The sequence below is a fragment of the Rhyacophila brunnea genome, unplaced genomic scaffold (genome assembly GCF_057557595.1).
Source record: "Rhyacophila brunnea isolate RB1 unplaced genomic scaffold, BYU_Rbru_1.0 scaffold_20, whole genome shotgun sequence".
Lineage (NCBI taxonomy): Eukaryota > Metazoa > Arthropoda > Insecta > Trichoptera > Rhyacophilidae > Rhyacophila > Rhyacophila brunnea.
The window spans coordinates 34261864-34383759 of NW_028232860.1; the positions used below are offsets into that span (position 1 = coordinate 34261864).

The 121896-nt window shown below is 33.5% G+C and overlaps 2 protein-coding genes across 2 annotated transcripts; one reads left to right on the top strand and one right to left on the bottom strand.

Annotated features, from left to right (window-relative positions):
- Window positions 1-12374: 12374 nt before the first annotated feature.
- On the bottom strand, window positions 12375-15538 carry LOC147071571 (uncharacterized). Its single transcript, XM_085948501.1, has 2 exons — window positions 15296-15538; window positions 12375-13591 (listed from the first exon to the last, which is right to left on the bottom strand). The coding sequence occupies exons 1-2, from the start codon at window positions 15429-15431 to the stop codon at window positions 12933-12935; spliced, it is 795 nt and encodes a 264-aa protein (XP_085804627.1). The 5' UTR covers window positions 15432-15538; the 3' UTR covers window positions 12375-12932.
- Window positions 15539-22461: 6923 nt separating this feature from the next.
- On the top strand, window positions 22462-121229 carry Zip89B (Zinc/iron regulated transporter-related protein 89B). Its single transcript, XM_085948502.1, has 3 exons — window positions 22462-23693; window positions 118024-118875; window positions 120595-121229. Exons 1-3 carry the CDS (start codon window positions 23372-23374, stop codon window positions 120663-120665), a joined length of 1245 nt encoding a protein of 414 aa, XP_085804628.1. The 5' UTR covers window positions 22462-23371; the 3' UTR covers window positions 120666-121229.
- Window positions 121230-121896: the final 667 nt, after the last annotated feature.

Genomic DNA, 121896 nt, shown 5'->3' on the forward strand with positions numbered 1-121896 from the left:
CGTGAGTATATGCTGTGGTAACGAGGTGACGGGGGAAAAAGCGTGAAAAAATTCTAAGTCCAAAATGGGCTTGATGTAGGTATATAATAAATAGAAAAAGAGAGAGGTTTGGTGAATCTGAGAGAGAGAATTTAAAGGTCGGAAATTGAAATATGAAATATTGGTGCGGGTAAGGCGAGGTGACCGCCCGCTTTGGACGGCCGCCAAAAAGCGACTGACGTCAAAAATTTAAAAAGTGGGCGTGGATTTGAAGTATGGGTTTAGGATGGAGGGGGCTTAATGGAGTTGTTTACTCGTAGGGAGTTGGCTGGTGGGTCATTTGCAGAAGAATGATGGTGATTAAACTTTGGTCCTGCGCGTTGATTGGAGATGCTCCTGTTAATCGATATTTGATGTTGCTGCGATGGCAGCAGGCGGCGGGTTCAAAGTTCAATGTTAGTGATTTGTGACGGCGATTCACTTAGAACAACCGCGAAAAATCACTGAGGTTTCACACTATTCACATATGAGTAACGTTATTATGTTAGGCAGACGGTTGCTCATTCACTGTACGAGTTTGAAGTGATTTGAGCGTCTGGTTCAAACTATAATAATATTGTCTTTCGATCGATGCACTGGTCGTCCCTGCATATAATATATAGCAGTTCCTACACTAAAACAATGTCAAAAATAGTTCCAGCGAAAACAATTTATCACGCAATAAATATTATATTATTACAATAATTAATTATTATTACAATACTATTATTAAATGAAGGAATGGAAATACTTATTTTAAAACACCAAATCTAACAACAACAACGCTAATTACATCTGTTTATAACTTGTAATGATAATTAAACTAATTAATTTAATGGTTATCAATTACACGGGAGCAATAAATTTATGCAGAAATATGATTGTTCGCGAGTTCATTGCTGGTTGGCAAGGAAAAAGGCACATTTACCGGGAAAGTCCTAGGGGAAAACACACAAAAGTTTCACAAATCGTATTCCATGGGCAGGCGAAGGTATTAGTTAAAAAACGGGATCAAAAACTTGTGAATAGCAGGGTCAAAATTGAAAATAACGAAAGCGAAATGATAACGATGCAAAAACACGTCAGAACGGCTCGACCGTAAACTTGATAAAGATAAAGAATGACAATATACAGGTAAAAAAGAACTAAGTGTAGTTTTCAAATATTACGCCTGCCCGCTCCGTCTGCATCTGCGCAAATGTGCAATCCACGAAGATGGCGGCCAAAAAATGACGTTTGTGTTTCCTTTTTATGTTATATGGGTATTAACAGGGCTCGAAATGGACCGGAGCGCCGTTCCGGTTCGTGGAATCTGTAAAGTTATCGCTCCGTCTCGTGGTTAAAATATTTTGACCGTCTGAGCTAGATTTGCCATATAACAAAAAATCTAGCACATTTATGTTTATAAAATACCCATAAAATTTGATAACCATGTTAATATCCTCAGAAAATTTTCGAGTGCTCCGGTTCGTAAACTTTTCCATTTCGAGGCTGGGAGCTGCTTAAATTACTATTTTATTATTCAATACCGAATACAAACACTTAATACACAATTAATGAATATTAAATTCTTTATTAAATATAGAAAATACCTAAGTACATAGTTTTGAATTCATTTTCATTATTCACAAATACAAGACAGTAAATAATAAATATTTGGCTAGCACCGGACTCGGTTACGATTAAATTAATATTTATTATATTATGTCACTATAAAGCCAATCTTTTCCCGCTTTTCAATTGGTGGAATTTTAAAAAGGTACCTCAGATAAAACGTAGTCATTAAAAATAATTCTAAAGGCTACGGCACTCACCTGCAAAGTAAGCGATGTGTGTTTAAGTCACTCCGTCGCCTTTCACAAAATAGTATACCGACTTGATTTACATTTTAAAAAAAAACCCACAACAGGAGGCTGACAGGGTTCTAGCCTGGGAGGGGCATAGAAGGGGCCCGGCATGGCGGGACGACCATCTAAGTAAGATAAACACATGTCATCCAATAATTAAAAAACTCACTTTCATACTGTTTAGTTTAGATTATACAATATGTGGTTATACAATGCAATAATAATAATTATTATTTGCATTAATTATTAATTATTGCATATCAATTATTGATATTATACTTAAATGATCACTTGTATAATTTGGGAAACGCCACTGTAGATCATCATACTGCCCTTAACCTTGGCGATAGATAGGGTGGACTGCCAATGATCCTGGTCTGGGGGCCAGCTTCAGGATGTGAGGACCATCTCCTTACCCGGTTTCGTCTATTGTTAACTGACGGACATTACGTAATTATTAACAATATATTATGTGGTAGAATGCAAGAACTCGCAGAAGTCAGTCAAACGGACGGACTAAAGATAAATGTCTCAAAGTCAAAAGTGATGAGGAACTGCTTTTCGGACCCTACGATTATCTGTATTAATAGCACCCAACTCGAGCAAGTCAGCAGCTACGTCTATCTCGGACAGCAGGTGCCCATAGACGGAAGCATGCACGATGAAATTGCTCGCAGAACAAAGCTGGGATGGAGTGCTTTCGGACGTCTAAATAGTATCTTCAAGAATGACCTACCATTATGTCTTAAGCGTAGGGTGTTCAACCAATGTGTGCTGCCCGTGCTCACGTATGGCTGCGAGACGTGGACCCTCAACACGAGAGATGTCCAAAGGCTAAGAGTCGCACAGCGAGGCATGGAGAGATGTATGTTGGGCATCACGCGAAAGGACCGTAAGAGAAACGACTGGGTTAGGAAACAGAGTACGCGATGTAATAGACGTTGCCAAACAGCTGAAATGGAGATGGGCGGGGCACATTGCTCACCGAAAGGACGGCCGCTGGACAAATGCCGTCATCCAATGGTACCCAAGGGGCACGAAACGGCCACAGGGTCGCCCTAAAAAACGCTGGATTGACGAACTGATAAAGTTCGGCAGAAATACGTGGCAGCGAACGACACAGGACCGAAAGAGTTGGAAGAAGCTTGGGGAAGCCTTCATTCAGCCGTGGATTGACCCCGGCTGATGATGATGACTACGTATTTCATTTTATGCTTTTTTATGATTAGTTTGCTCTAATAAGAACTCATATACAGACGATTATCTAAGCACTAGTATCCATTGTCCTCACAAAGCCTTAATTATTATCTACTTCGTTGATTCGATGCAATACAAACTAATCAATGATCCAGTCAAGCACACAGAGTTTGTCAGGAAAAGCCGAGTAATAAAATAACATGAAAATCAAGGTTTTATAAAAACATTGCTCCAATGCTAATTGATGCGGTTAGATTTGAAAAAAATAGGAAACATGATTTAAATGGGTATTCGGAAAAATGGGTGTCCTACATTAATTAGGTTTTTTATCGGATTCAAAGTCATAGTGGGGGGGGGGGTATAACACAGCCAAAATCGATTCATCAATAATTAAACCATGCATATATTAATAATATGTAAGTCCAGACCATAACCCCTCTCGTATACCAGTGGCAAAAGGTGGAAGTAGGCTGTTAAGATTCGCGATAAATAGTGCACACTAAACTTTGTCAGTCATACCTATTTGTTTTCATTGAAATAAGACAACAATTTACAGATGGTGTTGGTTAGTTTTTAAAATTCAACGAAACCCTACCTAAACCAAACCATAATAGTTTTGGTATATTTTGGGCGATCCGACAAAATTGTGCATACTATTTGTTTCCGTTGAATTAGAAATACATATTACACGTCATGCTATGTTAGTTAGATATGTAATAGTCAAAAAATACTCGTTTATCTATAAAATATCTATAATTATGCAATTAAATCATACATAACTCTGGATATTTCACAGATAAAATAATATTTTTATATGTTATAGTTTGGTTTACGCAGGGCTTATTGAATTAAAAAAATGAACCAACAATTTTCAATTTTTTTTTTTTTTTTACATATTGTGGACATTACAAATTATAAGTTTAAGACGTTCACAACATGACATAAAAAAAGAGATAAATAGTATGTTATTAAACAATAGAATAAATGTACATACAAAAATATTATTATATAGGTACATGGAAATACACCGGATGAGTTAAGCAGACCCTATTTTAAAAATTTATAAAATAACGTCCACCTATACTCATCCTCACGTAGGTGGAATATATCAACACCCGAAGCAATTTCGTTGAACATAGTTATCGCCCTCCCAATTGGCATTACCAGTGGCAGGTTGGTTCTGCACCTTGGGAGAATAAACAACTGATGTTCTCTATTTCTAAGATAGTTATCAGGGACACACAGGTCAACACTGCCCAGAATGGCAGAGTTCTCATTTATACCTCGTATAAGTCGAAAAAAATACATAGCCAAATAAAGATTTCTTCTAGATTGCAAACTGCAGTATGTAAGCATGCCTAAGAGAAAGTTAGTTGGATAAAGCCACGGATAGTATCCGTACAACCTCAAATAAAGGAGTCTCAAGAATTTCTTCTGAACCCTCTCCACCATAAGGCCATACTTCAACTGATGCGGTGCCCAAACAATAGACCCACTCTCAAGTCTGCTTCGAACTAAAGAATTAAATAAAAGTTTTAATACCGTAACATCCAAAAAGACCCGGGAAGTACGCATGACGAAGCCCAACATTTTAAGCGCCTTGTTACAAATGGTAACTATATGGCTAATAAATGTCAGTTTACTCTCAAACGTAATGCCAAGATCCCTTACAGATGATATTCGTGACAGAACTCTGCTATGCATCGAGTATTGGAAAAACAACACTTTTGAGGCTCTGGTAAACGACAAAAGATTGCATTTATCAATATTGAATTCTAGTTTGTTACGCCTGCCCCAATCTAATATAATTATCTATATCAAGTTGGAGCTGACGACAATCGTCCAAGGTGACAACTTCCAAAAAGAGTTTCAAGTCATCAGCGAACAACAAAAACATAGCATTTTTTATTACCAATGCTATGTCATTTATAAAAATCGTGAACAGCAACGGCCCTAAGTTTGAGCCCTGTGGGACACCAGAAAACGTGTAAAAGGTCTGTGACTGATAAAGGCCGTACGATACGTATTGTTGACGGTTCCTAAAATAACTCCCGAATAGCTTCAAAAATCGATCAGACAATCTAATAAGTTGATTGTAATGGAGTGTAATATGTATTCTTAAACCAACGAAAACCAATAAGTATAATTAAAAAGTGTGCACAATTTTGTCGTATCGCCTAAAGTATACCAAAACTATTATGGTTTGGTTTAGTCAGCGTTTAATCGATTTTTAAAAACTAACCAACACCATCTGTAAAAAATTGTAGTCTTAGTTCAATAAAAACAAAATATACTTAGGTAAATCATTCTACAGTGGCACCATGGGCACGGAAAAAGCGACTTACAGTTGTAGTGGTACTGTTGGCATTGCAGCAAACAATTTCAATACATACGCGAAATGCCTATGGTGCCACTGTAGAATGATTTACTTGTATACGTAAGACTAACAAAGTTTTATGTACACTTTTTATGTCGGATCTTAACAGCTTACCTCCACCCTTCGCTACTGTTGTATACGTACCCAAAGCGAAGGAATCATTATAGGGCATGGGTGGCCAAACCGCGGCCCACTGGGTGTCAACTTGTGGCCCGAGGAGCAGTGAGAAAAGAAAAATAATATCAAATGCTGCCGTTAGATATGCTAATTTCGCAAATTGAGATTCGATATTAGCTCAAGATTTTAAAAAGCACCGTGTGCTTTTTGCTGCATTTGCAACGCCATTCTCCGTAGATCTGAATTTATTACCGGGAAATTTACAAATGGAACATTGTGAAATATGTTGCGATGAACAGTTAAAGGAGAAATTCCATCAGGTTGGTTTGGAAGAGTTTTACAAAACATTTCTTTGGATAAGGAGAAATTTCCTACATTTTACAAACATGTTCTAATGATGACTTCGCTATTTGGAAACACTTACACGTGTGAACTGCTTTTTAGTCGGATGAAGCATATCAAATCCCCAGTGAGAACACGAATCACTGATGTGCATTTGGAAAACTGTTTGCGTGTAGGAACAACCTCACTCGACATCGATATTGATGCACTTAGTTCTGCCACACAAAATCAAACTTCTCACTAAAATTTATTATTTTGTTTGTTTTTTATTATTTAAAAAAAGTCTAATCTAATAAATATGTTTGATTCTCATTTTTGTTTTATTTTATTAATATATATATATATTATATAAATATTTCTTTTTTGTTTTGTATAATAAAAAAATCGGTTGGGCGGCCCGGTAGGAAATCTCATTTTTAGAATCTGGCCCGGCAGCTGAAAGGGTTGGCCAACCATGTTATAGGGTAAATCCGGCATTGAAAAAATCCTCAGCCACACCGAAAACAACGAAGATAAGTAGTCATCTCCGCACATAGACAATTTAGATTAGCATTCTGTTAATAGGCCTTCATAGATAATTAAATTACCTGCAGTCTGGTGATTCTAAAGTTGCCATAAGTAGGAATCGGAATCTGTCACACAAATCACAAGGTCATCCGAACGTTACATTGCATGTTTTTACAGATTCGGGAAATTGAAGGCGACAGCTGTATTTTTTAGCGTTTTTTATTGTTGTGACAAAAAACCTGGCGACAGGATATTGGCTTTTATGGCGTGGAAAATCGTTCGATTCGACGGATTTATTTCGTTATTTACTTTGGTATTCAAGGTTATGCAACATCGTCCGGAAGGTCGGGGGCACAGAACAGATTAATGAAGATTAAATTTGTACCTACGTACTGTACCTAAGCACTGATGGTCACTGAATGAAATCTTCAATTCGATCAAGGTTCAAAACCACGAAAATAATGTACTCTATTTATTTTTCAGACAGTGTAAGGTCAATTCAACTCAACTTAAAAGATACCGAAAGGCGAAACCCAGGTCAAAAAAACGACACAAATGGAATAGTACAAAATTTAAATCCATTAGAACTAAGGAATCCAATCCCGAGCCACAATTCTGTATAAAACTAACATTGATAAAATCGGTCAAAAATAAATCTAGTATAATTTATACTATTTAAGACATTTATTGTTAATATTGTATACGTTCAATCTTGGAAATACATAAGTTTAATGGAGTAAATAATATTGTAATATAAATAATAATGTGAATTTAATATGAGATTGCTGTTTCTGATAGTAAAGACTTAATGAATGGGTTAACGAGATTTAAAATAGTAAAGGAAATCATGGTGTACTTATGGCCTTTCCGCTTCATAAATCTAATTAGTCAGCCAAATATGAAACTGCCGTAAAACGTATGAGATCATGGTGGAATTACTTTGTGAATAGTGCGAAGCACTGTTTTTTCCAATCTTTCTCATTTTTATTAATTTATGTGAAAAAATAAAATGAATCCGCAACTTACACATGGGTATAAATCAAACTTCTAATGTAGTTATTTGTTATTAAAAGTATTTTTTCTGTTATATTTTCGTTTTTATTTTATTTTCCATAAAAATTGATAAAAAAAATCAATCACGAAAGTTTCGTGATTATGTTACTCAATCCCGGGATTCATAGGTATCGAAAATAGCACGGGATCCCGGGATTGGAATCCCTAATTAGAACACAATTATAGTATAATATATGAACGTTTATCCGTATAGAATTAATATTTTACTGTGTATACCTATAATAGTACCTACCTACTACCCGTTTATTTGGGTCTCCATGTGTCGTAATGCGCAGTAGATGTCATAAAAACATGGTACCTATATTTTAACACCATTGTTCACTATTATTCCTAGCCTTTGACCTATTAAAATAATGCGGAGGATTTCATTTTATATATCACAAAACAGTAAAAAAAAAAAACAATACAACTACCTACGTTATAATAAATAATTACTATGCAGTTGGCTCAATTGTTCCATCCCAGCATCCTGTGTTTTATTACAATGCATAATACATTATTACCAACTGCATAAAATGCAGTTTTTTATTACAAAGTGCGAGGGACCGCGCTAAATACAAGTTACACAAGGATTATTATGTATGTGTTACGCCGAATGTGCGAAATTGACTATTACATGAAATGGGCAAAATTTTGCCTAAATCATGAAAAATGCAAGCCCGTTGCCTTATTCATGAATTAGACAAAATATCTGGCGAGTGCGTGAATTCGGCAGTAATTTTTCTGCCTAGTTCATGCATTGGACAAATTAGATAGTAGCGCTACGGTGGTATTTTTTGCAACTAAACTAAATGTGTCAAATGCTCATGCATTGGTCAAAATGTACGTATATTATCTATGGTCAAAATAGATGATCGCGCTCCGGTGGTGTTTTTTGCAACTAATCAAACCAACCAAATGTGTCAAATGTCATTGATTATAATATAAAAATATACCAATCAATAACTACAACGACGTTCATATCCATTTACTACGCGCAAAAAAAATCTAGAACTATAATATGATAACGGAAGAATTTTATTGAAAGGTATTTTCGCAATTTGATTCGTGCTTGGGTATCAATCGTGCAATGGTCGATTGTATGTTTGTGATAGTTTGTTGACACTTGTTAGCTAACCTTAAAATGGACATTCAGTTGAATAATTTAATTCAGAATTACAAAACCTAACCTAACCTAACCTAATAATAATAATATTATATTATGTCCAATTATAACTAATAAAACCATCCGTATTAATTTTACTTTTTCTTCTGTCATGTTGACAGTTTAAGAATTCCATACCCTGGCGAATTCATGTACTCGCAGAAAATTTACCTAATTCATGAATAAGGCAATAGGCTTGACTATTACATGAATTAGCCAAAATTTTGCCCATTTCATGTAATAGTCATTTTCGCACATTCGGCGAATATATGCAATTCAGTAATGCAACTTCCATACGTACTACAAAATACGGAATTTTCGATGATATATTTTAAATGAATATGCAAGAAAGATTTGGGTTAGTAGGTACAATCAATCGATGAATCAAGAAAGAAGGATATTTTGATGTTTAAAAAATAATGTTACTAATTCATTGCGACTTTTTAATTAAAAATGATTTAAGCCATTAAGTGTACCTATCCTTTTGTCACACTATGCGTCGACCACTGCTCAATTTCAATACGAATCGATACGTCGCACAGTGGGTGTCTGACGAATTTACGGAAAAATAGATTGAAATCGACAGTGAATTTTAAAATTTACGGTTATGGTGATTAGATGCAAGGTCTCATCCATTCATCAATTTATTGAAGTAGGTATAAATATTGTTAGTAAAAAAATCTCATGGAATTACACAGTAGTGTGAAAAATCATACAAATTTAAATCACTATGACGTATGTTAATAATATTGAATGGTATTATTATAGTTAACCTTATTGCGCATTTCACGGGCTCTCAATCCTTGGATCCCAGCACGCATGAGGACCGCAAAGTTTTTTTCAAAGGGCCATCTAGATTCTAGAAAATAGTAAACTGAAAAAATATTTATTATAAAAAATGAGTACTTATTTATATTTTAATAGTCACAAGGTAATTATTTTTATTTTCATATTGTACTATCCCAACAGTTCTACACATCCCGTATATTTTAAGTTCTAGTAACGTCTTTGACAGTTCATTCATTCACTCGCATGGCGGCCGGGTGTAGGCCGTGTAGGTACTGTTACACTCCCAAATGGTCCCCATTTGGGGATGTCTTTGTTAATCTGGAGAAGCCCATATCGGTATCAAGTCTACAAATAGTAAGGGTTGATTACGAAAATAAATAATAATAATAAAGCCGGCAATGCTGTAAATCACGGCCGTTTAAAAATATCTGCAACGTCGCCATTGTCGCCGTTTTCGACAGCGCTTTCCGTTGAAAGTGAAATATAAAATGGCGGACAGAACGCGGCAGACAGCCAAATCGTAAACACATACATTTCGTCCTCCGTAAAAAAATTATATAAAATGTAGTAACCTAGTAGATATTAACGCAAATAAACCTCGTCGTTTCCACCACAATTCCGGTGTGTAATTTGTCCACCTCCAAGTCCCGAATCCAGACGAAAAACCATACAAAGAAACAAAGTGACAGCACCTTTTCACTTTCGAAAATAGAGGGACATGACAGTACCCACTAATTTTACCAAAACGGAGAATAATTATGACTATCTTCGGTGCCATAGTTGGCGGCATTCCTTTTAAGGGCTCAAACATACAGCACTGCAGTTGCAGCACGTCAACGCAGGTCTTGTATCCTATTTAAATTTAAAATTGATTTTTTTATTCAACTAGAGATTCTAATTGGATGCATTTGGAATCAAGTTAGAAGACTTGCGTTGACGCGCTGCAACTGGAGTGCTGTGTCTGGGCCGTAAAACACCACAGTAAAAAAATATTTTGCTAACCAATAAACGCGACGAATGGGATGAATTCACATAGGTATACAATATGTTTTAAATGGGTAAAATTTTATTTTTATTGTATTTGTTTTATTTATTCACCTATTATAATGGATACTTGGCTATAATAAAAGTGGTACCGACTCAAAAAGTTCGGGAAACCGTGTGCGTATGTGTTTGTATACGTTTAAAAAACCTTGACTGATACTTACTTAAAATCTAAATAAACATTGACTCATGTTATGTTAGATAGAGGTAAAAATAACTTTTAAAAAGAAAGGCATATCTCTGTGTGACTATTTTTTTTATTGTCTTCTAAATTAAGAAAACAAATGATATATGTATACAACAAAGAAATTGACTGTAACATTTTGATATACATAATAATGGATGAGCCAATTTTTTAATTGGATGACTATGAGCATGTGGACACCACCAGGCATCTTCAAGAATTCCCATCGTTCTAAGTAAGTAGAGAAAATATACTGTTCTAGATCACGTCTTGGATTACAGTGGAAAATCAATGCATTCAGTAAATAAAACACAATTATTGTAGTATTTCGTCTCTGTTCTGGCAGAACACACTAACTGAAGAATACTAGTTTTGAGTAATTTGACTTTGAAGTTGTTAAAATGTTTGAAATGTTCTATCATGTGAGTTTATTAAGTAATCGTAAAAAGAGTGACTTTAAAATAAAGACTGTTTATGTATTAAGGAGGTTTCCAGACGGTAAAGTTTGAAATAAAGAACATTTTGGTATAACTAACTCAATATGTAATTTTTTCGAATTAGTGTCTTCTGCCAGAACAGTGACGATTTATTCAATACATATAATTTAATATCGATCAGGATTTCGGGATTCTCAACTAATACAACATAATGTTGCTGCCAAAAGTCAGTATGTCGATAATTTAGGTATTTGGAGTTAACAACGGATTAGGTGTCTATATATTGTGAATGTGCTAGAAAAAAAATCAAGGTCATCCAATATATAGAACATGCACATATGGAACAAAGAAATTAGCATTATGCCTGATTTTATAGGGCATGTCAAACTTTCAAATTGCAATTACCTACTCATAGGAATTGCAATACCGAATGAAAATACCAATATCGGTACTCCGGTATTTCCTATTGAATACCGGTATCTGAAATATGTGAAAAACAGAAGAATCTACTAATAATTATAAAAACATATTTAAAATATTATTATTTTAAAGAAGAAAAAATCTAAATATGTATGTACATATATGAAAACCTTTCAAAATAGATAAAGGTAAGATATGATGTTTACAAATACCTACATTATGTAGTATGTAGTTGAACTATTGGCACTTTGTTCTTCGAATGATCTTTCAATAAATTTATATTATGAAGTACATTCATGTATGACGTACCCCATTGATAATTCCACCTAATGTTGTATTAGTGAATATCTGCACGTCTCATTACTGGTCACCAAAGATGTTAAAAGACAACGGAAGTAAACCAGGCATTGCGTAACACGACAAAAAATTACGGTCTTGCTAAATCTTTGATGTTAATTAATATATCGTTTTGTTTCTACATCAACCGTGGACAACGTGGTGCAAGTTGAGAAATGGGTATATTGCAAAAAGTCCAAAGATGACTTATTGCTGTAGAGGTGTACATACCTCTTTTAAAACTGTTTTACATAACATCAAAAGATACTTCAAGTTCATATAAGTAAATCTTTCCCGCCAAAAACAATGCACTTTCTCTTTCTGTCTTGAACTGGAAGTTAAGTCACAAACGTTCATCAGCTGCCAAAACTTTTTTGTTTTTAAAACTAAAATATAACAGTTTATTATAATATGTAGTTATTCATATTGCATTTGTTCCTATATCATCCAGTAATTTTAGTTAGAGTATTACACCCGATCCTCTTTGCACGGTTTTGAAATAACACGGTTTAAAAAAGTACCTAACGATTATTTTTTATTTACACTGATTTTATTGCTTTAACACGGTTTAAAAAAAACTAAAAAGAATAAAAATACGTATGTATGTACATTCGTATCAAAAAATTGCGTCACCGGATGCCGCCCAGACATACATAGCGCCACTAGTCAGTCACTTCGGGTTCAATACGAGAGACGCGCTGCGTGCTTCGGCGTTAGCGTCATTAAATATATCCAGCGATGAGTGATTTTTCACCAGCGAAAAACAGCAGTAAACGGGCACGTTTATTGTCAAGTAGCGACATAGAATGAATATATATCTCTATGCTAAATTTAATTTAAATCGAAAACCATGTATTTTTTGTATACATATTTTTATGTGGGTGATTTTAAGAATTTCGTATTTTGAGTTGATTTTAAGTAATGGAACCTTAGACTATATATATCTACTTATGAACCTGACATGGACTTAGGTATCTACCATTTTTGCATTGGCACCTTATCTTTTTTTACACGGTATTCTTTGGTGCGTATCTCCCCGTGCAAAAAGAGGATCGGGTATACTTTGTCATTTTTGTATGAATTAATAACATCAAACATTTTAAAATTCACCCATAGGATCTTCTTCATTATCGTACTTATGCGGGATGAGAGAAGATTCTCCGTTGTGATTGACCAACGGCAGCAGTACCTCGGCAGTTTGTTCTTGTAGCATTTCTAATTCAGCATCTTGCACCACCTCAAAAATCTTGCCTTTAGCCAAAAACTGCTGGTATGGAGGAAGGCGCTTCAGAGTTGGAGCTATACTACTGAGAAACGCGTCAATTGGATGGACATTCTTAGACTCCAATTCATCTTTCTCTAGTACGTATTTTAATAGTTTTGCAGCAGGAGAATCAGTTTTTTCGAGTCTTTGTTTGAGTTTCTGAGGTGAGACAAATCGTCGCCTTGAAACTATTGATTTGAGTGGTTTAAAACTCTGTTGTAGATGTCCTGGTACGGTGTGATTTTCTTGTTCTTGGTTGTCGACGGCATCTGCTGATTGTGTTGGATTTGTATCATCTTCGTTTTCATCGAAATTTTCATTAAAAATGGCACTCATCTTGGTATCGTTTAGGAAGAAGTTCTTTATGAAACCCAACAAGCGTTCATTTTTGTGACGCATTCTCAAAGCTCTCTCTTTGGGTTCTTTTGATCGCTTTATTAGGAATCGCCTATATGTATCCCTAATACGTGTCCATCTTAGTTTACATGTTGGCCCTGAAAGAATATTAAAACGAATAAGGACGTGGATAAAATTTTCAAAACATATGTTTTTGGAATTCGTTACCTTACTTTGAAAAGGTTCTTACTGACATTTTGGCCTAAAATGACTTTTTGGTGTGAAAAGGTTTCATTAGCCATATTTTTCAGAGTCATCTATTGTCAAATATGGGAATTAACAGTATGCCGGAGTTCTATCTACGTGTCTTTTTATATTGAAAATTATGACCATTCCAAATTTCAAACACTCATAGCTCAAAACATGGTCAAGTGCAATTAGAACCTTTTCAAAGTAATGTAACGAATTGTTGAATTGGCAACACAATTATTAATATTATTCACAAATCTCTTGGGTTGTATGCATTTGCATTCCAATTATTCATTAATTCTTCGTTGGTGTTTACGTAAATACTCCGTACTCAATCTCAATCTTGATTGTCCAAAACTATAGAATATTTTACTTGATTTTTGTTTACAAAAGGTAATTATCCTACAGTAGCTGCGAGTTTTGTTCAAATTTCACCACGTGGGCGCCACCAGATGTTTATCATTATGTCCACAGAACAGATAATCAATAGAATACCGATAGGCTATGTCCAATACGCCACATGTTGATGCAGGGTTTTGAATGTGTGAGTCTCCTACGAAAATGAAACACGCATTATGCACGTGCAATAGTGTGTGTAATACGCCAATATTAAATGAGCGTAAATGCATAAACCGATAGCAGTTTTCAGTATTCGACGTATAACGTATTCTTGACACGTGTTTAAATTTATTCCGTATTCCCTTACTCGAGATCGGTTGCCTGCTTCTGCTTTCCCGTTAGGTATTTCAGTTCCCATTATTTCTGAGTTCCCTGGTTATGTCTTATTTTTATCCGCAAATCGACTGAACACATAACCTCACTCATTTAAATAAGTATTACTATGCAATGGATGACTTTAATGCAAGAGTAGTGCTACGTTTACACGCAATTTAAATTGCTATGTGTAACGAAATCCTGATCAGTTTTACTGTGTGCCGCTAACTCAGAAAGTTTGAAAAACACTCGTATACAGTTATAAATAATTATGGGGTACATACGCAATGTTCAAAATATGAAAATACGGCTAAGCTACTCAAAAAATCACTACGAACGAAAATACATCATACAGTTGCGTCAATAAGAGCCAAAAAAATAATGAAACATTATTTTGAGCAACGAACATAATACGAGTATCATGAATTATTATTTAGTTAATTGTATAATATATTAATATAGGGTTGTCTTCTTTCTTCGATTAAAATGGGTCTATACCTAAGGTTTATAGTCTCAAATATTTCCTTGCGTCAGTTGTTAGTAGACACTAAAACCGATAATTAAGTAAATTCAAAATTATTATTATCGATATAAAATAATATGTATTTATAAGAGTAAGGGAATTGATATTTTTAACAGTGGCAACCCCAAATACGCGCGCAATCTCGTGGCTGTATTACAAAGCTACGGCTTCGGTGGAATCCGAACGGAATAAAACTGAACGACAAACCGAAACGTCAAAATATATCTTTATGTTTTCTCGGTATTGTAATAACAAATTAACAGATACAATATTATCATAATATGACAACTGCGATGGTTTCTTTACAATAATATTATGAAAGTTTTTATATCGTCTCGAGATAAAATAGTAACATAATAATGCATTATTTATTTACCTGACGTATTAACGTATTTTCCAATGTCTCTCCATATTTTTTCTTTGTGGCGAAAATCCGTATATTTCGCGTGCGAACTGTCATACAGGCACGTTTGTTTACGAACAGCATTGATTAAATATTCATCGGAATACATTGGCGAATCTAAACAAATAATAATGAAAACTGTAAAGCTATGTCACAATGTTTATTTTGACGTGACTGTCGGACGCGGGACGACTAATAACGTAACGTTTGTCGTATGTCACTGATCTGACTGATCTGAACGTCGTACGGATTTTCTTCGACCAAGGCGCGAAAATTATATTACTAACGTCACAATACTATTATTATCTAAACAATAATAAAATTATAAGTTCTTCGATACGAATTTATTGATTATTTAATTATAATAAAATTAATTTCCAGTACCTACCTATTTGAACATTGTTATGAAGGTATTAGTTTCTGTTGGTACAGACCTACAAACTTATTTAAAGAATGGCCAAAAATGGAACTACGAACTGTCATAGGACGCCATTTTGAAAATGTCATTTGATTGTCAGATTTTGTCCAGTTACAAGTCTTGATTGGGTAGTTTTGGACAGTGGCTCCCCCATCCCATTCTTCAGATAAGTTTGTAGGTCTGTAATATACATTATATTCCGACAACACTGACAAAGATTAGTGTGCAGCGCTCGAAATGGATTTTTTACGAACCGGAGCGCCCGATAATTTTACGAAAATATTAACATAGTTATCTAATTAAATGTGTATTTTATCTAGATAAGTGTCTTAGAATGTTTATTATTTATGGCATATCAAGCTTACAGGGTCAAATTAATATTTCAATGAGACGGAGCGATAACTTTGAGGATTTTATGAACCGGAACGGCGCTCCGGTGCGCTCCGATCATTTCGAGCCTTGTTAGTGTGCATTATTTACGTCGAATCTTAACAGCCTACCTCCACCCTTCGCCACTGTTGTCTTCGTCAATGCAGATTTAACTTAAAAACCCTCAATTTATGACAGATCTGTTAATGAGAAAGAAACGTAGATCAAAGAGCACAAAATTGCGATGTTAATTAACAATAGAACCGAGGATCAACATGTTGAGTAAGTATACCTATCTGCATAATAATAGTATCGTCACTGTACAGGCCAACTGGTCATAGTTATGCAGAAAGTAGCCAGTCCACAAAAAATAAAAAACTGAGATATGATAATATAGATCAGATGCGAGAAGGTCTTCTCTACATTCTGCTGAAAATAGCCAAGCCGCAAAAAAATTATTCTTAAAATAAAATACTATTTACAATTTTACATTGTACATACATTTTTAACAATCATGTTGTTACTAAAGTGCCATTATCTCAGCTCGACATTATTGTGGACTGGCTACATTCTGCATAACTACGTTCCTGTCGTAACCAACAAATTGTTCAAGAAGTGAAAAAAAACTGTGGGCATTGGATTTACTTATTATTTTATATACCTAGTATTTATTTATTATTATTTTATAATATCTTACCTATATTATTTTATTACAAATTGAGTGGCTTACTCTGTACTTACCCTGTGGCTTACGTTTAGAGTTACAAATTGCTTAAAAAATAGTTTTGAATTTTTTTGAAATGAAATATTTTTTTGGGATATACCTATGATACTAGGATATTTTTCCATTACCATCAAAATGTCACTTAATATAAAGTGAGGGTTACTGCAATTGGCCTGAACAGTGATGATATCATACGAACCATATTATTTTTAATTCATTGTATATTTTAAGGTAGGTACTCAATTAAAGAAGTGTGTTTAAATTAATTAGAATTCATTAAAAGTACCTACTTAGTTAATAAGTCGATTTTCCTCACGTAGTCAAGACTATAATTAGATAATGGTTTTCCCGTAATCTTCTTCACAAAGATCGACATAGGTGCGGAAGTATTACCATATTAAAGTGGCGCCGAACATATGGCATGCGTTTCATAAGTGGCACGCGAGATGATTTTTCATGGCACGCGCTTGAAGAGAAAAATGCCTACTCTCTCAGTAATCCGCTACCTACCCCAAAAACCAGACAAGTGATTATAATTAATAGTGCATACGTACAAATGGTAAAAATTAAAACAGTTATTTTTTTAAATATTTTTTGAGAAATTTGTACTAGCAAATTACGGTTTTATTTATAATTAAAATCAAGTATTTACTAAATTATACATATTTATAAACTAAGTTTATTAACTAAATATTAAACAGTAAATCACTTGACACAACCAGTTGTTCAGTGAGGCAGATATTCTTAATGGCTCATGATTCCTAGCTTTCCCTATGACCAAAAGCTTAATTTTGTGTGTCCTGGTTGCATTAGAGCACGGCATAATTATTGTGATGCGGTCCTTGGGCACTTTCCTCTCTGGTGCATTACTTTCTTTGCGATGAACGTACGTTTTACGAAGGAGAAGTTTCCAAAATAAACTCGTCTTATCCGGGTTGTATACTTGTACGCGGCGGACTACTGAATTTGACTATCGAATACTGGCGAATTATAGAGCTTGATTTTGTGCTTTTAACTAGTAAAAATAACGGCGGATTATACTAGTTCTCGGATAATCAAGCGGCGGATTACTGAAAGTGTACTGTAATAATAATAAATGACAGAATGTGTTCTTAATGCAAAATAGCAGTCAAAAATACTCTTCAGGAATAAGCATTACGTTTAATGTAAATATATAATTGCATAGGTCGGTCTTTCGGCTTTATGCGTGACATATATTAATATTATCGCACAAATGTCATCAGGCGGCGGGCGAAGCCGAACCTCTGATTTTGACCGATTAACCGATAAACCACTGTAGCGAGAGAACGCCTAATCTGATTTCACTTCTACCCACAAAAATGGCTGCAGCAAATAAGAAACAAAACATTTAAGAGTTAGTTCCTAATAGTAATTCTGGCAGACCGTTTCAAAATTGGTGAACCGAAGTGTATGACGTGATAAGTGATAAAAAGTGATAAAGCTATTATATGCGTGCTATGTTCTGTGAGTGGTATCTAGCTAGAGCACCACCGTTTTTAATCTTCTTCTTCAACCATGTCCAATCCTAATAGGGTCATATGGGCCTCCACAGAGTGGATGTTTGTGCGTGACATATATTAATATTATCGCACAAATGTCATCAGGCGGCGGGCGAAGCCGAACCTCTGATTTTGACCGATTAACCGATAAACCACTGTAGCGAGAGAACGCCTAATCTGATTTCACTTCTACCCACAAAAATGGCTGCAGCAAATAAGAAACAAAACATTTAAGAGTTAGTTCCTAATAGTAATTCTGGCAGACCGTTTCAAAATTGGTGAACCGAAGTGTATGACGTGATAAGTGATAAAAAGTGATAAAGCTATTATATGCGTGCTATGTTCTGTGAGTGGTATCTAGCTAGAGCACCACCGTTTTTAATCTTCTTCTTCAACCATGTCCAATCCTAATAGGGTCATATGGGCCTCCACAGAGTGGATGTTTGTATTAACAGATTTTGTTTTTACGAGAAATGGATGTCAGCCACTTACTCAACCTATTAGGTCCATACTCTGACGCATACACAAATCGAAAAACAATATGTGTACTTGCTAGACCCAGGATTCGAACCTGGGACCCACGACGCTATAGGCCAACGCTTAAGCCGCGCGGTCAACGTGGGGGTTTTTAATAGAATTTTTAAAAACCACTTTCCCTATGAATGCTCGGCACGTCAGACATTAACTTGAAAAATAATATTTGGGAAATTTTGGCACGGGTACGTAAAAAGGTTTGCAACCCCTGCCATGTAACATACATCACTGTTTGTAGAAGTATTTATAAATTAAAGATGCATCAACGAGATGAGAGATGTAACAAGGCGGGTGTTTCCCTTTTTGTTTATTCGTGATTGAACGAATAAATTGAGTGTGTTATTTTTTATTTATACAAACTGTGTATGATGTAATACTAAGTTATTGTATTATTATAAGATGTAATAGCCAGCTCTTGACTTAGCAGTCTGAGCTAATGATATTAATTTGACGCTGTACTCTGGGTCATTTATACCTACCAGTGTTCTCAACATTTTTACTGCTGCGGACCAGTGAAAATGTGAGGAATATTTAACGATCTATTAGTTTTTAGATGTTATATTATAACATACATATCCATCCTGCTTACGGATACAATAAAAATATAACATTTTCAACAAATTCTATTGTTAATTAAAATAATTAGTCGAACATGGTTATTACGATCATGGAAATAGAGAGATCTCGGATGTAATGAGGAAGCATTCGTTGACATTTTAGTTAAGATTTTCTCCATACATTTATTCACTTTTATAGCGAGCTACTTTCTCGGGTATACCGAGCAAACTATTCTGTTAATAATTGTCGATCGTTTAAAAACAACATTTTCGACCCTAAACAATAAAATCCGACCGGGCAGTTAACTAGATCGGATTACGATTATGACACTAGTTAAGTGTCTAAGTACCTAATTGGTGTTTACGCCGACAACCTTGAAAAAGTATCCACGCATATGGTTGAAATTTCTTGTAAAAAAATCCAAGCTTTGTGAAGTCAGTAGGTACCTACCAGCGCCGGCGGCCCAGCCCTTCATTACAATAATTAATATTACAACTTATTTCGTAGTTTATGAATGCCATGTTTGTTTCGGGGATTTTTGCGATGGTTTTCAGACTTATTATGTTATAATTATGCTTAAATAAAACGTGGCGCGAAAAATGTTATATAACGAGTAATGCTTATTACGAGCAAATTTTGTCGGTCCTATCTTCCTCATAATAACTCAGTTAGACTTTACCGCATTTTGAGAGAGCAAATATTTTTTTTTTTTTAAATGAGTGCTAAGTCGGTTAATGCATCTTCTTTAAAATACTAAACTAGATAACCGTGATTTCAGTATTGTTCTGGAGTGACAACGCCCCGAATTGGAATCCAATCGTCCCTTTTTCGTTTTTATTACTGACATGGGCAGAGCAAGTCTTCTTCCATAATTTTTTTTTTCTTTCTTTTGACCATGTCCGATCATAATAGAATTATATAGGCCTCCACGGAGTGGAGGTTTGTATTAATATTTTTTTGTTTTTACGATGAATGGATGTTAATCACTCCCTCAACCTATTAGGTCCATACTCTGATTCCAAACACAAATTGAAAAGCAATATTCGAATTTGCCAGATCCATGATCTTCCCTCTGTTAATACAAAACCTTCACTCTGTGGAGGCCCATATATGATCATATTAGGATAGGGCATGGTCAAAATAAATAAAAGAATATATTATTTTAAGTTTTTTTTTAATTGTCTGTCTTAGTCTGAGACATCTTCCTTTGTGATTTAAGTATTTACTATAGGTACAATTCGATCGGACGATACTTTAAATTCCGGTCTAGATTTTAGTTACGAGTTGATTGCTAATTATTTTTTAACTGTAATGGGGAATGTGCTAATTTTTTTCTGCGCCCTATCAGGAAAACGTAAATAAATAAGTAAGTAGGATGAAATTTTGGCATGGATACCATATTGCATTCGAACTATTAGCAATAACTACCTAATACTACCATCGAGTTTTGTATCACGGCCTGACTATAGTGGGGCTTGGGCTCTCCCCACCCTGTATAGTGTATGATGTATGGAGGTGTCAGCGGTCAAAGTTTAAAAGTGACTTACAACATTAAATGACACATTGGTAGACCTATTCTATCGATTTTTTTACACGCAGGGGCGCGATGAGCCTCATCTCGCACATCATAATACGTTTCGTATACAAAAGGACATGAAATTATATTCTTTACCATGCTTTTGTTGTAAACCTTGTACCTAAGTAGTGGGTCGATTGTTTAGGACTTTTAGACCCTCAAAAATTCTTTAATAGACGCGAAGGGTAAAGAATAATTGAGAGATCTAGATTGCGGTGGTTGGACTGTATTATTTCTGGAGGATGACAGTGATGGAAGCTTGAGGCAGACATAGAGGGTGTGTACATTTCTGGAGACGGCCAAGCCATATTTACATATAGTGATGATCACGATCAGAGAGATGTGGCAAGTCGTGTAGAAGAAACAAGACTATGGCAGCAAATTATGTATACGAGAAAAGTGGAAAGAGCTAGTTATGGCCTTGATCTACTAGTTGAAGATGGTTACATATAAATTGTACGTAAAATATTCCACCGTGGCACAGTTTGCCGTGAGTTTTCTTATCGGAAAGAGATGACCGTATACTATACGTATTAGATTCAATATGAACATTAATTCAATTTTCATAGCCGATTTTGGCAAAATTCGTGAATTCAAGAATGAAAACCTAACCTAATCTAACAAATAATCCAGTATATGGGGTATTTTCAAAATTTGTTTGCTGTTGGTTTCCTGTAAAGTGTAAACCACAGAACAGATAATAAATAGAATACTGATAGGCTATATTCAATACGCCGCACGTTGAATCAGGGTTTTTGAATGTGTGAGTGTCCTACGAAAATGAAGCACGCATTATGCACGTGCAATAGTGTATGTAATACACCAACATAAAATGAGCGTAAATGCATAAACCGAGGCAGTTTTCAGTATTCGACGTACAACGTATTCTTGACACGTGTGTAAGTTTAACCCGGATTCTTCCTTACTCGAGACGGTTACCTGCTATCGCCTTACCCGTTGGGTATTTCAGTTCCCATTATTTCTGAGTTCCCTGGTGTAAACCGACAAGAACCGTGTTTTATTTAGATATGAATTTGATGGCAGTACTATACGACCTAAAGTAGTTGGACGGTCTTTAATATACGGCTATATACTTCCGATAAACATTTCACGGTGAAGTATGATACGGTGAACTGCATACGTATAAGTTTTCGGGCACGGTTGAAGATAAACTCAAACGTACGGTAATAATTAACTCAAAAATTAAAAACAGGTTATGTTCAAATAAATTTATTGTTACAGAATTTTGCTTTCTTCGGATATCGTCTTTATACTCTTTATTGTGGTAGCAGTTTTCTTGATTATTATTTTATTCTTGTAAGGACGGAAGGCATCCCGTCCGTCCTCCGCACCCCGTCGCCCCTTGCAAAACAGCTGACTCGTTCGCAATACAGCCTGCCTGCACAGCCTTAAAAAAACCACCACGCCGCCGACTTGTTCAGTTATAAAGCGACTTCGGGAGGGACAGCACGCCGCTCGTTTCTCCGACATTGAATACCAGTTAGTTACGAGACTCGCGAAAACAAATCAATTAACAAAAACAAATAAACATCCATAGGCAATAATTCAATTTGAAATTCGAATGTCTGTTTGTTACCAACCGAGATATATTTACAAGATCAGTATCAATGATTAAAAGATACTATCATATCGCAAAAATAATATACTAATATTATCTCAGATAGTGAAATAGTAAATAATTGTGAGTGTTCTTTTAATAATTAATTAATACTGTGTGTGAATATTTTTTTCATATCGCTCTCGTGATAATAATTAGTAATCTTTTAAGAAATTTATATCTCGAGTATAAATTAACTTGATCGATCAATTTGCGATCACTCTTGTCGCAGGTTTTTTAAACAATTATTCTATATTAAGGCTCGATAAAATTAATTATTAGGGTATCGAATTTAATCAGTGTTGTTTATTTAATTTTTTTATTCGTACGTATTTATTTACTGTGAAGCGGGTCGAATTTCGTGCTAAATTGTGTGGAGTTGTTTTGAAATGAATTTAACTTAAAAACAGGCTTGATTTATAAAATAAAGCTTAAGTTGTTTGCTAATAAATTTTGCAAGATCTCTGGTGCATAATTTTTGCTTTTTATTGCAAGTTTTTTTTAAGTTTTTCAATAACTTAAAGAAGTCATTAATCTTCAGCCGTAGACAAATCGCAATTATTCAGTGTGTTTTCTGCCATTTTCGTGCAAACAAACAAACGTGGATAACTGTATTATAAGGAATTGATTTTTTATACATGGCAATACTGTATGGTAAATTAAAAATAAACACCGATAAATAAAGAGAAGAATAATAAATTTTTGAAAAAAGAATATTAAATCGATTTAAAAATGGAGGCTCCGTTAGAACAGCTGTTGACGGCAGCACGCCACGAAGGTCACACAGACGGTGACGATGAAAGCGATTCAGACGTGATTGTCGCCAAATCGGTGGCCATGGTCGTATTATTCTTCGCTTCCTTGATATTCGGATGCCTTCCAATGCTGCTGTCAAAGAAATTCAACTGGATGGGAGATGGACAATCGGCTTCAGACATCAAATCCTCGAATAAAGTTGTTGTGGCGTTGCTGTCTTTCGGTGGTGGTGTACTTCTCTGCACCACGTTTCAGCATCTGCTACCAGAAGTGGGAGAGAACGTCCAAGAGCTGCAACGTAAGAATTAATTTTATTACTCTTAACACATTAAAAAAAACTACTTAAGTACTTATATGATTTACTTACACAAATATTGGGTAACATTTCCTTGAAAACTTCCCTTCATGCACCTACTGATTTTACCTACTGACACACTGTTTTCTCTGTCCATAGAAGTTGTCAATATTTTTTTCTTCTTGTGAAGACACCTATAATACTTCTGATATATACTTACTCATGTTAATTCTCTGATATCAGTAAAACATGGTTGATTCCTTAGCGTTATATGACCTAATCCACGAATTCCTCACGCAATGCAGTAGAAGCCAGAAATCAAACTCATTGAAAACATAAAACTAACGAAATATACATGCACCTCCTATTTCGATTATAAATACATTTATGATAGGATGGCGCGTGATCTGTCTATACCCTATGTCTATCAGACAGTGGCGAAGGGTGGAGGAAGGCTGTTAAGATCCGCCATAAATAGTGCACATTAAACTTTATCAGTCATACGTATTTGTTATCATTGAAATAAGACTACAATTTACAGATGGTGTTAGTTAGTTTTTAAAATTCTATGAAACCCTTCGAAAAACAAACCAATCTATTGATAATAGTAAAAAAAATCGTTTATCTATAAAATAACTAAAATTCAGCAATTAAATCATACAAAACTTTGGATATTTTATAGAGAGAATAATATTTTTTATCTATTCTAGTTTGGTTTAGGCAGGGCTTAACGAATTTAAAAAAATGAGCCAACAATATGTGTAATATGTAGATTATGTAGAATACGAAAACAAATAAGTATGTATGAATGAAAAAATGTGCATAATTTTGTCGTATCGCGCAAAATATACCAAAACTATTATGGTTTGGTTTAGGCAGGGTTTAATTGATTTTTAAAAACTAGCCAACATCATCTGTAAATTGTAGTCTTATGTCAATGAAAACAAATACGCATGACTGAGAAAGTTTATTGTGCACTATTTATGTCGGATCTTAACAGCCCACCTCCACCCCTCGCCACTGAGTCTATCTATGGCTTATATGGACACGGAAGACAGTATTCAATTATGTAGTTCCTCTATTATTTTAAGACATATAGTGAAGATAAAGACTAAAGCGATCTTCCACTTACTTCATCTTTACAGCTCACGGTTCCATACTAATTGACAAAGAGCTCATGGCCCTTGTGAGTCTCAAGTCGAAAAATAAGTACATATTAGAATTAAACATGTAAACCATCTGTGACCGCATCTTGAAGTTGTCAAAAAATACAGCTCGATGACAGAAAACTTCCTTAAAAAATCGTACTAATTACGATCCGGCCGATCCTTGAGATCACGAGCATTGTTTCACCCAATTAGTCTATTTTTTCCTCATATAGTAGGAGATAAGCGATACATCTCAGTTCCTTTCTATCTGCAGACTTATTAATAATACTACACTTCGCAGTACTGAGTGCATTAAGTCGAATGAGCATTTAACCCCATTTTCATTTCTTCTAGACTCACAGCCGAGGGCCATGAGCTCTACGTCAATAGGTATACAATCGCGTGTCTTAAAGATGTCGAGGATAAAAAGCCATTTAGCCGTAGTGCCTCGAGCTGTACCTCCGTTTACAATAGGATAGAATGTACAGAAAGATAAATAAGATTATATAACTGCAATACCGTTGTAGTTGTAGATGTAGATAACAACAAAAAATAAAACCTGTTGACATGAAGAACCAATGCTGTTGATTCTGTAAGATACACAAGCAATAATATATCTAATATTTTTATATAATATAATCTAGGATTCTCTATGGTACATAGTTCAAATTTAATAATGTTTCTACAATGACTATGATTTAGTAATTAGCCTGTGAGATAAGACAACAGCCCATTACTCATAATTTACAAGATTCTTGACAGATTTACTATTATATAATATTATGTGTGAGGTGATAGATTGAATAATAAGTGTCTGCAATCTTATAGTTTTAAGATAAATATGGTAAATGAAAAAAATTCAATATATTATTATTATAAACTACGCACTGAACTTTGTTATTTTAGGCATGGGCGAATAAAGAAAAAAACACAATCTTTACAAGATATCCCTTGGTAATCTAATTATTGTGAGATTATGATTTCGATGTATTACTCTTCTATCTCGAATTAACATTTTCATATTATCAAGACACTACTTGTGTATGTGTATATATTAAATAAATGTATGTTATCAATGTTATCATACAGACATGTCACACCTGTACCAATTATTAGAATTAGACATAATCAGATAAACTGTATTATTCATCACTATTTCCGCTCAGAGGTATCATTTTCATATTCTTTTTCGCTCACTCTATTATTAAGTTAACTGTCAATCAATCTGCATAGTAAGATAGTAGATACCGATACCCATTAAGGTGATTCATCAGTGAAACGGCAAATAATTTTCAACAATAGGCCCGACGAAATTTTGCACTCGCTCCCATGCGGAGAGAGAATCTAGAGCTGGAAACACGTCATTTTGCTTCGTGATGGCGACGGCCGTAATAATTCTTAAATCGTGTAAAGATGACTTAAAACGTTACCCATTAACTTTTAAAAGAAAACATGTCAATGAATATATTATTATTGTTACTGATAAAATAATAAACAGAACATTAAATGGACACATGTTGGATTTATAAGACAAATTATATTTGGTTTGACATGCCTCATTTGCACCCGCGACCCGCAATCCGCGCATCGCCTAGCGACGATCTTTTTAGACCGTGTCTCAACTAAGGTATGGCTTTAAGGCTATACTTCAGCTTAGGCATGGTCTAAAAAGATCATGACTAGGCGATGTACGCATTGCGCAAATGACGAGAGCCGAACGAAATTAAATTTGTCATAAAAAATCAACATGCGTCCTTTTAATGTTATGTTTAATATTATATTCGTAATAATAATACTATATTCATTGACCCTTTTTTTTTTCAAGTACATGGGGAACGTTTCTTAGTCATCTTTACACTAAGAATGTACCTATTCCTTCGACAATATCACAAAACAAATTGACGTGCTCACACCTCGAATATCAGTCTCCGATTGGCGACGACTGCGAAATTTCGTTCCACCTACTGTTGAAAATTATTTGCCGTTTCACTTATGTATGCTCTTAAAATCCTGTACCTACCGCACAGCATGTATGAAAATTAGTGAAGTACATACCCACATTACAGATTAGGTAATAAGATAGAAATGCAAAACCAGTCGCCTTAGCCGGCTCGAACATCTAAACTTGTCTCGTCTGCAACGTGTCGAATACTCCAATGTGACGTAATCGTTATTCACAAAACACACCTTGCCAAATATTGACAAAAAAAAATGTGAGCTGCTAGCACGCATATGCACACGCTACAAATTGGTCATTCCTATACCGGCTCCCCAGTCGCCGCATCCCATAATATATCCAGGTTTCAAGAGGTTACGCACGACTGTCGCTAGGCGCCTGTATGCGGTCTTCATATGCAGTATCGGTGCGACGTTCCTAGAAGGGTTGATTTATGGCTGTGTGACAGACGAGGCGAGTTGAGATATGCGAGCCGGCTTAGACTTTGTTTATGATGTCTTGGTTAGGTCATAAAATACAAAGAAAGAAAGATGTTCTCAAATATTAGTAAAATTAAATGCGCGTTTCGTTTACGCGACAAACTTTAATGCATAACATAATACTCTATTTTTTTACTCAGCGGGTAATTCACAAGATTTAAGAATGTAGCATTCTTTACTAAACATACATAATTGGAAAACACATGTGATAAATGGGTAGGTACCTATATACCAAACCTTTTTGAAATATAATAGCCGATTTTCTAAAATAATTTAGAAAGCGCCTCAGCAAGGATTGTAAGAACCGCTTTTTTAATTTCGTCATAATTAGAAAAGACACATAGCTTAACAGTCAGAGCACATAGGCGCGCGTTCGAATCCCACTGGGTGTCGATTTAAAATAATCTAGTTATATATTATTTCTCACATGTGTTTTCAAATTATTTAATGCATAATATTATAACACCGACGTTACTATGTATTGAAATTAACATAAGTTTATCGCATATTTATCCAAACTCGACAATAATTATACCTTCTTACTACCACGTCATCCAGAATGTAACTCACATTTCACATTATTTTTGTGTTCCTGAAAGTACCATAATATCTTTCAAAGCCAATTCATCCTTTGAGTCTATTCGCAACGGTTCAAAAGGCCGAAAGCCCATAGACATCAAACGGCTGAAATATCTTTAATTGAATTTTCCCAAAAGTTGGACGCAATACTACTACTTTGTATTTTTAATAAATACACTTTATTTGGTTTATTTTGAGCCTTCATTGATCCGAATTTTATTACGTTTATTTTTACGTACTAACTTATTGATATTAAATTGTATTATTTATGTTTTATAGTGTATTTAAATTTGAATTAATAGATAGTTTTGTTATCTCTAATCCATTTTTTAGGATACGTGATATACGTCAGGTTAAAATATTAAACATATTTACGTCCCTATGAAAATAACAACAACATTCATACAAATAGATTAAGAATTAATTGAATTTTGAACCTTAAGGTTATATTGTATTTATTTAATTTATCTGTGTTGTCCTCCAGTTGAGTTGCCAATAATAATTATAATATAAAGCAGATTAAGTCTTAAAATATAGTAGAAATAATAATAACAGTGTCTTTAGGGTTATATTATAGTTATAGTATATGCCTGTCAAAACCAAATAAGCCGGCGATAAAATGCCTACATACAAAATAATATTTACATTTTTTTACACTGGTAAAAAAATACGAATGGTGTAATTCCAATTTAATGAACGATAATCAAAATCACATGTCACTTCCTATCTGAGCGCACAAAACAAATAAAATTTACATATTTTGCAATATCTTCAGAGGAATTTTATTAGGAATTGCGTGGGTTGTCTTTAATACGATCAAAGGTATTTTACTAAGGAAATTGCAGGATTCTAAACTCTAAAAATCAGCTATGACTAACGCGCGTGCGTCCCCCGGGATGAGCAACAGCGTTGCCAACTTAGCGTTTTTCTTGCCAGATCTATCATTTTTCGATAGGCATCTAGCTTGCAAAAAAATGCATCTAGCTTATGGCGTTTTTATTATCGTTTTTTCTTGCCTTCCACAGCTTTAAATGTGCTGAAAATAAGCTAGATATTTAGATTATTTATTTAGACATTTAATGAAGGTAGATCTGTACTTGAGAAATAAAACAACACAATGAAAAAGTGGGAGCATTTTTTTAGCGTTATAGTAATACAATTGTATCAGATTTTATAATTTAATGTGTGCTTAGGCATGTGGCATCGGAATGATGATTATCGGGGATTCCACTCTCTGGTATAATCTAATTATTACTTAAGTAATTAACTTAGGTTGTTAGATTAATCAATTATTTTTGTATCAATTTTGAAATAAATTTAGGGGAAAATGTGGTGTGTTTTTTAAGTATTTTTAATTCGGACTTTCACAAAGTCTGTCGTTTTTTCCTACCAAATAGCTTGTTTTCGTACCCTATTTTATATATATTTTTAAATTGGAAGCCTCTCCAAATCGTCATTGGTGTCAACGCCTGTGTTGAAATACAAGAGTATAAAACAATACTATAAAAAATCGCTCTTGGTTAAAAATATTAATTTAAATTAATATTAACTGATTTTCAATGTTAACCCAAATTTATTAGCGATTAAGTTTGATGAGATATTAATGTATTCAAGTAACATCTGGTAGAAAAGTATATTATTAACAAAAATGTATTTCAATTTGTAAAAAAAATGTCGCAACTGACATTGCAACTTAAACACAACTGTCATTGACTGAATTGCACCATGACGTAGAATATGACAATGACCACAAAAATACGTTGACCTGTCAGAATAATGACATTACATAAATTATGCTAATTGTAAAGTCTTTTAAATCAATTATAGTCAGTTAAGAGTTCAAAGAACAATTTTATTAATTAAAATCTAACTGGCATACAGAAAATGGTGGGCATCGAACTCATGGAATTCACGAATCCCACTATAGCATTTTTATAAACTTATTATAAATTTTAAATAAAAAATAATTATTACATTTTAAAAAATCTGTCTGTATTTCGTTATAACTTAAAACTAGATCGATATTAATGACTTAACAATATTACTGTTAACATTTAAATATATTTTTCATCTCTATAGTCTACAGGATATATCTTAAAGAGTTAAAAGATAAAAAGTTTATTGGTATTGGTAAGAATAGCAGCGGTGGAGTGGTGAGGTAATGTGCAGGTAGAAAGGCGCGTGTCTACATCCAACCGTTGTCAATTGTTTGGTCTCAGTCTCGTGTCATAATGACGTACGCGTCTGAACGACTGAAGAGACGCGCGCCGAGATCCATCTAGTGGTAATCTAATTTATTTTGGAAAAATCAATATATTTCTTCATCGTGTATATCTTTAAATAAATGAAATCATAAAATAATTTATATTAGTATCTACTTACGTTGCTTTTTAATATTTTTTGGACCACTTGAGATTAATATACCCATAGTGGAGTAGTAGAGAAAACATCCACACTCAAAGCCGACAATTACCTTTTCGAATTTTGTAACTGGGTCAAATTTTTTACAGTGTATTTCTGATCCAGAACAAGAATCTGATAGGTTGAACGACAGTCCTCGTAAAAGGGTTGTTCTTATGATCGCCACTATTTTGGAGCCAATAAACGATGCTTTGCCTTTGAACGAAAATTTTGATATATTATGTAACATTTAAATTGTTATCTCGATAATTGTACAAATTTAGTAGCTATTACTAACAAACCATCCTCAAGGCTCCGCACAGATATGGCGTGGAATCGTTGGAGACAAGGGGTAGAGTGTTTTAAGTATTACGGTAAGAACGCGTCTTGATGGTTTGATAGAGAGGTTGATACTGATTTTGAACTATTTGTTATTATATTGGGGAATAAACTCTGTGCATCCAGGATGCATCGTAAACCAAACATGTGTGGCGACTTTACGAGCGAGAGCGGTCTGGAAATGCGACCATTTGTGTTTGACCATAAAAAGGCTATCTTTGTGCTAAAAATAATTATAATTAATCAATTATTCTAAGATCATAATGATAAGATAACCAGGCTCGCCAACAGACCAAACAAGTCAGAGATGGGCAGACAGAAAAAAAATCACCTGGCAGACGGTATACGATAATAAAATAAGTGATTTCATATTACTTGGAAATGTATGAAATATACACATCGCTTTAAAAACCGGTTTCGCTCGAGAACTAAACGCAGCGGCCATAAAATTTAACGTTTCAAGGACGGAAAACGCAATTTGTTCCTAGCGTCAATCCAAGCGTGCCAACTTAATATTTTCCTTTCGCGCGTTAATTGACTATTGCACTGCAATAAGTAATAAATCATTTTATTAAATTGGTGTTACTTAATCATCTTAATTTTTTCACGGGGTTATGAACTTAGTGCCAATGAATTATTTTATAATGTGTTCTAAATTTAAAAATAAATTAAATTGCCTCGTATTTTTACGCTACCGTAGTTTGATACAAACGTTGGTAGCACCATTTTTTGAGGCAATTTTGTTCGCAAAACTAAATGATTCATACCTATCATTGGTAGGTGTATTAAAGTGCGGCCACACCGGCAACAAGTCGCGCGACAACTCGTTAAATTTTACGATAATTATCATAATTGCTTAAGAAATTTTACGATAATTATCATGCTTATCGTAAAATTTAACGAGTTGTCGCGCGACTTGTTTTCGGTGTGGACACGGCATTACGTTGACAGGCACGCCTGTATAATTGATTATTAATAATGATATGACAATAAACTAATAATGTTTATGATTTTATCGATAACACTAGATAATTATTATTTGAACTGAGAATAATATGCTGAAATAATCTATGTTCACAATGCCTTTCGTTACTATGGCAACGGTATTATAATTATTTATGTATGTGATAATACTGATAAAATTAGTATGTACCCACAATATTACCGTTTTAAAATATATTTTAAATCAAAACACTAAATCAATATAATTTATCTTTTTTATAACGTCATCATAAGGTGAAATTTCATTATCATCTCGATGATAATAGCATGTATGTTCAGTAGTATTCAGTAAAATGTACACATTTACTTCCTCTACGGTCTTCAAGATACCTCGTCGCAGGACAGATGTTATGTTTCATGATGCTGTGTATCGTGCGATTAACTTATTTGATGGCACCATAGAGGTTAATTTATTTTTTATTAACTATATAATGTTTTTGGACGTGTTAAATAGGTTAAATTTATAATTGTATATATTATCATGTTTTTTTTTAATATTATATAAACACATGCTGTCTTTTCTACTTTCTTGTTAAGTGTATGAGTTGTTATTTGTAATTCAGATATTTTTATAATTTTGTATTTATTATGTATTATGGCGCATTGGCCAATCGCTGTAATGCCGTAATACTCTTTTTCTAAATAAATAAATTAATAATTGGAAGTGACGATCAAAGTAGGTAAACTTCTTCTGTGTATAATAATATCATAATACACCAGGACGTTTGTCAATGTGACAATCGATTCTAAACGACAATAACTAATAACTTGTTTATACTCTTCAGTCATTATAGAATACCAAACTCTGCTTGCAAGTACGTTATCAATAAATAGCATGGCAGTGGACCACTCGTTGCTTGTGCAAAAAAGTTATGCTCAGGCTAAAGATTGCTGTGGTATGTCCCATCTTCCCTGTAATAACCAAGTTTGACATCGTATATACATTTTTGCTTACACATTTCTCTAGCAGTCTCGCAGAAGTGCATATAGATATATGTAGAGCGTAGGCATAGGTACACTATCATAAAATAATTAGGTATTTACTAAAAATAAACTGCATTCATTGCAAACTTTCTACAACAAAATATTGCAGTGAGTTGCCAAACGGAATACGAAATCCAGAGCGCCGATTCGCAAAAATGTAACGCAGCTTTACTTTCCAACAGCAACACTTAGTTTAATGGTATTGGCAATATCAAATTGCACGTCAGTCTAATTTTCGCCTTCGACGCAATCTTTCGACACCGGTTGACGACTTCAGTGAAATATTGCACATACCTAGTTATTTTAAAATGACGTAGCACAGTTACGATAAATTAGGCGGCATTGTGAATTTTTAAATCAAGCTACGTTTTAACGAGATAATTATCTTTAATTAATCGAATATTCTCTTGAATGTAATATGCACCACTGAGCAGATTTCATAGACTCGATGTTGACCATCCCTACCCAAACACGGAGCATTTGTATCGAGAGAATGTTAATTATAGCATTTATGCCAGTTTGTGCGTTTCTGTAATACTCCTTGTCAATTACCTTTCTTCTGTCATCCGGTAACGTGCCACTAAGGCCCGTTTCGGACAGGACACCGGTGTCTTCGTTCGAGGCTTCTGTATTCGAATAAAGGGGCCTTTGTATTATGTTTATGAACGCCTCAGAGCTAAAGAGTCAACGCATAATTTCGCTTTATAAATTAGAACATAAAACTGGCTGGGGTAATAAAAACAAGTGTATCGGCGGCTTGTGAATGTAGCGGACGGCGGAAAAGTGTACCGGACACGCGTTGACTCATTAGCTCTGGGGCGTTCATAAACATAATACGAAGGCCCCTTTATTCGAATACAAATGGTTCTTATATTATATCGAACGAGACACCGGTGTCCCGTCTGAAACGGGCCTAAGTCAATACAAACTCAGAGAAACCTTTATGGGTTTAGTTACCACCTGAAAGTACCATGCAAACAATATTGAATTCTGTATAAAAATAAATTATTCCCTTTGAATGATCTGTCATTTTTCTCGTGTGACTCAGTCAACTTATAAGCGAAGCAGTGATTGGCCGATATTATCATTGAAATTGCGGTAATTTAGAGCATGCCAGTGCCACGGTCGTAAAACGGTTGGTACCTTTAGAAGAAAATTAAAAGAATACGTAGCACCATAGATTTAATATAACTCGCAGCACAATGACTTCAGCGCTGTAGATACTTGGAATTTATTCAAACTTCCTGGCGAACTATTTTTAATAGTATTTCTGTATAAGATCACTACACCTGTGTATTTAGTACATCTATGAGTCAGGTGTTCATTGCTAGAATATCAAAACGTGTAGGTACTACGTTAAAGTTCCCACCACCACCCGTCATAATATATGCACAGTCGTGGATATGCACGGCCGCTTTCTATGACGCTTTAAACGTGTCTGAAAGAAGTGATTTTAAGTGCTCATTCCGTCCCGAGACGGAGCCGTACGGGACTGATGCTGCAACCATGCACCGTAGTGCTTAAAGAAGAAAGTTAAGAAAGATTTTTTTTGTTTTTTGGATTGGCTCTGCTGTCTGCTGACGTTAAGCGCTTTGTGTACCCGCATACTGAGTGTCACGAATTGAAATGGATACAGAAGAGTCGGGACTATCCCGCTCCTCATGAATACTCGTGGGAAGATATAAAAATTTTCCGGGGAAGCAGTAGATAATAATATGCAGTTTATCTGCTGGTAGTAGCAGCAAACTGTGGGTGTTTTGAACGCCGCGGTTAGTTGCGTCCAAGCAATCCATGCTACGCGGGAAACGGAAACACTGTTACTGTAATACTGTCGTTCCTAGACTTTCCTAAAATAACACGAATCGATATTTAAACTTGATATTATTTTATTTATGAATATATACTCACCGTTAATATTTCATTGTTTTTATACGTTACATACTTAATACGTTAATAAATACATATTATTATCTACATAATTATTATAGACGCGATAAAATATATACCTACTCAATAACAATTTTATAAGTCTGGTGAAATACAGACGATTATTAACTTTAAAAACTTTATGTAGAGAATGGTGGAATAATTATTCTTTTTTTTTGCATTATCCAACTTGTTTCATAATACATTAACAGCATTTGAAGTGTACCTATATGAAATACGAAATTTAAAAATGATAGAGGCCTATAAAAATCTATTATCACTAATCAATAAAATAAAAAATGTTTATAATTAAATACTATTAAATTATATATTCCTACGAATTCCGCGCGGCTTAAGCGTCGGCTCATAGCGTCGTGGGTCCCAGGTTCGAAACGTGCGTCTGGCAAGTACACATATTGTTTTTTTTTAATTTGTGTTTGGGTCAGGGTATGGATCTAATAGGTTGAGCAAGTGGCTGACATCTATTTCTCGTAAAAACAAAATCAGCTGTTAATACAAACCTCTACTTTTTGGAGGATCATATTAGGATCGAACATGGTCGAAAAAAAATTAAACAATTTATTTGTTTCACCACAAATAATAACATTCAATTATACAGATCGAAGCATATCCCTTAGAATATTCAATTTCCAGGTTACAGCCAATTGAATGAGACTGAATACCCGTGGATTTTTCTCACAACAACCATAAATTAAAAGGCACAGTAAAGGTTCAAAATTGGAGATATAATGTAGGGAGTACCGAGTGGAGTGGAGTCTTGAGGCACTGATTGATCTCGATGAACTTCACGATAAATAACGTAGGTACATACTAAAAATATAAATATATTTCTATCCTAAAATCACATTCTGTAACTAAAAACAAATTATTAAACAAATGACAATGATAACACACAATAACATTAATAGTTTTTTTGTGTACAAGTATGTATATATTTGAATGTTCTTTTTAAGATTTCGCTATAAAATTTAATAATTGTATGACTAATTTGGACTGTTTCGACCCCAGTATATAATGTTTTGACGAATCAAACGCGTCATTTGCGTCAAAGAAAACACCGCTGTTTGTAGGTAATTTATTTATTTATTTAAAAAAAGACATTGAGCACATAACAAATTATTAATTCAAGACGCTCTCAACATGACATTTAGAATAAAAAGTGCAGGTAAATCAAATTAGTAGAGAAAAAAACAATCTGAAAAATATTTTTATAGCAAAAGAAATAAAATAAAAAAGGTATAATATACCTATATACCTGCATACCCTGCATAGCATAATGTAGTAATAATTACAAGAACTTTTTATATACAACGTTTTTAAATTTTCTGTTGAATCCATTTTTGAAATTGAACCATTAATGGTGTCGAAATAACTTTTCATACAAAACAGAATTAACTGAAAATGAATTCAATTCCACTTAAAGGTGGCTAAAAGTATTAAAAATGCATTGGCATCGTGTTCTGATATATTCTAAAAGTTTCAAATGTCTAGCTAGTCGGGAAGTTAGTTAAAAATCGATTGCAAGATTTGTACCGGACAAAGAACCACCGGACAAATAAGAATACGAGCTAAGAAAAACGTTGTAAAATTACAAGTTATAATTGAGTATAGAGGGTGGGATTTTTAATGGGAAACTAGTCGGGTGCAATCATGGTTTAAAATATTGTTAATAATTAACATACCATTGCTAAAAACATTTTTATTTATTCCTAGGAATTCCAAGATAATAATTTTTAACCACACTTTATTCATGTTGTGATGTTGTGAAGGGTTTTGGAAATTACCATATCTAACAAACAACTCATTTTTGATTGGATGTTTTTAGAATTCTCACAAATTTGTTACTTTTGATTAGATTAATATGTTTTTTGACCCTTTCATTGAAAGCCCTCTTGGGTTTTTTCGATGTCAAACCGGTAAAAAAGTGATCAACATAATATCATGAATCTCTTGAAGCGATTATATTGAGCATATTTTTATATTCAAATACATACCATCAGCAATAATATGACATACGACTCTCGAACACTTTCCAGTAACGTTTTTAACAATAGATCTTTTTAACTGCCAGTATAAACTATGTAGGTAATGCTTGTATTTTCCACGTATTTATATTTTTATATGAATCACAAAGGAACAACGGATCATCAAATAACAATTATAATATACCACGTATTTATTATTGAGAATAATATAGATTTTACTATTAATTGTAACTATGAAAATAAAATATTGAATAATAATAATATGATGTAGTTACCTACCTACCTAAACATGTTGTTGGGTTTTTTCTACCATAAAGTAAATTTGTACTGTATTTTGTTTATGATCTATAATTCTATAATAAATTATTGCAATAATATAAAACGTTCACATATTATACTCGTGTAAATTGTAAAGAAGTATATTTTTAAGAGATAAAAGTATGCTTGATAGAATTTAAAATCCCGAATTAAACATTTGTTTGTAATTATGCAATTAAAATGTAACTTTTCAATAAATTGTCCCACCTCCAGACCTACACTGACGTAAGTCTGAATTTTGCTGTTTTGAGTTATGAATGCAGTTCAATTATATTTATTTTTCTCTATCTCAGGAGAATACTGGCGTATCTCTAAAAAATATATTTAATGAGATATACCCCTAACTCCGGTGTTATTTTAAATAAATTGAGTCAAATACTGAGAAGAACACTCCAGTAACTATGATACTCTTAAATCAATGCCACTAAAAAAATATTGTTTTTCCAATTTAAAAAAAAAATTGACATTGTAAAGCCATTAGGCATTAAATCAAGTACCATAAACATGATTCAAAAAGTTTGTTTCGGCTCTCCTGGAATCTCCGCAATGCATTTAGCAATGCAAAAAGAAATTTTCAAGTTTAACAAATAGTAAACCTGGATATTGCCGTATGTAACTGAATTATTGATTAATCCCAGAAAGGATTATTCGATTTTATGACTCATTGAATAAAATTAAGTTAGTAGGTACTTTAAATTTTGAATTTTTGAGTTGTTTCTTTATAGCACTTTGTGTTGTTCTATTTGGCGCTATCGTCAGGAAGTGTTGTTTTGAAATTAATTCGGGAGGGATTTTATTAGTAAAATATAATTATAAATTACAAAGATAAACAGCTATAAACTATTGATATATTGTGCTATTATTAAATGGATTTCAAAAGAGTTAATAAAATGAATTTATCCATAGTTTCAAATACTTATAGTGGGCGACAATTTCGGGTTTGAGTCATGTCAGATACCTAAGTGTATTCTCGGATTAACACGTGTGAATTGGTGAAAGGGTATGCAGTATCAGTGTGCGCCAACGGTAAGGATTTATTTGAATCCCTGCCGTAGATAGCATACATTAAACGTGTCAGTCGATTCTATCGGTTACCGCGGGTGACCGTGCTAGAATGCGGTTCCCCATCTGCATAATATCGCCCCCGGGCCGCTGCTCTACTTCGCTCGCGTCCGCTCCGAAAACGGCTTCACAAAGATTGAAATAGTAATTCACTCACTTTGATGTCCACCTGTTCGGTAATGGCACGTATCGTGTTGACATCGCGGTGGCAGCGGCGCATTTACGAACGGGATTAATACCGGTGGCCATTTTGAGCTGTCAGCTGTTTGTTGACGTATTGCCTAATAGTAAATACATTATTATTGGACACAAAATACAATCGTACAATCTGATATACGGCTTGTACTAGAGCAATGTTTCTTAAAGCGTAGATCGTTAAAGGAATTGATTTTTATTGACATTGTTAATAATAAAAGTATGTGGATACTTAATGATAATTCGCACCGTGAGTGTAAAACCAAGGCATCTGCAAATTTTTCAATTTCGAGATTAAATGCAAAACAACTGCAAAAGTCGTGTACTTGATAATGTAAAAGTGAAGTAACTGAAAGAACATGCAATATGATGTAGATATAAACCAAATATTATGGTTTTTTTAGAAACTCTATTTCTTCGAACAAAACGAAGACTTCAAACCCTAATATATCCAAAATATGTCTTTTGCAGATGCCTTGACACTCACGGTGCGAATTATATTTCAAATAAATTTTCTCCCTTTTTAGTTTAGGAACATATTTTGAACACGCCAAGCGACGAACTGGAATTTATGAACCAGAGCGCTCGACAATTTTCTGAAGATATTAACATAGTTATCAAATTTTATGTGCATTTTATATAAATATTTACCTAAGTGTGTTATATTTTTTTGTCGTATGTTTTATTTGTCTCAGACGGTCAAATTATTTTTTTCCGCCATAATTTTATCGATTTCACGAACTGTAACTGCGCTCCGGTCCATTTCGAGCTCTGGACACCACGATATGGTAGTTTTTGGAATATTATATGACAGACGTCATAATATCAAATAAACTGCGTTAATGAGGTAAGGTAAGACAAATGAAGAAACATTATAAACACCCACTTCCTGGGTTTTCATATGGTTTTCATATTTCAGCGGACAGGACTCAAATACAGTCCAACTCTACTTTGTGTAGAGTGGCAGAAAACTCTTTAAAATTCACATCGCGCTATGAAAAGAATTCAACACGAGATTCCTTGATAATGCTGTAGGTAGTTTAAAAACACATCACAAGGATAGCTACTTAAAGGCAAGTTTTTCTCACACAAAACGAATCTCATTACAATACATTAAGTACCTAGTTAGTTACTTATTATATCCATTAATTGAATCTTCTTTGATGGCATATTCAACTGTTTTATAAAGTTATTTTGTTCACGTGTTGTGTCTCTTTCCTGTTGCCTTTTAAATACAATACAAGCACTTACTCATTCGATCGTTTCTGTTTATCAGTTAGTACGAATCTCTATTCTGTATGCTGTGTTGGCGAAGTCTATAGAAAATATTGCATGCAAATATTCATGGAGCGCTGTTTACATTTTAATAAAAAATATATACTTACCACATATAGTTAGCCGCCGTATCTAATTTGTTAGCGCTCTGAAAAATCATTTTTTCCTGCTTCTTGCTATTCGAAGGTGGCGACCAAATGGTTATAAATAAATAAATAATATATAGGTATCTATATAAATATCCTAAGTTATAAAAAGTGTGGCGACCATATTATGCATTACTAACTGCACTATGTCAGTGGCAAAGAGTGACTTGGAAGTCGGTTATGGGGATCATAGTGCAATAGTACTTGTCAGTCATACCAAAATTAGATTTGATATCTTTCACTTTAGAATGTAAATTATTTTAAAAAATGCCTCAAATTGAAGCAACGTATTTTTCCGATACTGGTAGGCGGCGCATTCACCTTAAATTTATCTTTTACCCTATATGTCTCCTCATTCCAGACCAGACCAGAAGATAACCCACTGCCCTTATTTTGATATTCCCTGGTTTTAATCATTTATTAGCGACATGAATTTGAATGTCAGTACTATACGACCCCAAAGAGGTTGGACGGTCTTTAATATACGACCATATATTTCGTATACAACATTTCACGGTTAAGTGTGATACGGCGAACTGCATACGTACAAGTTTCCGGACATGATAAAATAATATACATAGGTACGACATTTTATTAAGCCTATAACTTCAGTTAAGGCATGCTCTAAAAAGATCGTGGCTAGGCGATACGCGGATTGTGCAAATGACGCGTGCCAAACGAAATATAATTTGTCATAAAAATCCACCATGCGTCCATTTAATGTTATGTTTATTGTTATATTACTAATAATAATAGTATATTCATTGACTTGTTTTCTTTGTTAAGTACATACGTCAAGTTTTCTGTCATCTTTACACGATTTAAGAATATTTTCATCAGACGCCATGACGAAACAAATCGACGTGCGGACACCTTCACTGTCTGTCTCCAATTGGCGGCTAGTGCGAAATTTCGTCGCTCCTATTGTTGAAAATTATTTGCCGTTTCACTGAAGTACGCTCTTAATAAAACCAATACATAAATCACAATATAATATGTATCATAATTAGATATATCAAGGTAACTGCTGACTGCATCTTGAAAATATGAAGGAAACATTTTTTCTTCTTTAAATGAACATATTATTTTCTTGTTTTATTTTTATTTTATTGTCATAAATCTCCATCTAAAACTAGTCTTTGCTTCTTTTATTTATAAATCTGTAGCTAAGCAAGTTGATGATTTTTTAATTTAAAACACGTGTCTCACATATCGAAATGATTGCATTAGTTTTAATTTATTTTTGAAATCGTTTAAACTAATGACAGTAGAGCGCTATCATGAGTAACGCACCACGTTGGCATGGCAACCATAGACAATAATAATAATTTCTGTAAATATGGTACAACATAATAATGACGATAAAAAATTGTAATATTTTCACTTTATTTGTAAGTAGTATTTTGTTTCAGCATCCTTCCATAATTGAGCGTAGATGTCGCACAGATTTTGACAGGGATTGTACGTTATTCAATCAGTAATAATATTATATCAAGTAATTACAGGATAAAAATAACTTTTTATATAAAACGTTTTTAAATTTTCTGTTGAATTATTATGCTCAATATGCTCAAACTTGTACTTGATAATATGAAGTAAATAAAAAACAAACAAACAAATATAGAATACTGAAATGTCATTTTGACATTTCATTTTGATTTCCATAGTAACGCACGTATATATTAATAATTTAGTTGCTAGGATCCCAGACCCCCTAGCAACCAATAATAGTGTTTTACTTTTTATGGATTTCTTCCGAAATAACTTTTCATACAAAACAGAATTAACTGAAAATGAATTCAATTGCTAAGATGGCTAAAAGTATTAAAAGAATGCATTGGCATCGTGTTCTGATATGTTCTAAAAGTTTCAAATGTCTAGCTAGTTGGGAAGTTAGTTAAAAATCGATTGTAAGATTTGCACTGGACAAACAACCACCGGACAAACAAGAATACGAGCTAATAAAAACGTTGTAAAAAAGACAGGGTGTTAACTAGTTAGTTATAACACATAAAATTAAAAAAATGAGTTCCATCTACCAATGCTGACCAGCTGATTACCATCGATTAAGACGCTTGTTTTATTTTGGGAACACAACAATCGTGGGAACTAGCTTAACATCTTACCGGATGTACTATAACAGGCTACGGATCTCGAGTGTGGAAAAATATGTGATAAACTTTACTTAAACACGTCGTGTTAAATAATATGCTATTTTCAATAATTACATGTCACGTGAATGAAACGCGCATTCAATATTTGCAGCCGTGGGCAGTCGGGGCGCTTTATTTTACTTTGGTTTTATGGCCCGACCGTCATAAAGAACCCAGCTTCAAAATCTTCGTTCGGTGGCATTTACATTTCTATCTGTTAAACATCTGTTTTGTGGTTTAGTTACTCGGACTTATGTTTAGATTTCGTCCAGGCCTCGGATGCTGGTCAAGTTTTAGTTGTATCATTCTTAAATTAGACCACTAAATTTATAATTGACTTTTCACCGAAATAATTAAAAGTAAATTAATTATTATCACCGAATAGCTTAGTAACAATATGTATTATAATTGTAACACAGAAATAACTCTGATTATCTCATTTTCAACGCTGTTTAAAAATCTGACACGTGAATACACGTGGACAAGAATAATAGTGATCGTACCATTTAAAAGGAAATTAACTTAATGTACTTCATTTAATCTAAAACACGTTTCAAACAATGTATAATGATAATTAATTACTATTGTTGATGATTTACCACAAAATGAACAATAAATACGTATGGAATTTCAAAGTCACAGATACAGCATTATCGTAAACGTTGGATAATACACAATGTGTATGCTTTTCAAGTATTTATTGGAATATAAATGTATTTATTTTTTACTGTAGTATTTATGTGGTTATTGCCCTTAGGGGATAAAATAAAATTGCTTAAGGTGATACATCAGTGAAACGGCAAATAATTTTCAACTATAGGCGCGACAAAATTTTGGACTCGCTGCCATTCGGAGAGAGAACGTCGAGCTGGGAACACACCAATTTGTTTCGTGATGGCGACGGGGGTATTAATTCTTAAATCGTGTAAAGATGACTAAAAACGTTACCCATTTACTTTAAAAAGAAAACATGTGAATGAATATATTATTATTGTTACTAATAGAACAATAAACAGAACATTAAATGGACGCATTTTGGATTTATATGACAATTATATTTCGTTTGGCGTGCGTCATTTGCATCCGCAATCCGCGCATCGCCTAGCCACGATCTTTTTAGACCGTGCCTCAACTGAGGTATAGCCTTAATGCATCAATCTAAAACAGCGTCTTTACTCTATTTATAGACATCAAGCTTCACTCCGTCCCACTCCCCATATACTTCCAACGTAGAAAGTGTGCGGGTCATACATAATGGAAATACGCAACGTCTTGTGGTTATGTCAGCGCGCAGCTTAGTTAATTATTTTTTTTCTTTTACTAGTAAAACTACTTAAGTACGAGTATATTAACATTTATAATCATCGAAAAAAACAAGGTCAAAGTACCTAGGTACGTTAATTTTGTAAAAATTTTCAAATACTGTTGGTAACTTTGAAGTTCATTTATTTCTTTTATCAATTAAAATTCAAGCATAACTTTTATGGTAGGCGCCTTCGTAATTCGGCATGATTCGTGGGGTTACTGCCAAAAGTTGGTAAGTCTCGAAATCATGTTATGGAGTTTTTGAAGTTTGATATGCCCTCTAAAATCAGGCATAATGCTAATTTATTTGAACATGTGCATGTTCTTTATATTTAGAATTTAGATCACCCTATATAAGGGCATCACTTGATTTTTTTCTAACATACATATTTATATGTATGTTAACACACATAATCCGTTGTTAACTCTAATTTTTAATACCTAAATTATCGACTTACCAAGTTTTGGCAGCTCACGATATACACTAATTTATTACAACAGTAAGTATACTTCGTATATAAATCACAAAAAACGTCGCTATACTAAATTAATTTATATGAATAATCTGAGTTACATACTAATACATATTTTCTTTAATTGTTTTTTTTTTGCTTCTGGTATAAAATGTCAATTTTATTATTTTTACGACTGTCTACCAAGTTGAGAGCAAACCGGCTTCTGAATAAAATAAACAGACCTTATCTGCTTATTCAAATCTGACTATGTCATGTGAATTTGTGAATACGGTGTCATGTATATATGAATTAGTGCAGTGCTCCGCAACCGGTGTGCCACGAGACGATGCTGTGTGTGCCGCGGCGCATTGTGTCAAAAAATGCAAATAATTTCGTATATTTTACAATACTTACTTAATGGCCAAATTTTCATACATGGCTGGTAATATATTTGAGCACCTGAATGAAATTAATAAAAAAGTGCAAGGTCAGAATGAAAATATATTGATATGCTTCACTACCATAGAAATTTTAAATAAATTCACTACCATTGAAAACAAGCAATGAATTTTGAGTCCGGCCCAAAAACTTATAACTTTGCTGCAAAAGAAATTTCATCATTACTTTCATACAATCAATACGACTGGATTTGAAACCCTTTTGCAACCAATGCCAGAAATTCTACAGAAGCACTTTCCCTATAATTATATTCGTGAGAAATTTTGTTGAATTGAGGAACGATGTGACGCTTAAAATGAATTTCGCCGATGTTCCATTGGCTATTTTCTGGATTTCGGTTAATAAAGAATATCCTCGGATTTCCGACAAGGCTATCGCAGTTCAGCTCCCATTTTAAACGACATATACCTATGTGAGCAACGTTTTTCAACTCAAGCTATAATTAAAAATGATAAGCAGTCAGTGGCAGATCAACCAGATAAGTGAGATAAACACAAATTACAAAATTTCTCTAATGGTTAAAAAAAAGTTTACGCTGATACTAATATTTTTAAATATGCGATTTGGGAGTGTTTGTAGTAATAAATACAAAAAATAGGTAAACATACAATGAATACCATTAATTTTACCTCGAATACCATTTGAAAAACACTACCTACTTTAGAGTATCGCACTGTATTTAACCTTAGCGTTAGATAGGGGGCCCGCTTCAGCATGTGTGAACCATGTTTTGATGTAGGTATAAATTGTTTTACCTGTGGTTTGCCGTGCAATTCTGGGAATACCTTTGGTGTGCCATGGGTGAGAAAAGGTTGCGGAGCACTGAATTAGTGGATAACTTTCTTCATGACTTCCGTTCATGTCAGAGGATAATATAGATCCTTTACCGTTCTATGACTATAAGACATTTTCGATAATCGGAAAAAATAGTAATACATAGGTTGTCAAAGTACCTTACCCACAACATACTCCGGGTTGTCTACCTACCACCTACTCTAGATCTTTACCATTAAAGCATCCACTTATAATCTATGTATACCTACTTATCATTGGCGAAGGGTGGAGGCAGGCTGTTAAGATCCGACATAATTAGTACATACTAAACTTTGTCAGTCAAACGTATCGGTTTACATTGAACTAAGACTACAGTGTGTAAAATTGTAGATAGTGTTTGTTAGTTTTTTAAATTCAACTAAACCCTATCTAATCCATGCCATAGTAAATGATAGACAAAATATATTGGTTTATTTATAAAATATCTAAAATTATGCCATTAAATTATACATACATAATTTTAGATATTTTATAGATAGAAGAATATTTTTCATAGATTATGGTTTGGTTTAAGCAGGGCTTAATGAATTTAAAAAAAATAACCAACGCCATCTCTAAAGCGTCATTTAGACCAAGCGAGCGAATGTTTGTTCTTCCCCCACTCCAGCGAAATTCTTATGCTCCCTCAACAAAAAGCGTTTAAGTCAAGAGAATTTCGCTGGAGTGGGGGAAGATCATACATTCGCTCGCTTGGTCTAAATGCGGCATAATAATATATAGGTACTTATTCTTAATTCAACGAAAACAAAATAAATAAATATGACTGAAAAACTGTCCACTATTTTTGTTCAATCGCTCATAGCATACATAAACAATTATGGTTTGGTTAGGCAGGGGTTAATTGAAACTTAAAAACTAACCAGCACTATCTTAGTTCGATGAAAACAAATGAGTATAACTGACAATGTTTGCTGTGCACTATTTATAAAGAGTATTAACAGCATATCTCCACCCTTCGTCACTGTTACTTAATTATCCTAATGTTTGGCATTCACTCTGGCATTGGAGAAATTTTATTTAATAGTAGGTTCTCGTGCTACCTGACCGATTAAGTAGTGAATAAACCTGAATAGTTTGCGGTTATCTTTATAGGAAAAATCATTTAACCGACCAAACCAACTTAATAATTTATTCTACTATTGTTACAAAGTATTAAGGCGAAGTCTTCACTGAGCCTTTTTTAAAGAGGCACCTAGCGGAGCTCAGTGCTCAGTGAAGACTTCGCCTTAATGTGCAGAATTATATACAATATCGTATTGAACGGAATTAGTTATAATCTGACCGCAAGCTATTCGATCGAATGATTGATATTGTTCTGCACCTGCCTACTGAAAGTGATTGTAGTACGATCACATACTTTGGCGGCTCGTCCATATGCACTGCGAATTTTATTTTAGGTATGGTCCCAAAATTGAAGCTCGATTTGATATTATAAAAAAAAGGATTTGGAGTTACTTATACACATTTATATTTTTATAAAAATCGATGTTTTTTTTTTAAATAAATATAAAAAATATTAAAACGTTGAATTAGTCAAAAATCTACACAAGAAAAAATAGAAAACTTATTAAACGAAATTTTAATAATAGATATGATCATAAAATATAATGTAATCATAAGATGTGGCCCTGTTTAAGTTTATCTTTTGATGTTTTCAGATACATATTTATTAATTAATACAGTTGAAATGGTTAATTATCAAAAAACTGTCTCAAATTGCAAGCTTCGTATTTTTCCGCTACGTGCCTCTGCTGGCATGCCTCTCCTCCTTAATATCTACGTTTAAAAGCGACATCGGTCACTAACTTTACCATCCAGACCTGACACTTACTTACTAAGATAATTCTAAGGAGTTCTACCACATTATGATATCATTGTTATCAATTACCTAACAATGACTCAAGAGAACTAAATTATAGTAATTAACGTGAAATACCTACCTACTGCAATGTAAAGCTGCATACTAATTGGGTTCCTTTGACGATGTCATTTTCCTCAATTATGACAAACTGTAAATATTTAACCAACTGCACCGGCATACTTTAAGAATATGTCACCATTCTCCGACCACAGTTATATTTCACAGAATTTTACTAATACAATAAAATGAGCTCAAATATATTTTAATATTGATTTGGCACAGTTTAGCTAAGCGGATGTAGGTGATTTGCTTAGTTAACTGTGCCCATATGCAAAAAGACACCCACGGTGGCCGCGTTAAGCGTTGGACTATCACGCCGTGGGTCTCAGGTTCGAATCCTGGGTCTGGCAAGTACACATATTGTTTTTCAATTTGTGTGTGAGTCAGGGTATGCACCTAATAGGTTGAGCAAGTGGCTGACATCCATTTCTCGTAAAAAAACAACATTTGTTAATACAAACCTCTACTCTGTGGAGGCTCATAATATGGTCCTATTAGGATCGGACATGGTCGAAAAAAAATTCAAAATCATACAAGGCGCTACTTCAACAGTATTAATATAGAATAGATTGATTTTGGCCTTGGCTAATCTTCTAGGAATGCGTGGCAAGTGGAGGGACGTCATATCGAAAGAAAGTATCGATGTGCCTATCGGTTCTTTTTTGACGTCCCTAGGCATGTTTCATCTAATGCCCCTGCTTCATTGACACGCAAGTCAGACTATTTACAGTCTTCGTACTTTTCCCCCCGTGGAACACCCTAAATCTGCGGACTTTGAAATCCGCAGACCAGGTTCGTTGGATTTCAAAAAATATGTTTGATAATATTTTACTCGCCGAGTTGCCAGAATTCGTCTGTCAATCACTACGTGAGTCCGATTTGACACCAATACGAATTCCTGCCGAAAATAACTGTAATATCATTCTAAAGATTTTAATTGATTAATTTATTATTGTAGGTACATATTAAACAATGAGAGATGTACTTGTCAATTATTTTTTTATTTAAATTTATGAAATTCTTAAAAGAAAACGTTAAATTTGTGTTGTTTTCACCCCTAACTATATTTTCGGACCATCGCAACTGTCAAACCTCGCTCTTTTTCCTCGTTCGTTGATCTGAGAAAGAGCAGAGAAAGAATAAATCGGACGATTTATTGTCCTTAGGCTTTTGACTCGTCAATGGAGCATCTGCATAAATTTTTATGTTTTCGTTTTTTTTTGTTGATATTCGAGTTAAAATTACTGGATTGAAGAAGAAGATGAACATTTAATTCCAAGATTCAATATTACGTCCGGGATTATGGTCCCTAGTCGATTTATTCTACATAATACGTATTATATTCATCTTTTTGTTGTATTTTAATTTGTAGTGTTGTCATAGTTCAAGGGAAATACCCACATTAGAAAATATTACCAAGAACAGAGAAGAGATAAATAGTTTTATATTTAGAAATACAACAACATAATCTCTGAAATTTAAAATACCCATTTTGCATCACGTTATAAAAAGTTGTTATTAAGAATACCACGTTGAATTATTAGTTACCCATTTATATTAAATTCTTGGAAATTATTCTCCAAAAAGAAACGATATAAGTGTGCACACTTTATACTCCGTCTCCGTGGATTCTCCCACAATGTGGAAAGTGATTTATTAAGAATCTTTACAAGAATTGATTGTCTATCATTCGACGCCCATTTAGAAGATGGAAATAATGAAAGAGGAAAGAGAAATCACGTCTACATAACCTATAATTCGACTGCTTAATCTGAAAACCGGCTAAAGCGTAAATCAAATTGAGGTGCATGTCGCCTACTGTCACGCTGTTGACAAATTTAGTCTATGGTTTTGCAGAATATGTTGAACAATCACCATCTCTGTAAATCCACTGAACAATGACACTGATGAAGATTGCAAACTATAATGTATTAGTAATTTGAATTATTAGTAATTATTCATGCTAATTTCAATTACTTTTAACAGTTTCTACGTGTGCGTGTGTTAAAATTACTTGCGTCATGACATCCATAGTCTGCGGCAAGTTAAACGTGGAGCGTGGCCGTTTTGAGAACTACAATACTGACAGATCGCAGCGCCACGACGGTGGCCATGACACTTCAACATTTATCATTTTCGCACTGTAGATAATATTTTGAACAGAACCCAACCTACAGACCATAGATAATAGACAAAATTCTTATATAAAATACACGCTGCCATCCAATAAAACCAAAAAAAACGTGATTTTGACATGACAGTCGAAAAGTGTAGGCATGTAGAATTTGATAAAAACGTTCATTGAGTCATGCGTGCGTCGATGCAGTGCAGTCCAACGTGAGGTGACCTCATTGTTGTTCTGGTGATTTCGGCAGATTTTGCCGACTGACAATGTTCGTTTAAAAATGGTCAAAATGTGCTACGGGATGGGAGCATCAGTCTGATAACATTTTGCACACCAAGAAAAATGACATTACACACTTTTTTTTCCCGTAGCGGCAGCTTACTGTGACGTTACGTGATAGTAGGCGCCATGCACCTCAATTTGATCAGAACTTATTATACTCCATTTCATCAATTTGATCAGAACTTAATTCCATTTGGGAAAATTTTTCAGGAATGACAAAAAACTTAATAATTTAACTATCGAGCGGAATTTAACAATAATTCTAAAAATACACTTGGATTTTTTTTTTACAAATAAGCTGCACCATGAATTATTAATACAATATTTTAACTTTCCTTTTATATATAAAGAAAATTTATATAAAGAGCGGAGTCGTTCCATTTACTATATTAAAATTTTGACACCTGCAGTAGACTGTTTTGTGTGAAGAACGATAACGCATTCATTTATAGGTTTAGTAGTTTGAAATTCTATGTGAGCGTAGAAAACATGCTTTATAACCACCAAAATCTCATTTTTGGTCAAAAGTGCAGTTAGCTGGTTTGCAGATTAATCAGTCGATATGTATATTGTATATTATTATGTAGGTTATCTGCAGATATTAAGATAATACGGAGCCACATATAAATAGCCAATATCTTATCATAAGATATAATACCTATAACCTATAATATATTTTTTTATATTTGGAATTTTCGTAATACCACCACAAAATAATTGCTAATCAATCTGGAATCGATGCAAATATTTGCATCAAGATTAATTTTAAATTAAGAGGATTATAAGTATTAATTTGATTTATTCATTACTGGCAATAGTCCGCGTGAAATGTGCTAATAACAAGTACACAGAATTAATAAATTGGGTCATTCGATTAGATTGTTGCAAATCAACAAAAACGGCGACGGTTTGATGTAACTGCACGCGCCTCTACCCGTACATCACATCATTCCACCACTGATATCTGAATACATAAGTGAAACGGCAAATAATTTTCAACAATAGATGGGACAAAATTTCACACTCGTCGCCAATCGGCGAGCGGCATTCGAGGTGTGAGCACGTCAATTTGTTTTGTGATGGCGTCGGAGGAATATATTCTTATATCGTGTAAATATGACTAAAGAACGTTATGCATGTACTCGATTTATTATTATTATTACTAATATAACAATAAATAATGAATTTTTATGACAAATTATGTTTCGTTCGGCAGACGTCATTTACACAATCCGCGCGTCGCATAGTTACGATCTTTTTAGACCATGAATCAGCTGAGGTCCTTAATATGCTAGAAATACGAAAGCCAGTCACCATAGATCAATATTATGATTATGACACTTTTGTTTAATGGATTAGTGAGGAGCAAGCCATTTTAACGCACGAAATACATAGCCGTCTGAATGTCCTCAAATATTATGTGATATATGATATTTTACGAAGTTTTTATTATGTCGTATTCTTGTTTGTCCGGTGGTTGTTTGTCCAGTACAAATCTTGCAATCGATTTTTAACCAACTTCCCGACTAGCTAGACATTTGAAACTTTTAGAATATATCAGAGCACGATGCCAATGCATTCTTTTAATACTTTTAGCCATCTTTAAGCAGAATTGAATTCATTTTCAGTCAATTCTGTTTTGTATGGAAAGTTATTTAAAAAAAATCCGTAAAAAGTAAAAGACTATTATTGGTTGCTAAGGGAGTGGTCCTAGCAACTAAATTATTAATATATTCATGCGTTACTATGGAAATCAAAATGACATTTCAGTATTCTATATTTGTTTGTTTGTTTGTTTTTTATTTACTTCATATCAAGTACAAGTTTGAGCATATCGAGCATAATAATTCAACAGAAAATTCAAAAACTTTGTATATAAAAAGTTCTTTTTATCTTGTAATTATTTTTATATTAAATGTACGCAAAACTCTACAATACTTTGACTGGTCACACTAAGCAATATCATTTTGTATATGTATGCATCGCTTTATGTTTTAATGCATTACGTTCACTAGTTTTATATAGGTTACACAATGTAGCAAATGACTCGTGAAAAAAATCTCCAACAGACGAATCCCGGAAGGATGTAAGTAAAAATGGAGAAGATGAAGAAATATTGACTTAAGTGTCCATTGACCTCCCCATGCCTCCTCCGTAAGACGCCATTTGGACTAGACTACTCACACTTTTCTTTTCAAAAACATGCCACGTCGACAATATGACAGGAAAACCCCAGATAGGAAAAGCGGAAGTCAAAATATGATCTAAGAATTAATGTTATATCGACAATACTTAACATAGATTATTGGTAGAGTATTTAGAGCTATTGTATAAAACCCTCTAAATATATTATTATATGACAGTATAGCTGAAAAAATTGATGATTTAATTATATGTATTTCATATAATCTGTAACTAACCTAAACCGGGTATCGTACATACAGTCGAACTTGGTTATTACGATCACGGAAATAGCGAGATCTCGGATGTAATGGGGAAACACTCGTAGACATTTTAGTTTATGATTTTCTCCATACATTTATTTACTTTTATAACGAGCTATTTCTCCCGAGCGAAACTGTTAATGTGTCGATCGTTTTCGACCCTAACCAATAAAATCCGACCGGGCAGTTAACTAGACCGATGCCGCCGGGATCAGATTACGATTATGACACTAGTTAGGTGTATAAGTACCTAATTGGTGTCTTCGCCGACAACATTGAAAAATTATCCACGCATATGGTTGAAATTGCATGTAAAAAATCCAAGCTTTGTGAAGTCAGTAGGTACCTATCAGCGCCGGCGGCTCAGCATTTCATTACAATAAACAACTTATTTTGTAGTTTATAAATGCCATGCTTGTTTCGGGGATTTTTACGATGGTTTTCAGATGTTTTATGTTCTATCCTTAAATAGAACGTGGCGCGAAAAATGTTATACATGTAACGAAAAACGAGTAATGCTTATAACGAGCAAATTCAGTCGGTCCCATCTTCCTCGTAATAACCAAGTTCGACTGTATTTCAACATAAAAAATTAAATTAAAAACTACGTACATTCATATTATGATATTACAGCTTGTCCTAATGTGCATTGAGAGCAACTCGAATGAACTATTCTATTGTTTTGAGAAAATACATATGATTATTATACAATTTATGACAACGCATGATGTACCTAACCTACTATCCTCGTTTCAAAGAAAGCATTCGAAAAATTATTAACCATACCAATACCAACAGGATTTTTTTTAGAATTATTAATAACCATGTCCTTGCTTTTTCGTACAAGGTGGTTGTTAGTAATTTTGGACAATCAGAAACACCCAGGCTTTGAGAAAAACACATAAATGTTGTGTCCTCACCGGGATCGAACCAAGAACGCTCGGGCGGAAGGCCAGTGCCTTACCCACTGCACCACGGGTGCCGCCTTGTAATACAAATACTCACTTGGGAAAATGGGCCTTGCTAACTTTTTAATTTCACCATTTTTACTATTCTTATAAAAAAATCGCCTGTATATTTATAAGTATATTTTTTGTGTAACTACATAGGTACATAATATATATTGAGCATACATTCAGCAGTATTTAGGCAGTCAAATAATATTTCCCAAAATTACACTACGTATTCGAAAATTTGTTTTAATTTTTTGATGTTATGATGGAAGAGGGTGCAGATGCTTTTGCGGGGGGGGGGTGACAATTTAAACTTTTGCTACAGACCATTACTCATAGAGTCACAATAATGGTATTAAGAAACCTCCACAGGATACTGCCGAAATCCATGCCGAATTGTAGAACCAAAAAACATATTATATTATGTTTTATTAATAATTGTTATTGTGGTTTACACGTGTGTTTCGATATTTCGAAAATATTTTCTAAACACCGCCTTATAAATAAAACAAAACTCGTTTCGCGCGTATCGCCATTTTTAATAGCAGATCAGAGAATACTTTCACGGCACGCGTTACAATACGTCATTAAAACATCTGTTTTTAGGTTAAAAGGCATTAACCTGAATAATTGAGTAATAACTCGATATATTATGAATGGACTTACCACTATATAACCTCACGTGACTGCAATCTGAGCAATTGGGTAATAAATGAACATATTACAATAATTACAAATTGACTTACAACTTTTAATTGTAGTCAACTCATGAATGGTGTCAGTTTGACTGGGGAGAATAAATTAGTACAGCTTTACAAAATCAATGCAAATAAAATCTATACAATTTGCAGAATTTGCAGAACGAATTGTGAAAAAATATTTCAGTAGAATATAATTACCTACTTCTTTAGAAATAGTTGATTTAAACATTTTGAAAGTCTTTCCCAGAATCTTTGTGAATCATTTAGCTATGCAAAACTGGTTTTAAATATGCCACCGGCAGTGGCTGAGAATATAAATGAAACCTGGGCCATACGCTCCAGCGAATTGTGGTGACAAATATGTTGATAGCCATTCGCTCAACATATTATTTCCACGGTTCAGTTGTGTTTTGACTTTTTGAGTAAATCAAAACTTGTGCTGAAATTATTACTATTAAAATATTCGTAAAGTATTATACACTTGTAGAGATCTTACCTGCACTTAAATCATTTGTTATGATTTACCACTCACCTTGTCGAAAGAAAATCATATTCATAGTCTCTGTCGATCATTTAAAACACAGCAAAATATATTATATATGTATATGTATATATTATATGTATATATATAGATGTCAATATAATATAATACTGCTGCACTGAACAGTTCCCTATGGGAGAAAACGTGGTTTATAGTGAGATTTTCTATTTGCAAATGAAAAATAAAATTGATAATAGTAGAAGTTTCAAGTTTGGTTTTAATGTTAAATTTCACAAAAGTGGAATGAATACCTAATATATACATAAGTGTATGTTAAAAAATAATTTGTAAATAAGTAAATAACGCTTAGCTTGCCCACTCCACGTGCATTTTTGATAAATGGTAATTCTTGGAACAATAATTCTATACTGCCCAAAAAACTGAATATAATGTAAATCACAAGTCGAAAGTGAATGCATTAAAAAAATCTGATACTAATAATACCATCACATACCTGCAGGAAGGTCCAATCGCTTCGATAACATTTCATATTATACTGCTGTACTATTTCTGAATTTCTTTGAGGTAGCTTTTTTACCTTGTCCACTCCTCGTGCAATTTTGTTAGATAAGCAATAATTCTTAAGTCAACTTCTTGACGTACCTACTTGACAAAAATACCTGACACTTTCTGACAATAGAGAATAAATTGTCATATAATCATAGATTGCATCCAAGTGACAGAATTTGTGATCTTCTTTTGTCTTTTTTTAATCCTCTTTAAAATTAGTGGATATCAAAATAATACGTTTTAAATTTAGAATGGTTACATATTATAAAGATAATAATATAAAAATAAACCTACATCAGAAAATACCCCTTTATATATAGATACGATTATTATGAGGCTCTCTTTTTTTAAATTTTACGAAGTTTTTATTAGGTCGTATTCTTGTTTGTCCAGTGGTTGTTTATTCAGTACAAATCTTGCAATCGATTTTTAACTAACTTCCCGACTAGCTAGACATTTGAAACTTTTAGAATATATCAGAACACAATGCCAATGCATTCTTTTAATACTTTTAGCCATCTTTAACCAGAATTGAATTCATTTCCAGTTAATTCTGTTTTGTATGGAAAGTTATTTCGGAAAAAAATCGTAAAAAAGTAAAACACTATTATTGGTTGCTAAGGGGGTCCTAGCAACCAAATTATTAAAATATACGTGTGTTACTATGGAAATCAACATGCAATGTCAAAATGACATTTCTGTATTCTACATTTATTCAATATTTCTATCAAGTACAAATAATACATAGAATTGTTAAGTTTATAAATGATTCAACAGAAAATTTAAAAAGGTGGTAAGTATATAAAAAGTTCTTTTGATCTTGTAATTATTATTATTTATTGTTCCATAGGTATTGTACACTGTATGCATATATCACTACAAAATAAATTTGGCCAATTCTCGTCATGTGTGTATTGTAAATGGGCGCCAATCACTTTAATATTTGGCAAGTATTTTTCTTTACTGTTGAGTGGTTAAGTCATTCATATCACGAAGATAATACATACCTATCTGTTACGTAAACATCGTTACGTGTTCAAGAGTGGAAGTACACAGTCGTGCAACCACAGTATGACCTTTCGTCTCGTCACGACTCGTGGAGAGTGGTCTCCTCTTGACTGTGGCTTCGAAATCCTCTCACGCCTTGAACTTGCGGACGTCTCCTGCTACCTCTTCGCTATGGAATATTTTCGCGACAATATAAATGGTAATTTTGTCGGCGTTGTTTCCAAGGCCGTCCGCGGATATGATAAATTTACATGAATACAAAATGTTAAAAAATATATAATTATCATTTCGTGTAAATACATTTCATATAAAATGCATAATTTGAAAACACATCAGTTAATAATATTATATACCTACTTAATATAATACTATAGGATAGTTTTTTTTTTATTTATTTATAACTTAGAAACACTTTGGGCCGACGTTGGTCGCCAGTTATAGTATGTTTTAGTTATAAAATAGAAACATTGCCGGTTTTAGTATTTATTCACAGAGATTAATCAAGAACAACAGAGAATACTTCAAACGGTACACGAAAATAGATTAACAAGATAAGATGATTCGCTCGACCAAATAGCCGGATGAACTTGCCAAAGGATTAGTTCAGTTCAGGTAGATATCACATTTGAAAACTAGATACCACATTTATCACTAGAAACGGATCTCGATAGTGTAAGATGCTTAGTTTCTAAATAGAGGACCTGTATGATCAAAAGGGTCAGAGCTAATCAGACTAAAGTGACTGGCTGTGAGAGATCTGTGAAATATCTGTCAGAGATATCAATTTCAGAGTCAACATATAGTTAAATCCTATTCCGTCTACATAGTGCTTGCGAAGTCCAGTCAATGAGCAGCGCATAAACAATCAACCATATCCGTACTGGTACACAAAAAATAAAATACAAATATTATTTTGTGTCATACAGTCATCTTCAACAATAATTATCCATGTTTATTTACAGCGGTACAGATAAGATTTTAGGAAAGACATTCGTTCACATTTTTGCTAAATACATTGATAGAAATGAACGGTTTTTAATTTTGATCATACATAATTTTGAAAAACACTTTCTGAGAGAATATATTATAACATATAGAAAAAATCATTTTTGAAAAAAGTAAGCCACCCCGGCGGGGATCGAACCCCGCATCTCCCGGGATTACGTCCCATCCGCGCATTACCACTATGCTACGCAGTGACATATTAATTGCGACAAATTTTAACTATTGGTCAATTTTAATACCTACTCATCAGCGCCCTTCCAAATCAAGCTACTTTGGCGATCGATTTTTGTTTCTTAAATCAAATTTTTATCAAGTTTCAATTTGAATTTTAATCAAGTTTTTAATTTATTTTTATCGTAGAGGCCGCAAAATCTGTCAACGTTTTGGGCTCTAAGCCCGTCACTGCATGAGACCACATAATAGTATGTAGATAATTCTAAACCCATAACAAATAAGTACTTAGACGTGTGATTTTTCAAATAGTATGCTAATAGTTCTACTTATATTTTCCATGCGCTTATCGCTTAATTGCATGCACAACATGGAAATAAAAATAACGACGAAAAACATAATACATAATTATATTATATTATCACAAATTATTATAACATACTCATATTTACTTTAATATACTGTTTCTCATATTAATCATTCGTTTCACGCATGCTTTTCAAAATTCCATATTATAATAAATATAGGTACTTAGATGCTGTATCATCCACATGAACATAATAATGTATTTTTATCTTCAATGTCGCCAAATCTCTAATACGTGCATTCCCCGCTATAGCCCTGAGAGTTTTACAGTCGCTTAAAAAACCATTCATGCGAATTCTCTCACATTGTCAAGTCAACGTAATTTTTGTTAGGTATATACAATGTTGCTAGATAGGTACTAGGGTATGCAATTTTGGAATCCCGAGTCTCTAGATTCCGGGATCACGTTCAATTTGTTGATTATTTCAGGTTTACATATATTATATAAGTTTATAACTAATTAATTTTCCAATATAAGAATATATACAAATTATGATACAGGTAGATACTTAATGGGAATATTAAATACCCTTTTGTTCACTCTCCGTGTTTGTTGTTTTGAGTAAATAACGTGGTTTTTCTTTACTTAAGATATCATAAATATTTTCCACATAATTTATTTCATAATATGTATGAGAATTATTATCACGAAACTTGATATTACAATATGCATTACATTTATTATATTATCGTGTTGATATATGGCATTGCAAGATTACAAAAACATATGTACTTTTTAACTTTTTATATGCTAAATCATAATAAAACCATATCATAGAGTGTAAAATCGTCGTTAAGTCGTTAAAACCTCACATGTGTAATGACAAAATTGAAATTTCACAAAAGAAACAAATACATATTTTATTTTAGATACTTATACAAAATTTAAAGTTAACTTTTGCATGTTTTTTAATAACCTAATTAACCATAATAACATGTATTAAGTAAGTAATTATATTTAAATTCCAGTCGTCAGTTGAAAGGAGAATAATATTCTAACTCTCATTTAAAATATTTCACAGAAATGTTTTTTTGAAACTTTCTATTAAAGATATTTATTATTTATAGAGACACATTAAAGTTATGCATAATTATTTTCATCAATAGTCCTACTAAAATATGATAACAAATAAAGGTGTTTCAAAGTATTCCCTCCTAAAATATCTCAAATATGAGTTATAATAATATTATTGTTCTGCATTCAGATTCAGCTGACGCAGTGTTAAATAGACCATTGAGGCGTATATAAGGCTATACTTTACCTGGGGCATGGTCTAAAACGATCGTGACTACGCGACGCGAAGATTGTGCAAATGGCGCGTGCAGAACAAAACATAATATGTCCTAAACTACTAATAATAATAATATATTCATTGACATGTTTTCTTTTTCAATTAAATGGATAACTTTTTTTAGTCATCATTACACGATTTAAGAATTAATTCCCCCATCTCAATCACAAAACAAATTGACGTGTTCACAGCTCGACTTTCGCTCTCCGATTGCCAGTTAGTCCGAAATTTCGTCGCACCTATAGTTGAAAATTATTTGCCGTTTCACTGAAGTACCGTCTTTAAGCAATCTATAATATTATATTTAAAATATCTGAAATCATAAAAAAACCATTCACATCAGTGGTTTTAATAGCTCAAAGACGAATTAATACGGTTTATTTTTTTTATCAATTTATTTTCAGTTTTAATTCATAAATCCAGGAAATACAAATCCTAAAATCCCGGATTTGTATTTCTGTCTGCACGGGATCGTTGCCTCTAAACTTGGCATCACAGAAAAGATAACCGTGTGTTCCCTGCTTGGTATATATAGTACGATGTATAACCACAGAATAAGTAACTACCTACGAACAACTATAAAACATGGACAATAAACATTTATTCTCGTAAGGCTATGAAAGTTGCCCCCAGACGGTGATGAGATGACACGGATGGAGTGGCGCACACAAATTCACGTATAAGAAGGAGGATTATTTTGTCATAATATAACATATGATAAAGCAGAAAGGTCTCCATTACTTATGCTAACTATGTCACCCGAATTGTTATAAATCACAGCATTTCGATAAAGCTGTCCTTTAAGTTGTGATCAAATTGAGGTGCATGTCGCCTACTGTCACGCTGTCGCGGCGACAAATCTAGTCTATGGCGTAAAACCCACGAACGAATTATGCGCGCCCGCCCCATGAGTCATCGTTTTTTGGCTTCTCGGCGATACGAGTGAACGAACATACAACGTATCCATTCATTGAAAACGGCGTGCAAAATCACGCTCCTCGAAGCGTCGTCGATGCGACGGGTGAGAAGCCATTATTTAAGAACAGCGAACTCTTTGTTTAGTTATTGCGTGTCCGATTTTAATTACAAGCCCCGAGAAATTTAATAATATTTTTATTGCTTTGTTATGACTGTTATGAGAGACGCTGATAATAATAATTATTTTGTGCTGCTTGAGCCCCTTATTACATAGGTGAAGGATAATGCGCGGGTGGGAGGGGGCCTACTCAGTAGTGAGCGCGTCGAGCGCTTTTTTGGTGGGCTTTGTGCCTATGGTTTACTCGTTTTGCAGAATATTTTGAACGATCACCATCTCTGTAAATTCACTGAAGAATGACACTGATGAAGAGTGCCAACAATAATGTATTAGTAATTTGAATTATTATTAATTGTTCAAGCTAATTTCAATTAATTTTAACAGTTTCTACGTGTGCGTGCGTTAAAATTACTTGTGACATGACATACATAGATAATATTTTGAACAGAACCCAACGTGCAGACCATAGATAATAGATAACATTCTTATAGAAAACACATATTGCCAATCGCTAAAACCAAAAAAACGTGATTTTGACATGACCGTCGAAAAGTGTAGGCACGTAGAAGATGATAACAACTTTCATTGAGTCATGCAGTGCAGTTCAACCTCATTGTTGTTTTAGTGATTTCTGCATATTTTGCTAACCTGACAATGTTCGTTTAAGTTTTAAGGGTCAAAATGTGCTACGGGATGGGAGCATCAGTCAATGTTATCATTTTAAACACCAAGAAAGACGACATTACACACTCTTTTCCCGTTGCGACAGCTTACTGTGACGTCACGTGAGAGTAGACGACATACACTATAATATATTTCGCGCTTTGAGCAAACGTCTACTCACTACTGCATAAGTAGTAATTACAATCCTTTTAAACAATTGAAAAAAATCATTAATGAGATGTACGTACTTTATTTTTCATTTAGATTGTATTATGAAGTTTTTAAAAGGCCAAATGAAATAATATGATCTATATTATTTTATTCACAGAACAGATTAATAAATATATTTCCGATAGACTATATCCCAATACAGAACATTTTGACACATGAGTTTGAATGTGCGAGTATCCTACGAAAATGAACTACGCATTATAGACGTGCAATAGTGTGTATTGCAACATTCAATACACCGATATTAAATGAGCGTCATTACGTAAACTGAGAGCAGTTGTCAGTATTCAATGTATGACGTATTCTTGAAACGTGTTTAAGTTTCCCAAGGTATTCTTCCGCACTCGAGAACGGTTGCCTGCTTCTCCACACCCGTTAGGTATTTCTGTTCCCATTATTTCTGAGTTCCCCTGTTTTATTATTTATAACCATAATACATTACTACTAATGGTGTGTTCTGATAATAGCTCCAATTTAAGGATTACTATCATCTTGCCATTGCTCGCTCATTTATTTTCATCTTTAAGTATTATATAATAAATTTAATTTTTGCACGTACCTATCTTTTAAAGCGCGACTTTCATTCAAACAAATCAAATACCGAAATAACTAGATCCGTAGTTTTAGCATTATTTCAAGTGTGATCCGGAATTATGTATCCTGTAGCTAAGACCTTATTTCTAAAAAGTCTCAGAATAACTCAATTTACGATATTTTTCATGACTTTAATGTAAGTGGGCTCGCACATCAGAACTCGCCGCATGCGTCTTACGGCGAATTCGTCGATGTAACGTCATCGTAAACCAAGAAACAAACGTTATCAAATGGAGCTTCGCAGATTGGCCGATGCAACTGCAACGCGAGACGATCCGCAGATGCAACATGTCGCATTTGCTACAGCCTGCATGTTGTATCTAAAAAAAGTCGAATCCGCGCAAGCGCACAATTGGCGGATCGGTCATTTCTCTCCAGACTGTCGCCGCGTTTGGCAGAGCTAGAGCTAGTAGCGCTAGGCAGATGTGCGAGGTTGTGATCATGCAACATTCGCCGGCAGTCTCAGAGGTTTTGATTTATGGCCGTCAGGCACACAAGGCGAGTTGTGATGTGCGAGCCGGCTAAATGTAATTTACGGCTTTATTGTTTTAAGATGTTTGCAATTTGTTAAGAATAGACTGACATATTATATTTTCATCAATATGACATAAAATAGCTCTGAGGTACAGTTATATAAGATTTTACCTCAGCATCTATGACTATACTAATTAAATTATTTGTTTATATTCAGTGAGCTGTGGTTCCTTCGAAAACCCACTAAATAAAAGCCTTAATTTGATGTAATAGTTTTTTGGTTTGGAAAATGAATATAATTTATTTACTTATTCCCTCTGTCATTTTTTTTCGAAACACCTCTGCATCATGTCTGTATATCGCCGCTATAGAAAGTGCCTAAGTTGGTGGCAGATAAGCTATTGCCAATTCTTATAAGAAAAAAAATACACAGGGTTAATGCTCTCGACCTCTTCAAAAAATCAACATGGCTACGGACGAATGTATGTAAGTAAGTATAGAGAAATGTTATATACCTAATATATAATAATAATATGTAATTCGAAATAGTAATGTTATGAATGTATGTAAAAAAATGTTACTCGGAGTAATCATTTCGCTTCAAGATTCATTTGCACCAAATAAAAAGATTTCATAATTTGAGATTCGTTTTCCAGATCCGCACTAAAATAAAAAAAGAACACGTCACATTAGTGTTACAATATTATAAAATAAAATTGTTATATAACAAACAAGTACTATTGTGATTCTTTTAACGATTCTGTGTGATTTATGAACTATATTTGTCAGCGAGGGCAGTTCTAGGAGAAATTAGTGAAAGTAATGTTATTTGAATTTGTTTTGTTTATTTAATTAGAGAATGACTGACAGAGTACAATGTCAACGTACATATATGTTTACATCGTACGTCCATAAAATGACTGCCGGAACGAATTTATCGAGGCCTATTTTCCCCCACCTGTGTAAAATCCCGGAACACATTTGTCCACACTGTGGTATAATTATTGTTTCACAATGTTTATAAAATTTTAAGTGATTCTAATTTAATATTTTTTTGACATGATTACTCAATACAATAACGTAGTTCTACATTAAAAAATGCAAATTACAGTTTATCATACGTATTGTACATTTATAGCTATAAAAAGGGCCGCTTATTGGAGCGCCGTTGGTTTATTTCTATACACTTTAACTTATATTACTAAATTATATAAGTAATTATTTGTTTTATTTCTAAAGTAACAACTGTCACTCTGACGTTTAATCCTTTGTTTACGTAAGGAATTGCAAATGACCGACAATAGTCAATTCGTAAGTGTGTGCGCGCGCAGCTCTCAATTTTACCCTCTACTAAACGCGCCAAAAGAAGTATAACTTCAAAAATTACGCACGAATTATGACCCACATAAAGATACTTATCATAAAATAATATGACGTCTCATTGTATGGCATTCAAGGCCTTAATAGTGGTCAAGGCGTGGACCGGAAAAGTATAGTTGCATCTCCCTTACGGACATGATAGATGAAGTAAAAAAAAGGTGGCCAGACACTTAAATATGACCCCGACTATAAAGAAACGGATATAACTCTTTAATTAGAGGAAAAAACAGCGGATGTTTAATAACAAGCAGTTAATAAGACGCATCATAATTTTGTTTATATTTTTGTTGTTCTATTAGTTGTAGTAAGGTTATGTTAAAACTCAAATTGTACTATATTATACAAAATACAATAGATTAAAAATAAGATTTTCGCAAATAATATAATCCTCAGTTATTCTTAGAAATTTAAGTGTGATTGTTATCGTAATATTACTTTTACTTACATATTATTATTTTACTACCGTAAATCTGACCTAAAAATCAAACTTATCAATTTAACTTTAAAACACCTACCCATTTGATTGTATCTACATTTTAAATTTTCTTTTCATTATGTAGGTACATGAACTTGGATTCCTTTATTATTTGGGATTTTTAGCTATTTTTTAAAGTATGTTGGTAGTACTCTACAACTGTCACGTCATTGTCTATCCTCATGCTTGGGGCATAGACAATGGCGAAGCGGAAATAAAAAAAAACTGACAGTTGTCTAGATACCTCGTTCCTGTGTAGAGGTTATAAGGACGCTCCAATAAGTGCTATGTTTTAACAGCACCTCTTTTGACGGAGAGCGAGATTGACAGTTTTGAATGTTCAGACGGCTAACTTATTGTAATTGTTACAATAAGTGCTAATACTTCGATACAAAACATGAAAAACTATCCACAATAGCTGCCGATAGCGGCTTATAACAGTCTTGTGTAAAGAATAGATGGGCAGGACCGGTTTCATCCGCTTCAAATGGACATTATCATCAGGTACAGGAAAAATCATTCAATATGATTTACGGCTTTACGAATTTCTACTCGAATTAATAAAAAGTTTAGCAGAGACACTAAAAATTATTAATTGTAGTGAAACACAGTAAATTATCGTTTTATAATGTCATATTGCGTACTATTTTTCTTTCAGTGCAATGTCCGGATATGCATTTTCATTGCATGACATTATTTTTATGAACCACGTCTGCTTTAATATTTGACTCGTCACCCAATCTTGTTACTATAGCTCTCCAAACAACCGTACCTACTTAACCAAAAAACAAGTACTTACTCATACGGCAGCAGACGCAATACCCACGGGGTATAAGATCAACAAAAAATGATAATTAATGATGTTTTTGCAACTGACATGTAGATTGTATAATTTGTGCAGCATCATGATTTCTTTTTTTAGCATGAAGTCATCGATTATATAGTAACGAAAATAATATTATTATAGTACTGAGGTGCTCACTAATATAACATAATTTAATAAAATTTAAAACCTTTTGAATAAACACCTACAATAAACTATTTTCTTTTGTTCTGAGCATTAAAGGAATAATATTGACTTTTTAAAATTAAATACACGAACTTCCTGGCCTTTCGAATATCGATCAAATCTTCAATATTGACGACATCATTTAGCTGTATGTAGGCAGTGACGTCCCGTGGGGGTAGGCAGATTGAGCGTCGCTTGGGGGCGGCATTTACTCGAAAGGCCGCAGATCAAGGAGAATAATTTGTAATATTGACTGTGGAAAGGAAAAATGGCGTTCAGCTCACTGATTTTGTCGTGTTTGCAATATATAGCTTACTTCCTTTGCCCTTCGACGTCCTCGGTGACTAGAAAAGAGACGTGCAGATTTGCAAATAATTACAGTCTGATATTTTGTTAGTAATGTATCCATTCAACACATTTCATAGATATTGGACTCATGAAAAGATGATAACAGCGCTGCCTAAGGGCGGCATTTTATCTAGGGACGTCACTGTATGTAGGTACATAGTAGAGTGTGCGTAATTCAATACTACATAGTAGCGAAGGGTGTAGGTAGGCTGTTTTAAGATCCGCCATAAATAGTGCACATTATACTTTGTTAGTCATACACATTTGTTTTTATTGAACAAAGACTGCAATTTACAAATCGTATTGGTTAGTTTTTAAAATTCAATTAAACCCTGCCTAAACCACACCATTAATAGTTCTAGCTTTGGGCGATACGACAAAATTCTGCACATTTTTTCATTCATACTTATTTGTTTTCGTTGGATTAAGAAAAAAAATTACACATATTGTTTGTTCATATTTTTTGATTTATTACGATCTGCTTAAACCAAACTATAAAATATAAAAATATTATTTTATCTCTAAAATATCCAAAGTTATGTATGATTTAATTGCATAATTTTAGATATTTTATAGATAGACGAGTATTTCATTACAACGTTTTTATTAGGTCGTATTCTTATTTGTCCGGTGGTTGTTTGACCGGTGGTTGTTTGTCCGGTACAAATCTTGCGATCGATTTTTAACTAACTTCCCGACTAGCTAGACATTTGAAACTTTTAGAATATATCAGAACACGATGCCAATGCATTTTTTAAATACTTTTAGCCATTTTTAAATAGAATTAAATTCATCTTCAGTTAATTCTGTTGTGTATGAAAAGTTATTTCGGAAGAAATCCGTAATCCAATCCACTATTATTGGTTGCTAGGGTCCTAACAACTAAATTATTAATATATACTTACGTTACTATGGAAATCAATATGAGTGTCAAAATGACATTTCAGTATTATTTCTATCAAATACATTTTTTTTGATCGTTTAAGCTTGTCAAGTCAAGTTTATATGATTCAACAGAAAATTTAAAAACGTTGTAGGTATATAAAAAAGTTCTTTTTATCTTGTAATTATTTTGACTATAATCTATTATGGCTTGGGATTCGCAGGGTTTAATTTAATTTTAAAAACTAACACCATCTGTAAATTGTAGTATTATTTCAATAAAAACATATACGTTTGACTGACAAAATTTTGAATGCATTATTTAGTTTTTTATATTTTTTATTTAAAATTTGGCTGTTATTACCTTGTTCGTAAACATTAGTAATTTTTTTCATTTGGCACGGTATATTTCATGTCACTTCGTTAGAAATTCTACAAATTTTATCTGATAAAACTGAAAGAAAAGTATGATAACATTTACCATTGTAAATATGTCACGCTATATTATACACACCAAAATACACATATCAATGATTTGTAAACTTTTTTCGTCACGCAAAATACACGTACGCAGTCATTCGTTTGAAACTCAATTTAATTTTGGCGCGTTTAAAATCAAAATAACATTATGTAAACCCACGTGTCAAACAAGTAAAAAAATCCTCAAATACCATGCTTTCATATTTGGACGTCATGTCCTCCATCCACAGTGATAGACAAAAAAAAAACATCGATATGTGTATCTGTTTTTGGCCGTTACCTTGATGGTGGCGAACCTCAACGTGGGTACTCCAGCGCGCCGTGTTCTTCTCCTGATTCGCTTTCCCTGGAGGCAACCCAAAACCTCTGAAGGTTATCTGGTCCACGGTGGATATGTGAATAAAATATTTTTGAAGTTATACTTATTTTGGCGCGTTTGGGAAATCAGATCAGAGTGTATTTTTGGCGTGTGACATGTAACACATCATTTATTTTTTCACACGAAAAAAATGCACTCGACTGTATTCGAACCACCAACTGTTCGGTTATCAGCCGAACGCACTACCTTTACGCCACAGTATGATACTGCAATTATTGTAACGATTATACAGTATAATATTATAGTTTAGAATTATTCCGTTGCCTAGGCAGCGAATTTATTAATGTCGGACATTTGCAATTCTTTACGTAAACAAACTATTAAACGTCAGAGTGACAGTTGTTACTTTAAAAATAAAAACAACGAGAGACCATTATATAATTTAGTAATATAAGTTAAAGTGCATAGAAATAAACCAGCGGCGTTCCAATAAGCGGTCCTTTTTCTTGAGTGTGTATTTTAACAAGATAATTAAGAGCTAGTCAAAGAATCTAGTTTATCACAAGTTTTGTTTTTGTTTTGTTACGCCAAAGAAGTATAATTTCTAATGCGCATACATAAATAAGTACCTACACATACCGATTTTTTTTCCGTATAATATGTTTATTTATTTATGGACATATTATGTGCATTGGTCTGAACTAGGCATTGTATTACGACAGTATTATGTTTAATATTTTTCTCATGTCGTGTTGACCATGTAAATGTAAATACATTGTAATTGTCAACTATAAAAAATTTACATCGTAAATATGAAAAAATACTCGACGAAGAATGTAATTAAGCAATTATATAATCGTTATCGGGTTTTTAAATGTGAACGCCATGACCGGTTAACCGGTACAAAACAATCGCTGAAAGGTCAATGCCAAACTGGAATGAAATCATTTAATTAATTATTCTTGCTTCATTAAATACTTCACAAATTAATAAAGTATTCTGACGAGAATTGAAAATATTGAGAAACGCAGGCTTAATTACCTGAGTTTTAAATTAGGTCCCGATAGCAGTGGCGAATGGTGGAGGCAGGCTGTTAATATCCGTCATAAATAGTGCACATTAAAGTTTGCAACACCCACGGTGGCCGCGCGGCATAAGCGTTGGACTAACACGCCGTGGGTCTCAGGTTCGAATCCTGGGTCTGGCAGGTACACATATTGTTTTTCAATTTGTGTGTGAGTCAGGGTATGGACCTAATATGTTAAGCAAGTGGCTGATATCCATTTCTCGTAAAAAACAAAATCTGTTAATACAAACCTCTACTCTGTGGAGGCCCATATGATCTTTTTAGGATCGGACATGGTCGAAAAAAAAAAAAACTTTGTCAGTCATACGTATTAGTTTTCATCGAAATAAGGCTACAATAATTTACAAATGGTGTTGGTTGGTTTTTAAAATGCAATTAAAGCCTGCGAAACCAATCCATAATTGATAATAATTTTGACTCGTCTATTTATTCTAATTAACTCTATAAACTTTGGATATTTTATAGAAATAATAATATTTTTTTATCTATTATAGTTTGGTTAGGCAGGGCTTAATGACTTTTAAAAAATAACCAACAATAATGTGTTATATGCTTAGACTATATATGTATTTTTAATCCAACGACAACAAATAAGTATGAATGAAAAAGTATGTACAGTTTTGTCGTCTCGCCGAAAATATACCAAAACTATTATGGCCTGGTTTCCGCAAGGTTTAATTGAATTTTAAAAACTAACCAACACCATCTGTAAATTATTGTAGTCTTAGTTCAATAAAAACAAATACGTATGACTGACAAAGTTTAATGTGCACTATTTATGACGGATCTTAACAGCCTACATCCACACTTCGCTACTGCCCGAAAGTATATATGTATAACGTAAAATAAACATAAACCAGTGATGTAAACTTTAATTCAAAGCATAATCACAGTAACTTGCCGTCTAGAACGATGACTTCTCACACGCTGCGGACTAGATCTTCTATACTGTTTTTATGGGACGTTTGCACATATTGCGTTCTCTGCATCGAACACATGCGACTCTCGGCGTCTGATCTCTGACTTAACATATACCTACCACGCAAAACACTCGTTGCTGTGACGCGAGCGACAAACACCTGATACCTGTGTCGCAGCGACAAGAATACGTGTATTAATTAAGGCGCTAAGTACCAAAAACATAAAAACTGACATTTTTATAGAAAAATGTTCTACATACCAAAGCCAATAACTTTAACTATAGTCTAAGTGCCTCAAGCAAGTCAAAAAAATACAGCAAAATAATTAAACATGTCGACGTTGTAAGTCCGTTGGCGTGTTTTATTTATAATGGTGTAAGTAGGACTGCAGTGGTCAACGCCATTCAATATAAAATAGCTGACGATGGTGTGTTGACACTTGCAAGTTCTTAATACTTAAAATTATAGAAGCTGCCGTGTTTGCTTCACAGTGTAAAACTACATTTTTCAAAAGGTCTGCTTCATGAAATTTTACTGCAATGACTCGGTATTTTGTAACTACAGGCAATACTACTTGTTGGTACTTAGAGCCTTATTTAATACACGTATTCATTAGTGACTGTGGCTACGCGGGCCGCAGGTCTTATGTTTTTCCTATATCGCAAAAGGTAGATAACCATTAATTACCTTATTAGAAGTATCTCAGAAAGATGGCATACAGTTATGACAAAGCATCCTAAATGAAGTTTTATCCATATTATATGACGTTATATTTATCGTTTTGATAATATTATATAATTTAATAAACTATTTCTTTTTATTCAATGAATAATTTACTAGATTGTATTATGAATGTAACATTCTATAATTATATTATTAAACACACATAATTTGAAAATATCTCATGATCTCACATCCACTAGAAAAAATCATTTTTAGAAAACAAAAAATCTAGTGGGTATATACTTGTGATGTTTCAAATTAAGTATGTTCAATATAATATAACTATTTGTGACAAAGGGTTCACGGGTAGAAGAAAATGTGACATAATTTAAACAGAGGGTGTCCAAAATAATGAAAACTATGAGAATATTATGAAAATAATAAAAAAATTAATTTATGGGCGACCCCGAAGATTGGAATCAGTGTACCGGATATCAATAATTTCCGACTGTAAAACGTTCCAAATATGAAATGTGTATCCTACACTAGGGATTCCAATGCCGGAATCCTGAACTATTTTCGATACCTATGAATCCCGGGATTGGTAAACATAATCTCGAAACTTTCAGGATTGATTTTTTTTATCAATTTTTATGGAAAATAAAATAAAAACGAAAATATAACAGAAAAAATACTTTTAATAACATATAACTAAGTACATTAGAAATAAACTGAGTTTTAATGAAGTTTTTATTACCCATGTGTTGATAATTTATTTTATTTTTTCACATAAATTAATAAAAATGAGAAAGATTGGAGAAAAACAATGTTTTTTTTACGTTTCAAGTGATTCCACCATGATCTCATACGTTTTGCGACAGTTTCATATTTGGCTGACTAATTAGATTTATGAAGCGGAAAGGCCATAAACCATGATTTACTTTACTATTTAAAATCTCGCTAACCCATTCATTAACTCTTTACTATCAGAAACAGCAATTCATAAAATATATGTAAACACTAAACAAAATATTGATTCTACGGAATTTTATAAATGAAAATCGTTTAAAAATCATTATTATTTCATTGAAAATTTTATATACCTACTATCGGTGAATAATTTTGAATTCAAATCGATACATTTGTAATTTCGTTCATATCTCGTGAATTAAATTAAACAACCACCTCAAAATTGATGCGCTGATCCTAATTGTACCCAAGGAATCTTCAGTAAAATTTTCAGCTCTCTAAAACCTGCCGTTTCGGAGCCTTTAAATTCCGGACAAACTTTATAATTTATAGTATAGATAGCAACATTAAAAATAAACGTAAACAAACAGTAAAATGATAAACACGTAATAATAATTTGAATCTGATAGGAGTTAACACAAATACTTTCACGTTCAGATCCGCATGGTTGCTGATGTTACTGAATATTATCGAACCAAATCAGTGGCGTACAATCTATGATAAATAACAAAAAGTAAATTGAATTTACTGATACTATTAAAGTTGATTTTTAATTTGAATATGAAAAATGGTAATAAAATTATTGTCCTACATGGCTTAAAAAAAGATTCAGTTGTATCTATGTATTGTACAATAGTATAATATTTAATTACACAAAATATGTTTTCTTAAGTTGATAGATATTTCAGTTATAATATTATCATTATTAAGACTATTATATAAACATAGTGATTTCACTCGCACAGTATAATTTAAACCTGGGTGAAAATTTAAAATCGCCAAAAGCACGCAGAGTATACGTTTTACAACTTTGCACTTTTTACTATACTGATATGCCTCTTTCCCTGGTTACATCGCATACAATTAGATCAAACGATATTCACTTGTTATAAGAAAATAAATAGATAATAAATGTAAAAATATATTTTTAGAATATATTACATAATTTTCATCCTAGAGCCGGAGTGCAAAATTATAAAGCATATACAATACCTATTTATATGTTTTGACCGATTAAAACTTTAAATCATGCTGTATCACGCAAGCACAGCAACAATTATCAATTATAAGTACCTATTTATATATCTAGTTGATGAAAAAAATTGCGCCGCAGGCGTCTTCTATACTGGGAGAAATTGTACGAAAAATATAAAAAACGTCTGATACTATAATACCATAGGTACTTTACAAGATTTACGGATGAACATTTAAAAATCTAATATATTTAAGGCTTTCGAGATGCGACTGTATAGACTCAAAATATATTCCTTGAACTGACAGGGTGACAAAATATGTTGACGTTCTCAAACGAATAGGAATGGACCGAAAAGTTCATCGTAGTATTGATACTACCAGAAAACTACAGTGAGAAGACAAAAGTACAACATTCCCCAACTCATTATCCAAGAATTTTTCAACGGAAAACGTAACAGAAGATGACGCCACTTTCATGGTTTAAGAACCTTGTTGAAGTGCAGCTATATAGCACTGATGGTAGCCAAACTCTGATAAAGGATAGCACGAGAAAATAAACGAAAATTTTTAGTGTCAAATCACAAATGGATTCTCTTCATACTCCGCCTGGCATAGGCATAGGCACTTTTGTCAACGTAAGTGGACGCTCTACAGATAATTTACTACGTTACCCATGTGTTAAAAATAATCTGTACACCACTGAATTTGTGTATGAGTGAGTAGACAATACACGCGATTTCATTTTCCGGCCAATGCGGGAAACGGAAGTGGTCGCCAAACACAAACCTAATCACTTTAATGCAGTTATTAAAAATACAACGATTTTAATTGCTTACATGTCAAATATAATATTCTTCGATTACACTATTTTTTGTTTTATTTTTTGGTAGTAGCCAATACAAAATTGTTTCCTCAATCCGCATTCACAGCTAAATGAAGGCCTTACACAATTCGATTAAAAGAAAGTCTATGTCATCTTCGCGCTTTTTAACCCAGCTACACATTGTTGTGAATTATTCGTTGAATAAAAAAATAGTTAATTAAAAATCATTAGCAAGTTAAGTAAGTTACATTGAAGTTAAATTCCCTCCACCAAACCCGCCCCGCACCACACTCGGTCTTAATCGAGAGTATCACGGGACCCGTCAATTGGTGATGTGAAGCATCTAAAAATTGGCCTGGGAGTGTCCTGGGAGAAGGTGCCCAAGACTTAGGTTGCTACGCTCAGAGTGAGCTCTGACTGAGTTTACTGAGTTTACTCTAATTCAAAGTGCCAGGGAGAGAAAAAGCACATAGAAATTACTTAAAAGAAAATGAAGCTACTTATTTATTATATCAAAGAACGAAGCTAATCATACAGGCAGCAAAATTTATGTGAAGAGATCTTCACGCCCGTAGTAAGACGCCGCAAATTTTTTGAATGCAAGATAGTTGGCCTTAGTAGCAACCAGGTCGGACGGGCCGATGGGTCCAACAACTGGTTGGACCGACCTGAGCATCTCCTCCCGTTCGGAGCACATACTCAGACACTCCCACAGGATGTGATTGGCATCCTGTATTTCCCCTCTTACAAGTTACAGTTACAACAAAAAATCTTGGAGTGATCCATGACGTCGGTTAGTATTTAAAGTACCTAATACCTACATTGATTTATAATACAAAAGCCGATGGCCAATAGTAGCTCAATTTGGAAAACGCTTCAGAGTATTAAAAGCCATTCGTTAAAATTTGTCGCAATTAAGTATGACACCTTTAGCATGGTGGACTATGTGCGTTGCTCGCGAAACCCGAGAGATGCAGGTTCCATTCCTGCGGGTAACAATTACAATAAGTTAGCCGTCTAAACAGTCAAAACTGTCTATCTCGCTCTAAAATTCAACACAGCCGAGAGAGGTGCTGTTAAAACATAGCACTTAGTGTAACAATTACAACTAATTTATTGTATCGTAGTATATTCTTGGGTTTTCACCGTGTCTCCTTCTTCCTTCATTACTTGACGTTTCGGGCTCGTTGCAGAGGCCATTATCAGGAGACACGGTGAAAACCCAAGAATATACTACCATAAAAAACAACCGTGAAAGCCTCAAACATTATATAATTTATTGTAATTGTTATAATACTTGGAGGATATAAAAAATTAAAAACTACCTTTGATAGCTGCTGATAGCGGCATATAGCAGTCTTATGTATAGAATAGATGCGCTGGTGTGCCAATCGGTTAATGCAACCTGGTTCCGACGACGAGAACGTATTTAGATTTTGACACTTAAACTTGTGACATCATTCGACGAGAGATAAGATCTTTCTGACCTAGGACCTCGGTCAAAATAGTATTAAAAATCTAAGTAGGAAGCCTCCACACTTTAGAGCTCGACACATTATACAACCAGCTCTTCGCGGGACGCTCCCAGCCACGGTATACTCCTGAAAGGATATGGAGACTTGGCGGATGATGTAGGAAAATCATGTATAGTCTATGACTAATGAGTCAACTTTTCAAATATATAATAATAAATGCTCAACTTGAAACACAGTAAAAAATTTCAATCGTTTCAAAAATTATCGCCGGTTGAAAACGATATGTTTACGAAGGCAATTAAAATATTTTCACGTGTTAAAATAGTAAAAAATTATCCACCACAAGTGGTAGTTTACGTTTATAGCATAGACAATAAAATTATTATTATGCTAATATCAACACTATAATTTCTTATCTATGGCATTATTATTGTAAGAAAGTCACGCGATATTGAATTAAATTGTTTATCTACTCGCATTTTCATTCATGTTCTTACTTCTTAGACCCTTTCTGTAAAACTGCTGTAATTTTATAATGATAATATTTTAAAATACGTCTTGTAGTACCAAAAATGTTGAAGAAGCCCGTATTCTATAGATCAGGCATGAGCAACGTGCCAATCGAGAAATGGTGTTGGGAAAATGTAGAAAGCGTGTACATTTGACAAATAAACATTAAGACGATACATCAGTGAAACGGCAAATAATTTTTAACTATAGGCGCGACGAAATTTTGGCATACGGAAAGAGAACGTCGAGCTAGGAACACGTAAATTTGTTTCATGATGGCGACGGGGGTATTAATTCTTAAATCGTGTAAAGATGACTAAAAACGTTACCCATTTACTTGAAAAAGAAAACATGTCAATCAATATATTATTATTGTTACTAATAAAACAATAAACAGAACATTAAATGGACGCATGTTGGATTTATATGACAAATTATATTTCGTTTGGCATGCGTCATTTGCACCCGCGACCCGCAATCCACGCATCGCCTAGCCACGATCTTTTTAGACCGTGCCTCAACTAAGGTATAGCCTTAACCATTTATATTTTTATTTCTTTGGCCAAGTTACTTGAAAGTAATTTTCAAATTAACAAAAAGGAATCCCGCGTGACTTTATCGTAGTACTTAATTCGTATTGCATCACTTACGGCTTGTCACAGGAGTGAGGGGAAGAGAAGATGCGAATCTCCGCGCTTTAAACTGAAACGCAATTTCTCCTTACCGTTGCGCAGTAGGCTTTTTTCATAGTAAAACAATATTTTTTTCATCTATACAACTGAATATTATACACCTCTCATATAAGAAAAAAACAAATATTAGTGAAATATATTAAATCATTCAATAACTTGTATCACAGTTTGCTCTTATGAAAAGTGAGTGTAATTAACTCATTATATTATAAATGATAAATCGTCGTTCGAAATGCAAAAAGGCACTTGTGACATTTTGACGATTTTGAGATATGAATGTAGTTTTGTTCGTAATCTTTTTCTCTACATTATAGGCAAAATGGCATTTTGGAGTTAAGTCCATGAAATCACAATTTACGAACGAAAATAAAGGTCACTTGTGTATTTGTCTAATCTCAATTTATTATTAACGTTTAACAAAATTATAACATGTACACTATTTTGCCAGTCTATGTGTAGTGGTTACAAAAATAATATAAGAAAGGGGTAAGTAGGTATTACAGTACTGCAGAAAAAAGACCTTGCGACTTGAATCTTCATGAAATATGAAAAATAAACACACGTGTGCACTGAATTAACAATATTATACAATATGAATATTAAGAAATAACATCCACTGCGTTTTTCTCAAAACTCTATTTTTACACAAATGCCCTTTTGCGTTTAGGGCGACAAAATATAATTCCGTATTGTACCTACTTGATATTATGCAAAAATCAATGAAAATATTTCGGTACCAAATCGATGGTTTGAATCATTGCCGACTCTAGTAGAAAGCCGATAACGACTGGTCCTACTTTTTCCGCCCCTCCCATTCTTGCCTATGTATGAACTATCATTGCCTGCCATTGTTATATAGAGTGCTCATACTGACGCGTCTGTCATGTTCACACAGGTAATGGTTTGATTTGAATAGATAAGTTACATGATAAATAATACACTAGTATTAAAACGCCTTATACAAATGTAATGCATAGATCAATGCTACATATTTTTTGGAAATCGATATTACCTACAGCGCTCAAAATAGAAAAGTTTACGAACCGGAGCGCTCGACAATTTTCTGTAGATATTAACATAGTTATATTTCATAAAAAAAATAAGCGTGTTGGATTTTGTGTTATGCGGCCTATCTAGCTCAGATGGTAAAATTATTTTTTCCGCGAGGCGGAGCGATCATTTTACTGATTTCACGAACCGGAACGGCGCCCCGGTGCGTTCCGATCCATTTCGAGCCCTGTATTACCACCGGGCTTTGTGTGAAGTACTAGTCTGACTTTCACAGCTGTTGAATAACAGGAATGTATATTATTTATTAATGACACTGATAGTTAATATATTTGATTTGAGATTTTTTTATAATTCAATTTGAAACGAGAAAGGGCGAATCAATATGTCAAGCAATCTGGGATCTGGTTTTGACAGCTGAAAAGTGGACCACTCGTTACTTGTGCAAAAAGTTATGATCAGGCTTTATTAATCTAAAGATGTCGATGCTTGAATGAAAGATTTGTGTCCAAAGATGAGTGTATAAAAATGAAGTTTAAGATTTAGCAAGTAAGAAACGAAAATATGGTACCCCTAGGTTGAGACTATTGTCCCAACAAGCCACTAATAATAATTGATAATCTTAATTAGTACGAGTATCATGAATACGAAGTCGTGTTTATATTATTATACTTTGCTTTATTACACTCGTAAATTATAATGATTTATTAGACGTTTAACGATTGTCTCATAGAAAAGTCTCATGAATTTTCACATCGAGAGCGTGTGTTACAAATCACCCCCTTTTCGAAAACTTGGACTGAACTGATTAAACTCCCGTCCCTCTTCAACCCCTTCCGCCTTCCATCTTTCGACTCTTTACTCGTTCGCTGGAGCCTGTATATCTATTATCGTTCTGTTACGCTCCTTGCGCCCTTGTTACACCTCACCCACCCTTGGCACCTTAGAAGGTTACACATTACGTTTGATCGCAAGTATTTTGCGAATGGCAAGTCATTACGTTGGTACTATGAAATAGAATCACGAAAGAAAATTACGATAACTTTAGTTTATTAAAATGTTAAGTTGTTGTAAGTGATTAAGTTTTCTTATATATCGTCACCTCAATACTACAACAAGATAACTTTATTTATTTTCACTGTTTTGAGTTACCTAACTATTGAATATGATTCTACATTTCCTTCTCTACAAAATGATAAAACTATGTACCTAATGAGAACTGTATTAATTTTGTGTTTGAAAATATTAGATAACTTTAAAACCATAAATGCATTTAATAAATAATAATTACAAGATAAAAAGAACTTTTTATATACAACGTATTTAAATTTTCTATTGAATCATATAAACTTGACTTGACTAGTTTCAACGATCAAAAAAAATTATACTTGATGGAAATAATACTGAAATGTCATATTGATTTCCATAGTAACGCACGTATATATTAATAATTTAATTGCTAGGACCTCAGACCCCTAGCAACCAATAATGGTGTCGAAATAACTTTTTTATACAAAACAGAATTAACTGAAAATGAATTCAATTCTACTTAAAGATGGCTAAAAGTATTAAAAGAATGCATTGGCATCGTGTTCTGATATATTCTAAAAGTTTCAAATGTCTAGTTAGTCGGGAAGTTAGTTAGAAATCGATTGCAAGATTTGTACCGGACAAATAAGAATACGAGCTAAGAAAAACGTTGTAAAATAGTATATCTACAATATTTTTTCATACAATTGAACATTATTTAATTGTACCCAATTAAACAAGCACAATTTTCCATTTTTATATTAAATAATAATTTTAGCCTAGATTTATGATAGGTGTTTAAATTTCATTTTCCCAACAATGAACAAATCAGAGTTATCTAGTTGTAGTATTGAGGTGACGATACTATGTTTTAATTCCAGAATCCATAAAGCTGCAAATTCATTACCACCAATTTCAAATTGGAAAAGTAAAATTTTAATTGCGCTGTCACCAAAAAGTTTACAGTTTGAATTTAAAATACATTGGCTCTCATGAATAAGGTAGGTACTGGCCTTTCATTCGGGGACTCCGGGCCCGACCCGGTGAGGTCACAATACATTTATGTAATTTTCTCAAAGTCTGGATGATTTTTTCACTTATATTACTAACTTCATTACTGTTCCACTACACTACTGTCATTGGACCTCATGGAAAGTTGTAGTATTTTTTTTTAAATGAAGAAGAACAAAACTGGTGTCCACATATCTTTATAATACTAGCAATGATAACTCTTCTAATATCTTTTAAATTTATGAAATTTGATGCAGAGTCACAAATAATTACAAAATAAAAAGATTTTTTTATATACAACGTTTTTAAATTTTCCGTTGAACCATATAAACTTGACTAGCTTAAACGATCAACAAAATTTGTACTTGACATGTCATATTGATTTCCATAGTAACGCACGTATATATTAATAATTTTATTGCTAGGACCCCAGACCCCTAGCGGTTATAATGGTGTCGAAATAACTTTTCATACAAAACAGAATTAGCTGAAAATGAATTCAATAGCTAATCGGGAAGTTAGTTAAAAATCGATTGCTAGATTTGTACCGGACAAAGAACCACCGGACAAATAAGAATGCGAGCTAAGAAAAACGTTGTTAAAAAATAATGACGGCAATACTAAGTGCGCATGCAGGGGGTTTCCGGCCCAGATGGTTCTAAATTTGAAAAACCGGACTACTCCAAATTGTAATGCAATTCATTGTAATCTGTAAGTAGTATGTAGGCGTTATACATATTAATATGATCTGTTCATAAGCCAGCTGAGGTATATATCTAGTTTCCTGAAGGCGAACAAGACTCAGGATGTTTTGTACTGTATGTACTGACAATACATATTATATACACCTATGCTATTTGGTCAATTCATACAAATCCAACCATATTTTTAATTCTCCTCGTATACTGAGTAAATAATTAATAATTTTTAATGCCATCTCCAAGCTGTGGATTTATCAGAAAAAAAGTGAAGTCGACTCGGGCACTTTTATTAATCACCTCTGTGGACGTTGAGAGGTCGTTTTCCGCATATAAACAAAATACTGACAGATACCTATGCGGAAAAATTTAATGCCAGAGCATATTGAAAAATATATTGTAATTTTTTTTTCGGACAAAAACAGAAAATAGTATTTAGGAATAGTTAAGTGTGTCGTTTTTGTTTTTTAAGTTATGTTTGGTTTACATTGCATTTATTATTCAATTATTTGTACTTGTGAAAAAACTATTATGTTGAAAAATTATTATCTAGTTATTCGATTTTTGTCAGTAATATTGGATATCTAAAGTGGGTATTTTAATTTTTTCCCACAAAATGTGTCAATTTTTAACTGCATATTTCTTCAGTTTTAGTCCATATTTTATTGATTTTAAGTGCATACGTGCATGCATATATTATAATCATGTTTTTTGTTGCATATAAATCCGCTCCCTAATAATTATTCTCCGCTGTCATAGATTTTATAAAACTATCAATGTTCGTGAATTAACGACCTCGGTGATTGGTACGAGTGCAGCTTCACCAAACTGTTCTGGGTAGTGTATGATAGAGCAAAGATCTTCCTGATGGTGACCGACTTTCGTTAGGAGATGGCGCGATAAGAATAAGACTATCAAAGAATATCATTATTACAATAATTCGAATTGACCAAACAAAAACCCTTAGAAAATCTAGTAATACCCTAGTTATAACTCGAAATTATTAAGATTATAACAAATCCAAGGCTGATAGGCCGTGACATTGAATTGTGAATTATGGTAGTGCAAGTTATTGATTATATTTTCAAGTGTCATTTCTGACAAAATTTCTGTTGTCACAATTTATTAACATTGGGTCCAGGTTATAGCTACAAGTAGCTTGATTGGTAACTGCAGTGGGAAATGTGTTAATCTTTTTCTGCGCCTTATTCAGATCCAGTAGAATGTCAGTAAATAAATATAATTTTTTTTTCTAAATATAAATATCTGCACCCATTATAAAATTTCGCCCGGCTCACCAAATGCTGTCTATATTCAGGACGTGGCACTAAATTACGAATTACAATAGTAGTGTTAGTTATTGATATCCCAATGCAATGCGGAAACCTATTCGCAATAAATGAAGAATTACGATTGCATATTTCATGTATCAATGTCAATATGCAACAATCATCATTTTCTACATACGATTTACACTTTATCATACTGCATTCAAAGTATGAACAATAACTAGCACTACCATCGTAGTTTACAATTTCCTATCACGGTCAAACTATAATGGGCCTTGCACAAATCACCACAAAATTATCTTTATAGTATATATAGCGAAATATACAAAATGATTATGTAAAAAAACAGGCATGTAACTTAATAAAAAAAATACATTTACTTATAAAATGGTTAAATCGAGTTCAAGAAGTGTCTATTACCGACTTTAAGTAAAATCTTTGAACGAGTCATAAAACGCAGACTTCAAATCATGATCGATGAAGCAGACCTCATCCCAGAAATCCAACACGGATTTAGGGCAGGACATTCGACCAACCATCAACTACTTAGGGTAATCGAATACATAACTAAAGCTTTTAATTATAAAACCTTTACAACAGGTCTCTTTCTAGACATAGCAAAAGCCTTTGATAAGGTCTGGATCAAAGGCCTTATAGTCAAGCTCTCAGAATCAGGACTCGACACAGCCATGATCAACATGATAAGCTCCTTTCTCCGGAATAGGAGCTTTAATGTTAAACTTAACGGAATTAGATCCTCAACAAAAATACCCACAGCCGGAGTCCCACAAGGATCCGTGTTAGGTCCCACCCTGTACAACTTGTACACAAAGGACATACCGATTCCCACCGACAGTTACGGTAGCTCGACCATCATTGCCCAATACGCAGATGACACAGCTATCCTAAGCAAATCGCTCAATCTCAACAAAGCAATTATGCAAGTCCAGACAGCGGCAAACCAAATATCCAACTGGTGCGATAAATGGCGTATTCAGATTAATCCAGCTAAGAGCGCTGCCATTCACTTTGCCAGGCATACGAATAGGCACCGCCTTAAAATGATAAATCTCAAGATGCACAACCACATAATCCCTTGGGATAAGTCGGTTAAATATCTAGGTCTTACGATAGACAACAAACTCACGTTTAATAAACACATACAAGAGAAAAAACGCCAAGCCATAATAGTTAACGCAAGACTTCGACCCATGATGGGCCCCAAGAGTAAACTGTCTACTCGAGCAAAACTTCTGCTCTACACAGCAATCACCAGACCAACAATCACTTACGCAAGCCCCATATGGGCTTACTCAAATCCCCGACACATTAAACTCTTTCAGACTATTCAAAACAAGACATTGCGACGAATCACGGGCGCTCCGTGGTACGTACGCAATACCACACTTCACAGAGACCTTAACATTGAAACCATCCACGAACATATCATGAAGTTGTCGAAGAGATTCTACAAATCCATGATAAACCATCCCAACGCGTCTATTAAAAATTTATTAATCGAAAATGGAAGCGACACAGACTACGTCTATAGGAGGCCGAAGGCAATCCTGCTGGACAAGCATCCACCATAGTTCCTTCACATCCTCACCACAGACTCCTTCTTACCCAAGCGACTAATCTGTTATTTTTCAGTGCAACAAGAAAAGACATTGATACCCGACCTCCCCCCGAGGATAATAAAAGATGAAGGGCACCCCGCCGCCTGACATAAGTGCAGGCGGAGGGAACCTTCCTCCCTAGTATTAAAAAAATTTAAATACACACACATTTATCATGACTCAACACAGGGACTCAAGTATAAAAGACTAAATACTGCTCGGCGGGGTTGGACAATCGGACTATCAATGTCAATGCAGAGATCTTCACCGGATTCCACTAGACCAATGATTTGACCTGAAGCTGGGTCATATCATCATCCTACACCTTGTATTTTATGTTTGTACCCTTTCTTTTTTGTTGACTATCTCAACAAAGAAGAAATGTTTGTAAGTGAGTACAAAATCGGTGCGTGCACTTGTATGCAATTACAAGGACAAGCACCTTGCCAAAGCCTCTCAACGCCATCATACATAGATGAAGGAGATAGGGGGCATAGCCCCGGGACTCCAATTAAAAGTAAAAAGGCAATATACTAAACAAAACAAAACAAACAAGAAGTGTCTATCTGAAAATCACTTCAGAAAATATTATTCTTCCATCCGCTAGAACGTTTCTCGTTTTACTCTGCTCTGCCCTCTTCCTTCTATCGATCCGAACTCAAAACTACAAACAAATGAGTATGTTAGTAGATACATTCGAGTGTTACACCAACATCAGTGAGTGCGTATGTATCTCTGTCTATACTATATCACAGAACGAGTTAGCATTTTTGTCATATTTTACTTTGCAAGTTACTATTAATAATAAACAAAATATATGGAAATATTCCTAATAGAAAATGAATATTTTACCACATTCACTATTCATAGAATCATTAAAAACAAAATGGCAGTAAAGTACTTAGGAAAAATGCCGTCCTTTTCCATTTTTAGTTTCAAATTGTCTACAAATTCGTGAGGTGCTAACTTACTTATTTAACTACATATTTATTTACGATTATCTTAAACAGATAAATACATCGAAAATCTTTAACTTCACATGCACACCGTCTACAGCGTATTAGAGAATTTCCACGAAACTTACTCTCAAACAGTGGTCGTATTAATTTCGAGGGGATCTTTAGTACTGGCAGGCTTGGAGGCACCCTTCTGAACATGTTACTTGTGCGTAAACCGTCATTACAAAAAATATTAAAGTATACGTTTTATAACTTTGCACTTTTTTTGCACTTTTTACTACACTGATACGTCTCTGCCTGATTACCTCGCATACAATTAGATAAAATGATATTCACTTGTATTAATATATAAAATAAATAGAATAGAAATAAATTAGAATACATTATTACATAATTTTCATCCTAGATCCGGAGTGCAAAGTTATGAAGCAAATACTCTACCTACAAGGTTATTTACAATAGTTGATATATTATGCTATTATTTTTTTAAACTAAGATGTCTAATAAAGTGACTGATTCGTGGAAAACCGACATTGCTCTCAAATGTTGTCTGTATTAGATTCTTCTTTCGCCGTTCTTTTTAATTTGCCGCCCCTAAGCAACGCATGACGGGACGTCACTGACTTTTTAACCAGCACCGTATAATCCAAATGAAGTAACTAGAATATATTAGTTAAGAAAATTTCAATTTAATTGTGTTAATTATTGCCAATAATTCTTGGTGGAAAGATATTATAGAAATTGAAATAAAATTTATACTTATTCTACGTATAGGTAATTTAAGAATGTGAGCAAATGCGTGTCCGGGAACTTCTACGTATGCAGTTCGTCGTTTAACACTTCACCGTGAAAGGTTGTATCGGAAATATAATATGGCCGTACATTAAAGACCGTCAAACCTCATTGGGTCGTATAGTACTGACATAAAATTCATGTCTAAATAAAACACAGTTCTTGTTTTACATTTTTGCACTTTACACGGTTTACACTTTACAGGAAGCCAGCAGCAAACAATTTTGAAAATAGCCGATATACTGAATTATTTGTTGCGTTAGGTTAGGTTTTCATTCTTCAATTCATGAATTTTACCAAAATCAGCTATGAAAATTGAATTAATTGAATCTAATAAAATTAGAGACCGTAGTGTGTAGAAAACTCACGGTGAAATGTTTTACGTACAATTTACATGTAACCGAGCAAATGTGGTAAAATGTGGGAATTGCTATATGAGTTGATAAGTATGATTTTTACGACTTGCTATTTAATTTAACTGCGTTTATGTACTCTATAATATACAGTTATACATTGAATGAATAATTATTATTATGAGGAATCTGAAAAAATAACAAAGCAATTTATTTTTGAGTATTGTGTTGTTGAGTTTATAAATTATATTATGTTTTTATTTTCATCAGATTATTTTGGCAAATGTCGTAAAATATATCCTTTTCGTAGGTCAAGAATACTTTTTAAAATTCCAGTGCTAATAACCTCACGTTTTACTGCTACATCCGTGAACGTGCCAATGTTAAAATAATTTCTTTTTCCTTAATATTATTGCAAAATTAATTTGTTTTCAAGATTATATTTTTACATTTACATAGATATTCGTATTCTTTTATAATAAATTCGTAGAGATTTTTCTTAAAACTGCCCACACCTAATGAAATTTAATATAAAATAGTTTTGAAATAACAAATCGTTTTAAAAAAAAAAAAACTCATTAACGAGTTTTATTGGAAAAGGGATGGAGATTTATTAAAGCCTTATTTTTTTCATCGCTCGCTTTCAGCCGTAATTACTGAAAGCAGCCAACATTCCAGTACCCGTGAATCTATATACTGTCCGACAACAAGAAATCGGTGACAACAGGAAGTCGCTGTAGTCGCATATAGAAAACTTCTCAGTGACGTACCGAAATAATGTATCAGCTCTCTTTTTATATGCGACTCTTTTTCTTCTGAGCAATAAACCAAAAATGAACTAATAATAATTTTAACATCACTCCTGACCGTTTTAGATATATTTTTATTATAAAAAGATACGTTAATTGATAATCCGTACACCACGGGAGCATAAAATGAAATAATAAATTTGGGGGCGTTCCGCATTTGAAAACGGAAGTGCTTTACTGGAGGGGATTGCTAGTTCACAGTTTTAACACGTGGACAAGAAGTTATTATTTGACAGTAAGTAGTACATTTCTATCGACCGCAAACAGTACTATATTGTGACATACATAATAAAATTCATAAATCCTTAAGGCTAGCCGTAATTCGGCCGCAGTCAAAATATTAAATAATATGTATCCTGTGAACAGTGTTAACACTGTAATAACACATCAATAACGCGTGTAAACCGATGTATTATTTATTAGTCGTTATTAATTAACTAAAGCAGAGTCAGTTTGATTTTTGTTTGAAATTGATGACATTTTAGCAAGATGCGTTGTGTTCTAGCGTAATCGGTAACATAGCGCATCCGAATGTTTGTACCTAAAAAAAGATCAATTTTCCTTCCACCGTGTTGCAATCACGAGTCCCGCCAGTAAGTTAAAATTCCATAACCGTATATAATTAGCATATAAATGTGCTTTTATACAAATTAGTATCAAAATAAATGTGTTTAACCGTAAAAGATGTACCTATTATCAATTACTTAGCCCTCTAGTAGAAATCGTATCAAGTTTCCTGCCATTTCCCATAAACTAACATCACCCCCTTATCAAATATATAATAATATACATGTGTGTCTTTTTTGGCTTCTATCTTAGCATTTTGGCTTAGCATTTATTAATTTTGATGCGTTGCACAACCCGATAAAGTTCTCTTATCACCTCGGCTCTACTGAAGTGACATTAGGATTATTCCAACTAGGTATCCTGCATATTAGTGCACGCTATTCACACTCAGGGTATTTACCCAGGAAGTTCTTCCAGGAATACTCTCAATAAAATTTTGAAGTGCGTTCCTTGTTCGTTCCTTCCTTCGACACATATTCTCCCCCCCCCACCACTCGCATTGTTTTAATTTCCTCTCAGACGTATACTATGGCGAGTAGTGTGAAGGAAAAATGGCATTTCTATATCACCGTGTCTCGATACCAACAAGCGGTTCCTATGAAACAGCTAAATTACACCACTAGTACCAACCATTGCATCGGTGTGAGTATAAGATCGACTATGAATGTATTATAATTTATAATTCTTTTTCTTCTTCTTTCACCCTATCACGACCCAGCATTGAAGCATAGGGGAAGCACAACTTCGTGCCACTTCCCTCGATCCATTGCCAACTCTTGCACCTGCCGCCATTCCAGACCTTCAGTATGTAGGTCACTTTTGTAGCAACGATGCAAGGTGAGGGAGGGGCGGCCACGACGACGGTACCCTTGAGGCTGTGCCACAAGGGTACGAAGTGTTGCACTCTTTGGCGGCATCCGGAACACATGTCCCAGCCAGTAAAACGTGTCTTCTTGATTATTTTATTCACCGTTTATCATAATTTCATCATAATCATAATTTATAATACAGCTTCATATTTTGTAAACATAAACTATAATGGATACACTTAATTAACAAAAGTTCAAGATGAGTTGATCGACCTTTTAAATCGTTTGTCTTATTTCACTGCACAAGTCATTGTCATTTAATTTCATCATACCTTTTGTTAGATTTATATCGCTGCCATTAAAATTTTGCTCCTATTTTTAGAAGGGGGAAAATAATATCAGTATTCTCAGTTACAGGTTGAACACAAATGCCAAACATTCGATATTTAAAAAATACAAAAACACAGATAAAGAATATTCTTATTTCAAATTGCATAAAAGTCAAATTAAGAACATTCTTAATTCAAAATGGTGTATTACAAAGTTGCAAGTATTACTGCATTTAAATCGTTGCCGATAAAGTAATGATTATTCAATGGTTGATTATAATAACAAATAAATATTGTTGTAAGTAAGTAACGCAATATCGACAGGGTTGTCAGTCGTAGGTTGCTTTGACCGATATTTTACCGATATTCAAAATCCCGGATTCTAAATTTTTGACTTATTTGGCCGATTATTAAAAAAGAGTAAAAATATATTTTCTTAATCATTGTTTTATATGTAGGTGTGCAAAATTGAATGATATTGACAAGTAAACCGTTTAATGTTGTTTAGTTGTGCCCCGTATAGCAAAAGTATACAATTGTATTTAGACGAAATGCTTGGATTGTTCTGAAGATGAATTTATAGACCGAAATAGCTATCATCGTTTGATTTAACAACAGTTATGGTTATACAGTAGTAAAGTGAAAAATTCTAATGATTGATTTAATTGTAGTTGTAAATTGTGAGTTGTAAAACAAACTGCGCCGATTTTCAAAATTCGACTTCTTTTCATTGAACGATAAAGGAGGCGTATTCCCGCTCTATTTTCATTTCTATGAAACTATGGCCGAAGTTAGTTAGTTACCATAATTAATATCGGCTGACGCGTGATTCAGCCACGTGTCCGATTTTTTTATGTATGCAGTTGGCCGTAATACAGTTCACCGTGAGATATTTGGAAATAGATGACTGTATAGTATTGAGATCAAGTATGTCTAAATAAAACCACCGGAATACAAGAGAAAGACAGAAAAAATGTGTAGGTAAATAAATTAGAAATACAATCATATGGTAGGTATAATTTATTTAAAAATACATTCTGGTAGGTGCTCGTATCAAGTTGTTCCTATCAAATTAATGTTATTATTGAATGTAATAAAATTGGAACATTGTTGTCTGAAATGATCCACGAATAACGCGTATTTTTTTAGATCTCAATGCTATACGGCCATCTCTTTTCGGTAAAATAGCTTACGGTGAACTGTGCTACGGAAAAATATAATACGTGCAATTTTACATCCACCCATTCAACCGACATATATAAATAACTACTACCATATAAATTGTCCCTTAGATATTATTTTATTAATCTGTTCGAATCAACATACCGCATTTTTATCAAACATACCTGCTAAGATCAATAGAAAGTATAGGGTAACCCTAATTATGTTGTCTTTGGAAATAATACTATATCGCGTGAGTGGAATCTATAAACAATAATAAAGAGCTGTGTTGATTTACTATGATCGCTGCCAATCATTCGTTAGCCATAAAAGTTGATCGTGTGTGGTCGTGCATGCTCGTGAATGTCCGCTAGGGTTGTATCGTTGATCCGTACCACCCGGGGAAACGTGGATTGCACAACACACAGCGCAGTGGGTATGGGAAATGGTATGGAAATAAAATTCTATATTGGCTCTTTGCCCCTTTGACTTTTACACGAGTATTTCACGCTATAGATAGGTGGAATTTTTCGGGTAATTCGATTGAAATTCTCTATTAATATTTAAACACTGCATTATATTATATTACGTTATTTTATTTTTCTCCTTGTATACGACGGGTGTATGGGAGAGTGTCTTAATCTTATGATATTATATAATATTGTCATCCCGTGGCTGGAAGGCAAATACTGAATTTGGAAACACTATTCAAATGGAGGAAATTACTGTATGCATCTAGGCCTAGGGTGTATCTTTAACCTAAAATATATGGCAAATCGGTTTTACGGAGGCGTCAAGCCAGATTGTTACATATTATTATAAAAAGACGATGTCAATTTCAATATCTAAATATTCGTTTCATTCGCTGGGAACAATGGGGGGAGGGGGATTTTTATGACATTAGAAGACTATTAACATGTATGGAAGAGCTAGGTTACTAGTAGTAGTGAAGAATACAAATAGATACTATAGGTTTTGCACATGTTTAAGTAAGTCATTTATTTATTTAAGAAAACAAAACATTGTGAGTATAACAAACAGTACGTTCAAAACATGAGATTTACATTATATTACTCTCACAAGAGAGAATAATAATAACAATAAAAACATTAACAATTTTATAAAATAAATTTTCAAAAACAATTATTGAAAATGTCTATGTCTTTAGGGAGCGCATTTACTAATCTTGCACCCCTCGCTAATGGTGCCTGATAGGCTTGGCTCGAAGGATTCTATGCAGCGCTCGAAATGGAAAATTTTACGAACCGGAGGGCTTGATAATTTTACGAAAATATTAAGACTGTTACTTATCTAATTCTATACATATATGTATTTAAAAAAACGATTGTGTTAGATTTCTTTATAATATGACATATCTCGCTCAGGCGGTCAAATTAATATTTACACAAGACGGAGCGATAATTTTGGGGATTGTATGAACCGGAACGGCGCTCCGGTGCGTTCCGGTCCATTTCGAGCCCTGATTCTATGCATGTACCTTATGCATGTAAAAGCACACACATCGCATTTAAACTAATTTCCACCAGTAGATACGCGTTTTTGGTGTTAGTCTTTGATTGTAGGTACAAGCACTAAAATTTAATGTTCGATGTATCACTGGGCGAGGTCACATAATATTTTTGTGGTTTTCTCAAAGCCTGGATTGCTATGTAATCGTTTCACTTCTATTGGGTCTCGTATCCTGCTGTAGTGTTAAAAATAATATGTACATGTAAATAAGTCATATGATTTTAGTTTAGTGTTGATTATATGATGACTTATTCAATTGAGTAATGCATAAGTTACTCCCCCACAAAATTTGCTATTGTATGTAGATCTGACAGTGGGTGGAATCGAGACCATTTACGTAATGCACTTCGCAAAGTTCACCTCGACTCAATACCGCCGTGTTCGTTTAACCCGCATACACCAAATATACCCATAGTATCGACATACTACACTGCAGATAATTTATAGGTAATGATTCTACCTACCTAGATTCATACAGTACTTATCGATATCAACATAATAATATATGAACGGATTATATTTTCAATCAATCGATTATCTATGGCTGCGTTGGTAGCTGGTGCAATGTGAGTTCAGTACCTCAAGTGTTGCCAACCGTACTATAATTATAGTATTTGTACAATAATTTTCGTCTGCGTATTATGTACGATATAAAATAGGTACCCATAGTACGCCCAAAATACTATAATTTTGAAAAATCGGAAAAAAGTCGGCAATAGATGAAAAATATTGCTAAAGTAACCCGGGAGAACAAACCCTTTTTTATAAATAAAGGTGACGTTAATCACTTACTATTAATAATTATTGTACATTTGAATTCAGTCTAAAGAAACGAGACGTTAACGAGCGTGCTATATTTTTTCGACTATAATTTTGAAAAAATGGTTCAGTCAGTTCAGGCAATTGGCAATTGTACAAAAAATACCTACTAAATTAATAAATTGAATATCTAATTGAAAATTATTATTATATTGTTATTTATATCGTATTTTCAATAAATATTTTGGATATTGCTTTAAAAAAAGTATGAGATTATAATCCTATTTATATTTTTACATGACATATGATACTACAGAACAGATTAATAAATATAATTCCGATAGACTATACCCCAATACACTACATTTTGACGCAAGTTTTGAATGTGTTAGTATCCTACGTAAATGAACCACACATAGGTATGTGCAATAGTGTGTGTTGCAACTTGCAACCTTAAAATATACCAATATTCAATGAGCGTCTGTGCATAAACCGAGAGCTGAGAAGTTGTCAGAACGAAAGAATGACTTATTCTTCCACACTCGAGATCAGTTGCCTGTTACTCCACACCCGTTAGGTGTTTCAGTTCCGATTATTTCTGAGTTCCCTGTATGATACCATACCAGAGAACAACAGGGTATTTATTACAAACATAATAACATGTATCCCTTGACCACTCATGATAATGAAAAACCTCAGATATATTCATGAACCGAGTTGATTTCAACACAAGTATATCTCCATTTTTTTCAGGATAAAAGGTATGTTTCTGAGGTTTTTCATGTTATGTATTTTCAATGAAGAATATTACTGCATATATAACTTTCGTGTATTACCGCTGCAAGGCGAGTATCGGTTTGACACAGTTGGAAGGGCCATTTCCGGCTGACTTTAATGACTCCACAATGCAATTTATAATAATTTTTGCATTGAATTTCGTAGATGTTTTGCACACATATTTATTCAGAGGGTGGGGAAAAATGCGAATTAAACGAGTTTTTGAAGTTATTTTACTTACTATACTACTACTATTTTTTTTTATTTTTTTTTATTTTATTTATTAAGGAAAACAAACAGTTACATATTGATTACAGAAATTTATAATATAATAATAAAAAGTTAATGCAACCAGCAAAGTTTCCATATATACATTATAATATAGTTAAGCCTAACAAGATAGAGAGTAAAATAACATAAATATAAAGAAATTACATAAGAAGATTACATGAGAAAAATGAGGAAGAATAATGAATAATTAAATAATATACAAAAGATAAAAAAGAAAAATAAAAAAGTAACATAAAAAATAAAAGAATTAATATATATGTATAAGTAAATACATTATATATATATTTATACAAAATTTTTGATATAGCATGTTTAAATGAAACAGGTGAATTATTAAAAGGGTCAACGGTGGAGAAATACATATTATAATTTAAACAAGAGCGCCGAATAAAGGAGTTTTGTGCATAATTAGAACCGCTACGACTGATATGGTACAAAGTTTGGTTTCGTGTAAATCTTGATGGACAATGGAAACCCACCCTTTCGAGTAGGTTTGGCGAGTCAACAAAACCATTGATAATTTTAAAAAGAAAATATTGATCAGATATAGAACGTCGACTTTCCAAAGATGGTACCATAAAAGTTGCAGCGGTCGAAGTAGAATTAGATAAATCATAACAGTAGGCTACTATATAATATACTATACTATACTATAATATACTGTATACCTAATTATCCTGTTCTGGCAGAAAACACTAATTCGAATGACATAATGACATATACCAAAATGTTCCTTATTTCAAACTTTACCGTCTAGAAACCTTCTTAATAAATAAACAGTCTTTATTTTAAAGTCATCCTTTTTACGATTACTTAATAAACTCACATGATAGACCACTATTTCAAACATTTTAACAACTTCAAAGTCAAATTACTCAAAACTAGTATTCTCCAGTTAGTGTGTTCTGCCAGAACAGAGACGATACTATACTTCTGTTGGGGCGTTTGGTAGAGAGTGAAATTGAGAGTTCCGCGCACACACCGTTACGAAAGTGCGTAACAGTCTGAAGTTAGCTGCGAATTAGTCAACTGTATACAAACGCAAGTTTGATAGTAGAATTGTTCCGTTGCCTACGTCGGCCATTTGCAATTCCTTACGTAAACAAACGATTAAACGTCAGAGTGACAGTTGTTACTTTAAAAATAAAAACAACGAAAAGTAATTATTATAATTTAGTGATATAAGTTAAAGTGTATAGAAATAGATCAACGGCATTCCAATAAGCGGCCCTTTTTTGCGTGTGTAATTTAACAAGATAATTAAGAGCTAGTCGAAGAATCTAGGTTACCACATGTTTTGTTATTGTTTTGTTACGCCAAAGAAGTATAACTTATAACGCGCGTACATGAGTACACACACCGATTTGTTTAACGTAGATATTAACAGAATAATTCTGTTCATCTTTGGTAAATTATTATAATAATTGATTTGAATAGGTGATAGATACATTTATATTATGTAAATTGAATTGTTATGGTAATTTTAAAGCACCATTTTGTGGCGTGACAAAAGCCTGATTTCCCTAAATACTGCTTCCGTGCAAAATTGTCTTGTTTAATTTATTCTAAAAAACTTCTGTGTATAATATTAATGTTTTTTTCCACATTATTCATTTTAAATAGAGGAAAAACGGCTGTAATGTGTCAATTTTTCACCACTTCAAGTCCCATTGTCTCCCTCATTCAGCAGACGAGCTACATTCAAATATTTTCTTTCGTTTTATTTCACTCATTGTTGTAACGGTAACAAAAACACAATGAAAATGATTAATTATTATTTCAGTATTTTAAGTTGAGACATCTCTAACGCTGTGATAATAGACCGATTGTTCGCGCGGAAAATCTGACAGCTCGGAACGTATTTTGAAAAAGATTTCTACATTACCGACTCGCTTGATAAATTAATAAATTGTAAACTTTTGACCCCAATGAGGAAAGTGGGGGATAAAAAAATCAAGGTTGGATAGAGCTATAGATGCTATACCTTTGGAGTGTAGTGTATCCTTCGTTTTACCATTATAATCGTCACCAGAACTACGAGAAACCATTAAATTGTGATTAACGATTATCTAAATAGGTATACAGACCTACAAACTTATCTATAGAATGGTCAAAAATGGAACTACGAACTACCATATGGACGCCATTTTGAAAACGTCATTCGAATATCAGATTTTGTCCAGTTGCGAGTCTTGATTGGGTAGTTTTCGACAGTGGCTCCCCCATCCATTATTTAGATAAATTTGTAAGTCTGTACTCTGTACTAATTTTTACAAAAAGCATTCCAAATTTAAATAATAATTGCTTATAAAAATCTTAATAATTGTCTATGATACAACGCATTTATTGAGGTGTTTAGGTATACGTGTGTCTAAACATGTTCTTCCAAATTCAAATTTATTTTGACCCATAAAACCGCGTTATTCATATTATACAAGTTTACATTGGATATATTGACGTGAATATACAAGTCACTAATTGAAATGTCTATTGAACGACTCGCCGTCAACACATTATCAATTATCACGTATCCGAAATACGTTAACTTTCCTCAAAACACAATCATTATGTACATGACGTGTTCCAAAAATTATTTTTGTCCGGAATGTAGGTAATTAGAGGCGTGTCATTGACTTAGATTAACTAATTTAGTAGAATAGTTTCAACTAACGAGTTACTGTAAAGAATACCTGAAATACCTGAAATATAATGAATATCAAAACAAGCTACGAGGTACGAGAAACAAAACGGCTTCGTTGGATCATTCTGATGCCGGCCCATGCTTGAATCACAAGATGCCACATAAATGGAACGTTTTGCAGTAGGTTGCGCTAGTTTTTCAGTTACCGCATAATCTCCAAACAATCGCATTGTTGCAGCGAATTGCAGCGTCGTGTTAAGCGTCGATGACATTGAGCTACTTTACAAGCTACAAGCAGGTGATTTTACAATCTGCTTGTAAACTCGCCCAGTGTCATCATCGAACTAGCTAACAAGCAGATTGTAAACAATCTACCGGGAAACGTTGAAATCAGGGCTACTTTACTCGCTACTCGCTGGCGTGTGGGGCCTATTGCGTCTGCACAGTAGAGCGTAGTAGCGACCTCCCGGTATAAAAACGAACTATGTTCTGTCAAAATAGTCGCTAGCTTGTTGGGTTCTCAGTGAATGGAAAGTTTTGTGTGTCATCATCACAATCGCAATAGTTGAATCGCCCGCTTTTAAATTCGGCAACAAAAAGCTTGTAAAGTAGCTCAATGTCATTGACGCATTAAGCGTCGATGGCATTGAGCTACTTTACAAGCTACAAGCCGGCTAATTTACAATATGCTTGTAAACTCGCCTAGTGTCATCATCAAACTAGCTAACAAGCAAATTGTAAACAATCTTCCGGGAAACGTTGAAAACCGGGCTACTTTACTCGCTACTCGCTGGCGTGTGGGCCGATCTGTGTCTGCGCAGTAGAGCGATAGTGGCGAACCTGCCGGTAAAAAAACGAACTACTTAATACGTCCTGTCAAATAGTACCATAAACGACGGTTTTAAAAAATGGAAAAAAAGGAAAAAAAGGGGAATCGTTTATTTTAATCGGGTCGTGAAAGAAAACAAAGGATAGGATATTCTCATAATAGGTTGACGATGCTAAAACAGTGCAGTATTTCATATCGAGTTTATAGAAAGCATTAAACGACAAACATTTTGTTTGTGCCAAATTGGCAGAAACGTTTAAAGTAGGTATGGTGTCGGATAGGAAACACAATTTTGAAAATAATATATCCCTGAAAATGTCAATTTGTATAAGAATATGCTCGATTCAAATCGAAGAGATTTCGTGAATGGATAAATCAAAATGAAAGTGTAAAAAAATCAACAAAGCGACGTTTATATGAGAAATTAGTGTGTTATCCAATACATAATCAATCAAAAAATAGAAACATTATGGATGAAGAAGAGCAATCAACTAAGCGTCACCGCTTGACAAATAAACGTGTTCATTGCAGAACTAAGACACATCCAAGAATGTAAACAGATGTCACTGCAATCTGGTATTTTTTCTATGTATATTATAAACATTCAATATTCAATTCACAATCGTTTCATACATCTAAAACCCGGGTTTAGTTAGTTAGATTATCTACATTCTACAACGAGGTACAAGGATCTCATAATGGTGATTTGATTCTACATCGGGTGCTATTTTTCAGACCATTTTAATATTTTATGCGTGACAAGACGCAGTAACAATAAAATTGTTATACAAGTCGTATCCCTCACCTATCATTTCTCATAGCTAATCTTTCTAACGCAAAATAATAAACTTTAACTGAGGGTTCTTGATTCACTTTAGTATCTATTAAAATCACACCAATATCGTAACATTTTTACTTAAATTAACAATAATAAAATTCTTCTAAAAAATATATGTAAGTAAAGAAATACATAATGTAGTATTATCTTAAAGAACTATACGTGTGTGTGTGTGAAGGCTATCTAGTTCCACAGAAGCTAGTTAATCGACCAAACATTATATTTTGCTATTTTTAAAAAATGCGCATTTAAAAAAATCAATGGAAATTATTGCGAAGCATTTTTGCAGTTGGTTAGACTATAAGTTCCATGCGTAGTTGATACAGCACTCGTCTCAGAAGCCATTGGTGCGTGTTTAATCTAGAACAGTGGCGAAGGGTAGAGATAGGCTGGTAAGATCCGAAATAAATAGTGCACATTAAACTTTGTCAATCATACGTATTTGTTTTTATTGAAGTGAGACTACAATTTACAGATTGAGTTGATTAATTTCAAAACCCTGCCTAATCCAAACCATAATAGTTTTGGTATGCTTTGGGCGATTCGACAAAATTGTTCACAGTTTTTTAAACATGGGTACTTATTTGTTTTCATTGAATTAAGAATACATTCTTACACATGTTGTTGGTCAGTTTTCAGAATTCATTAATGTATGATTTAGACAATTTTAAAAACTAACCAACACCACTTGTAAATTGTAGTCTTAGTCCAATGAAATTAAATACGTATAATTGACTAAGTTTAGCATGCACTATCTATACAGAATCTTAACAGCCTACCTCCACTCAAAGTTTGTTAGTCACACGCATTTGCTTTTTATTGAACTTAGATAACAATTAACAGATGATATTGGTTACTTTTTAAAAATCAATTAAGCCCTGCATAACCAAACCATACTAGTTTTGGTATATTTTGAGCGATTCGACAAAATTGTGCACACTTTTTCATTCATACTTGCTTCTTTTCGTTGAATTATAAATTCACATTAAGTACACATGTTAGTTTTTTTTAATTAAGTACATTAAGACTTGCCTAAACCGAACTATAATGAATAAAAAATATTATTCTATCTATAAAATATACAAATACAAAATGATGTATGATGTAATGTCATAGATATTTTATAGATAGACGAGTATTTTTTTAATTATTATCTATCATGTTTTGGTTTTCGCAGGGTGTAATTGAATTTAAAAAAATAAGTAACACCACCTGTAAATTGTAGTCTTAGGTCAATGAAAATAAATACGTATATGTCTGACAAAGTTTAGTGTGCACTATTTACGGCGGATCTTAACAGCCTACCTCCTCCCTTCGCCACTGCAGTCCCCTCCGCTTGTAGGGGCCATGACATACAATATATCATGTATATATATAATAACTTATTGAATTGAGTACCACTGTATCGATGGGATTGTTAAGATGTGGGAGGCATTCATCCATCGGTGGATTGATTAGTACTGATGACTAAGTTAATTAAAATGAAGATAACTGTAATAATTGTCTTTAACTGTTTGATTGCACAGTAAGTAACTAAATACATAATTATGCAGTATTTTTTTACACAAACATATTACATAATTAAGCAAGAATATTAATATTATAATCTATTACTATTCTAAGGTCAGCAATAATTGATAGTTGTATAATATTCCTAAATAAACTGATTGAATAGGTACTCTAGTTGCATATTATTAAGTATATTCAGCGCCATCTTTAGATTAATAAAGCCTGAGCATATCTTTTTGCACAAGCAACGAGTGGTCCACTTTTCAGCTGTCAAAATCGGATCCCAGATTGCTTGACATATTGATTTGACCTTTCTCGTTTCAATTTGAATTATAAAAAATTCTCAAATCAAATATATTAATCAATTATAAATAATATACATTCCTGTTATTCATCAGCTGTCTAAGTCAGCCTAATCCTTCACACAAAAACTGGTGGTAATATCAATTTCCAAAAAATATGTTCCATTGATCTATGCATTACATTTATTTTATAGAAGGTGTGTTAATGCTAGTGTATTATTTATCATATAACTTATCTATTCAAATTAAACCATTCCCAGTGTGAACAAGACAGACGCGTCAGTATGAGCACTTTATAGAAAAATGACAGGTGATGACAAGTCATCCTTAGACAACAATGGGAGGGGCGTAAAAAGTAGGACCAGTCGTTGTGAATGTATCGGCTTTCTACTTGAGTCGGCAATGGTATATTGCAAAGTGCAGCAAAATAATATAACTGAGTACCTAGGTAGTAACAAATCGTTTATATAGGAAGTAATCCGCAGTCTGCAGTAAGCACTTTAATGTATTTTGTTTTTTGCAGCTGAAATCTTGTCAAGCAAACAATTATTAATACCTATACATTTTCCAGGAAGCGCCTTGGATTCGTACACGAAATTCGTTTAGCCATGCTAAAACTGTATTATTTATGAATATTATACAATTTGGGTGCAGCGAATTTAAAATTATAACTGTTTAGGCTGTCCACAGTTAAGTAATCGTGAAATGAACCGTAACTCGCCAAATATATTTATTTTGAAAAATACTATTAGATTGTTGTTGTTTTATCGTAGGGGACCTCAAAATAACCTTATATGTCACTAAATGCGTCATTGCTTGTTGCGCAAACAAAACTGAGTTCAGATTGTTTTTAAATTAAATGAAATAATTAGATACTTATTGTATTTTACATTAATTAATAATTATTAAAATAATTTGAGATTTACTGCTTATAATAAATTAATATTAGTAGGTATATATCATCATCATCATCAGCCTGAATATATCAACTGCTGGATGAAGGCCTCTTCAAGCTGCTTCCACTTATCTCGGTCCTGCGCGTTTCGTTGCCACGTACTTCCGCAGAACTTTATCATTTCATCGATCCAGCGGCCTCTAGGTCTACGTCTACCTTGTGGACGTTTTGTATCTCTTGGTTACCACTGGATAGCTAAATTTGTCCAACGATTGTCTCTTCTTCGAGCTATGTGTCCAACCCATCTCCATTTAAGGCTTTTAATGAACTCTATTACATCGCAAACCCTTGTCTGCTTCCTTATCCACTCATTCATCTTTTTGTCCTTTCGCGTTATATATTATTATATAGTGTGTTTATTTGTGGATTTGTTATAAAAAAATAGTAGCATGTAAGCATAATTGTCTAATATAAAAGACTAATAGGCAGTATTGATATATCTCATTCTCTAACTTCATCAAATTCCTAGTATTGACGATTTTAGACCTCTTGAACGTATTATTTATTGATTATTTGATTTATTTAATGGTCTATTGTTAGGGTTTGACCACTTAAACTATTCGTAATTTATTTACTTAATAAGTGGATGATAGAGTTATTATCTACTTTATTGTATACATTTATTATATAAGTTAGGATAATTAATTGTAGTCGTTGTCAGTGTGTATTTACCTTTTAGTGAGTGCACATAGTGCCTGAAGATGTCGAAAGGCGCAACCCGAGTCGCAAAAAACGACTCAAATGGAATAGTACAAAACTTAAATCTATTAGAATTTAAAATAATATTAGTTCATAAAATATTCACGAAAATAGTAAGAAATAGGTAAAAACAACACTTTAAAGAAACACTTTAAATTATTGTGCTTTCAGATGAAACATATATTTCTTCATATTATATATATAGCAAATAAAATTACGAGTATTTTCGGTATTTATATATTAAATTCTACCTTCTAAATATGGATATATGTCCCACTATTATTTCCCATTCGCGAGAAAAGCAAGAGTAGACATTCTTCATTGATATTAATGACTGTCCTAGAAACGGCGCAAAAATATTTTGTTTTTAGAGGGCAGATTGGAAAATGAGGAATACGGATTTATTGTAGAATAAACTTACTTACTACTGATTCATAAGTAAAATGATATTGTACATAATTACTAAGTAAAATTTAAAATATTGAACACTGAGGGATCGTTTCGTCATCATCCGATCTTCGATCAAATATCCCGTGTTTTTTTTCCAGATTATAATATACTCTCTGCCAGAGGCGAAGGGTGGAGGTAGGTTGTTAAAATTCGACATAAATAGTCCACAATAAACTTTGTCAGTCATACATATTTGTTTTCATTCTATTAAGTGTACAATTTACAGATGGTATTGGTTAGTTTTTTTTAAATTCAATTAAACACTGCGAAAATGCAGGTTATACCCTCTTTTTACGATTAATTCGTTCCTGGCAAAACCAAATACTTCAGTTATGAAAATTGTACATGAATTTCTCCAAAAATGTAACGTAAATATTTAGTGTATAGTGTAACAAAAATGTAATTCTGTATTATTAATAATGTAACTATTTATGCCTGTAGTTAAAAAAATGTATGTATACTTTTGTAAACCATTGTAAAGCAGAATAGCCTTCCATTCAGAGAAGAGCTCAATTGCTTTCAAATAAAGAAGAAGAAAAAACACTGCAAAAAGCAAGCCATAATAGATAATAGTCAAAAAAATAATCGTCAATCTATAAAATGTGTAAAATTATGCCATTAAACCATACTTACATAATTTTGAATGTTTTATTTTATCTAGGTAGGTACAATGGTTTTCTTTAGGCAGGGCTTAATGAATTACTAAAAAACTAACCGACAATATGTGTAATATGTATTCTTAATCCAACGAAAACCAATAAGTATGAATAAAAAAAGTATAAGTACACAATTTTGTCGTATCACCAAAAATATACCAAAACTGTTATGGTTTGGTTTAGGCAGGGTTTGATTGATTTTTAAAAACTAACCAACACCATCTGTAAATTGTAGTCTTAGCTCAATAAAACCAAATACGAATGACTGATAAACTTTAATGTGCACTATTTAGGTCCCAGGTTCGAATCCTGGGCCTGGCGAGTACACAATATATTGTTTTTCAATTTGTGTATGAGTCAGATTATGGACCTAATAGGTTGAGCAAGTGGCTGATATCCATTTCTCGTAAAAACTGTTAATCTGTTAATACAAACCTTCACTCTGTGGGTGCCCATATGATGCTATAGGATCGGACATGGTTGGGGGCTGGGGTAGAAAAATACACAAATATAAAAATAGAAATTTAATAATATTAGACGCATACCTTGTAAATATAAAAAAAAATATGTCCCGTTGCCGTTATAATATGATCATTCGTCATAATAGTATTGTAATATTAGGGTGAAATGTGTAAGTATATATGTTGCTCTTTCATTGATATTAATGCCATCCATAAGAACGAATATAAGCGACGTGTGTTTTGTTTTTAGAGTAGATTGGAAAATGGAGACGTCGCCGTCCAACTGACGTCATATTCGGCGTCCTTCAGGGTTCAAACGAGTGGCGCTGAACGGGTGACCCACGGAACATAAAGCCATGTTAATAGTGTGAATTTCATCATCATTTTTTAGCTCTAAAACACTTATTGCTGTCCAGAAACGTACTACATCCCGAACGATCGAATGAAAGAACTAGTCATAAATAATAATTCACTTCGTTTATTGATTTTCGCTTGTATGGGTCTTCTGACTATAGAATATCACTCTGTAATTTATCAATAGTAACACCGTTGTCCTCATCTTATAGATTCTAGTTGAAATTACACTTTATAAAAAATGCTCTTGCATGAAAATAGCTGTCAAGCAACGCTTGAACAAAAACTAAATATAATTGCGAATGAGAAAGTATTTGGTACGCATATAATCTCCGCAATATTCGTTAGACTAAGATAGGAGATATCCTATTAATAATCGAGTTTAATTAAAATTGAAGTTATACCTACTGTACTTTTTAGTATTGTTTTGTTGCTCTGAGATGTCACATGCTATATATTTCGCCACTCTGATAAGTTTGGTCATGAGATATTCCACATTTCACCATATCGTTTGCTATGGCTCCCACATTCTGAAGCGGACCCCTACCTATCGCTAAGGTTAAAGGTAGTGTGACACTCTACAGTAGCATTTTTCCAGTGGTGTTTAAAATTAAGGGTAGGTTATTTTTAGCGATGTTTTCGTATTTTTAATACATCCACTTGAAAAAGACCATCAACACACAATAATCAAAAGTTGCGTCACACAACCACATATTTCAAAATGTTATCGTCAGGGTATAATAGTGCCGCAGGAGACTTAAAAAAATATTCGAGTAAATTTGTGATGTGTGTTTATCTCATTTATCTGGTTGACCCGCCATCCTAGACCCCTCCTGAGCCCGGGCCTCCAGGCCAGAGCCCTGTCAGTCCCACCCTTGTGGGGATCATGTTTTTTTATCATGTGTATGCCCTACCGTGGTTCTAGAGGTGGAGACACTACTAACCGTACTCATTTTTTGAGGCTAGATTCCTTTCACACGCATATTGTCAATTTTCTTAGGGTAAGACCTTAGACTATAGATACATCCAGACGCCACCCATTGCATTTCTAAATGAAGCTGCGTGCCTTGCGTTTGGTTTGTGGGCGAGTGAACGCATTCGTATACAAATGTTTGAGACCATAGACCATTTCGCTGGTGTTCGCCCGAAGTGCTCGCACTAGACGCTCAGAATTAAAATATAATTTTTTATTTTTTTTACGTTATATAGTATTTTTAAGCGGTCAAAATGCAACCATTAGGTAAAAATATCCATATTTTAAGTTATTTTAAAGAAACACCAGGTCACTTGATATTAAAATATACAAATAAATTATCACGAACATGTATCAAATTACCTATGAAACGTAATATTATCATCTTCTTGCTTATCAGTACAGCTACCACATTTTAATACAATACACAGAACCATCTTTTATACTTAATTAACTAAAAATATTTACCACTGACTTTATGTTTAACACAAAAAAATAGCAATTTTAGCAACACGCGCACGCAGGTTATCGACGCTTAGTTAATAAGCAACAAACTAAGATTTGGCGGCTACACCATAGCAAATTATCTCACACATCTGTAAACCTTTTATTTTACTCTAGCGCGTGTCGCAGAGATTATAAGGGTGATGAATACTTTCTCACTCGCACTTATGCATCGTTTTTGTTCAGGCCTTGGGTAAGACAGTCAAAAGAGCGAGTGTTGCCAAGAGATTGTATAGTAATTGTGTATATTGTCTGTATATTGTATTGAATGTGCAATAAAAGTCCGTGTAATTCGCAAAAAGGCATTAGGTTAGGTTAAATAAGTAATCCATTTTACCCCAGACTCAATATAATATGCAGGATAACTCGTACAGCCAGGAGTGGTGAATTCTTTGAACTGAATAATATTGTATATAAACATTACCAATTTGAAAATAACTACTTACCCGATTTTATGTCTGTGTGGAACATAATATTATTTAAAACCCACATTAAATTAATATAATAGTCATCTGTAAAAAAAATTATAAACGAATCATGAAAATTGTTTAACATCACTATATATATTTTTGTAAAACCACCCATGGAATTCAGCAAAAATAACCCTTTTAATGTTAAAAGTTTCATTCAATCAATTTTCTAATAACACTTTTCAGCCAAACGTATCGATTGACGTTTAGCAAGGATTCTCACCCTTGATGTTATTGTAAATTTCTGGGAAAGCTATTAATTATACCTAATAAATGGTTGTATTACGTAATATCCTAAATTTTAACCTTGATAAGAAATAAAGTTAATTCTAAAGTTCTGCAATACATTTTTGATTTCAACTATTTTATTAATTCATTTAATGTTTAATACTATTATAACATTACTATTGTTATTCATTGAACTGGCGTCCATAATGATTTATTAAACAAAGTTTTTTTTGATAATTCTACTTTATAATAATAACACACCGAAGATGGTCGCGCAGCTTAATCGTCGGGCTATAGCGTCGTAGGTCCCAGGTTTCGAATCCTGGGTCTAGCAAGTACACATATTGTTTTTCAATTTGTGTATGAGTCAGAGTATGGACCTAATAGGTTGAGCAAGTGGCTGACATCCATTTCTAGCAATGGACACCTGGCTTGCTACTATAACTACCAGTGCTCACCTATGAATTATTGCAACCTGTCGCATTCACTAGTGCTTATCGAATGCGCATGACATAACGGTCGTAATTATGAGAATCGTTAGTGTCCGTTTGTATTGTCCGCGCTACCTTGTCTATTAGACGTGCTGAGTCAGAATATTAGACCAAACGTTAGATTCCTCGGATCTTTTCACCAATAATTAATGAATTCCATTGACATTCACTAGTGCTTATCGAATGCGCGTGACTTAACGGTCGTAATTATGAGAATCGTTAGTGTACGTTTGTGTTGTCCGCGCTTCCTTGTCTATTAGACGTGCCGCGTCAGAATGTTAGACAAAACGTTAGATTTCTCAGATGGTTTCATCAATTAATGAATTCCATTGACACAGACATTGTGTATCGTAAAATGGGAAGATGAAAGAAGAAATGGCAACCTGTTGAGAAGACCGTTGAATAGTTGAAAGTTAAATTACCCGGGTACTGAGCTTCTATTCTATACACAAGGCTGTTGTTGGCGGCTATCGAGAGTAGTTTATCATATTTTTTTAATTAAAAGTGCTATGTTTTTACAGCACGTCTCTAGACTGTGTTAACTTTTAGAGCGAGATAGACAGTGTTGACAGTTTAGACGGCTAACTTATTGTAACAATACCTCAATATATAAATATGATAAACTATCTTAGATACCAGTTGATAGCAGCCTTGTGTATAGAATAGATGCGCTGACGAATATGAAGAAGATATAAAATATTCCATTTATCCAAATACACACAATTATTATATAACACGTTACCCAAGAATAAGATTGGAAAACGTTTTAACTTATATTCAATAGCTGCAATGGAAGAAAAATAGCTAACGTAGGTTTTCAATGAAATTGAAAATTATTATTTTAAAGATAAGAAAGTTTTATTGAGGAACTTTTACCTCAAATCAATTGCGCGGGTAGTTTTGCAAGAAGCTCGGTTTGTGAGGGTTAAACATCCTTGACCATAGATAAGAAAAGGCATTGTCAGTTTACTTTGTATTCTCTATTCGCGGTGGTCTTCTTTTTCTTCTATTATCGTATTATTCTCTATTGATCCCTTGCGAAAGCATATTATCGGGGCGCCCGTGAAAAGTTTCTTATGTTATTATTCCTATGGGGATTCTGATATCGGGCGAAAACTTTTTAATAGAAAAACAACATAAATCGTTCGTTCGCCCTACTTCAAAACTGAACCAATTCGATTTTGTTTATTATCGACACACTTACATTAAATTATAGCTGGTAAACTTTGTATTTATTTAGCTATAAATAAAATTAATATGTAGGTATTTCTACGTAACGTCGTGGGTCTCAGGTTCGAATCCTGGATCTGGCAAGTACACATATTGTTTTTCAATTTAAGAAAACTCATACTAAGGACCATCCATAGACTAAAACCGTATGCGGTTTAGAACTGTGTGCCATACTAAACTTATGATTTTCGTTCATGAAAATGTATTTTCACTAAGTTTATAAGTGTAAGTGTATGGTATAAACATAAACGGATACGATCAGATGCTTGTAGTAATACTTATACTTTAAATATATTTCCATGAACAGAAATCATAATTGTAGTATGGCATACGGTTTCAGTCTATGGATGGTCTCTAAGCAGGTTATTTTAAAAAAACCTAAAAAAATATTCTTTTACTTATTTTAACCATGTCCGATCCTAATACATATAGGCCTCTACAGAGTGATTTTTGTTTTGAGGGGAGATCCTGGATCTGGCAACTTCACATATTGTTTTTAAAAATGTATATGAGTCAGAGTATGGACCTAATAGGTTGATCAAGTGGCTGACATCCATTTCTCGTAAAAAAAACAAAATCTGATAATACAAATCTCTACTCTGTGGAGGCCCACATGATCATATTAATCAGACATTTTCAAAAAAATTGTACGTTTAACCGACACGTGACATTTTACAAAATTTATGCGTTAATAGAAATTTAACAGCGCTCGAAATGGAAAAGTTCTCAACAATCATGGTTTTGAAACTTTATGTGTATTTTTTAAAAAATAAGTGTGTTATTTCTATTTATTTTACTCGTTTTAAGCCTCTATAAACACCTTATTGCTCCACTATTCACTCATGTTAGAGGTATGCTCCAACAATGCATTATTTTAAGTTATTTGAATTTTTATATCCTTAAGTCTTAAACAGGAATTAAAATACATACAAAGATAAATATTCATTTAATAATTCGTAATTGAATCACTAGTTAGCACAACACATCCCTTTAGCAAAATATTTGGCCAGGATTTAAACTCATGTTCTCTACCCTGCCATTTTGTGTATCGAACATAACTACAAAATATTATACGGATGTCAGCAATAATTTATTTGAATGACATCGAATTCAATGGATTGTAAATCCTGATTATTAAAACATTGACAGTGATTCACGGGGAAATCTTTGCGGTCGAGGTGTATTTTAAAATCGTGAGGAACGTGTAAGAATTCTATTTCAAAAGAATTGAATAATATTTATGTCATTATTGTGTACTGTTATGAACGATGGTTCACTGCCGTGGCCGTTGAAAATGAGATATTGCACAATCTCTTTTGTCTATGCGAGAACGTGCCACTGCATTTTTTTAACCTGGCAACACTGTTGATAAAAGAATTTTATTCGAATGCAAGTAAACGTGACCAACATTATAACAAAAAAATGTATAAATCAAGTTTTCAAAAAACTCACCTAAGGAAATAAAAAAGGCAGGAAACAAAAAGAATTTTAAGCTTCGAATAACCAACCATTGTTAATTGAATGAATATGTACATTAATGACGCAAGATTTAATTTAAATATTTTTTTCAGAAACACTAAAGATTTACTCATCGCAAATAATTCATCGTCATAGATGAGTAGGTATTATTTTTACTAATTGTTTCAATGTCAACTTAATGTGTATCCTAATAATATAAAGTTGTGGCACTTCTATTACATTGTAATTTTATCAAAAATTACAAACTCACCACTGTTATGATTGAAACAGACACAATGACGATCTGGCACATAGGTATATGCCGAAAAACCCATTTCTTATGTTGGCATCCTGTGTCACAGAGTATAAATACTATGTCATAGCTGTCATATAATAATATATATGTATAATATGGCGGAATGGCATAGATATGATCATAGACACAAAACGCTCTTAGCAATTATATGTGCCATTGTGTCTGTTTCAACCTTTACTATTACCAAAGAAATAACCATTCATCAATGGCGACGACTTATCTGCGATAGAAAACAATTTTAGTAAAGTAGGTAGGTATCAATAGATTATACCATTGATTTACGAACCAAACGTATTGATTAGAAATTCGATGAAAAGTGCAGAAAACACTCCAGTGAAAGTCAATCATTAGTTAGTCAGACATTTTATTTCGTGCACGAAAATACTATTCACTTCTAGATAATCTAGAGATAGTTATTTACTTATGACAATAATACATAAGTAAATAAATTGTAGACATTATTTGATCAATTTCCGCATTAAGATTATAAGTATAAGTGTTGTAAGTGCAATGGTTAGAATTCTAAACATATTATTGTTTACATAAGATACAATAAAATTAATAATCGGATTGTATGTATATATATGTAATCAATATAATAATGATTATTTATTGTTATCATTAGTCATTTATCAATCATTAATTGTCAGGATTATTTTTGTTATATATACATATAGATACATTATATTATATTGTTATACCATATTATTATAGATACTATCAGTGTGTCTTAAATTTAAATCCATTATTAAATATATACTTATCATAAATAGAGATCGCACATAACCTGTTCTTACATTAGGCATAATGAAAATAAATTCGGTGCAAACGATAAACCATAGAGTCAGCAGTTTTTATTTTTATCAGCGCAGTGTTAATACTGAGTGACCCAACTCCTCATACTTCAATAACTCTCATCTTTTAGCTTTTCGTAAATAACTAGACAATCCTGAATATTTTTCACACATGGACCGCACGTAACCACAAAAATGTGGTCGAGTGCGGTGGGTCTGCTATGCGGTACAGCCGCAAGTTACGTCATTTATGTGTTCGTTTGCGGTTCGGTCCGTATTCGCGGAGTTGAATTTGTTTATTTTGCGATCGTTTTCCGTCACTCCCATCATGCATATAATCGTGTTACGTTTCAATTCGTTCATTTGACTGATTGATAGAGTATGGTTTTTTCTTTGTTTTTTTTAATTTTGCCTCAGTGGAAATGAACTACTCTATGTCATCAAGTACCTACCTTACATTTTCAACTGTCAATATACAAACAAGAAAATAATAAACCATCTACACTTCGCAAAGTATTTTTCGGGAAGCTTGCATATTGATACCTCAGTTCCAAAGTATAACAAGTCAAAAATTTGCAGTTTTGGGTTTAGTATGAGGAAATACTCGGAACAACGATATCTACCAGTTGCAAAATATAACAAGTGATAATCTGTGATTATTTTAGAATGACAGTGGTTATTATTCTTTAGAATTATATATTAATTCTGTGGAAATCTCAGAAAACTCCTATACATAATATTAAAAAAAACATATAATTATGTTTATAATATATTATAAATATAAATAAGTAAGTATATTTTTTTAGATGATCCTAGGATTTCATTACAATCTACAAAAATTAGATGTACAGTGGACGATTAAGCCTGCCTTATCTCAGAACTATGCTTTTTGAGTTGTTACACTTTGGAACTGAGTTATCGAATGTACATTAATGTCGTTCCTTTCCTCTATTTCTATCGGAACATTATAAAATAGATATTTATTTTGTCAAAATAATTAATATTCTTTATTTTTTAGTATATTTTATTTTTGTTGACTTCTAATAATAATCCCACAATGTCAACAGCATAATATTCTAGTGATGTCTCCGAGCCTTACCTAAATATAATGTACATTTAAATTAAAAAATATATATTGCAGTACCTACTCTATTACCCTGACATTCCTTATTAATTATTTATCATAACTTACAAGATTAATACCATCATAAGTATCGTTCTTTTTTTAAATCCGTTAAAATAAGGATGGTCGAAATATTCTATCAATTTCCTTTGTTGAAATACAATATATACCTACATAAGTAAAGTAGATGTTTCAATTTACTTTACTAAACGGAGAATGTGGGCCTTTACAGAGTGGATTATTTACTACTTTTAATTATGTTTTAATATATATTAATTATTAACCCTAAAATATAAGTAGATCTTTTAATCAATGTTTACTTTATATAATATATTATAAGCATAATAATATGTCCACTGTGATGTTCCCCCATATCGTTTTGCAAGGATTAGTTCAACGGTGAAAACACATTTTTTAGGCAAATACATAGGTACTCACGAGCATGGCCCCCACAAGGGGGATGCTGTCAGGGCTCTAGCCTGGGGGGCCGGGTTAGAGGGGAGCCCGATGTGGCGGATCGACCAGATAAGTGAGATAAACACACTTCACAAATTTGCTCTAATAGTAAAAAAAGTCGCCTGTGGTGCTATTTCATTCGGGAGGTTTTAAAATTTTAAAACACGTGGTTATGCAATGCAATTTTTGATTATTGTGTGTCGATGCTTGACATCTTTAAGTGGATTTATTAAAAATACAAAATATCGTTAAAAATACACGGAAAAATACCTTTCATTTTGCCTGGAACACCTTTTTTGGAAAACGCTACTGTAAACCGTTATACAATCTTTAGTCCTAGCAATAGGTAGGGGGGTCCGCCAAAAATAGTTGTCTGGGGGCCCGCTGCAAGAAGTGGGGGCCATACTCACGAGTCTCACGACCTACAATTAATAATAATTAATTAATTTTTGACTCACTCGGGAATGGAATACAGAACCTTTTGCGCGTAGGTTGAATGTTTTACCAATACGGAATCACAGCATGTAAAAACATGGTTATCTAGCAAGAACTTGAAACTTGAGAATTTTAACGAGAAATCAACTTGAAAGAATAAATTTAAAACAATAGTTATTGCACCAATACCTTGTTCGATTCTAAGATAATAATAATAATCGAAGGTTATAATTTATAATATGAACAAATTCTCGTGAAACGAGAAATAGATGTTAGCCACTTTACTCTTTACCACTTTACCACTTTACTCAAATTAGATCCATACTCCACATCCATAACCGTAAACCATATGCGAATTTGCCAGACCCGGGAATAATGTACACTATTATAAACAATATTGTTGTAATGTTACAATCTACAGTAGGTACCTACACATGTTTTTTCTTCATCGTCAGTGACGTCCCGTGGGGGTAGGCAGATTAATCGTCGCTTGGGGGCGGCAGTTACTTGAAGGGCGGCAAATCGAGGAGAATTATTTGGAATATATAGAAATAGCTACCTAAACTTGGTAATAATGAAAATATCTTTACATCAACAAAATCAGTTAACTGGTTTTATCGGGTTCGCGATATCTAGTTTAATTCCGTTGCCCTTTGACGTACTCAGTGATCAGAAACGACACGTGCAGATTTGCGAATAATTAGTCTGATATTTTATTAGTAATGTTTCCATACAACACATTTCTTAGATATTGGACTCATGAAAGGATGATAAAAATACTGTATAAAAAATGAGGCGGCATTTTATCTAGGGACGTCACTGAATATCGTGGCGTAACGAACGAGAAACGACCTTCAAATTGCTGTTACATGCATTTCAGGAAAAACATTCCGATATTGAATGAAATATTTTACTAGAGTATAATTGGTCGCAGATTTTTAACAATTCATTCAACCAGAGTCTTAAAACTCTCACCATTCTCACGAAACCCATAAAAATCAAAAGTTTTGAAAAATATATTATCGTAGAATACTGTTATATTATAGATTGGTTTTACAGACCTAAAGTATCGAGTGCATTATTAAGAAATGACTAGCACACCCCTTGATAGATTACGTAAAATCAGTCGCATATTTGAGCAGAGTTTACGTTATACGGCAATTACATTAATCTTGTAAAGTTTAAAAGAAATTTGTCATGAAAAGTTTTCGTGGAACAACCAAATCGAGAATTTGCGACATTTTCAAATTGGTCCCATAAAAAGAAATAGTCTTTATATTACGTTCGAGTCAGTTTTCTGAAAAATGACTGCTTAAGATAATTTTATAATGTCAACCTATTAAAAATGACAATTTTTTTGTGGATTTTCATCTATTTAATACAGCAGTGGTTTCCAAACTTTATGTTACTACGACTCCCTTTATTTCATTGAATAATACAGACACCTTTTAAAATAATCAACAATGTACTCATACAAAAATGAAAAAGGCATCACATCAAATTGCAACGCACAAACACATATTTAAAATATTTAATAGACTTGAAACAAATCAGCGCTTATTTTTACTAATATGAAAAGTGCATTAGCAAACTAACCAAGAACTCAGTAAATAGATTTTTATTTGCTTATTACTATTATTACTATACTATTATATAATATATCTGGCGCAGAAATAAATTGAGAAGTGGAAACAGGGCGATTTTTTTTTTGTAGTCTCGATTACCAAAGCTCCAATTTTTATGAATGCCTTCACTTTGTCTTTTAAAATCAGTGAATGCATTAGTGGTCCTTGCATTGATTTACTTAATTTTTTTTAAATTTCAACCAAATAGACATTCACAACACAATTATCGTTCCTAAACAAGTTTGCCTCAAATTTCAACATTATGATTTGATCCTTTTTATTATAACGTTTTTCTTAGGTCGTATTCTTATTTGTCCGGTGGTTGTTTGTCCGGTACAAATCTTGCAATCGACGCTTAACTAGCTTCCCGGCTAGCTAGACATTTGAAAATTTTAGTATATATCAGAACACGATGCCAATGCATTTTTTTAATACTTTTAGCCATCTTGAAGTAGAATTGAATTCATTTTTAGTTAATTCTGTTTTGTATGAAAAGTTATTTCGATACCATTATTGGTTGCTAGGGGGTCCTAGCAACTAAATTATTATAAATAATATATACGTGCGTTACTATGGAAATCAATATGAAATGACATTTCATTATTCGGTATTTCTATCAAGTACAATTTTTTTTTGAGTCAAGTTTATATGATTCAACAGAAAATTATTAAAGTATATAAAAAGTTCTTTTTATCTTGTAATTATTTGACTAGGTATTATTTATTATGGCTTGGTTTCACTGGGTTTAATTGAATTTTATAAACTAACGAACACCGTCTGTAAATTGTAGTCTTATTTCAATGAAAACAAATACGTATGACTGACAAAGTTTAGTGTGCACTATTTATGGCTGACCTTAACAGCTTACATCCACCCTTCGCCACTGTCTAATAATGAGTACTCTGTGTCTAAAGAAGTCACTGGGTGGCCTATATTCCTTATATTTTATAATTTTCTATTCAACAATTTCAATAGACATTAAATTTTATATTGTCAGATTATAATAATAAAATTATCTACTGTAACTTTTACTTAGCTACATATTTTCAATAGAAGGCCATTATAAAACCAGACGATAAATAAACTATAAATAATAATGTCTATAAATGTCGTCGAGACAGCTTTCACTTTTATTTTTAGATAATTATTTTAAATCGACACATTTTATCAATTGACGACTCTTTTTTGCAAGTGCAAGAATGAAAAAACCATTCCCAACAGATAATTTATTAGTAAAAAAGGTTCTTTTCCATTTCACTACTAAATTAAATAAATACTGGGCTTTCGCTTGATTTTGTCTGCTCAATTTATGGCTACAATATTCGTAATTCAATCATACATGAAAACAATTTAAGTACCTATCTGAATATTGTAGTCGTGCATTGCCCACTGAAGAAGGAAGCCGATACATTACACGACTGGTCCTATTTTTCGCCCCTCCCGTTGTCTATGGATGACCTGTCATTGTCTATAGAGTGCTCATACTGACGCGTCTGTCGTGTTCACTTGGCGGAGTATTCTTAGTTTCAGATTATTTTAACGTATCTTTGAGACCTTGGAGTTCATCTGATTTAGTGGTTATGTGTTATTAATAATTCGATCATTGTAATTAATTAACAATAATTGTTGATTGATCAAAGTAAGTAAACTTCTTCTGTGTATAATAATATCATAATACACTAGGACGTTTGTCAATATGACAGTCGATTCTAAACGACAATAACTAACAACTTATTATTTATACTCTTCAGTCATTATAGAATACCGAACTCTGCTTGCAATTACGTTATCATGTTATCAATAAATAGTATGGCAGTGGACCACTCGTTGCTTGTGCAAAAAAGTTATTTTCAGGTTTTATTAATCTAAAGATGGCGGTGAGTCGTGGGATTCCATCCACCGATCCATGGAATAAAAGCCATGCATTGTGCCACTACTGTCGATCAATGAGAACTTAATATATCTACATAAAAATAGTGTAAATTTACTATGTTTGTATTTAATGAAAGTACCTACCAACATAATTAATTTAGAATCACAAATAATTACAAATAAACACAATAATATGCAAATTCTCATGCCGTATAGGCGTCATATTAATAATTATTTTATTTCGTTTCAAAAATTTCTTTTCTGACCGTGATAAATGTGGATAGTATTAAATGTATTTATACGATTTATACATATACAAAATTAAAATAAAACATTATCAAATATTTTCGAGACGCCACAAAAAATGCAATATTATATTCATTGGCCTTAAACTTTTTATTAAAAATAATAAACTGTCGGATTGTCTATTATGAATGTCTAGAGCAGCGACTCTCAAAATAGGCTTTAGGTAGGTACCTACTTCATAACTAATTATAGGAAAGTTAATAATCTAAATTTTAATAATAAATATGACCATAAAATATATGTAGATAATAATAAAATGGGGTCCTTTGACAAATTCACATTTTATAATATTTTTTTACAATAATTGTAAATTTATCTTTGACTTAAAATAAAAAATATTTTTCTTTTTAATGTTTTCAGAAAAATAATACAGTTGAAATTGTAAATTATCAAAAAAAAATGTCTCAAATTGCAAGCTTCGTATTTTTCCGCTAGGTGCCTCTGGTAGGTTAAGACATCGCCTTAAGGGTTACAAAAGGTACTGCACCATAAATAATATTTCCTGATAATTGTTGAGAATTTGTCTTCAATTATAATGAAAATAAAATTACGACACATCCATATTATCAGCGTCGGATAGAAAACTATTACATATACGTATAAATAATAAAAAATATATAAATTGTAACTTTCCACAAATACTTTTTAGAGCCACTGGCCGAAGATGCTAAGTAGGGTAATAAATTTCATTCGCCGTTCATAAATAAATATTTCAACTTTTCCGCAAAAATCGGGGAAGTTTATTTTTTATCTGGTAGCACTCAATTCAAACGTCACCGCAAAAAAATGATCATGGCTGCCTTCGCAAAAACTTTCAATACAAAGTAGGTGGGTTAGATAGGTACATCCATAAAGTTGTTTTTCTTCCGGGATTTTATTTTACTAACGGAAGACATGCCGGCAGACCATTCGATTTGGTTATTTTGTATTTCGGTTTGTAATAGAACCAAGACCCAGCTTCCCTATAATACCTATTAGCTACAGCCAGCACTTTGATAGTATTTTTAATGTTATATATTTCCGCCTGGCTACACTGCTATACAAATTATAAATAAGATGCTTATGTTTGTCGTTTTATAATTATTATTTAAAAAACCGGATAGCACATCTTAAAAAATGTGCTCTGTAATAATTATGATAGAGCGATACAGCGCTTCCTTTACTTAAAAAAATGTACTATAATACGTAATAGGTATCTACGCATATATTTAGATTTAAACTACATATAAAAGCCGATCGCCAATAGTAACTCTATTTGGAAAACGCTTCAGAGAGTATTAAAAGCCATTAGTTAAAATTTGTCTCAATTAAGTATGACTCCTTTAGCATACCTGAGGGATGCAGGTTCGATTCCTGGGGGGGTGTCTTACTTTTTTCAAAAAATTGGTACAAGTCGGTTATGTGGAATACAGCGGCAAACACATTTTGAAAATAGCCGATATACTGGATTATTTGTTAGGTTAACCTAACCAAACCTAACCAAAATAATCCAAACTAACAATTAATAATCCAGTATATGGGGTATTTTCAAAATGTGTTTGCCGCTGTATACACACAAAACCGACTACAACCAAAAGATTTTTTCTATTGGTTTTAATATATTTTCTCAGAAGTGTTTTCAAAATAATGTATGTACACACAGAAAAAATCATTTTGTGGAAAAAAACCGACACCCGACGGGACTTGAACCTGTACCTATCTAATTGTATTTTCCACAGAACATATTATCTGAGTTCCCTGGTATTTTCGATAGTATTAAAAACAAGGAGTTTTGTCATCCCGTATTGTGGATTTCGCGATATATTTTCCGATTATGTTCCAGTCAATGATGTTATAAATGCAATACACTGTCGCTGCAAATACTTTATTAAGTATATTTTATTTGCACATTTCGACGTGTTTCTTTTGCCGCCGAGATTTTCAGGTCATTTGTTTCAATTCTTTTATTTTACGACCACCATTTGTAACTTTCTTTGACAATATTCTCAGATTCCCAAAAAAGCACTTCTTTGTTGTTTTTTTTTACGAAAGTAAATAAGCAGTAAATATCCCAATTTATTTTATTCTATATAACTTGCTCTTGCTCTTACTATCTAAAATATGTACCTATCTATATATCTAATGCGACAGTTTATATTAATAATACAGGTAAGTACCTAATTTAATTTATAATAAAATGAATGAATAAAAAAACGTATTTTACCACGCTTTTCTTAGCTCGTATTATTGTTTGTCCGGTGGTTGTTTATCCAGTACAAATGTTGCAATCGATTTTTAACTAACTTTCCGACTAGCTAGACATTTGAAGCTTTTAGAATATATCAGAACACGATGCCAATGCATTCTTTTAATACTTTTAGCCATCTTTATGTAGAATTGAATTCATTTTCAGTTAATTCTGTTTTGTATGAAAAGTTATTTCGGAAGAAATCCGTAATCCAATCCACTATTATTGGTTGCTAAGGGGGTCGTCCTAGCAACAAAATTATTAACGTAGTACGTGCGTTACTATGGAAATCAAAATGACATTTCAGTATTCTATATTTATTTGTTTGTTGCAAAATAGCAAAAAATGATTAGTTGACAATTGCCTTATTTGTCCTAAATTATTAATACATAGAATTGTCAAGCTTATAGGATTCAACAGAAATTTTAAAAACGTGGTACTTATATAAAAAGTTCTTTTTATCTTGTAATTATTTGTATATATAACCCACAGAACAGATACTAAATATAATTCCGATAGGCTATAATTCAATACGCTACATTTTGATGCAGTGTTTTGAATGTGTGAGTGTCCTATGAAAATGAAACACGCATTATGCACGTGCAATAGTGTGTGTAATACACCGATATTAAATGAGCGTCAATGCATAAACCGAGAGCAGTTGTCAGTATTCGACGTATGGCGTATTCTTGACATGTGTTTAAGTTTATCCCGGATTCTTCTTTACTCGAGATTGTTTACGACCTGGGGCCCTATGTTAGAACTTGCGAGTGCAAGCTTCCCGGTCGACATGACGTCATATGACATCATTGTGACGTACTACCGGAGTGATAATAGCACTCAAGAAAATCACGCTACTCAGACAGCGGCGCTATTCATTGTCACCATACACATATAGGTGTTTCATCGTAATAATTATCTACGGTGAGCACTGCGCGCGGGCGGCATGCCTAGAGCGTGTATTGGCTGACGTCACAATTACGTCATGTCGTCTGGTGCCACATGAGTCGATAGTTAGGAAATCGGGGCCCTGTTACGCCTTAGCCGTTAGGTATTTAAGTTCCCATTATTGTTGAAATCCCTTAGATAACCATTATTGGTAGGTTACCAATTACCATTATCTGGCGTGGATACATTTTTGCTTTCGCGTGATGACGTTGTTTGTATGGGTAAATCTGAGGGTTACATGTAAATTGTACGTGTTACATTTCACCGTAGCACAGTTCGTCGTGAGCTTTCTTGTACGGTCATCTCTAGTGTTATAGCACCAAGATGAAAAAAATACGCGTTGTTCGTGGAGCATTGCAGACAATAATGTTCAGCGCTCGAAATGGAAAAGTTTACGAACCGGAGCGCTCGACAATTTTCTGAAATTATATCATAATAATGTCAAATTTTATGTGTATTGTATAATAATAAGTGTGTTAGATTTTTTGTTGTATAGCCTATCTAGCTCAAACGGTATTTTTTTTCCACGAGACGGAGCGATAATTTTACCGAGTTCACGAACCAGAACGGCGCTCCGGTGCGCTCCAGTCCATTTCGAGCCCTGATAATGTTCCAATTTTACCGAACCTAACCTAACAAATAATCCAGTATACCTACCAGCTATTTTCAAAATTTGTTTGCCTCGTGCTTTATGTAAACCGACAAGAACCGTGTTTTACAACTAAAGAGGTTGGACGATCTTTAATGTTCGATCATAATATAATATATCCGATAAACATTTCACGGTGAAGTGAGATACGGCGAACTGAATACGTACAAATTTCCGGAAACAAAATTTGAGACGCTACCCTAATATTGCAGATGATTTAATCTTAATCACTACGATACTAGCGCCAGGGCAACCGGGCGCTACGCAATCGAATGAAATTAACAAATAAATAGAAATTCGTGAATTATAGGTAGGTATCTACTTAAATTATATATTTAATATTTATACATTAATGATTAATGTATTATTCAATAGTTAGTGAGGATTTAAATATGCATATGTAAATAATGATTTAATTGTGCATATCTTTAAGTTCCAATGAGAAGAGAGTTCCTTTGTTTTATTATAAGCACTATATAAAAGACTATGTTAAGAGCAAAATAAATTAAAATACTAAGTAATAGATAGACACGTATTTAACTTCCTCGTCTACTTTCTGTATCAAATCGTAACGAACGTCTATTTATTTCATTCAACAATGCGGCGCCCACTTGTCCTGGCGTCCAGTTGTTCCAGTGCCTCTTGTTTTTATAATACAAATGTATATACATTAGTATATATGCTTATTATAGGAAAGTATTTTTAAACAAAAGATTTTTTCTATTGGTTATTATATGCTATATCAGAAAGTGTTTTTTTTCAAAATAATATATGTTCAAAAGCACTGTGTTTGTTTATCACTATTTATAACTACTGTCCTTATCATACCCACCTCCCCAATTCATTTATTTGGTGTGTAGATATCCGAGCTCTAAGAGGATTGGAAATACGAGATATAAAGCTATGCCATGAAAAATCGCACCCAATAAATAAAAATAACTTATTTTCCAAACGCAAATTGCCATCGACAAAACTATTTCCAGCTTATACCTAGAAATATATGAAAAATAAAATACGTAATTGACAATATTGTCATCGGCAAGACAACGATATTAAAATAATATGTACCTATATCACAGTGGCGAAGGGTGGAGGTAGGCTGTAAAGATCCGCCATCGTGCACATTAAACTTCGACAGTCATACGAATTTGTTTTCATTGAAATATTACTACAATTATTTACAGATGATGTCGGTTAGTTTTGATTAAACCCTGCGAAACCCAAGCCGTAATAGATAATAGTCGAAAAATACTCGTCTATCTATAAAATATATAAAATCATGCAATGAAATCATACATATCTTTGAATAATTTATATAGAATAATATTTTTGATATATTATACTTTGGTTTAGGCAGGGCTTAATGGATAAAAAAATAACCAACAATATGTGTAATGTGTGTTTTTAATCCAACGAAAACAAATAAGTATGACTGAAAAAGTGTGCACTATTTTTGTCGGATCGCCCATAGCATACCAAAATTATTATGGTTTGGTTTAGGCAGGGTTTAATTAAATTTTAAAAACGAGCCAGCACCATCTGCAAATTGTATTCTTAGTTCAATGAAAACAAATAAGTATGACTGAAAAAGTTTATTGTGCACTATTTATGTCGAATCTTAACAGCCTACTTCCACCCCTCGCCACTGGTATATCATACATATGCATACCATGTCATACCATATCGTTCAGCATACTCCCGCACGCAGTTATATCTACTAAATGAGAACGGTTGCAGACATCTTTACATATTTTCCTTGGCACAATCCGATATGTGGGTGTTGGTCTCCTTTGATCGCCTCCTATAGAGGTTTCTTTCTTCTACTAATACCACCCCCTATTAGTGGTCGGCCACCATCAGGGCGATCTCTGTTCTTTTATCTGCTAGCTGGAGCAGTTCAACGGAGCTGCACCCCTGATGACAAAACATGATTATGATTGTTTATTCTCCTAAGGTGCAGAATCAACCTGCCACTGGTAATGCCAATTAGGAGGGCGATAACTATGTTCAAGCAAATTGCTTCGGGTGTTGATATATTCCACATGCGTGAGGGTGAACTTAGGTGGATGCTATTTTATAAATTCTTAAAATAGGGCTTCCCTAACAAACTCGGTGTACTTCTTTGAACTTCTATAGATGTATAATTATATTGTCAGTATTGTCACTGCTTTTCTATGTTTATATTATGTTCTCCTTTTATATTTTCATTTTTATCGCTTTTATTACATTTTTCCCCCTTCTTTATAATAATGTTTTATGTCATGTTGTGAACGTCTTAAACTTATAATTTGTAATGTCCACAATATGCTAAAAATAGATAAATTGAATTGTTAATAAAAAATTGAATTGAATTATACCTATATATCTGAAATTTACGTATTTTTTCTTTTCTTTACAGATGACTGCGTCATTCCAGAACTTCCCTTCCATTTGGAATCAGTCCTGATGTGCACGGGCTTCTTCATAATGTATCTGGTGGAAGAATCAGTCCATTTCTACCTGCACACCAGAGCGCACAGAAAAGCCTTACCTGACGCGTCTCTCGTCAGAACTTTGAGCGTGAGACACAGCAGAAATCACAACCACAACAACAACAACAGTATAAACAACGGAAAACCACCAACAATCTCAACAACAGACTTGATCGCGAAAGACCCAGAAAAGTCCATGGAAACTATTTCAACCGTCTCAATACCGGAGAACACCCACAACCACAGTCACAACCACAGTCATAACCACAGTCACAACCATTCACACGAACACAAACATTCACATTCGCACATTCCAGTAGTAGGAGGAGACGATGATCCTGTCATCGCATCTCTTCGTGGACTTTTAGTTGTCCTAGCTCTATCAGTTCACGAACTTTTCGAAGGGCTTTCTGTTGGCTTAGAATCTTCAGCGTCGAAAGTCTGGTACATGTTCGGAGCGGTGGCGGCACATAAATTAGTGATCGCCTTTTGCGTGGGTGTTGAACTGGTCACAGGCGGAACCAAGAAGAAGCTGGCGTTTATTTACGTTTTCACATTTGCTGTTGTTTCTCCGCTGGGTATTGGTATTGGATTGGCGCTCGCCGGTGGCGGTGGTGCTGCCGATAGTGGCCTGCCTTCTGTCATTCTTCAGGGTATTGCCAGCGGGACTCTTCTATACGTGGTGTTCTTCGAGATTCTGCAGAGGGACAGAGCTGGGTTCATCCAATTTGGAGGGGCGCTCGTGGGATACATTGTCATGTTTGCATTACAATTCGCAAGTGAGTATTTTTCGTTTTCTTAATAAGCGGCTAATGTTAAGTAGCAGGGGTGGCGAACCAATGGCACGCAACATGATTTTGCAGATTTTGAGTTTGAAGAGAAAAAAATATCTATAATCAGGGCTTTTTTTAAAAAAAAACAAAGGTGCCGGAACTCACTTCTTGCCAAAATTCTTACCTACTAAAGAAAAGCAACTTTCCTATGCCACGAAGCGCATAAAAAATTAAACAAACAAACATATTATTATACAAATAAACAACTAAAGTTGTAAAAACATGCATTGAAATAAAAGTATACTTATAGTGATTTCCATGGCCCCCACATCCTGAAACAGGCCCCCAGTCCAGGATCCTTGGCGGGCCCCCTACCTATCACAAAGGTTAAAGGCAATGTGACGCACTATAGTAGCATTTTTCAAATGGTGTTCGAGGTAAAATTAAGGGTTTTCAGAGTATCAACAAACATTAATAACCAAAGAATGCAATTACAAAACCACATATTTTTAAATGTTAATACGCCTGAAGAAGATTAGCGCCGCAGGCGATTTTTTTATATGGATGGGTGATGATTATTACAATATACTATATATGATACAGGCTGTTAATAAATCTTTTCAGGAGTTGTTCTGTAAATTTATATAAAATTGTAGAGCAGATGATGATTATGGAGAGCACTTTTATGTGGTCCAACTATACTCACTGTTCAAGTATCCCAACTTGATGAATATTAAATATTACACTTAATTATATATACATTGGAACTCGGTTATTACGATCACGGATATAGCGAGATCTCAGATGTAATGAGGGAACATTCGTTGACATTTTAGTTTATGATTTTCTCCATACATTTAGTCATTGTTATAACGAGCTAAAATATCGTCAAAAATTTTCTTAAAACTATAAGAGGGCTCGCACATCAGAACTCGCCGCATGCGTCTTACGACGAATTCGTCGATGTGACGTCATCGTAAACCAAGAAACAAACGTTATCAAATGGAGCTTCGCAGATTGGCCGATGCAACTGCAACTCTGCGACCCTGCGACATTCGTCTAGTTGCATTGGCCAAAGCCTGCATGTCGATGTCCGGCCAATATCGACTCCGCGCATGCACACAGCTGCAGAATCGGGCGAATCGGCCATTTCTCTCCAGACTGTCGCTGCGTTTGGTAGAGCTAGAGCTAGCAGCGCTAGGCAGATGTGCGAGGTTGTGATCGTGCAACATTCGCCGGCAGTCTCGAAGGTTTTAATTTATGGCTGTCAGGCACACAAGGCGAGTTGTGATGTGCGAGCCGGCTTAATGTTTCAATCGTTTAAAAACATTTCGACCCTAAGCAGTAAAATCTGACCAGACAGGATGCCGCCGGGGTCGCATTACGTTTATGACACTAATTGGTGTTTTCCCCGACAATATTGAAAAAATATCCACGCTTATGGTTGAAATAAGTAAAAAATTCAAGGTTTGTGAAGTCAATAGGTACAATAAACAACTTCTTTTGTAGTCTATGAATACCATGCTTGTTTCGGGGATGTTTACAATGGTTTTCAGATTTTTTATTTTCGACTTTTTGCGTTATGTTGTACCTATTCTCTCATATAACGAGTAACGCTTATAACGAGCAAATTCAATCGGTCCCATCTTCCTTGTAATAACCAAGTTCGACTGTATTTCATTAATTTCATTCTTTCATTAATTGTTATCTTTCTTTTATTTCCAGGTGGTCATGAACACAGTCACGGTGGAGATCATGAAGAGCCCGACTGTCACAGTGGTCACTCACATCCATGATTTCCTCCGTAAAATCCTCCATAATGTTGCCACAACTGACAGCGCAGTCGAGTGACGCTAACCGCATGAGATTAAAATCCCTTAATTAAGAGCAACACCAATTATTGTGATAACAAACAATTAAGTTAATTAATTTTATTAACATGTGAATGTGAATGATGCAAGTTATATGAAGTGAGAATATAATATAATACATTATGTTAGTTAAATGGCTATTATTAGTTTTGATACAATTAGGCAGTATAAGAGATTGTCAAAACCATCACTTTATCGGAAGAACATTTTGTATTACTACATCAAATTAATATGTATTGTTTCACTCTCTCCACCGTTTCGACTCTTTCAAGCAGTCCGAGTGACAGGATTCATAATCTGTATACAACTGTATGATCAATCATTTTAGTATAATATCTAAAAATAACATGACATTTCATTAGTAATTTTTAATTAACCATTTTTTTTATTCAACGAATAATTCACAAGATTTATTAAGATTGTAACATTCTTATTATTATTGAGCATACATAATTTTGAAAACACTTCTGAGATTAAAAACTAAGTTACAAACAAAAAATCTTGGAGTGATCCGTGACGTCAGTTAGTAATAATTAAAGTAATACCTACTTTGATTTTAAATACAAAAGCCGATCGCCAAATAGTAGCTCAATTTTGGAAGCACTTCAGTGAGTATTGAAAAGACCAATAGTTAAAATTTGTCGTAATTAAATATGACTCCTTTAGCATAGTGGACTATGTGCGTGGGCGTGATACTCGAGAGATACAGGTTCATTCCTGCAAGGTGTCTTACTTTTTTCAAAAAGATTTTTTCTATTGGTTATAATATCTTTTCTCAGAAGTGTTTTCAAAATTATGTATGTTCATTAGTAATTCATTATTTCCTACTATAATATTTATATAAATTTTAACGTGAAAATTAATTGTATTAATAAATGAAGGATGGATAACTTTTTCTTTTCTAAAGCTATATATAACATTATTACTGCTTTGGTGTAGAGAAGTTTTATATAAATATATATCATTATAATATCTGCTAATATTTTTGGCAGCTCAAACTTTATAGTACCTATCAAAATGTCAATATAAAATTGACATTCACATGATGGAATGGAAGTACATTTATAATACAAAACAATCTTCTTTGTTAATTCTAGTGCAAAAGAAACTGTAGAATTGTTAACAAAGAAGTTTATTTTTTAACGTCAATTAATAA

Excerpts from the sequence above, each read along its gene's own strand:
- LOC147071571 (XM_085948501.1), bottom strand. The coding sequence starts at position 15,431 with ATGTATTCCGATGAATATTTAATCAATGCTGTTCGTAAACAAACGTGC. Across the intron at positions 13,592-15,295 it reads AAAATACGTTAATACGTCAG|GGCCAACATGTAAACTAAGA; the intron begins GTAAATAAATAA and ends ATATTCTTTCAG.
- Zip89B (XM_085948502.1), top strand. The coding sequence starts at position 23,372 with ATGGAGGCTCCGTTAGAACAGCTGTTGACGGCAGCACGCCACGAAGGT. Across the intron at positions 23,694-118,023 it reads GAACGTCCAAGAGCTGCAAC|ATGACTGCGTCATTCCAGAA; the intron begins GTAAGAATTAAT and ends TTTTCTTTACAG. Across the intron at positions 118,876-120,594 it reads GTTTGCATTACAATTCGCAA|GTGGTCATGAACACAGTCAC; the intron begins GTGAGTATTTTT and ends TTTTATTTCCAG.